The 144,179-nt window shown below is 37.6% G+C and overlaps 1 protein-coding gene and 1 pseudogene across 1 annotated transcript; one reads left to right on the forward strand and one right to left on the reverse strand.

Moving 5' to 3' along the window:
• Window positions 1-41,384: 41,384 nt before the first annotated feature.
• Sh3bgrl (SH3 domain binding glutamate rich protein like) lies at window positions 41,385-117,941 on the forward strand. The gene is made up of 4 exons (XM_052170517.1): window positions 41,385-41,635; window positions 103,080-103,265; window positions 111,011-111,091; window positions 116,578-117,941. Exons 1-4 carry the CDS (start codon window positions 41,591-41,593, stop codon window positions 116,608-116,610), a joined length of 345 nt encoding a protein of 114 aa, XP_052026477.1. The 5' UTR covers window positions 41,385-41,590; the 3' UTR covers window positions 116,611-117,941.
• LOC127674795 (upstream stimulatory factor 1-like) lies at window positions 70,985-72,816 on the reverse strand (annotated as a pseudogene).
• Window positions 117,942-144,179: the final 26,238 nt, after the last annotated feature.

A 144,179-nucleotide genomic window follows, 5' to 3' on the forward strand; every position in this document is an offset into this window, starting at 1 on the left:
TTTTACTTATCATGTTTTATTTTATTTTAGTTTAGTTTTTGTCTTAGAGATTGTAAATCCAGGTGATCAATTAAGCTGGTGAATTAAGAAACCTTGAAAAGCAAGAAAACTTTTTCTACAGTTATAACACCATTAGGAAATGGTGCCATTACTGTAATATCTAAGATAAGTTTCTAATAAAATGAGAGCTTCTCATTAGAGGAAAATAATTTCTTTGTTCATTACATATCCTTAAGCCCTTTATTCAAGGACATGTAGAATTTGTTTAGCCATTTTTTAAAAATGGCTTTTGAAAATCCTTTTGTTTCCTTTTCAGAGTTGCAAGGATTAATTCTGAAAGATATTAGCAGCATATATGCAGACTTCCATAAACCATCAAGAGTAGAATGGCATTAATAAATACAAATCAAGTTATAAGACTGATGGATGATACAGCACATAAATGCTAGCAAGGCATGTAAAGTTGTTTAACGCAGCTGAAATAACTTACTTATACAGTTACTTATGTAGTAAAAATGTAAGCGTATTAATTTATTGTATGGGGGTATATAGATGTGCATGCATAGTGAGAGTGTGAAACTTGGAGGCCAACTTTCTGAAGTTGGTTCTTCTGGGAACTGAACTCAGGTCATTCATCTTCAATGCAAGGACTTTTACCTTCTGATCTCACATGTAGAAAATATTTTCGAGCAACTATTATTCTGGGTATTTTGAGGTACTAAGAAATGAAATAAGGGGGACTATAGTGTTGGTTCAGGGATTAAGAGCACCTCTTCCAGAGGACCAGGGTTCCATATTCAGCATCCACATGGCAGCCCAACCAGTCTCTAACTCCAGTTCCAGGCATCCAGTTTCTAGCTTCAAGGATCTTGCACACACACACACACACACACACACACACACACACACACACAGGCAAAACACTCACACGTTAACACATTAAACAAAAATAAAGAAAAATAGGAAACAAAAGAAATAAAACAAGGGGGAGAGAGGGGGGAGAGGGAGAGAAAGAGAGAGAGCTCTTGCTGCAGTTAAGAGCATTTGCTGCTCTGATTGAATACCTGGATTTCATTGTGATCTCATGGAAGCTCAGACTTTCTGTACCTCTAGCTTCAAGGGATCTCACATGCTCTTCTGGCATCCATAGACACTAAGAGTGCATGTCGTGCACAGACACAAATTCAGGGTAACACACATAAAATAAAAATAAATCTAAACAAAAAATTATGATCTTTTTCTTTAGTGAAGCAGTATGCTACCATTGTTAAAATATAAGATTAAATAAATAAGACTTCTTTTTTGAAACAGTGCTTCTCTCCTTACTAATTTATATGATATTCAAGAAAGTTATTTCAAAAGTATGCTTAAGTTTTAGCTTTTGTCAACTATGGGCAGTTATAACTGCTTAAAAGTTTGTTATAAAATGTTAAATATTTAATATACATACAAAGTGCTATATATTGCTTGGAAAATAACAAACATTGTGAAAATGTCCGTATTTAGTCTTGTATTAGAACTTTACAGAGGGCTGGAGAGATGGCTCAGTGGTTAAGAGCACCGACTGTTCTTCTGAAGGTCCTGAGTTCAAATCCCAGCAACCACATGGTGGCTCACAACCATCCGTAATGGGATCTGATGCCCTCTTCTGGGGTGTCTGAAGACACCTACAGTGTACTTACATATAATAAATAAATGTATCTTTAAAAAAAAAAGAACTTTACAGAAGCTAGAAGTTTGTTTTCTATAAAGAACCTCTTCATAATATCTTTCATATTTATAGGATATGTTCCATATGATCTCATTATTCCACATTCATGTAAACAGAGTAAGTATAAAGTCAGCATCAACCATTTTCCATTATAAAATATTTTTTAACATGACATATCCATAATCATAGAAGTTGAGAAGTGGAAGCAGGAGGATCAGCAGTCTGAACTGCATGACGTGCTGTCACAGGAAGATGTCTTTCAGATGCTTTCATATCTCTCTCTCTCTCTCTCTCTCTCTCTCTCTCTCTCTCATGTATCTGTCTATCCATCCACCCTCCCACCCACCCACCCACCCACCCACCCATCTACCCACCCATCCATCATCTATCTATCTATCTATCTATCTATCTATCTATCTATCTATCGATGTGTGTGTGTGTGTGTGTGTGTGTGTGTGTGTGTGTGTGTGTGTTTGACAGGAAGCATCACCTCTTAACCTCCATCTTCCTAGTATCTCCAACTCTCTCTCTCTCTCTCTCTCTCTCTCTCTCTCTCTCTCTCTCTCTCTCAGTATTTTTGACTCAATGAATTTAAATCTAGCTGGATTAATTGCTTGAATTATTTTTTACAAAACTAGCTTCATAACTGCATACATATATTATTTGATATTTGTTATGTGTTATTTACCTTAACACAGAGTGATAAAATATCAGTGACAACCAATTTATAAAAAAAAATTTACAATGCACCACAGTTTGGCAGTCCATCATCATTTAGCTCATTGCCTTTATTACTGTGGTGAGACAGTACAATATGGTGTGAGTGTGGGACAGAGAAAGTTGCTCACTTCCTGACAACCAGCAAATAAAGAGCATTGAAAGAGGGCTAGGGTCCCAATGGTGTTTCAAATGGAGTCCTCTAATATCCTTCCTTCCTTCTACTTGGCCTCACTTAGACTCAGTCCTTAACATTAAGACCTTTGGGGAACTTTCAAGATCCAAACTGTTCTTGAGACTGGCTGATTTCATGCAATGGGATCCAAACTCTTTTTGAGATTGGCTGATTTCTTGCAATGGGATAAATATATATATTTCTCCCATGTACTTTTATAGCCGGTTAGCTTTAGTGTTGAATAATGTTCCATTTCAAATTAATTATAATTTACCCATTAACATACTGAAGGGCATCTTGGATTTTTTCTAGTGCTAGAAATTATGGACAAAATTGCTATAAACATTCATGTGCAGGGTTTATGGACCATATTCTGAAAGTGCTAGGATTACAGATGCGAGCCTCTGAGCCAAGCTCTACTTTTGTATTTCCATTTCGGTTTGTAGGGTTTTGTGAGGTGCCTTTTTCAGGTGCCAGGTACTTCAGCTCTTGTTGAATGACTCTATTTTCTTCATTGTGTTGTTTTCACTCATGTTGACATCTGACAATATTTATTTTCTAAACTCTATATTTTGGTCCATTGACCTATTTGTCTTTTTTTTTTTTTTACCAATTGTCTCCAATATTGTAGGTTTTTTTCTATTAAGTCTTGAGATAGGATAGTGTCTGACATTCAACTTAGCTTTTCTTCAACAACAGTTTTTATATAATTTTAAATGGCATTCATGCCTTCAATTTTGTGAATTGGTTGTCCTGTTTTTATGTTCATTTTGTAATGAACTTGTCTTGCTAACATCATTTAAAGACAGGTTAGAGAGTGAGGATATAACTCAGATGGTAGAATGCTTGTCTATCCTGAACAAGGTCTTTGTTGTGCTTACCTGTAATCATAATGCTTAGGAAGGAAGATAGGAACTTCAAAGTTATCTTTATCTACCTAGAGAGATTGAGGGTGATCTAAAAAAATAGAGACCATGTCCTAAATAAATGAATTAATTAATTAAAAAAATAAAATAAAACTGGCCAGATTGATGGCCCAATGGTAAAAGTGCTACATAAACATAACAAACTGAGTTTCATTCCCAGAGTGTACCAACTCCTGAACATTGTCTTCTGCCTACCACAGTTCCACATGCATGCGCATACACACACACACACACACACACACACACACACACACACGTACTCTTGCATGTGCATGCTAACTAATGATAATAAGAATAAGAATACTTTTTTGTTTTTACTAGATAGGGTTACTCTGTGTAGCCCTAGCTGTCCTGGAACTTGCTCTGTAGACCATGCTGACCTTGAACTCATAGAGATCTGCCTGTCTCTGTCTCCCAAGTACTAGTATTAAAGACATGTGCCACTACCACCTGGCATAACAATACATTTTAAAGGATAGTTTAAATACTTTTATTCTGTGTACATAAATATTATTTACAATTAATGAAGTTATATTTGCTTCCTTTGACTCATTAAACCTCCTCTTATTTCTTCTCTTAATCTTTTCTAAAATATATAGCACAATGTTGGATAGAAAAGCGTTAGTAAGTATTCTAGTTCTTTTAGGTTACTCTTAGGGAATAAAACCTTTAGTATGGTATTTGCTTAGATTTTTAGTTCAAATCTTTTAATAGCATAAAGAAGTTCTCTCTTTTTTAAATATTATTACTTTTATTTATTTTATCCTTTGCCCCTCTCCCAGTCCACCCTCCCACAATTTCTCATCCCATTCCTCTTCCCCCTTGCCTCTGAGAGGCCCTGTACCAGCCCTCTACCTTCCCTAAGGCCTCAAGTCACTCTAGGATTAGGCATATCTTCTCACACTGAGGCCAGACCCAGCAGTCCTCTGCTATATATGTGTAGGGGGCCTTGTACCAGCTGGTGTATGCTGCCTGTTTGGTGGCTCAGTGTCTGAGAGATCTCAGGGACCCAGGTTAGTTGAGACTGCTGGTCTTCCTATGTGGTAGCCCTCCTCCTCAGCTTCTTCCAGCCTTTCCCAATTGAAGCACAGGGATCCCCAACTTCAGTCCAATGGTTGGGTGCAAATATCTGTGTCTGTTTCACTCAGCTGCTTGTTAGGCCTCTCAGAGTACAGCTATGCTAGGCTTCTATCTATAAGCACACCATGACATCTGTAATAGTGTCAGGACTTGGAGCCTCCCCTTGAGATGGATCCCAAGTTGGGCCAGTCATTGGGGCCATTGGACCTTTTTTCCCTCAGTCTCTTCTCCATTTTTTGTTCCTGCAGTTCTTTTAGACAGGAACAATTCTGAGTCAGAGTTTTGACTATGGGATGCAACCCCATCCCTCCACTTGAATTTTCTACTGGAAGTGGACTCTACAAGTTCCCTTTCCCCACTATTGGGCATTTCATCTTTGAGTCGTGAGGGTCTTTCACCTCCCAAGTCTCTGGTACATTCTAGAGGGTCCCCTACCTCCTACTTCCTGAGGTTGCATATTTCAATTCAATCTGCTGCCCCCAGGACTTCTCTCCTGTTTCCTCCCCCCCCCCATACCTGATTATATTCCCCATTTCCCCTCCAACTCCCCTCTCCCACTTAGGTCCCTCCCTCCCTTTGCTTCAAACTTCTCAAGTGGAATTGCAACATCCTCACTTGGGCCCTTCTGCTTGCTAACCTTCCTGAGTTCTATGGATTGTATTCTAGATCTTCTGTACTTTTTTGGCTAATATCTGCTTATTAGTGTGTATATACCATGCATGTTCTTTTGGGTCTGAGTTACCTCACTCAGGATGATATTTTCTATTTCCATCGATTTGCTTACAAAACTCATGATGTCCTCATTCTTAATAGCTGAATAGCATTCCATTGTGTAAATGCTAACCTCCAAAAAAAAAAAAAAAAAAAAAACCTCCAAATAACCCAATCACAAAAAGAGGTATAGAGCTAAACAGAGATTTCACAACAGAGGAATCTCGAATGCCTGAGACGCGGTTATAAAGAAGTGTTCAAAGTACCTAGTCATCAGGAAAATGCAAATCAAAATGACCCGGAGATTCCACCTTACACCAATCAGAATAGCTGCTCATAATTAATATCCATTATTTAACTTCAAAATCCAGACACAAAATCTAGGGCAACTATGATCACAACCTTCTCTTAAGATTAGCTATATATGTGTAGTTTAAAAACTCAGGGGACAGCACATATTGAAGAGGATGTGGACAAAGAGGAAGAACACTCTTCCATTGCTGGAAGGAAGGACTGCAAACTGGTACAACTACTCTGGAAATCAATCTGGAGGTTCTTCAAAAAATTGCAAATACATCTACCTGAAGAACCAGCTATTCCACTCTTGGTCATATACCCAAAAGATGCCCCATGACACCATAGGGGCACATGCTCCACTGTATTCATTTCAGCCTTATCTGTAATAGTCAGAAGCTGGAAACAACCCAGATGTCCCACAACTGAAGAATGGATATAGAAGCTCTTTTTTATTCATACTTTGCAATTTGTTTCTAATGATGAAGGGTTATTGAATTTATTAAATTACTTACCATAAAGCAAAATGTTCATTTAGACAGTGTTGAGTTTATTACCTTGTATGGGAATGTATTTCCCTTTACAATCAGCAATGAGTGTTCTTTTATTTTGATAAGTACATGTATCAATGTCCCTTAGGCATGCCCTCAACTTTCAGCCTGAGATTTCAAATGGGGGTAAGAGGCAGAGTCTTGCACTGCAGTACAAGACAGATACACTTAGTCAGTTGTCTGACTTGTCTGAAGAACATCCAGTAGCTGCAGGTGTGTGTGTGTGTGTTTGTGTGTATATGTGTATGTGTGTATACATACCATTGAAGCAGATTGTTCTTTTTGTGTATAAATAAAATGTTGTTCTATCCATTAATTAACTCCAAAATCCAGATGCAATGGGCAAGAATGATCATAGTTCTCTCTTGAGATTAGTGGTACATATGGGTACATATGTAGTCTCCTGTTTATGAGTTAGAATAACACTACTTGCTCATAAATAATTGCTATTTTTGTGCTATGGATGTCATTTAATTGATAGAGTCTTTGCTGAAGATGTTTGAAGCCCTGGGTCAAACTTCTAGCACCTCTTAAAACTTGCCTAGTAACACTTGCCTATACTCCTAACAGTTAGTGTGGGAGGCAGGGCAAAAGGGGAGTTCAAGGTCTCTCTGAGCTACATAGGTAGAGGCTAGCCTGACCCATATTCCACATTCCATATTCCATATTCCATAGTCCATATTCCATATTTTGTTGCTCTCACCACAAAAGCCCTAGGAAACAAAAACTATACTACTTTGTATAGCAACTCTGCTTCTGCTTCTAAAGAGTGTTACTGCTTTCTGGAACATACTAATTAAAGTTTAGAATGAGTATACAACTATCTTGAAATGACTAAGAATATCCATTTTCTTCTATTATCTAAAAGAATATGGGTAAATTGTTATTATTTCTTACTTTTAAATTTTCAATGAGTTTAAACTTTCAAATCTGAGTTTGTAGTTTAGTTTATGTAAAGTTTTTTTGAAAATTGCATGTATAATTTTGAAATTAACTGGTTGATTTTGTAGTATGTTCATGGATGTTTTTCTGGTATGTATGTCTATGTACCACATATGTGCCTGGTGCTAGTAGAGACCAAAAGAAGAAATCAATCCCATCTGTGTGAGTGTGTATATGCTCAGCCCAGGGCGTAGCACTATTAGAACATGTGGCCTTGTTGAAGTAGGTGTGTCATTGTGGGTGTGGGCTTTAATACCCTAGCCCCTAGCTGTCTGGAAGTCAGTATTCTGATAGTAGCCTTAAGATGAAGAGATAGAACTCTCAGCTCCTCCTGTACCATGCCTGCTTGGATGTTGCCATGTTCCCACCTTGATGATAATGAACGGAACCTCTGAACCTATAAGCCAGCCCCAATTAAATGTTGTCCTTATAAGAGTTGCCTTGGTCATGGTGTCTGCTCACAGCAGTAAAACCCTAACTACAACAGTAACATATATTATATATAGTTTAATATTATGTTATATATTATATGTGTGAAACTTATATAATGAAGGTAAGCTAAATGAAATTGCCAAAACATAGGGGAGACAGAGCCCCACCTAGCCATTTTGTCATCAAATGAAGTTTCAAGTCCACTTACTGGATTACATCTAATGTAGTTGGTCAAAGGTCAAAGGGGGGCCAAAGAGGGGCCCATGGGAAGTTCCAAACCACCTAGGCTATTGCCAAGATTATAGGTCGTTCTCCAGAAACTGAAGACAAGACCTCATTGCTGAAGACAGCACCTCCACAACTCATTGAACATGGAGAAGATGAGTGGCACCTACATAGAGCCTCACCTTACATCTTTGGTGCTTGGTCTACATGCTACCAAAAGAGAAACAAACACCAATCCAGCCACAAAAGCTTTGACAATAGTGTCCTGACTACAAGATAGGCTGGTGGTACAAAGTTTTTGAGAAAGAAGAAACATGACTTATGACTCCTATACCCTTCACTCCGTGGAAATGGGACCAAGAACTAGATATTAGATAACCCAGAAACCAAGTGTAAAGTCAAAACTAAATACTACTGCTCTTTTAAAAAATTTATTTTATTTATGAGTACACTGTAGCTGTCTTCAGACACACCAGAAGAGGGCATCAGATCCCATTACAGGTGGTTGTGAAGCCACCACGTGGCTGCTGGGAATTGAACCCAGGACCTCTGGGAGAGCTGTCAGTGCTCTTAACCACTGAACCATGTCTCCAGTCCAATACTACTGCTCTTAAAAAAAGCAATAAAATGATTCCCAGTAACGTTAAGTTATACTCATAGATGAGTGCCTTTTTCAGCCTTCATCAGAGAAACTTCCTCATGCAGCAGATGGGAACAAATATGGAGACCTTTAGCCAGACATTGTGCAGAGATGAGACACCTTGGAACAATCAGCAGTAAACAGGATGTCTTCAAATTCTTCCCTCAGGCCTCAGGGAACGCTAGGGAAGAGGAAGTAGAAAGTAAGAGCCAGAGGGGATGGTGGACACCTGGAGAAAGAGGCCCTCTAAATCAACATGACATGATGGAAGCTCTTAGGAATGCAGAGACTGAAGCAGCAAATAGTCTACACCAGGTCTTTTGCATATATGTATGTCATGGTTCACAGTTTACTGGTTTCCTGGGATCCCTGAGTGTGAGAATAAGTAGATCTGTTTCTTGTGTCTCTTTTTTCTCATTGTCTGGGTCTTTTTGGATTAGTTTTTATTTATCATATATCATATCACATCATATTATATATTATATTATATTTATTACTATCCATTAGAAGCTTGTTTGTTTTCTAATGAGAGACAGAAAGGGGGACAGGAGGTAGGGACAAATGGGGAGAGGTAGAGGGAGAGGAAACTATAACTAGGATATATTATATGAAGAAAAATCAAATTTTAATAAAAGGAAAACAGCAGATTGGTTTTTAGAACTTGAGGTCCTCACTTTACTGTGTATTATCTAAAAGTTCTTGGGAAAGTATCTCAACAGTGAAAGCTTGTTTCCCAAACCCAGATGATACAGGTATTAATAGTGTGTACCTCATTTAACTGTGGCAATTATGTAAGTAAATGCATACAAAATGTTTGCTATTATGAAAATAATTATCATGTCTACTCAGTTCTAAAATATATAATGAGTACTATATACTAGAAATACACTCAAATGATTGTACAAATTGGTTTATGTGGGGTTTTTTTTTCAGTAAATTTTATTATATCTTGTATTTTGGCCACAGAATTTATTGCTGAACAGATGATGGAAAATCACATTCAACACTATAAACAGTTTTTACTTAATGAGATCATATCAATATTAAGTATGTTACTTACAGAATCATTAAAAAGAAGCTTTGTGTTGACTGTACACTACACTGTTGCCTGTGCTAAGAGCAATAACATGCATTATCTAATAGCTTTATTGTTTTAGGATTTGGGTAATATTATTATGACCATTCTGCACAAAAAGTAGAAGCTGAATTTTATAATAATTAAATCTAGCTCAAAGTCATAAGACAATTACAACATCTAGGATTCAGAAGCTAACCACTAGAGTCCATAAATTTGATCATTACACTGACAATATGTGAAATGTGAATGTATGTGTTTGGGAGAGTCTTGGGAAAGACTAAATATAAATTATTCTATTTAGAAAATAGAATTTTTTCAAGGTACCAAGACTCTTAATTAGTACTATTGGGAAGAGAAATCAGAAAAATATGAAAATAATTACTGAAAAATTATCAACTTCCTTTACCATAAGTCAAAATTTTTTTGTTTTGTCTTGGTTTTGGACAATAAGAAAAGTCTATAGTAGTAACTTGTGCTGACTACCCTTTTATTAACTTAACACAAGCTAGAGTTATCTGAAAGGAGGGAAATTCAATAGAGAAAAATGTCTTTGTGAGATCAGGTGTTAAGACATTTTCTTAATTACTGATTGAGGGGGGAGGGCAGAGTCCATGGTTGGTGGTGCCTCCTCTGGACTGGTGATCTTGAGTTCTATAAGAAAGTAGGCTGAGCAAGCCTTGGGAAGCAAGCCAGTAAGCAGTACCCCTCCAGGGCCTGTGAGTCAGCCCCTGCCTCCAGGTCTCTTCTCTGCTTGATTTCCTGTCTTGACTTCCTTTAATAATGAACAGAAATGTAGAGTATAAGCCAAATCAACCCTTCCCTTCTCAGCCTGCCAATAGTTCATAGTGTTTCGCCACAGCAATAGAAACCCTAACTAAGACATAACAAAAATAAAATAAATAAAATCTCAAAGAAATCTATAAAGTGTGTGGGAAGATGGGGGAGGGGAGTTAAACCAGACTCTTTGGAAGAAATAAAACCTAAAATATCATCCTCCAGCATAGTGTTATTTAATCTCTTTTTATGGTAACTGAATTAACCTTTTCCTCTTGTGGAATCAATGGCACTGATGAAAGAGGACTGCATCAATAGCTTTTTTTATCTAGGTATCAGATTTTTTCCCCTCCAAGTATTAGAATGTTTTGAAAACTGTTGTTGATTTTGCCTGTAATTCTATTATTTGATGAAACCCTCAATTATAAGTACTCTGGGACAATGGATGACAGAACATTCTATCCTGTCGGAATTCTGTGCGGAACTGATGAAGGAAAAAAAAATTCTCGAAAAGTCTCTGCTTTCCTGGGTGCCAGACGTTTTTCTTCCATGAGCCAGTGGTGCCCTCTAGTGATTGTACCAATAAACCGCAATTTGTATGTTGTCAGAACCCTGAACCCAATACTTATCTGGAAGTGTCCTAAGGTTGCTTTCTTTTCTTGCACATCACTTCATCCCAGCTGAGGAATAAAAGTGAAGAATTACTCAGCCAAACATTGTATGTTAATTCATCTGAGCTCTACTGCTGTTATTCTTGTTTTCTTTACAGTTGGCCAAGAACAAAAGAAGGCTACCAAAATGTAGCATGTGTGTGTGTGTGTGTGTGTGTGTGTGTGTGTATGATTTCAATATTTACATGTTGATGTCTGTGTGTCATATGCCTTGTCCTTCATATTTTAGAAAAGTCAGGAAGGAAGACTTCAGGTGTTCTGAATGACATTGCTCATGATACATGCAATAACCAAGGCTTTTGAAGACCACCAAAATTATCTTTATTTTGAAACAACCAAAGTATTGTATATTGAACACATAAAATGTAACTGTACATGCAATTCTAGTTAAATATACAGCTGAAACATGTATATTATTTCTTGTTGGTTATCATCAGAGGAGTAAGTAATACCCTGGAATTTCATTCAGCTCTAAAGAAAATAAAGTTTTCAGGTAAGTCGATGGATTTAGAAATAATCATTTTGAATGGGATAACAGCCCCCAAAAGACAAACTTCACATGTTTTTACATGGGAATCTTAACAACTAATATTTAAATTTATGTTTAATTTTCCATAAAGGTAGACCCTATGGATTTAGAAAGAAACCATGGGTGGGAAACTAGAAGAAAGGTCTTGGGGGAGGGTTGAAAATCATAGGTGGAATGAAGAGAAAAGGGTTGGAATGACAGTGGACTGGTTAGTACGTTTTAATAACAAACTTGTCATGAGCTAGGGTCATCTGGGAAGAAGAAACCTCTCTGAAATCGACTCCATCAAATAGAACTGAAGTCAAATCTGTGGGGATTTCTTAATTAATGATTGATGCAGGAGGGTGAGTAATGCCACCCCTTGGCCGGTGTTCCTGAACTATATAAGAAAGTAAACTGAGAAATACCTAGGAAGCAAACCAGCAAGCAGTGTTTCCTCTCAGTCACTGCTAGGGTTCCTATCTTGGCTTTCTTCAATGATACGCTATAACTGGTGAGATGAAATTAAACTCTTTCCTCTCCACATTTAATCATGGTAAGTTTTTCTTTCTCAGCAATGGGAAGCAGAAAAAAACAAACAAAACCAAAATACTATTCAGAGCATCCTGGAAGAGGGGGAGGAAAGAAAATGAGATCAGAGATCATAGGACTGTAGTGAACAGATGTCTTGTATATGTAACAGGTTCACTGTACTCATGAACTCATAAAATTTGTAGATACCTTCATAAGAACTGCAAAAAAAAAAAATCAAGACAGCCAACATTTAGCATGGAGTGGGTGTGTCTCATCAGTGGTAATGCATTGTTGGGAAGCTATCCCTAATAGGTCAACCATGCTCCAGTGGATCTGATAATGTATAGGCAGCACAAACTGAACTCAGTGAGTTATTTTAAAAAAGAGCACATAATGTTGGACAGTGGTAGAGGGGTGATGAGGGGAAGGATATGGGAGGAATTAGGGGAGGAATACACATTAAATATGAATAAAGTACATTGTATGCATTTATGAAATTATCAAATGTTTAATAAAAGTATTATTGAAAAGGTTGGTCCAGGTAAACTAGCACACCATTTCTAAAAGCAGATTTTTTTTTCTGTTTAAACTTTTAAGAAAATAGAAATATTTAAGAAGACAAACCGACAACATTACAACATTACAATAATATGCTTAATTTTTTAAATTTCCAACAATACTATGAAGTCATCCTTGTTAGAAAACAAAATTCATATTCACAAAAGTCATCCAAAACAAATTATCCAAACAGTTTAACAAATCCTTTTTGGATAAATGTTTTAGTGCATATTTGTGTGATTTGTGTGTGTGTGTGTGTGTGTGTGTGTGAAACAATATATGCATATTAGTATAAGTGTGTACATGTGCATGATTGCATGTGTGAGAGAGAGCATATATGTGTGTGGATGTGGTATATGTGTGTATGGTGTATGTACATGGCAAAGTTGCATGTGTACATACATACAAGAGGCTAGGGGAATGTGTTGACTGTACTAGTCCATAGTTCTCTACCTTATTCCTTTGAGGCACAGTTCCTTGCAAAGCCTGAATCTAGACTTGAACCCAACAAGTTCTTGAAATTCTCCTGTCTCCATCTCCCACAGCACGAGGCACAGAGAAATGTGGCCTCTCCAGGCTTTTTTTTTTTTCCTCGAAAGTCAGAGGTACTTGGATTATAACCCAGGTTCCCATGTTTACATAGCAAGAGCTCTTACCCACTAAGTAATCTTTCCAGCCCCCTAAATTTTCTATTTAAAAATAATGTTGTATTACAGGATACCCTCAGAGAAAACGTCCCAAGATACCTGAACAAATCATATAGAGTCTTTATTTACCACAGGCCTAGCTGTTCCAGAAAATATAGTGGGAGCAGCCTAACGTCCAACTTGTTTGAGTTTTTAAAGTCAAAATCTACAATTGTGACATATACAGAAAGGCAGCTTCAGACATCTGCTGCAAGCAAGCGTTGTTTACAGAAGTGGAGAGATAGCAGGTAAGTGGTCAGGCAGTTCTTCAGATCAGGAACACATGGTATAGGAATTTAGGGCTGGTCCAGAGACCAGATTACTTTAGGAGTTTATTGCTGGTCTAGAAATCAGATTATTCTAGGGGTTTATGGCTGGTCTGGAGCCCAGTTTACTCTAGGGTTTTATGACTTATCTAAGTGACCAGAGAAGAGTTTATGCAAGATAGTTTTAGCTTAAAAGTATTCTTAGGAATACTTCTATGAGTTGGCATAAATTTTCAGTACCCACTACAGTTACACACAATTCTTAAGAATAGACGTGGGTTTTTTTTTTATTAAATATGTTTTATTGCTTCTTGAGAATTCCATACAATATACTTGATCATATTCACCCCGTCTCCATTTCTCCCTCTCACTTCATGACCTCCTCCTTAAAAAAAAAAAAAAATCCCTCTGTGTAAATATACCACATTTTCTGTATCCATTCCTTCATTGAGGGATACCTGGGTTCTCTCCAGCTTCTGGATAATATGAATAGGGCTGCTATGAACATAGTGGAGCATATGTCCTTATTACATGCTGGGGAATCCTCTGGGTATATGCCCAGGAGTGGTATAGCAGGGTCCTCCAGTAGTGTCACGTTCAGTTTTCTGAGGAGCCTCCAGACTGATTTCCAGAGTGGTTGTACCTTCTTGCAATCCCACCAGCAGTGGAGGAATGTTCCTCTTTCTCCACATCCTCGTCAACACCTATGGTCTCCCAAGTTTTTAACCTTAGCCATTCTGACTGGTGTGAGGTAAAATCTCAGGGTTGTTTTGATTTGCATTTCCCTAATGACTAATGATGATGAGCATTTCTTAAGGTGCTTCTCAGCCATCACAATTTCTTCAGGTGAAAATTCTTTGTTTAGATCTGCACCCCATTTTTAATAGGGTTATTTGTTTCCCTGGGGTCTAACTTCTTGAGTTCCTTGCATATATTGGATATTAGCCCTCTATCAGATGTAACATTGGTGAAGATCTTTTCCCATTTTGTTGGTTGCCGATTTGTCCTTTTGACAGTGTCCTTTGCCTTACAGAAACTTTGTAATTTTATGAGGTCCCATTTGTCAATTCTTGATCTTAGAGCAAAAGCTATTGGTTTTCTGTTCAGGAAGTTTTCCCCTGTACCGATGTCCTCAAGGGTTTTCCCCAGTTTATTTTCTATTAGTTTCAGTGTGTCTGGTTTTATGTGGAGGTCCTTGATCCATTTGGAGTTGAGCTTAGTACAATGAGATAAGAATGGATCAATTCATAATCTTCTGCATGCTGACCTCCAGTTGAACCAGCACCATTTGTTGAAAAGGCTATCTTTTAAAACAATTCATGACATTTGTAGGCAAATGGTTGGAACTGGAAAATATCATCCTAAGTGAGGTAACCCAATCACAAAAGAATATACATGGAGTGCAATCACTGATACGTGGATATTAACTAGCCTAGAATCTCTGAATACCCAAGACACAAGTAGCATATCAAATGACTCCCATGAAGGAGTAAGGAGAGGGCCCTGATCCTGGAAAGGCCTGATCCAGCATTGTAGGGGAGTACCAGGACAGAGAAAAAGGAGGGAAGTGATTGGAGTATGGGTTTAGAGAAGGCTTATGGGACATATGGGGAGGGGGGAACTGGGAAAGGGGAAAGCATTTTGGAATGTAAACAAAGAATTTAGAAAAGAAAAAAAAAAGAAAAAAATCCCTCTGAGTACAATTTGTACTAGGCATATATACTATGAAGCATGAGGATATGCACTGAAATGTGATGACCTTATCAGGAATCATACCCCTAAAAGCTATCTGCCCTGTGGAAGCCATCAATTTGACAAGAGCTCCTCAGAAGTAAAGTCTCATGAGCTCTTCTCCCATTCATGTGAGAATGGTGATTATCTTAATTTTGTGCAGGTCGTGTGCAGCCAAACACAGCTGCTCTGAGTTGGCATGTTGTTGTCTATCATGTTCTCCCAATTGTGACATTTTGTCTAAATTGAGACATTTGCCCAAGGAAGAAAGGGACAGTTCAGTCATCTCAGTTAGTAAACAGGAGGTGAATAAAGGGTCTTGTATCCTGTGGGGGATAGGAAACAAGTGTGTGGAGTATTCTTGGGGTCTTCTAACAAGCAGGAAATCCCAAGAAAAACAGTTTGCTCAGCAGTGGCGAAGAGAATCAGGAGACTCACTGCAGAAAGGAAGAAAGATGTTGGACTGTAGAGGTGCTTGTAAACTGTGGACAGAGCTCCAGGGCTGCAATTTGGGGAACTGTCACTCTTGTTGAGATGAATCAGCTGCTTCTGCATTATTCCTGCTTCTTGTTCATACTCCTTCACCCATACTCTAGTTAGTAACCCCAATTAAAAACTCTTTGGTTCAACAAATTGAACATTGGTGCAACAAATTCAATTTTAGTCAATTGAAGGCTTCCTTTCTAGGGTGAGTAGACACGTGTGTGATGCCTCTCCCCCCAGAAAATACCTATTGCATAACACTTGACACTCAAACAGAGACAGAACCAAAGGCAAGTTTCAAAGGAGTGATTTCCTGGTTCTGGCTATGACTAGCAAGGCATGCAACTGAGGCACAGCAATTGTAACTTCAAAACTAAGACATGTGTTTTTTTCCCATTTCTTAAGACTTGGAGATTGAAGGGAGAAAAGAGTACAAGTACAAGTTAAAACTGTGGTCAAAAACCCTTCCTGGGATCCAAGAACTTGGAAAGAATCAGAGTGGAGAGGAAGAGAACAAGGTAGAAGTGATAGAAGATATCTATCAGGTCTGAACTTTATTAGAAAGGAAGGGGAAAAGGAGAAATATGAGAGAGAAGAGGAGGAGTAGGATAAGAGAAGAAAGGAGAATAGAGAGGAGAATGAAGAGGAAAGAAGAGAAAAAAAAAGATCTGTGATCCAACAATCATATGGGGGCCTTACCAATGGTTTAATACAAGAAACTGGTAATCAAGGAGTGAATACTTGGCTCATTAATTTATGGAATCAGAGAAGAGGTTTTTATTTTTATTTTTACATGTATGGGTATTTTGTTTACATGCATCTCTGTGTACCACATACGTGCTATGCCCACAGTGGCCAGAGGAGGGTGTTGGATTACCCAGAATGCAAGTTACAGATGGTTGTGATCTTCCATGTGGGTGCTGGGAATTCAGCCTGGGTCCTGTAGAAGAACAACCAGTTCTCCTAACCTCTGAGCTATGTTCCCTGTGGAAAATTTTTAAGCATTGAAAGAGCTGATCACAGCCTGCCTAGTGAGGCTGTGGAACATGGAAGCAGATGGGATCAGTCTAACTGCTGTGGAGGCAGAAAACAAACAAACAAACAAACAAACAAACAGCTGAACACTATAACTACCCATCTCTCCGCAAGGCAAAGACTGCATAACCTGACAACATGAGGAAATTCACACCTTCATAGACTGGCTTATCAGAACTATCAGGAACACTTGGTTAGCTCCATTTGAACACCTTATAAGTATCAGAAGCTGGAGAAACCTGGAAGAGCTGGGAGGGACTACAGAGGGAACTAAGTAAAAAGAAGGCTATATTTGAGGCCCAGTTCACTGAGCCAGATAAGATAGTATTCACCTTAGCTTTAGGGGAGAACTGAATTGAATACGGATCTGGAGACCAATATGGAGCTTTAATAAATTTGTTGAGACCTTTGGTATAGAGAGCTCTTTAGAAAGTAGGAAAAGTTTTGGTGGATCTAAAGAGAAGCACGTAAAGAATGTTGAAAAGTGAGAGAGAATCCTAGGAAGGGATAAGAAAAAGGTAAAGCCGAGGAAGAGATTTGTCTGTGTTACTCAAAGACAGATGTAGCAAGATTTGTATCAGGCCAGCGTTCCTAAAGAAAAAATATTGGCAGAAATCCTGTGTGCTAAGTAGCGTTTGGAAGGGTTTCAAACCCAAGGAGCAGTTTATGTAAGACATCTATGATAAAACAATACAGGTAAAGACAAGCTGTCCCAGGTGTGGGTAAATATTCACAATGAAGATGGTATATTTTCCTCCTGCACAAGTTTATGCTGGAGGTAGTGGTGATTTGCTCAACAAGGGCCTCCCCCAGCATCCAAGTATGGTGAATGGAGTTGTGATAGCTATGGTCTCAACCATGGTGCCAACCCAAAGCCTCTGGACCTGGGGAGCTAGCATGTACAACAAGGGAGGTAGGGCCACATTTCCCCTTAGTCCTGGGTGGGCACAGCAGTTTGAGCCAGGTCCACAAACTTTATCAGTGATGGAGAAATGGAGGGAGATTCTGTGAAAGAACTCCAGGATAAAGATGTATGGGATTGCTCAGAAAAACTAAGAACTGGAGAGATCTAATTAAGTTAGCACCTTTCTAGCAGTGCTACTGTACCCAAAATTAATTTGGTTGAGAGAACAATAATTACAAATGAATGGGACCTTTCTATTCTGTTTAGACCTTGCTTATGGTTGTGTTTAGCATCTCCTTAGCTTTGAAATTCTGGGATCAGCTGACACTAAGAACAGATGACCATTCACTTTTAGAGTGTTTCACCAGTTATTTTGTAACCCCTCTGCTTGTTGTGGGATGGTGGTTCAGGATGTTGCCTTATCCTGCTCATCTTCTGAAAAAGGTTTGTTATATAGATGACATAATGCTGACCTCTGAGTTTTTTTACAGATTTAGAGCACTATTATAGAAGCATGTGAGCTAGCCTGAACAAGTAAGCACAAAAAAATCTGACTCCAGAGAGTAAACAGGGTATCTTGTAAGTCTTACAATGTAAGAGGAGAAACACATGCTCCCTAAAGCCATGATGATGGGAATTTAAACTCCCAGTACCAGGAGTCAATTACCTCCCTAGTGCTTTTTAGTCAAAGAGGACTTAAAAGCCCACAAAATGGTATTTCCATCATTGTTAGTTGCATTATAGAATAAAATGCTGAAAATGGTTGCTAGACTTGGAGAAACAAAGCAAGGACTGGATGGATTGATCCTCTTCCTGAGAGTTACCTCCTGTGGTGCCAGAAGCAGCTAATAGGGATGCTGGGCAAGATTAAAGTCAAAAGTCCCACTCAGCTGTGATCCTGCATGTTTCATGATGGAAGTGAAAAGTGAGATATACCAGCTAGTTTGTAATAGTGGCACCAGTGGTTAGAGATACAACCAACTTTCTAATTGGGTATAAAGACACAGGGAGAAATACATATCTGGTCCTGGAACTTCAATAAAAGCATGTGGCTGAGGAGGTTATGGGCCTCAGTGGAGAAGCCACTACTGTTGTTTATTAAATGGATATGATATGCCAATTGAACTGTGTTCTAAACATTTACACCCATGATCACTGTTATAGTGAGCCTCATCATTTAAAAACTTATCAAATAAAAAGAATTTTCTCTTTCCAGTAGATGGCATTTAATAAGAATCATAACCACAAATCAAGATACTGAGAACAAGTGACTGTTGCTGTAGTACAGTACCTACGGTGGACATTGGTGCAATCATCATTTTTGTCTGTCATGAGCTCCCTTTCTGGGGTTAGTAGAAGTGTGTGTGTGTGTGTGTGTGTGTGTGTGTGTTCATTACTGACTTCCAGGTCAGTGCCAGATTGAACAGTGCAGTTCCTATGACCAAATGTCTTCAGGAAAAGAAATTTACCATGAAATTCTGGTCAGCAACCAGGAGCAATGACAATAGGTTGTGCTATTTGGGAGGCTTCTGGTACACCCATTATCTAACAGTTCTAGTTTTAAGGGAGTTATATGAAATATGGCACTATGTTTTCTTTTATTTAGCAACATATGGCTTCTGAGAGGAATATATCCCTTGTATAGCACAGCTTCAACCATATATATGCATGTGCCGCAGTGGGCCCAGTAAACTCTGTAAGACAAAGTTTTACAGACTGAGGAGAGAAATGCCTCCTGGGGCTCTCTGGAACACCCCTATTCAGAAGCCAAAAATTACATTAGGCAGTTTTCTAAACTCTCCTCCTTTTTAGTAGCCGGGACTAAGAAAAGCCAAGCAAATTAAGATGTAAAAGAATCCATCTTAAAGTAAGTCACTAGCCAGAACATTTTGCAACGCTTTGCACCAGTCATTTACATAATTACATTTACCTCCCAACAATATGTATATGAAGTATGGCTCTGACACTATGGTATGAAAAGCATTAATTAGCATAGTGGTATAAAGATATTTCAAGTGTCTTGACTGTATATTAGCTTATAAGTCATTGGACATAATTTAAAAGATATACTGTTATTAAGAAGAGGCTAGTTTAACCAGTGACACATGAAAAATACAAGTTTCTTTTGTTTTTTGATCCTCATAGTTACCCTTGCAGGACAGGTGGATTTGAAACAATAGGCCCAGATTAGAAGATATTTACATCTGAAGAACCTTATACAATGTCCTTGCTGAACAGGTGGGTGTTGGACAAGGTAGAAAGAATTTACATTTGAGTTGGTGCAAAGCTCGGAGCTGCCTCAATGGAAGCTTGTAAGGAACTGCTTTTGTCCTGAAGATCCCACCTAGGGGGGTCTTTGGCCAAAACAACATTCTTAACTTATCCAGCTGTGATTCAGAATACTTATTACTCACAGAGACCCATTTAAACTCAGGGAGTTTGACAAAATGTCCTTTAAAGTCTCTTTAAAGTTTATATCAACAAGATTGATGTTGTCTGTGTTCAAGCGTCTAAATAACACCACAAGAGAGCTGATATCCCAGGAGTGCCTACATAACTGTGTGCATGGAGAAAATGGGAATCCCAGGAGTACAGATACACAGGTTTACAAGACAGATAAGCCACTCTCAGAGACAGCAAGACCAGCTAACACCAGAGATAACCAGGTGGCAAAAGGCAAACACAAGAACATTACAAAGAGAAACCAAGGCAACATGATACTATCAGAACCCAGTTCTCCCACAACAGCAAATCCTGGATACTCTATCACACTGGAAAAGCAAGAGTTGGATTTAAAATCACATCTCATGATGCTGATAGAGGACTTCAAGAAGAACTTAATAGCTCCCTTAATGAAATACAGGAGAACATGGGTCAAAAGTTAGATGTCCTTAAAGAGGAAACACAAAAATCCCTTAAAGACTTGCAGGAAAACACAAACAAGTAAAGGAATGGAACAAAACCAACCAGGATCTAAAAATGGAAGTAGAAACAATAAAAAAATAACAAAGAAAAATAGCTCTGGAGATAGAAAACCTTGGAAAGAATTCAGGAGTCATAGATGCAAGCATCAACAACAGAATACAAGAGATAGAAGAAAGAATCTCAGGTGCTGAAGGTACCATAGAAAACATTGACTCAACAGTCAAAGAAAATGCAAAATGCAAAAATCGTGTAACTCAAAACATCCAGGAAATCCAGGACACAATGAGAAGACCAAACCTAAGGACTATAAGTGAAAGGATAGAAAATACAGCCTAACTCTAATGACCCCAAGAAATCAGGAGCTTAAAAAACTCTAATGACCCCAAGAAATCAGGAGTTTAAAATGCTATCTCGCTTTGTTAGAAACTAGGTAAAAGGTCACATTCCAGAGCCCACCCTTTTGTTTAGAGCTAGCAGAAAGGCCTTGAATAGGTGATCCTGGCCCCATAGGGTAACTGGAAATGGGCTAACCTTATCTTCTGTAAACTTATGCCATTACCCCTAAGCAGGAGTTCATGCAGCTGTAGACATTAGAGGAAACTAATTGGTCCATTGAGCGCGGGCTCCAATAATTTAAACTGATTGGCCTAAAAACTATGGAGTGGTACAAATCAATTGGCTTGCATTTCGCAGGCTCTCCATGCTAAGAAACGATTGGTTTGTGATTTGCGGGCTCTGTCATAAACTTATAAAAGCTGTCTCAATTGGCTCCCATTTCGCGGGCTCTGTCATAAACTTATAAAAGCTGTTGCGATTCGGCACTCGGGGTCCATAGTCCTCTAACCCTGTGTGGTGCACGGCTATGGAACCCAGAATTCTGGAAATGAAATCCTTATGCTATTGCATCGAGACTGTTTCTCATGAGTGATTTGGGTGTCGCCTTCTGGGGTGTGGGGTGCTGGGGCACCCTCGGTTTTGGGGGTCTTACATAAGTATAGAAGAGAGTGAAGATTTCCAATTTAAAGGGTCAATAAATATCAACAAAATTATAGAAAAAACCTTCCCTAACCTAAAGAAAGAGATACCAATGAACATAGAAGAAGCCTACAGAACTCCAAACAGACTAGACCACAACAGAAATTCCTCCTGTCACATAATCAAAACTCCAAATGCACTAAAAAAAGAAAGAATATAAAAAGCAGTAAGGGAAAAATGTCAAGTAACATATAAAGACAGACCTATCAGAATTATACTGGACTTTTCTCCAGAAACTGTGAAAGCTAGAAGATCCTGGGCAGATGTCATTCAGATCCTAAGAGAACATATATGTCAGCCTAGGTTACTATACCAAACAGCACTCTCAATTACCATAGATGGAGAAAAGAAGATATTCCATGACAAAACCAAACTTACACAATATCTTTCTACAAACCCAGCCCTACAAAAGATAATGGGTGGAATGTACCAACACAAGGAGGGAAAGTACACCCTAGAATAAGCAATAAAGTAATCTTTCAACAAACCCAAAAGAAGATAGCCACACAAATATAATTCCACCTTTAACTACAAAAATAACAGGAAGTCACAATCACTTTTCCTTAATATCTCTTAACATCAATAGACTCAATTCCCCAATAAAAAGACATAGACTAGCAGACTGGATAAGAAAACAGGATCCAACATTTTGCTGGATACAAGAAACCCACCTCAGTGACAAAGAGAGTCACTACCTCAGACTCAAAGGTTGGAAAACAATGTTTCAAGCAAATGGTCCCAAGAAACAAGCTGGAATGGCCATTCTTACATTGGATAAAATTGCTTTCAACCAAAAGTTGTCAAAAACAATAAGGAGGGACACTTTATCCTGGACAAAGGAAAAACATCTACCAAGATGAACTCTCAATTCTGAGCATCTATGCTCCAAATGCAAGGGCATCCACATTCATGAATGAAACTTTATTAAACCTCAAAGCACACATTGCACACCTGTAATTGCCTGCAGTTACATTGAACGGGTTACCTGGAAGGAGAGCTTGGGATGAAACAGAAGGGGACTGTGAGAGAGAATAAGGAAACAAGACAAAACATTTTCTGATCAAGGCTCGAAGTTTTAAGGGGAGGGGGGGGGGTCCAAATATAAAGGCAGCCTTTCCCCAAAGGCTGGAAACTCATCTGCAGAACTGGTTAGGTTGCTGAGCAGGTGGCTAGTGCCTCCCAGGATACTGCAGGTCCTAGAAGAACAATGGGCTAGAGCTCCACCCTAGGTGGGAAGTAGTGGCTAGCATTGAGGTGTGAAATTCCCCCTCAAAGGCTTGGGGGAGGGCACAATTTCTCCCTTTTTATTAGTTTTAAGATGAGAAATTAACAACCAAGTGGACAGTCATCTGTCAAAGGACAGTGGATGTTAACCAGGGAGGGGAAGAATTGATCTGGTCTTCCTAAATACTTAATGGTGTCTTTGCGGGAGGAGAGGGTCTAAGCTTCCTTATTGGTTGTTATTCTAAGGAATGCCTTTAAACACCAAACTCTGTATAACCAGGTTTGCTTCACAGGGAACTCAGAGGCAGAAAACATGGTCCTCCTCTTGCAGTGCTTTGCCTTGCACCTCCCACTGCTGCCCTTGCTCAATCGTAAGTGGGCATACATAGATCTGAGTTCTATGTAGCTCCTGTAGGAGGTCCATTTACAGTGTGCTCAACAAGACTACAGTCTTGAGTCGATGATAATATCCTTGTATACATTTTAATGCCAGGAAGTCGATTTGTTGCCAAACACCCCGCAAGTGTCTTTGAACTTTTTCCTAATTATAGTGACTGTTCATTGTAAATGTTAGAAGTAACACTAATCCATTGGTATTTATCACGACATTTGAGATGATTTCTTAGTTTTAAACTCTGGATCTGCTCTCCAATATATCCGGATGCAAAGCAAAAAACAACCTTCTAAATACATAATAATTTTGTGTGGAGTAGGCAGGCCAGATGTTAATACCTTCATACGTTCTACATAGCCTTATTAACCTTTCATAGATCTTAAGTTTGAACTGTATTTTGAACCAAACCTGGATAGATCTATCGGTAATGTTGGTTTGGCCTGAAACTTCTTAGGTGGGGTTTGAAAGACAAAAGTAGTGTCACATAAGCCTCTGCTGAGGTAGTTCTGAGCTTTGCATTAACTCAAATGTAAATATTTTCTAATCTGAGCCTATTGCCCAAGGCCAGGTCCAACACCCATCTGTCCTGCAGGGCAACAGCCTGCAACCAGACCTCATTGTATGAGGGTACAATTACAAAAGGAACCTGTGTTTGAGGGTACTAGGGAAAATTCTACTAGCTGTTTTTAGTAGTCTTTTCTATAAATTTTTGAAACAGTTCAAAAGGAGCCTGTTTGATACCAAATAAATTCCCACCGAGATCTCCTTTTCAATCTTGGGGGTGTTAAATTATGCTTCTACCACTGTATCCAATAAACCTGTAAAAAAGTGGCAACAGGTCCATACTGAACACAGCTGTTTTTAACTTTTATCACTCTTGCAATTATCTTAATTACAAAATATGGGTGAGTTAAGAATTTTGAGCTTTTAATCAGACTGAAAACTGCATGGTGATACACTGGCAGTTACTAACCATAATTCTTAAGTTTCTCTTGCAATATTAGAGTATAAATACAACTTTTGAAAGCAAAACCCAATTTTAAACAATATATTCTCTTTAAAATCAATGGCAAATGCATTACTTTCACAATACAAAGTTTGTCTGCCAGTTCTTATGACAGTGCAACTTATAATACCTCATTAAAGAGACATAGTTTTAAATCTTACCCCTTATAAGTCTAATTCTAGGACAAGAATTACATAAAATATCATGCCAATTTAGAAGTAGCTTTAGAGACCTGTTTTTCCTGGGTTGGGTCATGCCACGTGTTGTTGTTTAAGATGACTCCCACCCTGAGTTACCAGTTTTGAACTAGCCTTTTGTTAACAATGTAATTTTTAATCATGCCCAATAACTTATAACTCTATAGTCAAGACATGCAAAGCATATTTATACCTTTAAGACCAAGAAGAAATAAAAATGAATTGACTACAGGAATCTTATAAATTTAAACCAAATAAGTTTTTTTTTTCCATTTCTAGCTGTAATTTAAGAGAAAAAACACTTTGGGCATAATAATCACAATTGCAGAGATTTTTCTAGGAGAAATAACCATCAGTCTACTTGCCCTAGAACTTGAGAAGCTGCTGGCCCTTTTAAAAGCAGCTTTTTCTCCAGCTGTGCTTGATTCCTAACTGAATGCAGGACAACTTAAATCAGCCTCTGCTGCCATGTTTTCTTTTCAATATGAAACAGAACAACAACCATTCAAACAATGAAAGAAGGACAGACACAAATTGACACATGGACAAATTGGTGTCCCAAAGACAAACAAAACATAGATAGGGAAGTGCACTTGTTGTACAGTACTAAGAATATCTCCAGTAGAGTCCATAGAGGAAACAGGACATCTCCAGATTTCCCCCTTGTTCCTAGGAGAGTTTTGAAATCCAATTTCCTTCTCTCTCTTGTTTCTAAAATCTGTTTTTTTGTTGTTTTTTGTTGTTGTTGTTTTTTACTTATTTTATTTTATGCCCTGTTCCTCTCGCCTGATGCAGTTCTAGACTGTGGACAATTTGTCTAATAAAATTCTTTGTCCCACCCTAGTTGATCTCTGCATCAGGCCTACAATGATTTGGTCTAGCCTGTATTCCTTTTGCACCCCTGCAACAACAGCCTTCAAAAGATAACATTTATAGCATGAACATTAATGTTGTATGTTGCTTACCGTGCCGGATACATAACTTTTCTGTTCCTGTGGAACTCCACCCAAGACAGCGTCCCTCAGTTGGTCTCTATGTTTCCAAGCCCCACTTTGGACACCAATCTGTAACTGCCCTAAGTTAATGAGTTACCAGGAAGAAAAGCTGGGGATAAAATAGAACGGAACTGCAAGAGGGAATAAGGAGCTGAAACAAAAGGTTTTCTGATCAAGTTTTAATGGGGGGCTCCAAATATAAAGGCAGGGGGAAAACCTTTACCCCAAAGGCTGGAAACTCATCTTCAGAACTGGTTTGGTTGCTCAGCAGGTGGCTAGTGCCTCACAAGAAACTGCAGGTCCTTGAAGAACAATGGGCTAGAGCTCCACCCTAGGTGGGAAGTAGTGGCTAGCATTGAGGTGTGAAATTCTCTCTCAAAGACTGGAGGGAGGGCATGCACCCCACCCAATAATAGGTAGAAACTTTAACACCCCAGTCACAGAAACTGACAAATCATAGAAACAGAAACTAAACAGAGACACAGTGAAACTAACAGAAATTATGAACCAAATGAATCTAACAGACATTTATAGAACATTTCATCCTAATGCAAAAGAATATACCTTCTCAGAACCTCATGGTACCTTCTCCAAAACTGACCATATAATTGGTCACAAAACAGGCCTCAGACAATACAGGAATAATGAAATAATCCCATGCATTCTCTCAGATCACCACGGTCTAAGGATGGTCTTAAGTTTAAACAAAAACAACAGAAAACACACATACACATGGATGTTGAACAATTCTCTACCCAATGATAACATGGTCAAGGAAGAAATAAATGAAGACACATCATACCAAAGCTTAAGGGACACAATGAAAGCAGTGATAAAAGAAAAATTCATAGCTCTAAGTTCCTCCAAAAAGAAAATGGAGAGAGCTTACACTAGCAGCTTGACAACAAACTTGAAAGCTCTAGAATAAAAAGAAGCAAATAAACCCAAGAGGAGTAGATGGCAGGAAATAATCAAACTCAGGGCTGAAATCAACCAAACTGAAACAAAAAGAACTATCCAAAGAATCAACAAAACCATAGCTGGTTCTTTGAGAAATCAACAAGATAGATAAACCCTTAGCCAAACTAACCAGAGGGCACAGAAGCACTACCCAAATAAATAAAATCAGAAATGAAAAGGTAGATATAACAACAGAAACTGGAAATTTAAAAAACCATCAAATTCTACTACAAAAGCTTATACTCAACAAAATTGGAAAATCTGGAAGAAATGGACAATTTGCTAGACACATATCAAGTGCCAATTTTAAAACAGAATCAGATAAACTATCTAAATAGTTCAATAAGCCCTGAGGAAATAGGAGCAGTCATTTAGTCTCCCAACAACAACAGCAAAAAAAGCCCAGGACCAGATGACTTTAGTGGGAATTTTATCTAATCTTCAAAGAAGAGCTAATACCAATTCTCTTCAAACTATTCCACAATAGTTGGAAATTGGAAAACGATCTTTACCAATCCTACATCTGATAGAGGGCTAATATCCAATATAAACAAAGAACTCAAGAAGTTAGACTCCAGAGAGTCAAATAACCCTATTAAGAATGGGGTACAGAGCTCAACAGAGAATTCTCAACTGAGGAAATTCGAATCTCTCTGACGCACCTAAAGAAATGTTCATTATTCTTAGTTATCAGGGAAATGCAAATCAAAACAACCCTGAGATTCCACCTTACGCCAGTCAGAATGGCTAAGATCAAAAACTAAAGGATAGCAGATGCTGGAGAGAATGTGGAGACAGAGGAATACTCCTCCATTGCTGGTTGGATTGCAAGCTGGTAAAACCACTCTGGAAATCATTTTGGTGGTTCCTCAGGAAATTGGACATAGTACTACCTGTGTACCCAGCTATACCACTCCTGGGCATATACCCAGAAGATGCTCCAACAAGTAATAAGGACACATGCTCCACTGTGTTCATAGCAGCCTTATCTATAATAGCCAATTGTTGGAAAGAGCACAGATGTCCTTCAACAGATAAATGGATATAAAAATTATTTATTTTGGTGTTTTGAGACAGGGTTTCTCTTTGTAGCCCTGGCTGTCCTGGAACTCACTCTGTAGACCAGGCTGGCCTTGAACTCAGAAATCTGCCTGCCTCTGACTCCCAAGTGCTGGGATTAAAGGTGTGTGCTACCACTGCCCAGCATTACTCAGTTTTTAAAAATGATGAATTAATGAAATTCTTAGGCAAATGGATGGAACTAGAAAGTGTCATCCTGAGTGTGGTAACTCAAACATAGAAGAACACAAATGGTATGCACTCACTGATAAGTGGATATTAGCACAAAATCTCAGAGTAGACAAGATACAATTCACAGACCACATGAAGCTCAAGAAGAAGGAAGACTGAAGTGTGGATGCTTTGGTTTTTCTGAGAAAGGGAACAAAATGGTCACAGGAACAATTATGGAGACAAAGTGTGGAGCAGAGACTGAAGTAAGGCCATCCAGAGATTGTCCTACTTGGGGATTCATCCTATAGTCACCAAACCCTGACTCTATTATGGATGACAAGAAGTGCTTGTTGAAAAGAACCTGTTATGGCTGTCTCCCAAGGGGCCCTGCCAGAGCCATACAGATACAGAGGCAGGTGCTAGCAGCCAGCCATTGGACTGAGTGTGAGTTCACTAATGGAGGAGTTGAGGGAGGACTGGAGTAGCTGAAGGGGTTTACAGCCTCATGAGAAGAACGATGATGTCGGCCAACCAGATGCCACCATGGCTCCCAGAGACTAAGCCATCAACCAAGGGGTACACATGGTTCCAGCAGCATTTGTGGTGGAGGAATGCCTTTTCAGGCATTGGTGGGAGTAGAGGTCCTTGGTCCTGTGAAGGCTCAATAGATGCTTCAGCATGGGGAAATTAGGGGGGGGGGATTCGTTGGGTGGATGGGCATCTTCTTGGAGGCAGGGGAGGGAGGATGGGTTGGGGGTTTTCTGGGAGTGGGGGAAACCGGGAAAGTGTATAGCATTTGAAATGTAAATGAAGAATATATTCAATCAAAAAAGAAAAAAAAATAAGACTACAGAATAAAAGCAGAGAAACAAACAGAGAAACAAACAAACAGAAAACAACCCAGTAAGTTGTCTTCACGACTGTGGTCCCTAATAGGTTTCCTCTACTCCAATGGGCAGTTCTACACCACACACATACTGGCAGTACTAGTTGGACACACTGGTTTAATCCTAGTGTTCAGGTGGTAGTTCTAACCAAGCACTATCTCTGAGTTTCAGGCCACCCTGGTCTATGGAATGAGATCCAGGACAGCCAGGGTTACACAGGAACCATTTCAGAAACAAACCAAACCACCCCAAACCCAAATAAAAACCAAGCCAAACCAAAGCAATAACAGCAACAAACAAAAAAAGAAAAAAGAAAAAAGACAGAAAAACAGAAAGTTGTGAGGGAATGTGGGGAACAGGGTTTGTGAGGAGTTGAAAGGGAGAGTCCTGAGTAGATTTGTTCAAAATACATTATAATCATGTCTAAAATTCTCAAGGAATAAATACAAATATATATTTTAATTTCTTTATTTTAATATGAATAGCTGTGTTATCCATATTCACAGCACCTGAACTTTGTGTTTCTGTCTAGTGATTGTGGAGCCCAGGAAAATCCCTTAAAGCATACTCTGGCTCAGTTCAAGAGACTTGGGTTCAATTCCCAGCATCCTTTTGGTGGTGTTCAAATGTCTGTGAATCTGTGATTCCAGTTCCAGCTATCAGATGCACTTTTCTGGACTCTGAAGGCATCTGGAATGCAGGTGGTGCACATACCAACAGTCAGGCAGACATGAAAAAAATCTCATATATGTAAAATAAAAAAAAAAAAAACCTCTAAACAAATTCTCTTCCCTATGTAGTTCAGGTTGCCCTCAAAATATTTTTTTGAGTTTTTTTTTAATAGTATTTTATGTATATAAGTATTTTCCATGCATCTCTTGGCAGCAAGGGCATGCAGTGCTGTGGAGACCAAAAGAGGGCATCAGATCCCCTGTAATTGGAATTACAGAGTGTTATGAGCTGGGAATTGAACCTAGATCCTCTGGAAGAGCAGCCAGTGCTTTTTGAACCACTGAACCAACTTTTCAGCTCCATCAAAGCAATTTTCAAAAAGAAGCAAAAGGAAAAAAGGAAGAAAGGAGTGAGGGAGAGAGAGGGGGAGTAGTTGCAACTTAAAACTTCTTCTGCCAAGTTGGCCAAATGTTTGGACTGAGGAAAAAAAATAACATTTTTTTAGGCCTAACAAGATGGTTTAGTGAGTAAAGAGGTTTGTCACTAGACTGGTGACCTGATTTTTATCCCCATGATTCACATGGTGGAAAGAAAGAACAGACTCCCACTCTCTTGTTCTCATATCATGTCATGAGTATGTCCTTATATGCGAGCACACACTCACACACATACACAGAGACACACAGACACACACACACAGACACACACATGACAAACAAGTAAATATAAACAATGATAAAAGAAAAGATTTTCTTTTCCCAGGGTGTATACATTCATAGATGAATTGAGAGACCCCCCAACTCAAGGGTTTTAGACCTCTAAACAACTAGCCCAGCACAGAGTAACTTGTTTTTCTGCTTTCAGCTTGAGAAAGATAGCCCACCCTGTTTTAGTTCCAATGTTTAACTATACAATGCCCCAAGGACATTTGCTCCAGATAATCTCTAACCTTCCTTATTTCCTCATTCTGTACTTCCCCATTCTGTGCATGTTTTGTCCTCCACACCTTGCCTTGTGAATTGTGTCCTCCAACCCTTGTCTTGTGATTTTCCCCTTTAAATAACCCTGACTTCAGTTGCACAGGGTCCTCAATCCTCTACCCCTGCGTGGTGTATGGCTGTGGAACACAGAATTCTGGAATAAAGAAATCCTCACACTATTGCATCAAGACCATTTCTCGCGAGTGATTTGGGTGTCACCTTCCGAGGTGTGGGGTGCTGCAGCACCCTCGGTTTTTGGGGGGTCTTACAGAATCTCCCTGGAATTTTTAATTCTAAGAAGGATATGAAAGTATAGAAATTGTCTCTGCTTAAAAATGGAGACATGCTTTCCTGAAGAGGCGATCAGTTTAGAGAATGAAGTGGGAGGAACATTCAAAGAAAAACGTCAAATTAGGAGGAGCAGTATCTCATTATGACATGGACTGTTGAGAAGGTACAGATAATACTTCACTAGCATTGATAGAATGAGACACAAGGTAGAGTCTCTGGCTGGGAGGTTTCCTCTACTTCCTTTTGAAAAAAATAATTTATTTATTTATTTGTTTATTTTTATTGGGTATTTAATGTATTTATATTCAAATGCTATCCCCTTTCCTGGTTTCCCCTCTGGAAATCCCCCATCCCATCCCTCCTCCCAATGCTTTGATGAGGATGGTCCTCCTCTCAGCCACCCACAACCATCTCACTGCCTTGGCATTCGCCTATACTGAGGAATCAAGCCTACAAAGAATCAGGGTTCTTTCCTCCTACTGATGCCCTCTGTATTTCTCAGGCTCTGGCAGAGCCTCTCAGGAGACAGCTATATCAGGCACCTGTCAGCAAACACTTCTTGGCATCCACAGTAGTGTCTGGTGTACAGAGCCATAATGGGGTGTCATGCTACTTGGTAGGAACTCGACCTTGATCAAGGTGAACTTCCTCTCCCAGCCTTTGACGATCAGGGATTCCTGCGCTATTCAGGTGGAGTGCTTGAGTGAAGGTGAAGTTCATTGTTCCTCCAGGTCTATGAATTCCTGAATTAAGCAGGTGACCCACCCAGCTGCCTGAGCAGTGGAGCCAAGGACAGCCAGAAGACTTCCCCGGAATTCAGCCCTGAGTCTGGGGGGAGGAGTTCACCCAAACTGTTAAATGGTCTGACCTCCATTAAAGTTTTGGCTTTGATCTGGTAAACTATTGTCCTGGCCCTCATTCTTTTCGCTGCTTCCCCATCCATCCCTCAGCTTCTGTTCCAGGAACCCAGCTCGCAGTAACTGCAGGCATCAACAGAATGCAACAGAGTGGCACCCGAATGCAGGGCTGGGCACGGGAAGGTCTTCTGAGGTGACCCCGTCTTCGCGAAAGTTTCGCAGAAAACAGAAAAAGATGGTATCCTACACGGTGAGCAACATAGGTGCTACAGGATATGGACTAAATAAAGTAGGATAGACCCAACACTAAAATGCTTAGGGGCAGACAGTGGAAAATGGGGGAAGAACTTTATAGGCATTTGTCCACAACTTTTAAGAGCTGATTCAGGTGAAAAAGAAAGGGGTTTAAAAATAGGCGTATGTCCGCAGCCTCCAAGAACTGCTTTAGGAAAGTTTGAAAAATGAGAGAGAGAGAAGGAAAAAGGATGCAATTGCATAATAAATGTACTTACCTTTCTCAGTATTGTTGTTTGTATCCTGTGTGCACTGTTCGCCTACGTGTACATTTGTGTCCTCTTCTGTCTTGTGTGAATGACTGTTTATTTCTTTCATGTTAAAAAAAAATTGGTAAAAATTTCATCTGCTGGTGGTCTTTCTCTTAATCTAGCTGCAGTTTACACAACAGAGGCTGATTTAAGGTATCCTGCACTCAGATAGGAGTCAAACATAGAGAGAAAGCTGCTTTTAAAAAGATGAAAGAAGGTAACTATCTTGCTTTTTCCAGGGTGTCATTTCCCTCCTTGTATTGGAGTTTTCCTCCTATTATTCTTTGTAGAGCTGGGTTTGTGGAAAGATATTGTGAAAATTTGGTTTTGTCATGGAATGTATTGGTTTCTCCATCTATTGTGATTGAGAGTTTTGCTGGGTATAGTAGTCTTGGCTGACATTTGTGTTGTCTTAGAGTCTGCATGAGATCTGCCCAGGATCTTCTAGCTTTCATGGTCTCTGGTGAGAAGTCTGGTGTGATTCTGATAGGTCTTCCTTTATATGTTACTTGGTCTTTTTCTCTTACTGCCTTTAATATTCTTTCTTTGTTTAGTACATTTGGTGTTTTGATTATTATGTGATGGGAGGTATTTCTGCTCAGGTCCAGTCTGTTTGGAGTTCTGTAGGCTTCTTGTATATTCATAGGCATCTCTCTCTTTAAGTTGGGAAAGTTTTCTTCCATAATTTTGTTGAAGATATTTGTTGGCCCTTTAAGTTTTAAATCTTCACTCTCATCTATACCTATAATCCTTAGGTTTGGTCTTCTCATTGTATCCTGGATTTCCTGGATGTTCTGGGATACAAGCTTTTTGCATTTTGCATTTTCTTTGACAGTTGAGTCAATGGTTTCTATGGTATCTTCGGCATCTGAGATTCTTTCATCTCTTGTATTCTGTTGTTGATATTTGCATCTATGGCCCCTGATTTCTTCTCAAGGTTTTCTATCTCCAAAGTTGTCTCCCTTTGTGATTTCTTAGTTGTTTCTACTTTTGTTTTTAGATCCAGGATGGTTTTGCTCAGTTCCATCATTTGTTTGTGTTTTCCTGTAATTCTTTAAGAGATGTTTTTGTTTCCTCTTTCATGACTTCTGCCTGTTGGCTCAAGTTCTACTGCATTTCTTTAAGGTTTTTTTTTTTTCCTTTCTTCTTTATTGGCTTCTATTTCTTGTGCCTTATTCTCCTGCATTTCTTTAAGTGATTTTTGTGTTTCCATTATACGGGTTTCTAGCTTATTCATGTTCCCCTGTATTTCTTTAATAGATTCATTTATGTCCTTTTTGTGTTCTTCTAGCAGCATCATGAACAGTGATTTTAAATCCATATCTTGTTTCTCTGGTGTGTTGGCATAACCAGGACTTGCTGATGTTGGAGAGTTTGGTTCATATGCTGCCATATTGCCTAGATTTCTGCTAGTAGCATTCCTGCATTTGCCCTTTGCCATCTTGTTCTCTGGAGCTAGCTGATCTTGTCTCTGGCTGGTGTTTCAGCCTCCTGAGAGTCTCTAGGGCTATTTCTGCAACACTGGATGGCAGGGTTTCCCCTGTTGCAGATTGCTGATGTGCTGTCCTCCTCTTGGGTGCCCTTGCAGCCCTAGTGTGCTTTGCCCCAGATTGTGTCTGTGAACCAGATGGTGCCTGTTTGCTCCTTCAGCGACTCCTGAGGGTGTATGCTGCAGGGACCTTTTCTGCGTGCTGATCATTCTGCTGGCCAGCGGAACTCCCAACCGGGTTGATGCTCACAAGGTTAGCCTAGCTGCTCAGGCCCTGAGTCTAGGCAACAGCCTGGCAGGCCAACGTCCATGCAAAGTTCCCCTCAGCTGTGAGTGTTAATTGGGTCTGTCAGGTGGCCAGGATGGCAGCGTGCGCGCGCTCCCTGAGAGTGCTGGGAGAGTCTGCTGGGCTAACAAACTCCTGGCCGGGTCGGCACACAGATGGCCCACTGAGCAGCCCAGGGCTTGGGGACAGTCCAGGGCCTGAGCATCTTAGACCCCAGCTATGTCAGCCTGGGGCTAGCCTGTTAGCCGGTTTTGCCTGCTAGGACTCTCTGGCTTCCCGTAGGCAAAATGGTGGTGCCTGCACACTTCCGAGAACCAAAATGGAGGCCAGTCTCTCGTAACTGACTGACAGGAGGCAGAGTCTCAATGTGCTTTTTATTCTCTCGAAATTACAGCTAGAAAAAGGAAAAATTTGTTCGGTTTATGTTTTTGAGATTTGTGTAATCATTTTATTCTTGTTTATAATTGGTTTCATATATATAAGTATATTTTGCATGTCTTAACTATGGAAAGTATTGGCTTATAAGTCATTGGACATGATTCAAAAGGTATAATGTTGGTAATAAAAAGTTAGTTTAAAACTGGTAGCTCAGGGTTGCAGCCATCTTAAACAACAACACATGGATTGGCACAACCCAGGAAATACAGGCCTCTAAGATGCTTTTAAATTGGCATGGTGTTTTGTGTGAATCGTATCCTAGAAATTAGACTTGTAAGGAATAATATTTAAAATAATGTCTCTTTAATAAGTCACACTGTCATATATTTGAACATAAGAACTGGCAGATAAACCTTGTGCTGTAAAAATAATGCATTTGCCATTAACTTTAAAGAAAATAGATTGTTTAAATTGGGATTTGCTTCCATAGTTGTAGTTATGCTCTAATATTGCAAGAGAAAATTAAGAGTTACAATAAAAACTGCCAGTTTTCCATTGGCTGCAGTTTGCACTCTGGTTAAAGGCTCATGATTCTTAACATATTTTATAATTAAGATAATTTTAAGAGTGATAAAGTTTAAATACAGCTGTGACTATTATAGGCCTATTGCCACTTTTTCACAAGTTTATTGGCTACAATGGTAGAAGCAAAATTTATCCTCCCAGGATTAAAAAGGAGATCTCAGTGGGAATTTATTTGATATCAAACAGGCCCCTTTGACTACTAAAAAACAGCTAGTAGAATTTTTTCCAGAACCCTGAAATTACAGATTCCCTTTGTTATTCGACCCTCATACAATGTCCTTGCAGGACAGGTGGGTTTGTGTCTGGTCTTAGACAAAAGGCTCAGATTAGAAGATATTTATGTTTGAGGAACCTCATGCAATGTCCTTGTCTGACAGGTGGGTGTTGGACAGATTATAAGAAAAAAATTACATTTGAGTTGGTGCAAAGTTCAGAGCTTCCTCAGAGGAAGCTTGTGAGGAACTGCTTTTGTCTTGTAGGCCCCACCTAGGGAGTGTTTGGCCAAAACAACATTCTTGACAGACTTATCCAGGTGTGGTTCAAAACACAGTTCAAATTTATGAAAGGTTAATAAGGCTATGTAGAACTTATGAAGGCATTAAAATTTGGCCTGCTTACTCCATACAAAATTATTATAGATTTAAAGGGTTTTTCTGCTTTACATTCTGATAATTATAAAAGCATTTGCTTCTATAAGCTAACTTAAAAAAGAACCAATAAAGCAATTTCATTAAAATGTTTATTCCTTAAGGAATGGCTAATTGCCTTACCTTATGTGAGAAAAAATGTTTTGTCTCTGCTTCAATGCAAGAAGCTAGGATCTTAAATTTTTCAATGTAAGTTGTTCATAGAATTCTATTACAGGCCTTTTTCTCTTAACTGTAGGCTTTTAAAATTTTTAAGTAAATGTTCTTCAAAAGTTAGAATAAATTAATTGGCTTTTCTTATATTAACCTCATGTTAAGCTTGCCACAGGAGGACTTAAACCTCTGTTTTCAAGGTAGATACAAATTAACTGGCAAAGGACACATAACTTTACAGATAGTAGAGAAGGCTACTAAAATCAGCTGTTTATGATATGTGTTTACTGCCATTCCTTGGCAAAGGGAACTTTAATGTAGAATCACCCTTTTTCATCTCCAAATAAAGTTTCAACACCCTCCGATAAATATACTGATGTGTTAATAAAATGTAAGATAAAATTATAAAAATATGTTAAAAGGAATATTTTAAGAGCCTGATAAAACATCTGTTCCTTGTTTCAAACAGCAATCAAATTGGTTATTGCAAAATATTGGTAGTTAACCTACTACACGCCAAGCCACTTTAGGCAAAATTAATAATTGTTATCCAAAAAATAATTTGTTGCAATTTACTTTTATATTTCTATACATGCATCCTATAAAGAATGCATCAACTATGAGAGTAAAACTCATATAATTAGTTCACACATTTATTCTCTTGAGTTTCCCCCTGCTTCAGCACAGATAACTGACTTGGGTGTTGTAGCGGCTATTTTTAGGATCTTAAAAATCAAGCTTTTAATAATAATAATAATAATATATATATATATATATATATATATATATATATATCATGGTTTACAATTCCTTAAAATTGCTCCCTTTTGAATATTGCTACTTCTTAATTTTTACAATTGTTTATGCAAATGTAATTCAAGTTAAAAAAGATATGTTCTTTAAATGACTGTCCTCTGGATATTTGAGATCTGATCCAGGGGCTGGAGAGATGTTGCAGCAGTTAAGAGCAGTAACTGCTCTTCCAGAGGTCCTGAGTTCAATTTCCAGTGGGTGGCCCCATCCCCAACTTATGGGCCTTTGCTTAACCTCTAGGTATGGTCTCTACAGGTTCTTTTTCTGTTTTGTTGAGTCCTAGGAGCCTCTTGCTTTCCTGGCATCTGGGACTTGCTGGTTGCTACCCTAAGTTCCCTATCCCCCATTGCTACATACCTCTGTTCAAATTCCTGAATATAAAAGATTATATTCAGATTACTCTCTGTAACCAAAACAGAAGCACTTAGCTTAAATCTCCACAATCCAATCATCATGACTAGGGTAACATCAACTCATACTTCAATTAACATTCTTTTTCCATTTTAGTCAATAAGTGATACTGGGCTTACATTATAGTATTGTAACTGTAATGTCCAGGGTCTATTCAGTTTATCAGAAGTTCTGTATATCATCCCCATTTCCTCCCATACCTGATCCTGCCCCCTTTCCCCCTCCCACTCTTTTCTTCGTCCCAAGTCCTTCCAACCCTCTACCTCCTGTGAGTGTATTTCCTGAGTGAGGTAACCCAATCACAAAAGAACACATATGGTATGCACTCACTGATAAGTGGATGTTAGCTCAAAAGCTCAAAATAAACAAGTTACAATTCATAGAGACACAAGAAGCTCAAGAAGAAGGAGGACTGAAGTCAGGGTGCTTTGGTTCCTCTGAGAAATGGAACAAAATATTCACAGGAGCAATAAAGGAGACAAAATGTGGAGCAGAGACTGAAGTAGAGGCCACTCAGGGACTGCCTTACCTTGGGATTCATCCTATAAATAGTCACCAAAACCTTGACACTATTATAGATGACAAGAAGTGCATACTAAAAGGAGCATGCCATGGTTGTCTCCGGAGGGGCCCTGCCAGAGCCTTACACATACAGAGGCAGATGCTAAAAACCAACCACTGGACTGGGCATGGGGTCCCCAATGGAGGAGTTGGAGTGTAGTCCAGAGGAGCTGAAGGGGTTTACAGCCCCATGGCAAGAGCAATGAGGTTGGCTACCCAGATGCCCCAGGACTCCCAAGGACTAAACCATCAACCAAGGGACACACATGGTTCCAGTCAAAAATGTGGCAGAGGAAGGCCTTGTCAGGCATCAGTGGGAGGAGAGGTCCTTGGTCCTGTGAAAGCTCAATAGATGCCCCAGTGTGGGGAATTGGGGTGGGGGGGAAGGTGGGAGTGGGTTGGGTGGAGGGGTATATTCTTAGAGGCAGTGGGAGGGGGAGGGGTTGGGGGTTTTGGGGGGGGGAACCAGGAAAGGTTTTAGTATTTGAAATGTAAATGAAGATTATATTCAATAAAAAAAAAGAAAGACTGAAGCATCCACATTTTGGTCTTGTATTGCGTGTTGGGTATTCTGAGCTTTTGTGTGAATATCCACTTATCAGTGAGTTCATATCATGTGTGTTCTTTGTGATTGGGTTACCTCACTCAGGATGAGTTTTTTCCTAGTTCCCTCCATTTGCCTAAGAATTTCATGAATTCATTGTTTTTAATAGCTCAGTAATACTCCATTGTGTAAATGTATCACATTTTCTGTATCCATTTTGCTGGTGAAGGACGTCTGGGTTCTTTCCAGCTTCTGACTCTTATAAATAAGGCTACTATGAATGTAGTGGAACTTGTGTCCTTGTTATATGTCGGAGCATCTTTTGTATATATGCCCAGGAGTGGTATAGCTGTGTCCTCAGGTAATATTATGTCTAATTTTCTGAGGAACCACCAAACTGATTTCCAGAGTGGTTTTATCAGCTTGCAATCCCATGAAAAATGGAGGAGTGTTTCTCTTTCTCCACATCCTCACCAGCATCTTCTGTCCCCTGAGTTTTTGATGTTAGCTATTCTGAATGTTGTGAAGTGGAATCTCAGGGTTGTTTTGATTTACATTTCTTGATGACTAAGGATGTTGAATCTTTCTTTCAGTGCTTCTCAGCCATTCCATGTTCCTTAATTGAGAATTCTTTGTTTAACTCTGTGTTCCATTTTTAATAGGGTATTTTGATTCTCTGGAGTCTAATTTCTTGAGTTCTTTGTATATATTGGATTTTAGCTTTCTATCAGATGTAGGATTGGTAAATAAATAAATATAAAAAAGATTATATTCAGATTACTCTCTGTAACCAAAACAGAAGCACTTAGCTTAAATCTCCACAATCCAATCATCATGACTAGGGTAACATCAACTCATACTTCAATTAACATTCTTTTTCCATTTTAGTCAATAAGTGATACTGGGCTTACATTATAGTATTGTAACTGTAATGTCCTGGGTCTATTCAGTTTATCAGAAGTTCTGTATCAAATAATAAAAATTTAAAGTTGTGTTTATTATTATTATTATTATTATTTTGTGTGAGGGATACACATGGGGTATGTATGCATGTATGTGTCTATGTGTGTTTGTGTATGTCTGCTTGTGTGGTATTCATGTGTGTATGATCACACGTGTGCCATGGTGTGTGTGTGGACATCAAAGGACAGTTTTTAGGAGTTAGTTCTCTTGTTCTATTCACCTCAGTTGTTAATCAAGAATGTACTGTACAGAACAGATTTTCCTGCAGGCAATCTGATAGAGGCTTTTTCTGAATTGATATACTCATTCCAGATCAATCTAGCTTGGATCAAGCTTTCAAAAAACTAGCCAAGAGAATTGTTATATAGCTTTTGGTATGCCTATAAATTTGAAACACATAAAGCCATTCAAAATCATATTTTTTAACATGGGAGAATACATAAGCATATTTTTTGTATGTAGCATTTTATAATACATAAAAATTCAAAATACCCTCCCCTTTCATACCATTACTTTTAACTTCTTGTCTATTCCTCATTCTTCTCTATCTAGAAAAGCTGATCTGTAACACAGTGGTAATGATAATTATCTTTAGGTATTGGGGCTGTGCTCAATTAAGAGACACAATCTCATTATTTTGTCTCTGTTGACTTGGAATTCCTGAACCAAGTAATCTTCTTAATTAAGAAACCTGGACTATGGGTACATGGCATGCATGGAGTTCAATGTTTTTTAAGTTTTCTGCACACAATCTGGGTTTATTTTTAATTTTTGAGAGGCATTGGCATTTGGTTGTCATGATTTCGTAAGGGAATGGATCATATGTGCTATTTGAAAACTCTTTGATCTAACACAGTTTATTCAAATTGACTGTAACCTTTCCAGGCAAATAATAAAAGCAAGTGATAAAGGACAAATTCTCTATAGAAAATTTAAGCAGAAATGGGCATTCTAGAATAACCATTCTATAATACTCATTTCAAAGATAGCTGAAAGCAGTGAAGAACAAGCCTAATGGCATAATGATATCCATTATCTTTACCTTAGAAATATTGGTAATAATCTCTCCTTAAAAATGTATCAGAAGGGGCTGGAGAGCTGGCTCAGCGGTTAAGAGCACTGACTGCTCTTCCAGAGGTCCTGAGTTCAATTCCCAGCAACCACATGGTGGCTCACAACCATCTGTAATGAGATCTGACTCCCTCTTCTGGTGTGTCTGAAGATAGCTACAGTGTACCTATATATAATAAGAAATCATAAGTCTTTTTAAAAAAGAATGTATCTATTTAAAAATGTAGCAGAAGTCTTATCATTAAGAATCATAAGGTTTTATGTATCTAAACTAGTTATTTGCTTATATTCTCTAAGACAAGTATATCTACAACACATGTGCTTGTGTGTGTGTGTGTATGTGTGTGTGTATGTGTGTGAGTATGTGTGTGTGTATGTGTGTGTGTATGTGTGTGTGTATACTAGAAATCCAACTTTGGGTCTTAATGTGATCTATAAGGGAACAACTACATGTCCAGCCTCATTTCTCTAAGGTATAGATAAATAAAGCCCACCAGATTCTCTGCTAATGCTACCATTCAGTTTTCTGGGAATAATTGATTGAATTCAATAGTTTATAGGATAATTAGAAATATTTTGTTCTTCCTGCCTTTTTTTCCCATTATTTTACGAGTCTATACATCCAAACAGTTAATGTAAAACACCAAACAAGCTGTCCAGTGATAACATAAAAGAAACAATATAGATTTTTTTCAAAATCATGATTATGATTTTTACTTTTGTTTATAAAGATTTTTTTTTGTCATGAGAATTGGCAAGTAAAATTAACAGTAGCCATAATGTTGGTAATGAAGATGGTGCCTAGATTACTCTCGTTTATTGTACTTGATAATTTGTAGAAAGTCTTTTTTGCTTGGTTGATTATGGTTTTTAAGAGTCTTGCCCTGTAGCTTAGTCTAGCTTCTAATTCCTCGCAATCATGTCTTATTATTCTAAGTGCAGAGATTACAGGTATGAAATACCAAGGGCAAAAAGTACTTCCAACGTATTTTCAGATGATTGTTTTTTTTTTTTTTTTCTCTGCAATTCCCCTCTTCATTTTGGAGTTGTTGATATTTTTCTCTACCATTTCCTCTCTCAGTCTAGGGTTGTAGACTAGTTTTTTTCCTTTGCAATTTCCTCCTTCATTCTAGAGTTGTCTCTTAGATCTCCTGCAAATTCTCACTAAGTGATTGTTCCACATTTTAACAAAACTCTGAACAAAAAGAAAACCTATTCTGTGCTTTCCGGGAAACTTGAAACTTCTCTCCAGCCTCCTCCTTGTGCAGTTTTTCAGCACTCAATTCCTGCTGCCAACTAAGGTTAAAAAAAAAAAAACACTCACTTCATTATTGTCATTTTTAAAATAACGTGGGTTTAAAGAAATTTAAACTACTGCCCAGATTCAATACAAAGCTAGCTTTTGGCTATCTTATTTGCGAACATTTCTGAGCAGGAAGTAACAAGCAAAACTTCTGGTGTTTCTGGGATAGGGTCCTTTATTCCAATCTAGTGATTTTTTTTTTACCCTTACTTTTATTTCTCTCTCACCTCCTTACTGGATAGGGAATAGTCAAAAAGAATTGTTTCAACAGATCTCGCGGTGCTGTTCGAGATCCTGTGTTTTAAAAAAACAATTTAGAAATGATGCAAATGAGCCTGAGTCTTCCGGGGTTTGGGGCTGGGACTGCAGTGCTGGAAGCTCATTGAGAGCAGCCGCTGGTGGAGGCGGGGCTCTGGCCAGTTCCCCTTCCACCTTCCCCCACCCTCCTCGTCCAACCTCAGTTTGGCCCCTAGCTTGGTTCCAGCCGTTGCTGCAGCTGTTTCCCAGCCCTTTTCAAGACTCCAGCGACCGACCAGAAGCCCTTGTTTCCAGGATGGTGATCCGTGTATACATTGCATCTTCTTCTGGCTCTACGGCGGTAAGGAGAGTGGGAGCCCACCTTTGTTTTCCAACACACTAGTCTTCTGCCCCAGAACCGTTAAATTGCAGAAGTTACACTGGAAGCTTCTCCTTAGAAGACGCAAGCATCGCCCACAATAACCCCCTTCTTTCCTTTCTTCCTTTGTTGCGTCGATTTCATTTTTTTTCCCCAGTGGAGTTAGCTTTGTTTGCCTTGAGACAGTAGTGCCACATTTTGTTTCTAAAGGAAAAAGAAAACTACCAAGTTTAGGAGATAACTGGTAAAGGGACTTCACGGTTAGGGGAAGTCAAATATTTTTTTTTAAAGTCCTTTCAGGCTTTTTAGAGTGAGACATTTAACAAATATGCTTTCAGTACCGAGTTCAGGGGAAGTAGTGCATTTCTGTAAAGGATGAGGGTACTGATGGGAAGGGAGGGGAAGACTCCTGAGGTACTAGAATTATTGTGAAACCACTGGAATGGAATTATTTTGAGAGCATGCAGGTGGGGTATATAATTTAAAAAATAGGAGAAAGTCAGGAGCAATGGTAAAAATGTTTTGTTTTTGCTTCCTCTTCCTCCTCTTTCCCCTCCTTCTCTTTTCTTCCTGGAGTATGAGGCCATTTTTCTTTTTAAATTTAATGTAGTATGAGACATGCCCACCCCCATTGGCACTTATTTTGAGTTTTTCTATTTTGAGCTTTTCTTTTCCTTCGAAAGATTTTTCCTTCTAAAACCCAGTCCTTCAAGACTGGTGAAAACTGGGGAAAGAACATGTGGCAACTGAGTTGCTGTCTCTTCATAGGATTTGGTTTTCTTTCTTGGTTCATTTGCCAATTGTTAACTTAGAATAACAGGTTTTTACCATGTTTGAGGAGCATTGGGTAAACTGAGGTGAAAGCTGAATGCATACTCCTGTTAAATGAAAGAGCCTGTGTTCCAGCAACCCCAGGAGCAGAAATAAAGGCCAGCAGTGGCAGCAGCAGATGTGTGGGCCCAGGAATTTGAATGTAGAAAACTCATCTAGCCTTAGAGTGGCAGAGGTCCCAGGTTGTTGGATTGTTATTTACATTTAGTAGGATTTGCAATAGAACTGAAGGCTATATGAAATCACCAGAACCCTGAACCTTGAACTTTGTCTTTTGCCAACATGTGTGGGTGTGTTTAGACTGTGTTTCAAAATGTAAGAAAACCTACTCTTAAAGTTATCTAATCTTTTGTTTGAAAAAATGGAAATGTTTATTATTTCCTTTGGACCCCACTTTAGAAGCATCTTGTGTTCCATATCTAACATTCTGATACTTCAAAGTAAAGCATGGGTTACTGAGTATCAGTCTACTACAATAACTGCATTTTCAAAAACCAGCTTAATGCCTTTGGCTAATCCTTATTAGATTGAACCTCTCAAGCACTTAGGTTTCTGTCGTCGTCGTCGTCCTTGCTGTTGTTGTTTTGTGAGTGCATGTAGTTTCAATACTTGTATTTGTTCTTTTCTTTCTTAAATCTTCTAATTCTCTTCCAGAAGTAAACTCAAGGAGAAACTGCTTTAAGAAGTTCATCAAGTAATAGAGTCACACCCCCCTCTTTATTAAGACATAAAATTTCTAAGTGCCCTAGAAGGGATTAAAATTTTTAATTAGATGTTTCAAATGACAGGTACTTATGGTGTTTGGCCTTAGTTTCTATTGTTTATTCATGGATAATTAAGGATTTGTCCCAGTTGCACTAATTATGTTTTTACGAATATGCCAAAATGAATGATTTTTTTATTATATTCTTACAATTAAAAAAAACGAATCCTAAAATAGTGCAAATAGAGTATCTTTAAGGAGAACTTCTTTATATGAATGAGGTGGTAGCTGTTTACTTGAGGAAGGAAATTTCAGTTTGCAGTACCAAAATTTTGTTTTCAGATGGCAAAAAACCATTGTCTTTTTTAACAAATGATTTAAAAATTTTGGGGCAAGTGTTCTCATAGAACCTAAAAATAATTAAAAAGATACATACCTGTAATTTATTATGTGTCTAATGAGTGTTTTAAGTGCTTGACTTTGTCTTGATAATACCTATATATTGAATGATTTGCCGCTGTATGTGTACTATGTGAATCCAATGCCCATGGAGACCAGAAGAGGGTGCTGGGTCAGTTCCTGAAGCTAAAGTTACAGATGGTTATGAGCCACCATGAGGATGCTGGGAACCGAACCCAGGTCCTTTGCAAGGGCAATGAGTGCTCTTGACATCTCTGCAGCTCTAAATCTGTTTTCCTGACTATTAAAAAAACAAAAATATTAGTGGTTATTTTGTGTTTTGTGTTTTGTGAATGATCTAGAACAGCAATAATAAGCAATATTATATATACAGCCCAAGACATCTTATACTTCTCAGCCTGATTTAAAAAAAAAAACATTTAAAATGTGTTCTCTTCTCTGTCCTAGTACACAGGAGTAGTGCTTGTTTCTCAAGGTTAGATATGCAATCAAATGGGTTAGACTTTGCAGTGGATTCTATTGTTTGTTTTATTTTTCTTTTTCAAGATAAGGTTTCTTGGTGTATCCATGGTTATCCTAAAACTTACTGTAGACCTGGCTGGCCTTGAACTCAGAGATCCACCGGCCTCTGTACCCCAAATCCTGAGATTAAAGGTGTGCACTACTACCACCCAGCTGAGTGGATTCTTGATAGTAACTCCAGTAAGAATAGCAGATAGGAATGCTTAATTTGTCTCAAGCACTGTCATTCTCTTGACAATAATGCCGCGATTACATTTCTTTCAGAAAAGGAGATTCAGATATAGAGAGGTTAAACAACTTCTCCAGTGTCACACTGCTCTGAAGCCACAGAGTTTTAGTGCACGGAAAGCTGCTTATGTTTAAACGTGTGTAGCCATAAATGTCTGCATAACTTAACAAAGTACAGTAACTTTTAACAAAAAAAAAAAAAAAAAAAAAAAAAAAAACATTGACCCAGACTGATGAAAAGTTTAGTTGGCTTAGGAGAATTTTGCCCTTCTTTCTTCCAAATATATATTGATACATTGTATGTACTCTATGTATTCTGTGGGTACTGGTGCAGACACTTGAAGGGTATGGTATACAGGCGGTTTTTCAGGATTTCATTTCGGGGATAGTGTATGCAAGGGATTTCTCTCAGTGTTTTTGTTTCTCTTATAACTACTAAAAACAAAGCAAGTTTTAGAGTGGGTCCTATGATGATACTCACAAGTAATAAAAACAAAAGAATGAATTGAATACTCTTAATCAAGTCACAACTCCCAAGTCACACTCTTTTCATCATTTGGAATTTATATGTAGAGCAAGAAGGCACTGTTATTTGTCATGTGGTTCTTTAGTAATTTTATGTTAGGTGACAGAGTTCCTTGCTGTTCTGTCTTTGCATATATAAATTGAACCTTGGCTTAAAACATGCTTTCGAGCGTGCCATAACTGCCAAGTTTGTTGGAATGGTATTTAAAGTCATGCATAAACTCGTTAGACGATCAAACTTAGAAACTATCAAATGAATAGGCATACTTTTCTGAAATCCCAAGCTGTAGAGAATGTTGACTTAACAGTGTCAAGTGCAAAGATTGAATGAAGAATCAGTACCTTCAGTTTGGTAAGCAGTACTTGAAAGCTTATTTCCCTGTAACAGTAGTAAAGCCACTGGAATAATTTAGCCCATCTTAAAAAGGCTTAGGAAACATATTTCCCATCCAAGTACTAATTAGGCCCCATCCTGCTTAGCTTCCGAGATCAGATGAGATGGGTTGTGTTCAAGGTTGTATGGCCATACACAGGAAACATCTCAATGGTAGTGCCTCTCGTGACCTGAAAATGTTTAAAAGTCTAACAGTTATTCTTGGCAGAATGTAATATGAATGGTAAGCATCATAACCTCATAGAAGAAAAGGGTAATATGAATTTATCTTTAGCATGAAGACTCAGTATTCCATCGAAGAAAAATAATATCCTTAACAACCTTTCTCCCAGAATGCTCTGTGTTAAAGTCTAAACACCATCAGCTAAATGCTCTAATTCTTTGTGTCTATTACCAGGGGTGGTATTTAAAAACATGCATTGTACAATCAACTATGTATCTTTAAATATATATGTTTATACTTTGAGAAGTTTATCTATGCGTGCGATGTATTTTGTTCATATTCATTCCCTCCCGTTTGTCCCCTTAACTCCTCCTGAACATCACCCCTATCAATCCAAACTTCATGGTCTCTTTCTTCTTCCTTCCCCCCCCCCCTCTCTCTCTCTTATAACATAACCTATCAAACCAAATTTGTTTTGCTCTTATACAAATTGTTGTGGGCCTTCCACTGGAGCATGCATGGTAAACCTATTGGGGGAGAACACCTTTAAAGGAAATTGACTCTCCCTCTGCTCGTGCCAGCCATCAACTGTCAGTAGCCCCTCACCTAGAATTAGGGACTGATGAGCTCCATTCGTCCATGTTACACAATTGATTGCCTTGATGTTGAGCTGACAAACTATGTGTCTTTATTGAATATGTTTTGCTTTAGCTGGATTATCAAGGGTTAATTTTATATTGTGTTTTATGGGTAAAATTAAGTAGATTAGAAGGGATCTGTTCACCTTCAATTCTGCCTTGCTACCTTGGTAGAGACCTTTTAAAATCACAATTTAATTAATTCTTCCTATCTAGACCAAGATGAAACAAACATACTTTTAGACAAAAAGGGCAGATCTTTTATGACAACCGCTTTTGTTAGCATGAGAAACAAAAGGTGACATTTAACACTTGGCCAGTCCAGCAGAGTTTTAAACAGAGGAATTGTTTTCTAGCCCACTGCTTTACATTTTGCATATATAGTTGCGGAGAAGGCTGTAGACTCCCAGGACATAATAAAAGTTCAAATAAAAGTTTAAAAAATACCACAGCAAATTCAAACTCTGCACATTTAAAGTGTTGAGGACTGTTGGGTTTTTGTTGTCCTTGTTCTACCTTCTCCTTAGCACTGTTGCTAAACATTTGGTGGCAGTAATAGTAAGAAACCAGCATTGTGCATTCCAGGCACTGTGCCTAGTGCTTTCCATATATTACCCCATTTAACTCTTAAAGGATGGTGAAGTGCTGTTATTAGATCCATTTCTGTGTTTGAAGCAATTCTACCTGAGATTCACAAGTGTCTATTGATCAGGACCAAAGAGCTAGCTAGAAATGATAGAGGGCAGAGCTGGGATTACAAAGACAACAGGGTGTTGCCTTCAGAACCCTCAGCGTTGCTATTTACATACCCTCTTCATGTAGATATTGCATAGAAATTGTGTCTCTAGTACATTAAAATGCTCTTTTTATAATTACCTTCAGGGTCAGCCTGGTCTACACAGTGAGTTCCAGAACTAAGGGCTGCACAGAGAAACCCTGTCTCAAAAAAAAAAAAAAAAAAAAAAAAGGAAAAGAAAAAAAAAAGAAAAAGAATAAAAAAGAAATGGGAAAAAAGAAAAAAGAAAAAAAGAAAAGAAAGAAAGAAATTAAGAAATACAATAACTGTCTCAGGTAGTGTGGGATAATTCAGGAGGTAAAAATGGTAATGTTATCTATGCTAATGGCCTGAATTTGAGTTATAGAAGGAGAAACCCAACTTCTGAAAGCTGTCCTCCAAACTCTCACCTTGATGTGCCTGCATTCTTACATACACATCACATAAATGCACATGTGCATATCCAGTGAGAAAAACTACTTGGGGGACCTTCTTATTTGGTGTGTTCTCATCTGCAACCTGCACTTGAGAATAAGGTGTGAGGGAGACTAGGGCAAAAGTGGGAAACTAGGTGAAGAGTGAGGTCAGCACCAGCATTTTCTTTTACAATTTAATATGCATGAATGCATGCATACATAGGCTTTACAAGGACTGTATTTTAAGTAGTCTTTACCCCTTTGTGTAGTGGCTTGTGCAGCATATTGAACTTCCATGATTTTGATTCTGTTTTAAAAAAAAAAAACTATTTATTTATTTATTTATTTTTGCTCAGCATTGCTGTGCAAACTGCTAATCATAGTACTCTGGAATTGAGGTACAAGTATGTTAAGTTTGAGGTCAGACTAGGCTCCATTTTCAGACTGTGTGTCAAAAAAAGAAAAATAAAAGGGAAAAAAACCCTAAAAAAATAAAAAAGTAAACAAAACATACCTATCCAACCTCTAATTACAGGAAAAACAACAAAACCCTGTATTTTTGTGGCTATACACCAGTATGGTAAAAAAAGAAAGGTAGATTTTTATGAGTCTATGATTAAATTGGAAAGCAGTATATTTATAATTTATAAAGTCTGGCTTTGGATTCTCGTCTTTAAATTATATTCTTTGGTTTAACTCTTTTGGAAATAAGAGCCTGTGACAGAGTTGGGTTTGAGCCAAACATTTCTGCTTGGGAGATTTCCAACAATGAGTCAAGACTAATTAAACTTTAGTTTTAAGCAGCAGAGAATATTCATCTCCGGTAACAACTACTGGGAGGCAATTTGATCTGTTTATGTCGCCATCACCTCTCATACAGTTGTTTCATTGTATGTGTGGCCCATTCCTCAGTGTTATAATTTTAACAGTATGTATTTAATCAAAGTTGTATGGATTAGGAAACCATCATCTCCAGTATAACATTTGAAAGTTGATTTAGAAGGAAGACACAGGTGGATAATTACTTATTGTGTAAAAAATGATAAAGTAACTTGCTTTAATTTTAGCACAAATAATTAGTCAGTTTTAGCTGACAGCACTATGAAAAAAGGCTGGTGGTACAGCTCAGTGGTAGAGTGCTTGCCTAGTATGGCTGAAACATTGGGTTTGAAGCACTGCAAAAGAATAAAAAATAAAAATGTTTAGAAAGAATTTTTAAGAGCTGCCTTGCTGTCTTTCATGGAGTACTTAAAATATACCTGGCACAGCAGCCATAACTTTATATGTGATTTTTCACTTAGCACCCTTAGTTCAGGGATGACAGTCCTGTCTCACCACACCAGAGCCTACCATCCACATTTTTATTTGATGTCACTGTGTAGTACTAGCTGTCCTGGAACTCATATTATATAGACCAGACTGGCATTGGATTTCCAGAGAGTCTTCTGCCTCTGCCATTCTCAGGCACCATGATGTCTGGACCCCATTATTCATGTATTTTATGTATATGAGTGCTCTATTTGCATGTGTACCTATGTGCCAGAGCAGGGCATCAGATTTAATTTAGAAGTTGCAGTTGAACAACAGATTTTATCTAGTACATTTTTGTAAATGACATTTGTATTTATTTGTTTACATTGTATTATACTTGTATATATACAATGTATATATACATATGTATATATGCGTGTATATACATATGTATATATACATTATATATGCTTCTATGGGGAGTTTATATTTACTACTATATATATATATATATATATATATATAGTACTGTTATATATTTATATTGTATGGTGAGTTTAAGAGAAAAATGTGTATCACATTGGGATTTAATTTTAGAGGCCTACCCTGCCAGCAACATAGCATATGTCTATTTTAAGGCTAGTGTTTCTACATTTCTTGTAGAAACATCATAGGCTTAGCTGTGATTTATGCATAGGTGCTCAAGTAGATTTAGTACAAATCAATATCTAATACATTTTGAAAATCATTCATTTACAGAGATAGATTTTTTTCTCCTCTGCTATTGGGCAGAGAGTTCTTAAGAGTTTTGCTTTAAGATTAATTTAAGCAAAATAATTCATAAGCATACTACTTATAGTATAGAGAACACATCTGAAGAGCAACTGTTGAAAAAATGCAATACTATCGCATATAAAAGCAAAACCAAAGAGATTCATGTGAAGTAAGCTAATTGGCTTCCTTGGATTCTTCAAACACTGATTGCTCTGAAAACAGAAGTAAACATTCTCAGACAATCTCTTACTATGTGAAGTAACTGGGACTACCCCAACATTTGAGAAAAGGATCATTATTTTCTTCATTTCCTTATATTTTATGGGTATGGGTGTTTTGCCTGCATGTATGCCTGTGTAGCACATACATGCAATGTCTGCAGAGACCAGAAGAGGATATTAGATCCTCTGGAACCAGGGTTACAGATGGTTGTTAGTTGCTGTGTGCTGGAAACCAAAATTGGTCCTTTATATGAGCAAAAAGCACTCTTAACCACTGAGTCCATCCTCACGGCCTACCATTGGACATCACAAGATTTCTTAGAAATATTTGAAATTGGAATCCTAGTCTTTCTTGTTTGTTTTTGTTTTATGGCAGAATCTCCTGAAGTCCCCAGACTGGCCTTCTTATTTAACTGAGGCTAAGGGTGATCTTGAACTAATGGTCATTGAAAGTGCTCTGATTGTGACATATGTGTCACCATGTATGGCTTGTATTTGTGATTCATCTTATGTGGAAGCATATGATAAAAGACAGGTGGCATGTTATATATGATAATATTAAATGTGTTTTTCTAAACAATCTTATCAAGTTGAAGAAATTCCTTTTGTTGTAGTAATGGCTTTAAACTGTAGAAGGAAGGTCTTTGTATCTAAAGAACAGATTTTGAGGCTAGGTTAGTGTTTTTATTTTTCTTAGAATCTATTGATGGCCTGCTGAGTATTAGAACTAGGGTGAAGGGCCCTATTTTAGAACTGTTTTAGAATGAAACAAAGAGCCATGAATAATAATTCATTTACTTTTTCTACTTCTTATTATCCAGAGATAATTAGAATGGAGTAGGATTCTAAACATTAGCAGATGCTTCAATAGATGGCATGGTGTAATTCAAATGCAAATAGGCTACCAATTGGAAATTTGCTGTTGGTATTCAGAAATGTATGATTAGAGTTGAGAAGAGATGATGGCTAGAAAGTTAAAAGGTGTAGGAGCCATTTACATGGTTTTACTTGAAACTCTGGGGGGAAAAGGAATTAAGAGGAAGGAATTACAAAATGAGAAGAGTGCTGAGGATAAGGGTACAACCTTGGAGAAAGTTCACACATAGGAGGTTGTGAAAGGAACAGACAAAGGAGGAAGATTCATTAAGGAAGAAGAGAGGTCTAGGAGCTAGAATAGATGTGAGTGTTGAGGGATCATTGTTTGGCCATGCCATACAAGCCTTTTGAATATTACTACAATGCCATTGAATTTAAAAAGAGGAAATTATTAGTGATCTTGGACATAGTAGTTTCAGTGACATGCTGAAAGCAATATCCTGATTGAAAGGCATTCAGAATAGAATATACATAGAAGAGGAGATATGTATTGTCTGGTTTTGTACTCGTGTGATAAAAGGAAAGGCTATCCAAAAGTGCATAGTGAGTAAACAGATCAGCTAGGAATATACAGTGAGACCCCTTTTCAAGTAACAACAGTAACATAATAAATATCCTTACTAATTTTCATATAAAATATATATTGACCATGCAGAGAGTTATTTTAACTCACCAGATGTGCATTGTTTTTGTAAGAGAAGAAACAGGAAAGTCAAAGTCCTTACATAAAGTATTGAATGGCTGGACAATTTCCACTACCCTTACTTGCCAAACCAATTAAAAACATGGCTCTTTAGACTATACTAGTTTGCTGGCAGGGTTATCTAGTATAAGCAAAGGCCTGGATTTGAGCCCAAGTGCTGAAATAAAAAAGATACTTGTGTCTGTATGTGTTGTACACTTTAATTTTTTTCTAGGAGATGGATTATTTTAGTACTTTACTAAGAAAGTACAAACTAATTTAATGATGTTTTTCACTTGAATAATTTAAACTTAGTTTCATTCCTAATGCTAATGGAGCCTTTTGAAGGCTGCCTAGTACAGTGTTGTGAGATCAGTAAACTGATGCTTCTATAACCTTAAGATTCATGGGCTGACTTGGAATTTTATGAATGAAATTCAAAGAAGATAAAGAGATAAAGGCAATCATATGTGGGGTTCCATATTAACAAAAAGGTTACATTCTAGATTTGAGAGTTTATAGAGCTTTGGCCCTAAATTTCTACATGAACTAACTTGATAACATATGGATATATGTAAAACTATATATACAACTCAAAGACACGAATGAAGAACCTTGCAAAGTGAGGACATTTTGAATAGATTTAGTTATATCAGGTTCTGCCAGTTCTCAGTCTATGATTTATTTGTGCTGTGGATTTTTTTCCTTTCATGCTCTAATTCACACATTCATTCAAAAAACATTTATGCCAGTCACTGGACTAGATTGCAGACCTTAGTTCCCAAGGCCAAGAGAGGGCCTGGAATAAATGAAATGCCTCTCAGACTCTTGTGTGACTCAGAATGAGAAAGTATGAGGGTGCCAATTTAGGGGACTTAGTTACATGGTCTACAAATAAATAAGGAGAATATATGAGGTGCTCATAGGCCAAGATACTTTAATATATTGATATTAAAGTATATTGATAAACTCTCATAGGAGTTAGTGTCTTCAACAGATGTTCAAATGCATTTTTATTTATTTTCCAGTCACATCACCTTGAACAGTTTTTTCTAAAAACAGTGATAATTTATTAGTTCAACTGATTTTCTATCCATTTTTTTTTTGCCATTTCCCTGGAAGGGTTTGGGAATTAGACCCTAAGTAAAATGAAATGGTTCAGTTTTTTTTCTGTACTTGAACATGCACCAGAGGCACAATTGAGGTCAGTTCTCATTAAAGTCAAATGTAGCTGTGATGACAAGCTGAAAGATTTGTATTTTCTCAGCTGAATTGTTTCTATCAGTTATTTTGGAATTCCAGAGGAAAACACTAAAATATTCTTGTATTATATGGCCAGTCCTGCCAAGTCTTATTTAGATTCCCTTTACCTTGGGACCAACCTGGCTATGAAAGTTTGTATGAATAATTATGCCTGGCAAAAACTTGAGGTGCATTCATTAAGTACTTAGAAAAGCCTAACTCAGCTAAGCTAGTCTCATATTTCCCTCTCCCTCTGGCTTTTCCTTTGCTTTTCTAGAGCTTCTAGGCTTCCAAAGTTTTTGGTTGGACGCTTTAGTTCAGGTTTTGTACATCAGTTTGCTTTACTATTTATGCCATTGCTAAATGGGATAAGGGTTATATCCTGCACTAGAGTTTATGGCATGGGGCTAATCAGTATGCTAGCCTTTGGCTAACCATATGACAGGAAAAAAAGCTAAATCCTAAAATAATTAGTATTTATCTTAAGTTTCCACCAGATAATAGGACAAATAGATAATTTTAGTTCTTTTCCTTCTCAACATATTTCTAGCTCAGCTTAATGTACTGATTGAACTCTGAGAGAAAATTGTTGCATTATCCCTGGGAGTTAATAAGTGTCTGAAACCAGGTGTTCTGGTAGATGGGTTTTCTATTACAACCACAGCTGCTCCTTTCAACACAGCATTTCAAATATCAAATTTTTTTTGTAATAGTACTGCTCTTGGTAGACCGAAACAGAAGCAACGTTATGTAGGTAGAAGCATCATAGATTGAAAGCAATTTCTTTTTCGTTATAAAGACTCCATGACCATATCGTAGAATGTTTGGTATCTACTGGATAAAAATCATGTTATATTCTCTTCTATTTTTATAACCATAATATTGAAAGCAGAATTTTAGAAGCATCTATCTAGGTGAGGTCATAGAAGGTTATCCAACCCATCCATGTAAGGACTGCTTGGGAGCTGGCCCAGAAAGATTATGATCAATTTTCTCTTAGTAAGCTCTCCAGAGGAGGAAACATACACTCTCCCATGGTAATACACTGGAGTGCTACTCTATGTTCCTCCTTTCTCTAGACTCCAGGAGTATGATGGTGAAATCTAGGTGACAAGTGAAATTCAGCATACCCATTCTTTTGTAGGAGAGAGATCAGATTTTTGAAATCAGAAACATAGGAAGTAAAGGACTGTGTACTATATAAACATTCACCTAGTATTAGTCGAACATTTTTTCTCAATATCCACTAAAATAATATGAAAGCCTTTTAAAAATTATTTTGGAAAGAGCCTTTTGTTTTTGAGAAAGTTAAAAATAAATCCCATGATTTTTTAAAGTATCTACTCTTCATTTATTATAGTTTATTCATTTTCCAAAAAAGTCTGCTGTGTAAGTAAGAATTCTTCAGTGTCACATTGTTATAGCAGTGATCTCTAGCTACAACTCACTTATACACTACAATATAAGATATTTTTTTAAGTTTTTTTCTCCTTTTTGTTTCAGAATTTAATATTGCAAACAATTTCTTTCCTTCTGCTTTTCTTTTTCCAGGAAGCATTCTGGGTATTGTCCATGCCTGTCAAGCAGTACATTATGGGGTCATAGAATAAGACTACATTACCGCTACCACGTGGTGTTTATTTCATGAGGCTTGCAACCTGCTGGATTTACATAAATCTCAAGATAGAAATTTTAAACCTTTTAAATGTGTAGGCCTTTAAAGCTCAAGCACTGGGCATACTTGAATGGCATTACTAATGAAGAAAATTACAGGACAAGACTGATTTAAAGTCCAATGCAATGCCTTTAAAAGGTTCAATTGTTAGGAAAAGAACCGTTGTAAAATTTTGAACTAAACTGTTTCAGTTGTAGAGAAAAATACCTGCCTTAGGACTTTGAACTCCAGGTGGTGACTTTTTAAGGTAGTTAAATGATACTTTGCTAGCAATCTTTTCTATCATCAGTGCCCTACTCAACCAGGAGCCCCTAGTTGAGACTGAGAACAGAAGGGGCTTAGAGAGTGCTTTAGCCCCTGTAATGACCATCCCTTGTGGAAATAAAAGATCTTAAACTTGCATCCTGGGGAATGCCTAGACTTTTTTTTTTAAAGAGTAATAATAACTACTGTGAATTTTATTGAAAGAAGGAAACTTTTCATGAGCACCACAATAATTGGTTAAAATTGTTAGCTGAAGAAAATGTCGTTCCTCTTCTTTATAAATGAAAATTTGCCTGTGTTCTTAGTTATTGTAGACATGGCTTCACAAGATCTTCAAGTTACTTGTTTTGTTTGGAAATACTAATATTAGCACAGAAGAGAGGCCTGTTATTAGTTTTCCATTGTAAGTGAATTTTTCTCTTGAGGGAAGAATATCAATCTCCCTCCTTCCCTCCCTCCCTCCCTCTCTCCCTTTTTCCCTATCTCCCTCCTTCTCGCTGTGTTCCTCCTTCCTTCCTTCCTTTCTTCTTTCCCTTGCTCCCTCTCCTTCCATCTTCCCTTCGTCCTTCTTTTCCTGCCCTCTTCACTCTCTGACTCTTAACTCTGTTTTTTTTTTTTTTTTTTTTTTTTTTTTTTTTTTTTTTTTTTTGTAACAATTCACAGTGCAAGTGGTTCCAGGGGCAATTGTAGAGACAGAGGCAGATGGAAGGGAATGGAAGGAAGTGTGAAGCTAGCCTGGCTTGCATATCTGAATTCCATACAGGGCTACCTAGTGAGATTGTCTAAAAACCAAACAAATAATTTTTAAGACGTTAAAGGAGTACTGGATATGTCCCAGACTACTTTCTTGGGGAAGCTCCAAATTCAATCCCCCACCCCCTGCTTGAAAGAATGGAAAAAAAAAATAAGAATACACATATATTTGTGGTTAGTTGAATGTGACATTTGATTCAAAGTTTGTCCTAAGGGAATTATACTTTAGGAAAGAAAAATTGTACTAAAGTAATTATACAGAGTCATAAAAGTGAAGAAGGCAAGAGAAGAAGGGGGTTAAAAGGACAGGGAGTGAGGAAAGGAAAGAAGGAGGGAGGGAGAGAGGAAAGGAGGGGGCAGAAGGAAGGAGGGAAACAAGGAGATTGAAAATCCAGAAAACAAGCTACTGTGCTGCCAGTGACAGTGACATTTCCATATCTTTGTTTTCTGGTAAGGGATACTATGCTACTGGAAACATGTTACATGTTTTTTTCATTGTTAGTCTAATTTCTACATATTTTCTTTCACATCCTTTATTTCTCCTGAATATGTTAGCTAGTATTTCATTTCCAAAATATTAAACATCTTCTCTTTATGAGTATTTTTTTTAGCTACTTCAGGCATGTTTGCGGTAGGTCTCACTATAGACTATCTGTAAATTAGTTTTTAAATTTTGATTTTCTACTGTACATGTCCCAAATATGGCAACATTTTCCCTCTAAGCTATGGATATGCATATGTTCACACAAAAATAAGGTATCTTGAGTTGGGGGAGCACATGCTGGACCAAGACTTCTTTTCACAATATGGAATTATTGAGTAACAATTATGAGGTTCAGCAATTTAAGTAGGCCAGTTAATCTGCTTACCTTGGCAATCTGTCTGAGGTAAACACAGGTTATTTTATTAGAAACTTAATTTCTAATGCTAACTCCCATATCTCACAGCACACAGTGCATCAATCTATCCATCGGTTGGTCTGTCTGTCCATCTGTCTTTATCTATCAACATATATGGGTTTTACAGAGTGAAATACAAGTTAAGCCATCTTCAACAAGTTTCTGAAGTAGTCTGAGAGAAATGCATGGAGAATCTTTCTTGGTAAGGAGGTGCTTATAAACTTTTGGAGTAGGTTCTGTGAGGTAATTTTCATGCTATTTTTTTTATTGTTTGAGATTTTCATACATAAATATAGTAGGTTTACAGATCCATACTCCATTCTCTTCTTTTCATTTCCTCCCCTATCTACCATTACCACTTTTCCCTCTTAGCTTCATGGTTTATTTTTCACTCACTGGATCCACTTATAGCTGCCTGTGTAAGTCTGTGTTTAGAACCAAGACTTCAGATAAGTTGTACATTGAGGCATAGACCCATGCTGACTGAAACACCTTGGATTCACTAAGTAATGGACACTTGTGTGTTCAGAAGCCGTTGTTGTTCCTAAACTTTTTTATATCTAGTGCATTCAGTTAAGTGTGTTCAATGGCCCACAGTTTAAGAAGCTAGAGAAATACTCTGTCATTGAACTACGTTCCAAAGCCATGACTTTTTTAAGTTAGGCAAGAAGACAAGCTGAGGTATAGAGCATGTCCTTAACCTAAAGGACAAACCACAAAGTTGGAGACAGGGCTGAGGCTGCATCACGAATACATACAAAATGGCATTGTTTCTACTCACAATTGAACTGAAATTAAGATAATTGGTATTTAACTAATTTCATTTTATACAAATAATTTACTTTGAGCTTTATTTATAATTCCATTACATTTACTGTCAAATCCATTTTTTGCTATAATATAATAAATGAACCATAAATCATTCTTTGTTCAGATGATTCAGTCAACACTCTCTATTTTCTACCTTGTCTTCAACTCTGGAATTGGGAACACTTTTTAAAAAGGGTGTTCATGGAGAAACCGGGCAGGGGTGTTATAGCTTCTTCTAGGATATTCCTGATTTCAAACTGACTCTAGAGCCTGGCATTATAGTTCATGATTGTAAGCCCAAAGCCTGGGGTGCTGAGGCAGGAAGATGGCTTCCACGCACAAGGCTTGTTTGGGGTACAAATTGAAACTCTATTCAAAGGAGAAAAAAAATGACTCAACTTCAGTCTTTTCTAAAAGAAACGGTTCAAATGATGGCTAGATGGATTATATAAAACTTTACAAAAATCTAGATGAATGAATGGATGAAAGTGTATTTCACTCAGTATTCTGCCAGTCAGGTCATCTCCAGTACCAATTCCAGTAATATTATATAACCAAAACTAAGGTGATCATAATTATAGTTAATGTTTTAACCAAAAGTATATGCTATTTTATTTTATATTATTGACTTGGTTATGACTCAGGTGAAGGTCTCAAAAAGAAGAATGCTAGACCTTGACCTCAGTGTGAGAAGTAAATTTGTTTTTATCTGTAGAGTTTCTTTTTAGAAAATTTGTAACATTTTTCTTTATTTATTCTCTCTGTGTGTGTATGCACATATTTGCTCATGTGTGGATGTATGTGTAGTGGTCAGAGTACAACTTGAAGGGGTCAGTCCTTGTCCTTTCACTGTATGGCCCCAAGGATCAAACTGAGGCTGCCAATTTTGTATCGTTACACACTGAGCTATTTCCCTGGCCTGGACTTTCATTTTAAAATTAAACCTTTATCCAACTTTTAGAGATCACATTCACCTCAGGTTTCTTTTGGATATTCTTTGGGGAAAGAAGTAGATTTGAAAAATTCAGGATGACTTTTGCTGCTATAATAGTTTCCTTTTAACATGATGTGTGGATTTGTATTGATAATGCTAAATGTGAGAAGGAGGATGAAGCTTATGAATGTTAGCCACCACTTCATAACACTTTGATTGTTGAGAACTACGGACTGACTGAATCACAGCTGAGTTGATACTTGAGTGAAGCATTTTCTGAGTTGTTTCCCTCTGCCATCCATTCTACCCAGAATTCACTTATTAGCAAAAAGTACTTTAACCATCTCCAGAGAACTCCATGGATTAAGTATATTTTACATTCTAGTTGTGTCATGTCTGAGGTATTTTATGTTATTCATCTTTTCTGTTATAGTTTTTCTTTACAGATTTATAAAGTTTCTGATGTTAATCTTAATCTCTGTTGTGTTTTCAGACTACCACACTGTGCTCAGTCATTGGCAAGTATATAATGAATGTATGTTTATGGAATTTGAATGCATGAATGAATGCATGCATGAATGAACAAAGTGATTTATTTTAAACAGCAATGTAGGTGAAATCATGGATTTGATGTGGTAATTGCTCAGCTTTCTTTTATCTATTAACATAAATATATTCAATTGAATAAACATGCTCATTCACATACTAAAATCACCTTAGGTGCTGTCAGTGGAAAGGCTGCACTAAAGGCAGTGTTTGATCCAGACATTTGGGCATATAACACTTGCATAATCAAACTTTTTTCTCACCTTTGTTTTGGCAAGTGAATTTTTGTCCCCTTATTCCATAGTCCTTGGTCTTATTCATTGTTAACCTTTCGTCTCTAATAAACTCTTTGTTAATGCAATAATTTTCTTTACTTCCAAACTCCTTTATCATTTTTGTCTATTTCCTTTTCCCTTTATTAGATTAGTTATTTTTGTTTTTCTATGATACACACACACACACACACACACACACACACACACACACATGTACCAGCTACTAAATCAGTATTTATGTGCTATATTTATTAATGGAGAAATAGTTTAACTGTTGGACAGATCGACATCAGGTAACCTTCATCGCTAAGAGGTGCTAATACCTCAGGAAATGAATTTAAGTTTGTTCTTGCCTCTCCCACCATCTTCTTTATAGCTTGAGGACAGCACAAGCAAGGACAGAGGACTGTTTTTCTAGGGTTTTGATCTGTCCTCATTTCTGTTTCTACTTGTTACACAGCTCAGAACTGGCATCACCTCCCACCTCAGCATGCCCAGTGAGATGGTATCCTCATTACTTTCCCAGGGTAAGGGCTATGCTTAAAGTGATCATGGATCAATGGTGACATGGAGGCTGAGAAAAAGGTCAGGGTCTCCTTGTTGGTGTCCTGGAGGACCATCTATTTCACTCTGGATCTCATTGTTGCTTGGCTGGTGATCAGAATCCCAGTAGCTGATCCCGGACCTCATTTCCTGGCAGTGGTTTCCATGGCTCAGGCTGGTGGAGATTTGAGTGGCTTTTAAACAATGTGAGCCAGGTGGTGGTGTCGCTCTTGCTCCTAATTGCTTGCCATTACCCTCATATGCCACCATCTGTTTGCTTTGCCATGGATTCCATAGAAACTGCCCCCCAACACACACATCATGGTGGACCTCCATAGTGTCTGAGGTGATCTTCTAGTTTCAGGTGATGATAAACTCTTCTGAGGCCCTGGCTGAGACCTTTGATCTTGGGTACTAAGATCTAATCACAACAGAAGGATTTGGGAGCAGAAAATCTGAGCAGAAAGGTGAGAGCCTGAGTCTTAGGCAGAAAAGGAAGGAAGTACAAACCTCACAGGAAACAGGCCTCCAGAGGAGGATAGAACAGACATTTGAAAGAGAAACTAATCCTATTGTCAGTTAATCTTCTTGTGGCTAATCAGTAAAGCTTCGAAAGTGAAACTGTAAACAGGAGATAAGTAGAGATAAGTAGTTAAACTGTTAAACAGACTGTGTCAGGTATCATCAATCTCTAGCTTGGAAAAGATGTTCTTTGGTATTTGCTGATGAATTATTTAACTTTTATGATGATGTTGCTGCATTAATAGATTGAGCAATGTTTGTATAAACTTGTGTGGAAATATTGTATTTGTTAAGTCTGATTCTAGATTGAAAGAATCTTACAGGTAAAATGGACCTATAGTGCACTCCATTAAACATCTCATTTAAGGTGTACAAGTTTAGAGCTGTGACTTGTTTCATTTTTGAGAAAGGGTTTTATTTTGTAGTCTAGGCTGGCCTGGAACGCACTGTGGAGCCTAGTATGGCCTCAAACAGACAAGAAGCCTGTGTTAGCCTCCGAAGAGCTGGGATTACAGGAGTATGAGTACCACTTCACCTGGCAATTTGTAGCATTTTAAACATTTATTTTCTCTATTCATATTCATAATAATTATTGAGAGAGGAAAGTTCCCCCACGACTAGATAACCCAGTTATTAAAAAGATTTAAAACTATGACAATATCTTTTGAACATGTGCCCAGTGTTCAAAATTTTACATTCTGATGTCTAAAACATGACACTAGAACCCTTCACCTAACATAAGATCCTGTCCTATGTCCCTGAAGTTTTGTTTGTGTGTGCATGTGTGTGTACACTTCTGAGTGTGTGTGTGTGTGTGTGTGTGAGAACTGAGAGAGAACACAAATGCATGCACGCATGTTTGCATGCTACGTGTGGCATGTGCATGCATAAGGGCATGCATGTAAAGGCTGGAGGCCAGCCTCAGAGTTGTTTCTCAGCTTTCTACTCTTATTGTTTACTTTTTGAGACAGGGTCTCTCATGGGGATCTAGGGCTTTTTAATTATATTATGATGATTGTCCTCAGGGACCTGCTGTCTCCTAAATCAACACTGGGATTGCAATCCATTGTGTTTTTCTTTTTATATCGATCCTGGCTGTTGCACTTCATCTTCATACTTGTGCAGCCAAACACTTTACCAACGGAGCTATATTCCCAGCACTCAGTTTTCTGGAAACAGTATTTGATTATCTGTCTGCTGATATGGTGGATGTGTTTTATATCCACTATTATATAGGTGCCTTGTTCGAATTTATATTCCTTCAGAACTTATTTGGAGATTCCTTCCAGAGAACTTCAGTTACTTGTAGTATATTCATGACCAAAGAACAGTTCTTCTCTATCATGGAAGGGTGTCCTTGTTGACAAGTTTATAGAGTCTAGAGGCATGTGCAAGAGTAGTGAAGGAGGAAGGGTCCACCTTAGCCACCAGTGCAGCCAGATCAATCCTGACAATGATTGGGGTGCCAGATGTTATGAACAGATTGTCTTCACAGTCAAGACTTTAATTCCTGAATGTAACTCCTAAATGTAGTTTCAGTCACTCTCTTGAAATGCTTTAATCACCTATGGGTGATTTAATCTCCCCCTCCTCCGTCTCCATTTCTTTCTCTCTCACACACACATACACATAGAGAAGGGCTATGCTGAAAACTTAAATAAGACAAACGGTGTTCTTTGAGTTTTTCTTATGATATAGAAACTAATGGCAATGATATACAGAGTAAATACAGAGTAAATGTTATATTACAGTTAAGAGTTTTGCCTGTGCAAGACTTGCACAGGTTCTAGCCAATGAGATTTCAGTACTGAGAGGGGGACGTGGACATGAGGATTCCACTTCTATCCAAGAAGTTATAGGCAATTGATAGCTGCTAGAAAAGTAAAACTAAGTTTTCGCCATTTTCCTGCTGTCACTGGTCACAGGAGTGTCACTGCTTATGTCAATCACATTCTAGGGCAGGTTCTATACCCAGGAGTAGTTAACCAACACAAAAGGATCCCAGTGCATTTCTGTCTTGTATTTTGTTTCTTTGTTAGGTAGAAGCATAAAGTTGGATGGGTAAGGAGATAGGAAGGATCAATTAGCAGTTGGGGGAAAGGAAAACAAGATAAAAATATATTGTATGAACAATTGTTTCAGTTAAGACTTGTGATTGTGATTAGATAATAGAAAATTATTTTCATATTTCTCATTTTTCCTTTAGAATATTTTTATTTATTTGACAACTTCATACACGTACACAGTTTATGGTGATCATATCTAACCTATATTCCCCCTTTTTTCTCCCATTAGACATTTCCTTCCCACCTTTACTTTCTTGTCTGTAAATAATTCACTGAGTTCAGTTAGTACTGCCTGCACTTCTGTAAGTATAGCCCACCAAAGTAGGAGCCTGCATAGGAACAATCCGCAAAAAACAAACAAACAAACAAAAAGCCCTTGAAGCTCCTACTCCAAGCAGCTGTCAGTTACCAATAGCTCTTCAGCATTGGGCATATCCTCAAAGCACTTGTACCATTCATGATTGAATGTTGATCTACTTGATCATGTGCTGGCCTTCTGCAGGTAATCACAACTGCTGTTAGTTCATGAGTGCTGTGGTCTTTTCATGTCCAGAAGATAGCATTTTATCGAATTCCTCCCCATTTTCAAGTTCTTATATTCCAATCACTCTTAGGTGATGTTTCCTGAGCTGCTTTCAGCAAGGCTGGGGAGGTGATATAAATAACTTATTTAGGGACGAGCCCTTAATAGTAATTATTCCTTGCACATTAGACAGTTATAAATCTTTATAGTGGCTGCTGTTGACTGCAGAAAAAAAAGGTTGAGAGTAGGATTTATGTATGACTATACACATAAAATGCTTAGAAGGCAGTTTGATAACATGTTCATTAGCAAAACAAGAACAGTGGATTCCCCTTAGGGACTGTGACTTTCCTTAGCCATGGGCTTCTGACTAGATTTGAAGAGGTATGAGTTCCTTCCTGTGGAGCAGATCTCAAAACCAATCAGAAAGCAATTACTTATCCAGGAATACTTGTGCTGGTATCATACCAGTAAGTAGCCACACCTTGTATAGTAGCTTGCTATTGTAGCATATGGATTCTATTGGATAAAACTATTGATAACTTTTGTTCCACAGTGACCCCACACAGTACTTTCTGGCACTATGAAAGCTACTCAGTAGAGAGGATATTTCCAGAAAAGCCCCACTTGATTTCTGGATGTCCTGCAACCATAGTGTGTGGTGTTTTTAGCAAGAGGATTTTATTATCTAGTCTTAGAGGGTAATTAAGAGCAATGGTAATAGCTGTGTTGTTTGGGGAGCCTCTAGTATATTTTGTGTTGAAAACTTAAGGAGAGGGGGAGGTTCTCCCATATCTGGCAATGAGTTTTTTTCATTTATTAACCCATGCTCCGAGGATGCAGTGTCTACTCATGTAGGGGCATTTGTTCTTAAATTCCTGATTTAAAAAAATTACATATTTTGTAACTAGTTTATAAAGCAGCGAGTTCTGTAACTTTCCTATCTCCTCAGTTTTAGTTACTATCCTTTCTTTCTCCTCAAAGTTTAACTCCTATTTTCTAACACCTACTTCCCTATCATATATGTTTTACAGTCTTCTATCTGTTTCATGCGTCCTTTCTAGCCTCCTGACCTCAGTGGATGCATACTCCATATTAAAAACATAGTTCTAAAAAATTAAGATGCACATATGAGAGAAAATGTGGTATTTGTCTTTTACTTAGTAATTTTCCAGTCCTATACATTTTCCCTCAACTTTCCTAATTTCATTTTTCTTTGCAGCTGGTAAAATTCCTTATGTATACTGTATTTTCACCATCCTTTCATTAGTTGATAGACATATAGACCGATCCCATTTCTAGCTATTGTGAATGGAGCAGGAATAAACACAGATGTGCAAGTATCTTTGACATCTTGTGGACACCTCGTATATGCACAGGACTGGTATAACTGCTTTTAGATTTTCGAGACTCTCTTCACTAGTTTGCATAGCAGCTGTGCCCATTTGTATTCCTACCAACAGTGGATAAGTATTCCCCCTTCCACACAACCTCATCAGCATCTGTGCTCATTTGTTTTAGCTTTGTGTATTTTTCCAAATAAAAATTTAGGAATTTTATTTTACTTTATGTGTGTGGGTGTTTTCCCTGAATGCATGTCCATGCATCCCATGTGTACCTGGTATCCACACAGGCCAGAAGAAGATATCAGATTCCCTGGAAGTTTAAAGTTGTGAGCTGTCATGTGGATGCTGGAAATCAAACCCGGGTCTTCTGGAAGAGCTGCCAGTGCTCCTCGCTACTAAAACATCTCCGTAGTCCACTTGTTTTCTTGATGATATTCATTCTTGCTTGGGTGAGATGAGGTCTGGAAGAACTTTTAGTTTCCATTTTCCTGACTGATGATGATATAGTAGCTGGTAGAGGAATTCTCCATTCTATAAGATCTTTATTCAATCAATTGATGGTGCTTTTTCACTATACAGAAACTTTTTAATTTCATGAAATCCCATTTGCTGAGTACTGTTTTTATTTCCTGAGAAATTCAGGTCTTCTTCAGTATGTCCTTTCCTGTGCTAGGGCATTAACCTGTACTCAGTTTTCCTCTAGAAGTTTTACCACTTCCTCCATCTTGTCCTCAAGGCTACCTTCTCCGTCCTCTCCTTGACCCATTTTGTTGGTGAGAGTTTCCAAGGAGCTCTTTATTTGATTTATTGTGTTTTTCAATTCCAGCACTTCACATTGTTTTTCTCTTCAGTATTTCTATCACTTTCTTTAGCCCATCTTTTATTTTGTTTTGGTGTTTGTGTCCTTGAGCATAATTTCAAATCACTGCTTTGAGTTTTCTGAAATTTCTTCTAATTCACTGTCACTAGATGTCATTACAATAGGATTAGTAATTTTTGGAGATGTTATGTTTTGTGTGTGTGTGTGTGTGTGTGTGTGTGTGTGTATTTCATGTTACTGCACTGGGATTAATGTATCTGACCTTATTTCATTTGTTGTATGTGGATTGGTTATCTTCTTTCAGTTGAAGCATTCACAGTGTTCAAGTGGCACTAGAATATTGGAGCATTCAGGTGCTGAGTTCAGAAAACAGTTGATGGAGGTGCTTAGGGTGTTGTCAGCCCTATATTATTTCAAGTAGACTACAGACTGAGAAAACCCAAAACTGCTTGAATTTTTATTAGATATAGTCTTTATTTACATTTCAAATGTTGTCCCCTTTCCTAGTCCCCTCCTGAAAATCCCTTAAGCCATCTACCCTCCCCCTGTTACCCAATCAACCCTCCCCTGCTTCCCTGTCCTCTATACTACAGCATTGAGCTTTTCTAGGACCAAGGGTCTCTCCTCCCTGTGGTGTCTAACAAGGCCATCCTCTGCTGCCTATGTGTCTGGAGTCATGGGTAACTCCATGTGTACTCTTTGGTTGATGGTTTTGTCCCTACAAATACAGAGGGAGACCCTCTCAGCCAGCCATTGAACTGAACACACGGTCCCCAATGGAGGAGCTAGATAAAGGACCCAAGGAGATGAAGGGGTTCGCAGCCCCATAGGAGGAACAACAATATGAGCCACTCAGTGCTCCCAGAACTGCTTGATTTTTAACACTGTGCCAATGCTGCACTAGCCTATTGACTACAGCACCTCCTTGCCTCCAATATCTGAGGATAAGCCAAGTATAGTATGAAGTACAGTGGAGTTTTAGTTTGTAAGTCCAGGACTGGGAGATGAGTAAGGTGGTGGTGTTAAGAATAAGTAGTGTGTCAACTCTGAAAAAAAAAAACAGAAAAGAAATCTGGGCCAGTGAAGTGCACTGGAGAGTAAAACTGTGATACTGTTAGGGCCTGCAGATGTATACATTGTAAAAATCATTAAGAGGTAAAAAATAGGAAGTGATAAGGATGATGGAGGAGAAGACATAAATAATAGGGAAAGTATATGAGATATGGGTGAAAGGCTGTTAAAAATGTCAAAAGAATGTTTTCTTTGAGAGTAGGTGAAGAAATGTACACAGCAATCTTAAAACCTCACTGAGCAATATGCACACAAAGGCAAAACGATCATGATTGGCATGAGAAATGTCTTAAATAATAGAGACTAAACAATAGAAAATAAGAAATAGAGAAGACTACTTCTGGTGTGAATTGCTGGCATGGATGTGGTGAGTTCAAAGTTGAAGTTCTCCACTCCTTCCACTCTTACAGGCTCTGCTTTGTGCTGGGTGGCGGAAAGGCAAATGTTCACCTTTGCAGCCTGTAGTTTATGTTTTTCTATCTTGTGAAGAATTGAAACTTTAAGTCTTTCCTCTCGTTCCTTTGCATCTCTGCATAACACTGTTTCTTTTGGTTCTTCATGCGCTTTGCATATGTTGAACAGCACATCCCATTTGTAGTTTCCGCTGTTTCTTGGGGGAATACTGTTATGCTGTTATGCCCATGGAAGAGGTCCTACAGTTGATTTCTAATTTGGCTCTCCTACCCGCGTTCCTACAGGGAGCTCCCTTGCTTCATCTCATTTAAACACTTTATCACACAGTATAAGGCTTGTTATGTTTAATCTTCTGACTGTTTTCTTACACCAAGTTTCAGGGGTAGTATTCTAACCTACGGTCTTATTCCAAAGTACTTCTACTCCACATTCTATTGCAACAAATTGGGAAATGTTATTTGTGTGCATGTGAATGCTCACATGTAAATGAACATGTATTTTGCACATGTGTATTTGTGTGCAAATGTATGGGGACACCAGGAATTCTTCACTGTTCACCTCTTTTTTTTTTTTTTAAAGATAGGATCTCCTCCTCCTATACCTAGAGCTCACCAAATATGAGTGAATTGGCTGGCCAGCAAGTCCTTGGTTCCCTACTTGTTTCTATTTCCCTTGCAATGTTATTACAGGTGCATGCTTAAGTACTAAGCTTTTTGTGCAGGTCCTGGTGATCCAAACTCAAGTGCTCATAGTCACACTGCAAGCACTTTACCAAGGGAGCCATTTCTGTACTTAGGAAGGAATTATTTTTATGATCAGTGCTCTACTTTGGCTATATCCATTGGTTAAATTCATTGGGTAAACTTACATAATTGAATGTCTCTATACAATTATGGGGGCTTAACTATTAGAATTAGGGCCAATTGTAGCAGGCATAATAATAGCTTCTGAAAGATGTCTACATCTTAATCCCTGGACCTTGTGATATTATTATTGTTCATCACAGAAGAGATTTTTCAGATATTATGAAATTTAATGTTTTAGATTACCCAGATCATTATCATAAGTTCATTATAAGTGAAAGATGGAGACCAAACTGTAATTGTCAGGGAGATAGTACATGAGGGGAAAAGAAAGCTATAAGGACTTTTGATTTGAGAATGAGAAAAACTGGCTGTTAGCACAAGAATACCAGCACTGTGTAAGCTGGGAAATGAAAAAGAAGAAAAACATTTTTCTCTAAAATCCCAAAAGAACCTAGCTATGCTAATACCTGTATTTTAGTCTAGTAAGATCAAGATTGGAAATTTGTCCTTCAGAACTTTCACGATAGACTAGTGTTGTTTTTATACTTTGTTACATAAACAATAGAAAGCCAATACTTCAATGTTTAGATTGGCATGTTTCCCCTGCCATAGTTTTGGGAATTAAAATCAGGTTTTAGAATCTTACCAGTAATGGAGAGGCACTATGGGATTCCTCTAGGAAACAATTCAGCAGATTTCCAACAATTTATTCATTTTCTAGTTGCCCACACAGGCCTGTGGACAAAACTCTGGAATATCTAATCGGGGATCACATTATTGTGACTTTTTATGAGGAAAACACATCACTTTAGAAACAGCAATATTTTACTGATTGTCAATGTAACCTAACTTTTCTAACTTAATAATACATTTATAGTGACAAGTTTTGCAAAAGGAATAAAACACTGGCTTGTCTTTTTAAAGTTTGAATTATTATTATTTTTATTTTTTTGTATTTTTGCCAGTTTAATATATGTCAGTTTTGTATTTCATAATTTCCAAAACCCCTTCTTCCTTCTCTCAAATTTATGACTTCTTCTGTAATTATTAGTATTAGATACACACAGGAACAATGGGCACCCCTCCACAATTCTCTCTCTCTCTCTCTCTCTTTCTCTCTCTCTCTCTCTTTCTCTCTGTCTCTCTCTGTCTCTCTCTGTCTCTCTCTCTCTCTCTCACACACACACACAATTTCTCTCTCACACACACAGAGAGAGAGAGAGAGGAGAGAGAGAGAGAGAGAGAGAGAGAGAGAGAGAGAGAGAAAGAGAGAGAGAACCTACTGAACCCATTTAGTGTTGAACTTATGCATAGGACCCAACACATGGATATCTTAAAGTCTAATGCCATTTTTTCACTTGAGGGAGACTTTTAGAAGGTCTTTTTGTTTTTGCGTTTATGATGTTTATAAATAAATTAAGAGGATATATTTATCTTATTGAAAACAATTGTCATTCTATATATAACTGCCTTATTAGTTCATCTTAAAACTTTATGAGAAAGATAAGTAATGGGGAATTTAGATGATGTTAAGGGAGTTGATCTATTACTAATGGCAGATATTAAGTGACTAATCTTGGATGTTTTTGGAGACAGTTAGCTCAGGCTGGTTGTAAACTATGAGACTCACTGCCTTCTCCAAGTGCTGTCATTGCATATGAAAAATCACTATGCTTAGTCCCATACATAGCATTCTTAAAACTATTTTAGCAGATTGAGGGCTAGAATTTGGGATGGTTAAATGAATATTTTGATCTCATATTATTTGCTATAATTAGAAAATTCTTTATGGTCATCTAGATCATTCACAGTAATAATTTTTGATTGAAGATGAAATTTTATTGTCATTAGGTGGACAGTCATCTCATTGTACCTGAAACTGAGTCATACCCCTCCCTCCCTCCAACTCCTCTTCGAGATAGGATTTCTCTGTGTAGCCCTTGGCTGTCTTGGAATTCACTTTGTATATAAAGCTGGTCTCAAACTCACAGAGATCCACCTGATTCTGCCTTCTGAGTGCTGGGATTAAAGGAATTTGCCACCACTCTCTAGCATGAAATTGAGTTTTATAGAGCAGGAAGTTAGTCAAAGTCACATAGTTCACTGGTAATATCAGCTAGAGAACATATACAAACTTACTGTGTTGCTGGTGTTAAAACTTTATTACATCTTTATTACTCAGATGCAATGTCTGCAATTATTATATATATATATATATATATATATATATATATATATATATATATAATGATATTTGGGGAATGGAGTAGGGTAGAAATAAGGAATTTTCTAGTCCATCTAGATTTTTTTTAAGTTGCAATATCTGAATCCACTTGATAATTACTGTCTATCTGCTTTACATTTTGGTATGTGGCCAGATTTTTGCTTATATAATGTAACCTGGACTATTGGCAGCCACTATGGAGCTATAATTTAAAAGAATATTTTTATTACCATGAAAATGTTTTTCTTAGTTCCATGTCTGACCATATTTTCATTATTATGCGTTTTTCAAAAGAATATTTTAAGATTTTATCAATAATTTGCCTTCACATAGTGTGTGAGAGAGTTCAAGGATAGAAAATGTTCTTTTGTGAGAATCCTAGTCACATAGGAAACCAGTAACAACCTACAATGCCATATGACTGTGGGCAAGATACTCATGGCTTAGTGGATGCATCCTGTGAGTATACATCGATTCAGTCTTACTCTGTAGCTTGCTTTAATGATGCCTGCTAGAAATAGCCAGATCCTAATTTATGGAACATGTCTGTGTGTCATATATGGAAAAGAAAATGTTGAAGGTTTTATTGAGGATTTTAAGATAGGATATATTTCCTGGGTTGACTATGTGAGCCATAAATGTAATCAGAAGTATTCTTATAAGAGGGCAGAGAGAAATTTATTGACAGAGGGAAAGTAGATGATATTCCTCTGGAGATTCGAGGATGAAGGGATGTAACAATGGGGTCCCAAGGTAAGGAGTATAGCTGGTCCCTAGAAATTAGTGAAGATAAAGAAAATGTAATGTTTAGAAGTAAACAGCTGTGCCACCGCTTTGAGTTCAGCTCTGTCAGTCTAATTCCAAACTGACATTGAGGGCTATAAGTGGATACAATCTTCATTGGTTTAAGTCACAGGGCAGGGGCTAGTGTCGATAGGCCAGAGCCGACTACTTTAGTCATCTTAAGTGGTCTGGATATAACTGGAGCCCTCTTTTAACAATAATGTAAACAACTAATAATCATTTTTTAAAGATTTATTTATTATTATATCTAAGCACACTGTTGCTGTCTTTAAACACACCAGAAGAGGGCATCAGATCTATGGATGGCTGTGAGCCACCATTAGCAAATGTAGTTGCTGGGATTTGAACTCAGGACCTTTGGAAGAGCAGTCGGTGCTCTTAACTGCTGAGCCATCTCTCCAGCCCCACTAATAATCATTTTACAAAAGAATTCTGGGACTGGAGAGGCACTGAAGAGTGCTTGCTGCCTTTGCAGAGGACCAGAGTTTGATTCCTAGTACCTTGTAACTCCAGCTTGTTACTCCAGGGCCAGGGGTCTGTTGTCTGCCTCTGGATTCCACAGTTACTGGTATACACACACATGAATAATGAAACATCTTAAAAATAGCTATGTGATTTGATTTCATATCTACTACCTAGAACCTACTACCTAGAATCTCTGGGGAGTAGAAAAGTTGTCATGGATTATATGATGTGTGGTTGCTAGTAATTGGGGAAATTTTCGTTATACCATGGTGGAAAGGACTGTGGACAGGGAGGAGGAAGTTCAGTGGTTGAGTTTCAGTTCCATGATTCATAGTTTCCTTAGTTTCTACTAAACCTCATGACTTTAACTTGAAAAGGAGAATACTAGCACTTCCATGCTTATTCCATGAAAATGTTGTCATAAACAAGTGTGTTTTAAGTAATTTTTTTTTGTGTGTGGCTCAAAACAATTTTATCTTTTTTTTAAAAATTATTATTATATGTAAGTACACTGTAGATGTCTTCAGACACACTAGAAGAGGTTGTCCGATCTCATTACGGATGGTTGTGAGCCACCACATCGTTGCTGGGAATTGAACTCAGAACCTCTGGAAGAGCAGTCAGTGCTCTTAACTGCTGAGCCATCTCTCCAGCCCAACAATTTTATCTTTTTAAAAAAAGGTAAAGAAATAAAAAGAACCATCTCTGGAACAGGGAAGGCTCTCTGTGAACCCGCCCCTGCCAATAGTTCTCCCTGGCTCCAGAGCCTTCTGTAGAGGCCTCAGCTGCACACTGGCCCTCCTACTGTTTCTGGTATAGCAGCCAGCTAGCATCCTTCCCCACCTCTTGAGTAAGCCTGCTCCCTAGAGTAATCAGGTGCATCTTAACTTCTGCTCCAGAGAAAGGAAAAACCAGTGGAAGTACTAGGCCCACAGACCCTCTCCCAGGCACTCTAAGCAAGTACTCAACAAGCCCAAATTTAGTCTGTCCAGTGTCCACCAAAGAGACAGTACATGGAAAGTGCTGAAGGATCACCAGGCTTGGGAAGTGTGTGGTGGGAGCAGACAGGCAAGGCTGTGTATGCATGTCCACACTGTGTTTCACACCACTCACTACAGACTGCCATACCACAGGGCCTCAGTTCAAAAACACTCTTGCCAAACTCCCCCAGTCTCATGCCAGAATTAGGCCGTGAAGGAGAGGGACTTGGGATTAGCCTGTTGCTGTTGGGCTATCTGCAGTTCTCGGCCCAAAGCCCCTGAGTCCCCAGAGTTAGTTGGTTGTCCTTCTTGATGAAAACCTCAAGTCCATGGTGCCGTGTAACTGAACTTGTGGTAGCAGGCTCTTGGTTTTTTTTTTTTTTTTTTTTTTTTTTTTGATATATTTTTTATTTACATTTCAAATAATTTCCCCTTTTCTGGGTCCCCACTCCCTGCAAGTCCCATAAGCCCTCTTCCCTCCCCCTGTTCCTCCATCTACCCCTTCCCACTTCCCTGATCTGAAATTCCCCTATACTCTTGCACTGAGTCTTTACAGAACCAGGAGCCACTCCTCCATTCTTTTTGGACATCATTTGATGTGTGGATTATGTCTTGGGTATTCAAAGTTTCAGGCTAATATCTACTTATCAGTTAGTGCATATCATGACTGATCTTTTGAGACTGGGTTACCTCACTTAGTATGATGTTCTCCAGCTCCATCCATTTGTCTAAGAATTTCATGAATTCATTGTTTCTAATGGCTGAATAGTACTCCATTGTGTAAATATACCACATTTTTTGTATCCATTCCTCCGTTGAAGGACACCTAGGTTCTTTCCAGCTTCTGGCTACCACAAATAGGGCTGCTATGAACATAGTGGAGCATGTATCCTTATTGCATGCTGAAGAATCCTCAGGCTCTTGTTTTTAAGATCTTCCACCTGTGGCTGAAGCACACCATCGTCCAGCTGCAATTAATCTAACCCCTGCACCTCTGCAGACAACCGGTGGTTGCTCTGACACAGCTCCTTTATATAATCATATAATCACAGGCTTTGGACAGGACTCCACCTTTACTCTGGCCAGACTTGGTGCTCTCCATAGAACAGTCTGGGATGATTTTGGACAGCTGTACAATCCAGTTGTTGATCTTGTCCCAGCGGTGGCTATTGAGCCCTCCGTTTCTCATCTCAAGTTGTCCTGGGAGCCTCTGACTTTGGGGAATAAGGGTGGGTCCTGGGGGCAGTTGATCGCTGGCTCCATCCCTGTAATACTTCTTGTGATGATCATTGCAAGGAATTGACCAGTGCTGGGTGGGGTTGCCTGCCCTAGTAGTGCCTCTGAGTCTTGGCTGGTAATAACAGCTGTTGTACCCCCAGATGTGGTACCCCCTGACCCATCTCCCACTGTGGTGCTGGGGAAATAAGAATAATGTGTCTCAGCAGCTGCTCCCTCGGTGTCAACAGCATCCTCACTGGTAAAAGCTCCCTGGATCTCTGCCTGGATCATAGACTGAGTGGCAGGGTAGCCACTGATGGCTCCAGAGCCCTCTGTCTGGCCATCCAACTGCCTCTCATCACCTGGATCATCCTGTACATTACTTGGTCAGGAAAGTGGCAGTTGATTGGATGCTGGCGATAGCTCTACTAGCTGGGTCCTCTCCAGTAGCCATTGTACCTTCCTGAATTTGCACTGTCCCCTCTTCGGTTTCAGCTGATTTCTGCTGATCTCTGTGAGGGGGCTCATCTGAGGCACTGGTCGTTTTGGGGAAGACTTTGTATCTCCTGACTCAAAGGCCTGAATGCTAAACCTCAAATTTCTGTTGTACATCCGGAAGCATCCTGAGGATTAATAATATATGACACGGAAATCAGCATAGGATGTTGTGGTTTGCATGCTCAAAAGGAGAGCCAAGCAAACTGCCCTCAGTAAGCACGGACGCAAAGGCAGGAATTAAAAAAACAAAAAACAAAAAAACAAAATCAAATCAAAACAAACAAACAAACCCACAAAAAAAAATAAAAACAAAAACACAGAACAAGTTCCCAAAGAATTCAGGCACCAGGCACCAGGCAGAACCTTGCCTGAAAACAAGGTCCCTGCAGGCCCACCAACTAGTAGTAGACTCTTGGGAACCTGAGCACCTCCAGGCATGAGCCTGCATGGTGACCTTGCAAGCCCAGCCCAGCTATCACATGCCCCAGCTGCTCCAGGAAGGAGAGATGGGAGAGGAGACAGGGACTTTCCCAGGCATGCTGCTCACAGCTGGACACTACAGGCAGGTGGGACTTGTGCACTCCAGGGCAGGGAGCAGCGAGCTCAGTCTCAAGTATATTCCGCATGCTTGCTTTTGTGTTAGGTCCTTGGGATTATCAACAAGATCGATAAAGTCCTTGAACTGAGTCTACATTCCAAAGGATATCATAGACATTAAACCAGGAAACACTGAATGAAAGAATGTGGTTTCAACTTTATAGTTTCAACTTGTGATAAGTGCCACAAAGAACTAAGACACTACTTAGCTGGGGATCATAATAAGAGACCTGTTTTAAATAATGTGGTCTGGGAAAGTTATGCTGCAAAGGTAATATTTAAGCCTAGTAGGGAAAGAAGCAATAGCTGAACAGTGTGCATTAAAGTTAACCTTTTGGGTAAAGGAATCACAACTGACAGCTCTAGGAAAGGAAATGAGTTTAGCATATTTGAGAAATATGAGCACTGTGTTTTATGGCTGGAAGAACTTGAAAAAAATGGAATAAAGTTGGTGTGGAAGTCTCTGCAGAGCCTTGAAGACATAGTGGCAGATGTTAGAAGTTCTAAAACTTTCCATACGTTTAAAGTATTGTTAGTACTCCTGGCATTTCTGTTGTTTGTATAAAGTGGTGTTCTTTCCTATCTGTAATGTTTGACTCCTACTGACTTGACACAAAAGGTAAACCAGTGGATTCCTGTGTTTGTACTTTGACTCTGAGCCAGCTAGGTGACAACTGAGTTTCCTTCACTGGTATAAATTCAAAAGTATCCTGTATTTAGTCTGTTCTGTTGCCCCATGTGAATTTTGACACTGGGGGATTTCAAATTAGGTTGCTGAGGGACTTCTGCTTAAAACAATATGTTAATATGATGAAATAAGTCACTCACTAGTTGGTGTTCTGTGTTTCTTCAGGGAGAAGTTATGAAAGTCATGTTGGATTGTCTCGGAAATTTGTTGTGTATAAATACCTTCAAACATTTAATGGAAGTCTATTAACAGAATCTTTGGTAGTTCTCTTTTAGGAGAATTGTTTTCTGGTGAAGTGAATGAGATTTAACTAGAGTCATATGTGATGGATGTAAAATTGATGATCTGTTTGTAAATTTGGAGTCAACAAATACTCATAACTTCTAATTTAGTTTATCATTTAAAATAGCTGTACAACAGTGTTATTGGCCTGCTTTTAAAGGAGGAGAGGTATATTTTCTTTTAAATATACTGCTCTCTTTTAAAATGTTAGTTGCCATAGTTTTTAGAATGGAGGAACTAAAGTATCATTTTGGTAAATTCTTTTCATATGTGTAATCAATTATATCTGGACCTGGGGATCTAAACAAACTAGTAATATAGTATGGGTTATTTTCCTGTGCTAAGAAGCAGTTATATTGTCTTAATAAGTTAATTTTATGCCTAGCAGTTGTCATTTAACAAAGTTGCTTTCAGTTAGGTGATATTCAAGTTCTTGATGAATTAGTCAATTTTTTTTTCTGAAAATGTACAATTGAATTTAAAAAGCATCTAAGTTGTGTAAAATTAATGTGTTACCACTTTTCAAAGTTACTTATTAATGCTTCAGAATACGTGTGTGTGTGTGTGTGTGTGTGTGTGTGTGTGTGTTCATTCCTGGTGTCTGATAAAACCCTTGAAATTTTTTTAGGGTTAAGAGTATAGACTTGTTTTTTAATTATGACATTATTCTAATAAGGAACTGGTGGAGTTATGGCTTTATGGTTTCAGGGTGGGGCTGGACTTCAGATGATAAATGGATTCAGAAATATTTTGAGTCCCATGACTCTATATGCTTAGAGGAGGAAGTACTGTGACTCTACAGCTAGCCTCCTGTACCTAGCCATCTGGCTGATCATTTGTCTTTGTAATAGTAAATTGTTATGGTAAGTAGAACATGTTTCTCAGTTCTGTGAGTTGCTGTTGTGGATTGTTGATCCCAAATGGAGGCTGTATTAGTTACCTTCCTATTGCTATGATAAAACACTATGACCAAGGCAAATAACTTATAAAAGGAATGTCTTGTTTGGGCTTATGATTCCAGTGGGCCAAGAGTCTATTGCTATCATGGCAAGAGAACACAGCTGGAGCAGGATGCTAAGGGCTCGTATCTTGAACTGTAAGTATGATTCAGAAAGCAAATTAGGACTACTAAGAGGCTTGGAAACCTCAAAGTCCTTCCCCAGTGAGATATATCTTCCAGCAAAGTCACACTTCTTAAGCCTCCTAAGATGGTGTTATCAACTGGGGCACCAAGTATTTAAATTGCAGAGCCTATGAGGAGGGGGCATTCTCACTCATATCACCACAGAGGTTATGGAAACACTTGCATTTAAAAAATGTTTGTATGTATGTATGTTGTATATATGTATATATATATATATATATATATATTTATATATATATATACACACATACATTCCTTTAATTTGGGGTTAAAGAAGTTGGGTTTTCCTTGCAGTACTAGTGAATCACTTTAGAGAATCACACATTATACAAGGGCTGCACTACTGAGCTACACCTACCTCTTTCTTCTTGCCTGCCTGCCTGTTTTACTTCTCCCTCCCTCCCTTCTTCCCTTCCTCCCTTCCTCCTTCCCTCCTCTCAGTCCCTCCCTCCTTCCTTTCTTTTCTCCCTTCTCCCTTCTCTTCCTTCCTTCCTTCCTTCCTTCCTCCCTACCTACTTCTCTCAACCCTTCCCTCCTTCCTTTCTTTTCTCCCTTCTCCCTTCTCTTCCTTCCTTCCTTCCTTCCTTCCTTCCTTCCTTCCTTCCTTCCTTCCTCCCTACCTCCTTCTCTCAACCCTTCCCTCCTTCCTTTCTTTTCTCCCTTCTCCCTTTTCTTCCTTTCTTCCTTTCTTCCTTTCTTCCTTTCTTCCTTCCTTCCTTCCTTCCTTCCTTCCTTCCTTCCTTCCTCCCTAACTCCTTCTCTCAACCCCTCCCTCCTTCCTTTCTTTTCTCCCTTCTTCCTTCCTTCCTGCTCTCCCTCCCTCCCTCCTTCCCTTCCTTCCTCTCTCTGTCCTTCCATCTGTCTGATACTCCATTTTGTTTTGCTAAATTGTTCCTGGATCCTTGTTCTCTCTTGAAAGCTTACGCATTCTTTGACTTTGGATCCTTCTGCTTTAGCTTCAGTCATGAGCTACCAGGACCACTAAAACATTTTGCATAAAGTCCAAATGTCTTCTTCAGTTCTAGCTGGGTTGACTTTATTGCTTTCATAGGCTATACTAATCTTTTTAAAGATAAATGAAGGCAGAAAATGATTAATAGAGGTCTTCCAAAAGGTTCTAGTTATAAAAGTAGTAAATTTGAGTAAAAGGTATCAACTTGTTAGCTTCATCTGCGAATTAGACTTCAATTGGAGAATTGTTTTTATTAGATTCGCCCTTGAGTGTGTCTATGTGGCATTTTATTGATTGCTAATTGATGTAGGTGGCACGGGTGGATCTGGGATGTATAAGGAAGCTAAACATTGAATAGTATCTATCATTGTAGGTCTTCTGCTTCAGTTCCTTTCTTCCCTGCATGATGATGTACTGTAAGCTATAAACAGTAATAGATCTTTTCCTTCCCAAATTGTTTTTGATCATAATGTTTATAACAGCAACAGAAGACAAACTAGAGGAGATATGGCAGCAACCTTCTTCAGGTACTGTCAAGTAAAATTAAGTATGATTATGCATACAATATAGAGCTTAATCCTTGTGATACAGGAAATTCTAAGTATTCACATTCATCCTCATATATGTATATGACTATATGTAAAATATGGATATAATACTTTACTGTTAAAATGTAAAATCAGAGAATATGCATAGCATAGTGCGTAAAATAGTAATTGTTCAATGGTGTTACTTGATTTTGTTTTAGTTATTATTATAAGTCTGTCTGAAAATTTTGTACTGCTCCTACAATCGTTGTCCAGATATGTCATATATATATATATATATATATATATATATATATATATATATATGATTCCCTCTAGAACTCAGTAAAGAAATTATAGGTAATATACATACCTAGTCACAGAATTGGAGCAATTAAACAAGATTAAGCTTGCTGTGTAGTTTGTTGCCCACAGTAAGCACTAAACAGTCTTAGTGGTGGGTGGTGGCGATGATGTTGGAGCAAATGTGTTGCTGGTTGCCTTCTGGGAAAGAACTGTGGGCAACCTGGCAGGCTTTCTGAATAACAAGAGTTTACTACTTAATTGGCACTCTCCCTGAGCTATTGCTCTTAATGCAGCTTTCTACCAAGTACCCTGCCCTCCCTCCTCAGGCTGCCTCTTGTCTCTTGTTTTTACTTTCTTGCCAAAGGAAGCCTTTTCTCCATGAAAGCACCTGTGCTGTGGATCAGCTTACATTTTGGAGGTCCAGCTGGACATCCTACTTAACACTTATTGTATTGTGAAATAGGACCGGGCCTTTCATTCTGTTTTAGGCATTTGAGGTCAAATCCTCAATAGATTTATGAGCCAGGATAGAATCCTTCTCTTGTCTGACTCACCTCTCTCACCTCATTCCTATAGTGGCTCTGCCACACTAGGGTTTTAAGATTTTGTAACTTTGTCCTGTATTTATTTTGACTTTAAAATTTTAATTTTACTGTCTCTACTGTGATTTCAGTATTGGATTATTTCCCAAATTCGTGTTGAAATTTGTCATTTGTGATAGTACTAAGAAGGAGACTTTCAGGAGCTCACGAGCTCCCCACTTCTCCGCATGGGTAGATGCTATGAGGACAGTGAGTGGTACATAAAAGAATGTGTTCAGCCCTCTTTTGTGTGTCTTCTTCTTTCTCCTCTTACGTTCTCTGATTCCCTCCTCCCTCTCTCTTCTCGTCCATAAAGATTCTTTTTGCAAAAGCAACAAAAGACCTTTACCAGCCTCCAGAATATAGAGAAATAAATGTTTTTCATATACTGTCTGTTCTGTGATATTCTGTTATAGCAACACAAACTAAACCAAAGCACTTGCTTTAAGATATTTTTATCTGATTACTGAATTTGATGCCTTCTTAAATGTTGTGTACAAGGTGACTGTCTCAGGACTCTCACTAGAGAGCATTGTCCAACCATACAGTTGTATATTGGGATTCAGTTTTTCTGAATTTAGAAAGTCTCCTATAGTTATTGAATTTTTATGACCCCTTAATTGAAAGAATAAATACTAACATAAAGCTGCCATTAACTTTGTAAATACTTCTAAGTAAATTTGTAGTTTAGTTAATCTCTCTCTCTCATACACACACACACACACACACACACACACACACACACGTGAAATAATATGCTTTGTGTGTATATAGCTTCACAACCCCCCTTATAATAACTTGTTCCTATATCCCCACTGTCTCCCCCACTCCTGTTCCTGACCATTATCTATAAATCAATTCTCATGGCATAGCCTCCAGAGTTGTTGGGGTTATAGATTAGAAACCACGGCTATAATAACCACAAGGTACACTTTCTTTGAAATGTCATAATGGTATCTAATGTATTATGTACTTTATTAAAATGAGAACAAAAATAGTAAAGGGACAGGCTAAAAATAATACAAGTAACATACAAACAGAACAGGTTGCATTTATGTATTTAGGAACACACACACACACACACACACACACACACACACAGTAACAAAAAGTAAACAAAATTATAAAAAAGAAAGAGGCCATGAATTTGAAAGGGAACAATTAGCGGAGCACATAGGAGGGTTTGGGGGGAGGAAGGGGAAGAGGAGGAGGATATAATTATAGTATTAGAAAACCCATTGTTAAAAATAATCCAGAATAGGAAAATAAGTATATCTAAATATGGTCTAAGGATGATGGGACATTGGCAGAACATTGAAGCCCAGGTAGGAGAAAGGTGTAATGAGATAGGAAGACTTCCACTTACTGAGTTCCTTTCAAGTTCTACGCATGAAGCCAGACACTTTCCAATTTCTCCCTCATTTACTCCTTGAATCTGTATGGATTTTATACAAACGAGAACCAACTCTCAAGAGCATTTAGGTTGCCCCGGGTCCTACAGACAGTAATACAAAGCCAGGGTTTGGCATTGTTGAAGTTAGAGCACTTGACTGGAGTTAGCTACAGTTAATGCTGGTAAATAAAGTATTACTTTGAACTGATAAGCCTGGAATGTGCAGAAATGAGAAGTTGTTTGCTTTTGTATTTCCCCACTTGGCAGGCACATCTTCTTGCCTCAATGTTTTTTAATATCCTGTTGAGACATCTGTTTTTCTTCTTCCATCACTTGATGAATTGTTTTATCTTCCATCCACTTGACTGTTAATGTTTAACTGCTCCTTGGGCTCCTTTTAAAAGCAGTCCTGAGAGTTGAATACCAGCCTTCAGGCTTGCTGGACAAGTAAGTGATCTTCTGCTGAGCGCCAGCCACCTCCCCCATGTCTTTTGAGACACAATTTCACTATGTAGTCTGACCAGTTTTTTATTAAACTCCCAATAGTCCTACCTCAGCTTTCTATGTGTGGCCAGGCATGTGCTACCACCCTCAGCAACAGTTTTCCTTTTCTTTTAAATTTTCTTTTGGGGTTTCAAGCATAATAGACTTAAATATATGTTTCCAACTGGAGTGGTGTACCATCATATCCGTCTCTTCTTTAGTATTTTGCATGGTTTGGAATGATCTGTTTTTATAAGCCATTCAATCAGGTCATAAAAATGTATATGGTTCCTTGATTTGCCTTTCTGTATTCAAATTACAGTTGGAGAAGCAGGTTCCCATTACAAATAGATGAGCAATTCAGAAACAATTTAATCTCATATAAGCAAAGTGCAAAATGACATACAATCAATGTGGTATTATGTACAAATATTTCTTCAAGATAAGGTTTGATAATTTAGCTCTCTGTCTGTCTGGCCTAGACCTCACTAAGTAGACCAAGCTGGCCTTGAACTCAAAGAGTCTGCCTCTACTTCCAAATTCTGGGATTAAGAACATGCACTACTATGACCAGCTTCCTTTTGATTCCTTTAGAAATTGTATATTTGGTGTGTGCCTGTGCATCATAGCATGTGGAGAGAGAGAGAGAGAGAGAGAGAGAGAGAGAGAGAGAGAGAGAGAGAGAGAGAGAGAGAGAGAGAGAATATATCACAGTACATCACAGTACATGTGTGGAAGTCAAAGGGCAACTTGCAGGAGCCAGTCCCCTCTCTTTCTACTGTGTGGGTTTGAGAATGAGTTCAGGTATTTATGTCTGGTGGCAGTTGCCATTACTCTGCCATCTCATTGGCCCATCTTTTCCTTTCATGCATGACTTGTATAAAACATGAACAGTGTAGCTTTTATTTTTAAGATTTGGGGGGGGGGGCTTTGCTTTTGAGACATTCTTTGTTGTAGCCCTGGTTGTCCTAGAACTCAGTATATAGACCTTGCTGCCTTTAAACTCAAATATCTGCCTGCCTCTGTCTCATGAGATTAAAGGTGGGCACCACTACACTTGGCTATTTTTAAAATTTTAATTATTCTCTTCCTTCAATATAATTTTGATTTTCCTGTATAATTATGTCCAGCAGACATAATTGTTAATACTGCAGAGGTAGTTGTTAATACTGCTTTACCACTTATATTAACAGTAAAATGTTCTTTGAGGACATTTTAATCCTATAACATGGATAACCTTCTTGCTGTGATATTGAATACGAGCTGACTACAGGAATTTCTAAGTCCTCAAGGGAGTTTCTGATACCACTTATCGTCTTTTGTTGGTGTGAAAAATCTATCTCCCTTTGAAATAATTAATGCTCTTTTGGATTTAAGGCACGTAGTAATATGACCAGGACTGTATGTATCTAGTTATACTTATTTCCTGAGTATGTTTAAATATCATGAAGTTCTAAGTTATTATAAGTTGGGACTTTGTGCTATGTCTCTTTTTGTTACCCTCCAGATTTTTTGTATTATTTTTAACTTAATCTTTTAAATTAGCACACAGTGTAATTGGCTCCATGATGTCGTCATGCATATATGTGAATATGTTTATTCATTCCTCCTCATTGCCTTGCCTTAACCTACCTGCCACTCTCCTTACTGTGCCCCAAATTGTCATGTGTTAGCTCTGTGCCACCTGTGCTCTCCTCCCTCCTCAGCCTGTGCCCCTCCTTTAATACCCTGTCCTCCCTTCTCATGGTCTCCACTCTAGTTCCATGATATGCACATGCACATACACACAGATTTAAATTGATACCCCACATATGAGAGAAAACATGAAGCTTTTGCCTTCCTGCTGTTCTTATTTCATTTAACATAATGCTTTCTTGATCTATCCATTTTCCTGAAAATGTTATAGTTTTTCCTTAACAGATGAATAGTTCCTTTGTAGATATGTAACTTTTTTGCCTGATAATCTATTGATGAACCTTTAGATTGGGCCAGTTTCTTAGTTATTATGAAGAGTGCAAAAATAAGTCTGGATGGGCCACAGTTGGATGGTATTGCCTTAAATTCCTTCCAGTAGTTATTGCTGTTATTTATTAGCTATCACGAGACATTTAGATTTCCACACAGCATAGAATTGAGCAATTCAGAACACAATCTTTGGCAACATGGACTCAAGTCTTACTTGACTCTTTACTGGTAGTTAGTTAATTTTTTTCTTCCTAGAGACCGTCTTTTTATCCGGGATCTTATAGAGGCCTCAGGAGCCTCAAACTCATAGTTCAGGCTGGCATTGAACTCCTGATCCAAAAGCTACAGGTATGGGACTACAGGCATGTACCACCATGCCCAGCTTAGATACTATTTCTTTATCAAATGACTATACAGAGCTCTTCTGAAGACTAAATGGTAATTACATTTCTCACTGTGCATTGTATATAGTAGACACTCAATAAATGCAAGACTGCCATCATTATGGTGGTAATAATGTTTAACTTCAGCACAGAAAATGAACTTATATGCTTGAGAGTTTAAGATCTTGTAATTTGAGGGGCATAGGTTGCTAGTTCCTACCCTGTATCAGAATGCAAGTACACATTGACAAAGTTTGAGAGTGTTTCTACACATCAGAACTCAGAGCTTAGGTGGTGCAAGAATATGTGTGCTTGGAAGGGAGCTGAGTATGCCTGAAAAGTTGTCTTTGAAACTTGCCTCAGTTGAAAAACGTTAGTAAGAAATGGGCAAAAAACCAATGTTGTAAGTCAGCCCCATGTTACAGTAGTCACTATTTCCTATATGTGGTGTATTGACTGTCCATTGGGACTAGATGACTTCTTTAGAAATGAAGGTTCCTAATGCTAGTTTGACACCTCCTGGTCACATTAAGGCATGAAACTATGTTGCTATAGTGAAAACAGGTTGATCTGGACTCAAATCTTCATTTAGTCCCTTGGTATCTGACCAGTAGCATTTTCCCTTCTCACAGCCTCCTTTGCTCCTGCCCACTTGTCTTCACATTACCAGTGTTGTTATATAACCTATATTAATTGTATATAGGTAGTTAAATAGTTTCACAGTCTGCTGCCACTTGTCTATAGCCCATCAAAGGATTATCACCAACTTTGCCTTACTGAAGTGGTACAGCTTTCTGGCTGATAATTCTTTGTTTTTTCAACTTACCATCTTCTGTCTTTGGTCTTGACATAGCTTCTTGCTGTCTCTATTTTTTTTTTCTTTTTCCTTCTTTTTTTTTTGTGGTCTGAGTTTCTACCCTGACCAGTCAGTCATATGAACAGCATTAATTTCCTTTTATTGGTGTATCTGATTTAGAATATTAATAGTCAGCTCAGGGGCACAGATTTATTATCATTCTGTATTCACTTCTTTGTGCCCTATGTGGACAATGTCCTATATTTTGCTCAGTGTGAAAGAGCACATGCAAGGGGTGGGTGAGAAATGACCCAGGAGGCTGCATTGGAATTGGAGCTAAAAAACTGAGCAAGTCTTTTATTATTAAGTGAAGGCAATGGACATTACTTAGAGCAGGAACAAGAAAAGCAATATTGAGTGTCGTATAAACATTACATTGTCTCTTACTGAGTAATACAAGGACCATCTGTTCTTGGAATCTTGGATGGGTCATATTAAAAATTTTAGATTAGTATACATGGGAATGTGACTCACCATTTTGCATTTTAAACAAGATTTACATCATGGAAAAATCAATTAGTCAAATTAGTCTCTCACATACACACATGTGCACACAAACACACACAAACACACACACACACACACACACACACACACACACACAGGACTGAGTGAGGACCTGAGAAAACTAGGCCACATCTCAAAGAATCGAGAACAGTATCCTTTCCAGGATCAGTACTAGTGCTGGCTTTCTAAAGGAAGGGTCCTTGTTTGGAATTTGTATTGGTTGGGGGAACTGGTTGAGATAAGGTCTGTAAGACAAAGGCAAATAAATTGTTCTAAATAAAGTCAAGGAACATCTGTGGTGGTGGTAGGGGTGGAGTGCTGGTGGGTGTGCTGGTGCTGGTAGTGGCATGTGTAGCCAACATAAATAAAAAATTAGAACAAAGAAGCCAGCTGTTTTCAAACACTCTGGGAATGTCTTACAAAGGCAGAATGTGCAACAAAAAGAAGATACCTGGATAAAACATAGCCGTTGAACTCGTGAAGTTATTGTAGCTATAGTTACCTGCACAAGACTTGCATAGTATTGGGCCTATCAACATTTCATCATGGATAGGCCAGGGACTCAGTGAGCCCCAATCATTTCTGAGGGAATATTGGCAGTGAATGTTTTCTGAGGCAAAGTGCATCATTTTTTTTTTCTGTGACATAAACACTGATAAGTTGCACAGGGCCCAGCAAAGAGCTTCCCACCCATGCTCATAGATTCCACTGTAATTAAATTCAGTGGATCCTGTGCATACACAAAGGACAAGAAAGAGAAAAGGGACATGGAGGGGCATTTATAATATCTTGAGAAGGGTTCCAGCAAGAGTAGGAAAGCAGACAATAGTATAATGGGGATGGAATGACAACAAATGCACTTCTCAATCCAGACAAAATAGCTTATTCCGTATTTCATCCTGCCCGTTTTTTTTTTTTTTTCAGTGTTGGGAATGGAATACAAGTTAATGTGCTTACTAGACTAATGGTTTACCACTGAGCCATGTCCCTAGCACATGGTCCCTGCTTTAGTTTTGAGATAAACTATGTAGACCAGTCTGGCCTAGAGCTTGTGCTGATCCTCTTGCTTTAGCTTCCTGAGTGTTGGGATTACTGACATGCACAATGATGCTCAGCTCCCTGTCCTCTTTAAAACTAAGTTATAAGTTATAACATTCACTCATTTATATGCATCAGCCTGATTTATGTAAAGGCTACACAACTTAAAGTTTTTCTTTCTGGAATCGAAATTTTAGGGTGAAACTCTGCTTCTTTATAAGGAGCCATAAGTGCATTTTGAAAAAAAAATCAGAATTGACTTTAATTTTCATTTTTCTCAGTAAACCAAATTCACAAACAGGTATGAAGCATGTTTTTTATTAGGCATGCAATGAATATATCCAAAATTGTCCCTTCTCTCATTTGTATGGAAGAGTGTGAGAGTCTTTTTCTGTGACTGGATATGCTAATGAATCAGCTGAGACCAGAGACATTTGCTCTCTAGAGTAAACCATTCTGAGGAAATGCATTCTCAGTCCTGAGGGAGTTGTGGCTTTCTTCTCTGTGTAAAGTCAAAAGGGAAAATTACTGCAATGTACAGGCATTTTGTAAGAAAAGGGTTAAATGATTATAATTGTTTTTTGCGTGCACAAGTTTATAATATTACCAATAATTCTCCATACACATGGAGTCATTACAGCAAATGTTTGTGCCTTAGCTTTTGGTAAAATTGGCTGCATAGGGTGCTGTAAGAAAGCAGAATTTATAGGTCCTCACAAATCAGGCCTTCATGCAAATGGACTTCACAGGGGTGTAGTGATAGGATATGTTTCTGGACTATTTATCTTAAGTGAGTATTTGTTATAGATGAACTCTGAATATTTGTAAAATCAAAACTTATCAAGGCAAAAAACACCCCTCCCCCCCCCCAAAAAAAACTGGTTACTCCTTGTATTTTTGTATTAACACCAAATATCAGAGTACCAGTGTCATATGCTTTTACTTTTCATAAAGATTCTGTAGTGAAAGCAGTCAGTTGTTTTTCTTTGACTAAAAAATCTTGAATAGAATGTGACTTATTTCAGCAAACCATTTTCTGAATGTGTGGAATGTGTGTCTTTATTTGGGAAATGAATGTATTCAATGTAACCTCTGGGGGCGGGGGGGGGTGTATTTCATAGTGTACCACTAGGTAAAGAGTAAAAAAAAATATTATTTGATTATGCTCCTAATCTTAAATTTCTGATATAGATCTTAAAGCCTTACTGGATTTAATGAACACCACACAATTAAAGAACTTTCCTAGGATTTTTCTGAAGCAAGAAGCAACTAATACTCTCCTAATTATCATAAAATGAGTTTGGTGGATGATTTTATGCAATAGCAATTAAATTTTATTTTTAGTTTCAGATATGGACTTGAAAATAAGTTAATCCTGGAGAAATATATTTGACAACATGTATACTAAGTGGGAGTAACTATTTAAAATGTGATTTTCAAGTAAACGTGAAAGTTTTTATTTTAATTGTATGTTTAAGTATTGATTTGTTTAGTTTGAATCCTCTTTTCTATAATTTTCTAGCTGTGTTGTTTTTGGCAAGAGAGTTAAGTACTGTGCAAACTGTTTACTCATTAACTAACATGAGCTATGCAAAGTGCTTAGTGTAATAGCAGACTTGTAAGTATTTATAAGTATTTTACTGAAGTATGGAAAATTGAAATTTTAAATGTTTATGAAAGAGAAATAGCATTTACATACTTTATTCTCCCTACAGAATATGGGGGTGGTAGTTAGATTGCTAGATATTACATATAAACATGGAATGAAGAAAAAAATGAAAATTGCTAGTTATATTTCAAGTCCCAGTTTAGGTAAGAACAGTAAAGCAGGGAATCTTTAGTCTTTTCAATACTTTCTGTGTTTTTATATCAAAATACAAGTATTTATAAGGAGTTTTATTCATCCTATAAGGTTGTTTGTTGCCTTTGCTCTACATTCTACAAAGTCACCAAAGTGTCAGTGTTAAAAGCTTGCCACATTCTATAATGAGTTATTAACAAATGTTTGTCATATAGATCTTTTCAAAGACCCATACATGGTTAAGGAAACTTTATATTTGCCAAGAAACAAAGCATACAAAGCATAATACTTTTTAAGAAATGGATGATTATCAGGGACTTCATATCTCTCTATGGTTAATTATACATATGGTACTTTAGATATATTACAGCAAATTTAGTATCATCAGATCACCAGGAAATGCTTTAGAATGGGTCACTTCCTTTGTGTACTTCTTAATGAAGAGAATGAAATTTATTTTACTATCTTATTATAAAACTAGCACACACACACACATGAATATATATATTCATGCCAACCTCTTTTGGGTATGTCAATTCTTGTTGGAACATAAACAGATTTGGGGTACACTCATGGCAATAAGGTGAGGACTTTTAAAAAGCATAATATAAAATGAATATTTTTAATTCCTGCAATTTTATTTCCTCTAAGATATTCATGTTCTCATTACTGATAAAATAAAAATTAAAAGGAAATGTTTGTTTACATAACACCTCAGTTTTTATAGTAGGCATTAGAGCCTTTTTTTCCTATTTATTATTAGTTTTTATAGTGCTGTGATATGTGCCAAGGGCCTAGAACATGGTAGACAAAGGGCTCTACCACTGAGCAACACTGCCTACCCTGTGTATTGTATGTTTAAAAAGGTTTCTCTTTGACAATTGCCAGGTTTTTTTTGAAACTTGAATGAAATTACGTTTATTTCAGCAACTCAACACTGAATCAGGATCAAAATGCTTAAGACAGAAGTGTTTTTATAGAGAGAGAATAAATGGTTTTCAGCTTGTCTAGCCTTTCAACCAAGTCATGATTCACTTTTGTCTTTTGGCAGACACAAAGAGATTTGGTTTAGAGAGTAAAAAAAAGTTAAAGGTATAACACCACTCATGAGAATTGATTTCACAAATAAACAACCCTCCTCCACCAGGGACTGTTGGGTGAATGCATTGTGTCTGGAGGTTATGAAGTTCAGTCTGCTCCATGAATTTTGAAAATAACCAGGATTTATAGTTTTTAATTGAATTATTATACAAATTCACTCCCACGGGGTTTTTGCTTAAGCAGGTGGTAGAATTATAGGCTTTCATCACCTGATATAGCATTTGACTCTCAGATGAATTTCACCTTGGAAAACTTGCAAGACAAGAATGAGATGCTTTTTTATAGCCAAAGTATATTGTAAGTGGTAGGTATTGGCAACAATATCTTTTGTTGAACCCTTGCTTTCGCACATATCTTGGGGATAGAGGCACTGATCTTAGTTTGCTCTTATACAGAGAAACATGCTGTTATTATCTCCAGAGCAAAGGGTAAGTTTGCTTACTGCTCATTATAAAAGATAATAAGTCTCTTAGTCAGACTGTTTGTCCCCCTGTAGAACAGGAAAGACATCCAAGGAGATGCTGATGTTCTCAGGAGTTCTGTGTTTTCTTGTAGATGCTTAAAAGTTATGACTGGTTTACCTGATGTCAAATAGGATAAAGATTCAGACCCTTCAGTAGTTTTTGAAGTAGTACCTATTGCTGGATATGCTATTTGTTTTGATAGTCGTTCATATAACTATGTCAGTAATTACATTACACTCAAATTTGCAAGTATAGTGCCCAGACTTCAGACTTCTTTGCCTTGTGTGTGTGTGTGTGTGTGTGTGTGTGTGTGTGTGTTTAGCAATTCACTAGCTTACTGACTTTTTGAACTATTTGAGTCTGGTCTTGTTTAACTAGTTAGGCAATATGTGGCAGCTATTCTCAGCTGGACAGTTTGGAACTTGTTTTATTGGCCTAAGTGTGAGAGTACATTCATGGTGCTCTCTGGAATGTCAGCTCAGGCGTCAGACTTGTCCCTTTGCCTATAGCAAATGAATTTGTTATGATAAGAACACAGAATTTTCTGGTCTATTCACATAAAGTCCTTCAATTGTCTTTGTAATGACAGCTCCTCACCAATTGTCAACGAGGGACAGTGGAACAATACTGTAGCTAAGGTAGTCAAAAAAATAGTATTTGTTATTTTATTTTTGTTTTCAAAAAAGTGCTTCCTGCACAAATGAGTAGCTTTTTAAATATGAAGGATATGATAAAAGATTCACCAGCAGTTTGTGTGTATTTAGCATTTGTTTTCAGAGAAAAGCTTAGGAAGACAAGAATTACTTTGGACATGCAGAGTCTTATTTTTCTTCTTTGTGATAGGATCACACATATTCCACGTTGGCTCTTAATTTGCTGTGTAGTTCTGGGTGACCTTAAATGCCTGATACTCTTGCCTTTACCTCCAGTGATAGGCAAACCCATTGCCAACTGATGGACATCTTCAGTTCATCTTTTTTTTCCTGTTTGTGCATACCTTGGTGTATGCGTGTGTGTGTGTGTGTGTGTGTGTGTGTGTGTGTGTGTGTGTGTGTGTGTATGTGTGTGTGTGTGTGTGTGTGTGTCTGGAACTAGATGAATAATAGTTTACTAATTCAGCCTGTACAGTCTTGAAGAAGCCCCAGAATAAAAAAATAGATTGTTAAAACATTTATCAATATATATTTTCCTGTGAAGAGTTTTGAGCAAATCAAAAAGTAAAACAAATTGCAATGTTAATGTTGGCATAAAGTCGCTTGAACTCATTTATCTTAACTCTACCTGACAATTATTTTTAGTTGGGCAGCAGCTTCTAAACTATTCCATGTACAGAAAAATCAATGTGTGAAAAAAGGTCTTTTTTTTTCAACTGAACAAGGTTGCCGTTTTTTTATAATGTTGACCACGTGACATACAAAATCGCAAAGAAGTGTTTGCAAGTATTAATTAATTACAATGTGTATAGAGAGATTTGAGGTCTCTTACTATTGGGGGCGTTTGAGTGAATAGTAATTATTAAATACAAATAAACTGAATTTTAAAAGTTGAACTAATAGTCAGACAGGCCTGGGTATGCATGAGTTATCCTAACTTTTCCTTCTGAGGCTAAAGTGGGATTGCTGGGAGTTTCAGATGATCTGGTTTATTTGCAGTTACTAGGCCATCATTTGAAGGATGGATGGCTAGCAAAGCTTTGCCTTACAAATAAGGAAAAACCCAAACAGCAACAAAAATTGGATTTGGAATTGTGATCCATTTCTAGTAATTTGTTCATGGATGGCCAAATATTATAATTTGCATTTGATGGTTTTTTTTCAGAGTTGGCTGAGACACTCTCTTTTCTGATTTCATTGATCCAATTATCAATTGTTCAAATGTCTTTGAATCTTTTCTCTGTCTCACCTCCTTTTTTATTATTTTCTACCATAATTCCATCTTTGAAATTGAGAAACTTAATGACTTAAAATATGTTTATTATATTGGGGCAGATTTTGATTATGGGAAAAGCATTTACAGGGTAGAAAATGCACTGAGATAAATGTAAAACTATTTTTTATTTCCCTTTGAAAAACAAAGGACAGTGATGAATTTTCTTTCAATGGCAAATAATTAAGAACTGCATTTCTGAGAACTTGCATATGGCTCTGTATGGTATTATTGGTATTATTCGTATTATTCACAGAATGGTTTGGGGAAACTTTTTGAGGTTAAGACAATGACTTTCTAACTCTTGGTTATTTCACAATATTTTCTGTTAACTTCTCTTCTCACACATGAATATTGGTGGAATTTTACTGTGAACACAAGTGACAGATTGCATTGGTAAGTTTTCAGGATTCAAGTTTAGATTGACTTTTTCTACTGCTCCACACTTGTTTATGCAGGGAGTGGCAGTTCTTTTCTTTTGTAGGAAATTGTCACATAATGTAGCCAATTTAAGAAAATATAGCAATTTTAAAATGTGGCTAGATTTTTTTTTTTTAACTTTGAGGCTGAAGAATTGTTTAAAAAAGTATTGTTTGACAATGTTTAACCTCTGGTCAGCTTTCTCATAGACTGTTATATATAACTTCCTTATGGACAGTTGTTTAAACAATATAACTTCTGATCTTTGTACTTAGGAGTTTTGCTGCAGTAGAATAAATACTTTCATCTTTCAACATGTTGTAAAGAGAATTTGGTTTCTTAGTGGTCCTTTAAACTATTACTGGGATTTTATTTCTCAGAGCCCTGTGATAATAGTGAGGAAAGTAACAAGGCTTTGTGAATGCTCAGACATTTGCCCAGCCTGTCACATATCATTTCCCTTACAATGGCTTCCTAGCAACTGCATTGATTTCTTTTAACACCTATATCCTCCTGTGGAATTTTTTTATATTGATACTGATAGGGTCTTCAGAAAGTTTCATTGAGTTGTGCATATAAGCCTTACTATACTTGATTCCAAAACTTGATGCACTTTCATTCTCATAAAACCCCAGAAGGACTTATATTATGACTTTTGCACCATGGTGTCATATTCATTATGTTTAGTACTCTGAGGGCAGAGACTTTCTCTCTCTTTCTCTGTCTCTTTCTGTCTCTCTCTGTGTCTTTCTCTCTATGTTCTTTACTTTACACACACACACACACACACACACACACACAAACATGCACACGTGATCTTACTTTCATTGGTTTATTAATTCCTTCACCACATATTTATAAAATACCTGATATGGATACTAAATAACACGATTAGCAAAATAAGTAGGGTTCTAGCTATATGAGAACCTCTAATTCACAATTGCGACAGTTTTCTAGCAAGTAATGCAATAGGTTTCTCTTATCTGTGACTTTATGTGCAACATTTATGAGAGGTTGGTATTATCATTATTATTTTCAACAGATAATGAGTTTGAGATTCACAGGGTTAATCAGCTTACTCAGCTATACACAATAGTTTCAAAGCCACATCATTTTGGTCCTTCATTGGTTTTCTGTGTTATAGAGCAGATTATTGTAATTTTGTCAATTTAAATCAACATCGATATATTATAGTACAGTGCCTATGGGTCAGAAGTCCTGGCATAATTTAGCTGTATTCTCTATAAAACTGCAGTCAAGATGTACTGACTTCTGACTGGGAGGATTGCACTAAGGCAGAATCTACTTTCATGTTATGTGGTGGTTGACAGAATTCCTTGAGACTACAGGATTTGTTTACTTCTTTATAAACGAAGGAGACTCTTGTGTGAGTCTTGTAGAAAGAACCTCATCTCCAACAACATAACAATGACATCCTATCACCTTTGCCATATTCTCTTGAATATAAACAACAAGTCCTACCACCCCCAAGTAAGTCTCTATTAGGGTTTCTGAGGAAGGAACACATTAGAGTGCTTGTGCCAAAAGTTCAGTGGTGCACAGCCTTACCTTTATGATAGCACTAGAAAGACCTTAATGTATATGATGTCTTTTACTTATGAAGCAGTCATAATACTGTTTACATTCTTGCTAGTCTTTTAAGAATATACCTTTTTTTTTTGCTTTTCACAGTTGGAATCACAAAAATATATGATTTTCTTGATTTTCCTCTCTGTGTTGTAAATAGTTTCCCTTGTTGCTACATAATCATAAAGCATGTGCTTGCTTTCACTGTGCATGCAGTAGTCTTTCAAGTAATTACTTCACAAACATTTACGCAAGCCTGAATGGGTAAATATGCAGACAATTTTCAAATCTCCACTGTCACAAAGAAACAAATAACAAACTAACCAGAATATATCACACAGAATTTCTTCAGGCACATCATTTACCTCTCTTTTGTTTATTTACTTAAAGCATCTGGATCTGAAATTACAAGATTAAGAGTTATTAATATTTCTATGGCTATTACCACAAAATGTTTCTGATTTTACTTGACTTTGAATTAACCCACTTCATCACTAGCAACATACTTGATCATACTAATAGGAACCCACTGAAAATAAAGATCATGTCTATGTGTGCTCTTTAATTCTCATGTTTGGCTGGAGAGGAATATGGGGTATTATAGTCTCTTCATAGCTATACAACTGCTCTCAGAATCTGGTTCTACCCTGTAATTGAAGAGAACATGGATCCCCTTAGGACTTAGTCTTATCGAATTATGCCATATCTGGATTTTCCCCTGGTTATAATAAGGTTTTCCTGTAGTAGGACAGAGCTAGTTTCCTGAGTCACTGGGAATTCTATTTGCTTCTTTTCTAGGAGGTAGAATGAATGACTATACTTATTCAGATACATCATTTTGATGTTATATGCATACCCTCAGGCCACACATTTCATAATAGCCTGTCCGTAGAAGAAGATGACTAGCTAATGTGACACTGCAGTGTGGCTAATATTTGTCATGTAGTTAACACTAGCAAGCTTATTGCTTTTCTTATGATTCAAGAACTGATAGAGTTGATAGTTACAGCCTTCTTTTTTAAAAAAGGCATCTTGTGAGCCGCAGATTTTAGCTACCATATTTGGTTCTTGTATGCCTGCCCTGTGACTTCACATCAGCCCGTTTGAGGATTTGTATTTTTGCTTATCCTTATATGGGAAGGCTGCCTGGTGACTCTGTCTGACCGGAATTAGAAGCCCTGTAGCATTAGCAGGAAGTGGTTTTAGGACACAGTTTCCTTACTGCTGGAATTTGTTATGTAAAGAGAAAGATAGGTTGGAAACATTGTTGCTCATAATGTTTCTTCTAAACATCCAAGTTCCTTTTATTCTATTATTGACACTATTCTCTTAAAGAGGATAGGAATCTATACAGAAAGCCATTGTACTGACTTCTTAATGACAGTGATTAAGGCAGGAATGTGGGGGATGGGATGAACAGATTTATTTTCAAAAATCTTAGCATGACACAAGCCTGACATTTTTGAATATATGTTAAGATAGCACATGTACCAATTATTGGGCTCTGATTGTTGCTGTTAACAGTGAGAAGTGTTTTTCTATAAGGATACTCCCAAAATTTTGAGAATAGCCTAGGGTGCCTGTTAACCCTATTTCCTTTGAAGAGCCATTCCCTGTAGCCTGGTGTACTGGCATTTTTTTTTTTTTTTAGATTTGTTTTTTTCGAGACAGGGTTTCTCTATATAGCCCTGGCTGTCCTGGAGCTCACTCTGTAGACCAGGCTGGCCTCGAACTCAGAAATCCGCCTGCCTCTGCCTCTGCCTCCCAGAGTGCTGGGCTTACAGGTGTGTGCCACCACTGCCGGGCTACTGGCACTCTTGTGGAAGCATGTCACAATGCTCTTCCTTGAATTTGTCCATGTACATGAAAGGTTTCACATAGATACCTTAATGTATATGCAGTATAATTCATCTGACAGCCATTTCCTGTATAAATCCATAGTCACAAGCCACTAACACTGCTCTGTAATTCTTGAGTTGTGGTGTGGTGTGGCATGCTTGTCATGCTAGGACTCAGGATGCTGAAGCAAGAGGATTCTAAGTTGGAGGTCATCTTGGACCATATAGTGAGACCCTATCTCAAAAAAAAAAAAAATCTCCTAAGGGATAGGAATGTGATTCAGTGAATGAATAATTCCTTATGTTATATGAGGCCTTGAGCTTGATCATCAGCACTGCAAAACAAGAGCGACAGCAACAAAAATCTTAAAGGGATGGGAAAAATGTCGCAATTACATTCTCAAAAACAAACACAAAATGATACTAAAAAATAATCTCCAGGTTTTCTTGCTGCTACTTTAGATCAGGCTTTGAAACGAAGACGAATACAAAAATTATTATGAGCCACATCTGCGCTCAAGAGAGCTTCAGTAAGTCAACAGATGATCTAATTAGCAGGAGGCAGCAAGCATGGCAGTACATTATTTGTTATTCTGTATACTTAGATTTTAAATGGTGATTTTTACTCTGGCAGAGATTGGACAAATAAGTAATTTGGAACAAGTTCCCTAATCCATCTGAGCATTAGTTTCTTTTTCAGAGTGTCTGGAATGAAAATAATAGCAGCTGCTTCAGAAGATTATTGTGAGAATAAAATAAAATAAACATGTAAAGAGCTTATCACAGTGCCTGGTTCATAGGAAATGCTTTATAAATAATAATTATCACATTATATTTTACAACAAGATCACACATGGTGCAATGCAAAAGGGACCTGATGCATATAGCTTATTGCTAGCTAATTCAGCATATCTATTCTTTTTCCTTATTATTCTAGTATTAATTCATCTACTTGCCTGCAGCAGAATTATGCCAGACTTTGATTAAAGGCTGGTTAGATCTAATCACTTAAAATCATGGATTAGTTTAGAATTCATATTTTATAATTATAATTTACAAATTCCTTCAGATCATAAAACTGTTATTGTTATTTTTAATGTATAGAATCCTTGAGGCCTAGATTGTATTGAAGAGTTACACTTTCAATGAACTGGTAACCCATAACATTACCAGATAGAGTTAAATACTGAACCTTTTCTACTGGTAGAGAACCCTGAGTTGAAAATGGCTATTTCAGTTGTCTTTGTTTTTTTCTTCGAATGCTGTGGAAATTTATTCATTTGTGCACATACTTACTTGGAAAATAAGATAAAAAACATACTTGGTACATAGAATTCACAATTAACTTCTTTAACAAGAACACATAAAAAATATTGCCTTGACAAAAGTGCCTCTCACTATGCTGCCCAGGCTGTTCTCAGGTTCTAGGCTCATGTGATTGTCATCTTCTCTCAAGGACCTGGAAATACATGTGCATGTCATTGTGCTAGGGATTATTACTTATTATAAGATTTTATCAGTTTTATATAGATTGCTTTTTATATTTGATTCTTTGTTTAGAGTCTCTCTCTCTCTCTCTCTCTCTCTCTCTCTGTGTGTGTGTGTGTGTGTGTGTGTATAGGCCAGAGGATAACATGTGGAACTTGATTTTATCTCTCTGCTATGTGGGCTAAGAATCAAACTCAGGTTGTCTGGCTTGGCTGCAGGGATCTACCCAATGAACCACATTGCTGGACTAAGAATTTCTTAAAGAGAACAAACAGAAGGTAAAATGAAAGAAGATGGACAAATGTAGTGAAATAATGTAAGATTTGCCGTTAAAGGATATCTAAATTTGAATTTTAGTCTTGTCTTGTATTGGTTTTGTGAATTTGGGTACATTTCATTAATCACTATGAGTCTTGGTCATCTAATCCATAACATGAAAATCAGGATACCTACCCTACAGGGTATTTTGAATAGGAAGTAGAAAAATATGCATGAAAGCACTAACTATAATGTTCCTTAACTTTCTCTTCATTATCATCCATCTACATCAATAACTAATATTGGTATGAATAAAAAGCCAAATTTGTTTCCCAGCAATTTACTTATTTATTTATTTATTTTACTTACCTATATGCATGGGTCTTTTGACTGCATCTACTTGTACACAATGTAACTGCTTGGTACCTGTGGGTCTGGAAGAAGGTGTTGGGTCTCCATATAGATCCGGAGTTACTTGTGGCTGTGAGCCACCATGTGTGTGTTTGTGTTTGTGTGTGTGTGTGTGTGTGTGTGTGTGTGTGAATGCATGTGATGGGAAGTGAACTCAGGACCTCTGTAAGAGCAGCAGGTGCTCTTAAGTGCTGAGCCAGTTCTCTAGCTCCTCCCAGTCTTTAAAAAAACAGCTGCAATTAGAAATCTCGTAAATTTGGAGCCCAAAGTTTCTCTCTAATTCAGGTGAACTCACAGCTGTTATGTTATGTTATATTATGTTATGTCATTTATTTATTTATATCTATTTTTACTTAGACAGCAGTCTTCCCCTGTTGTGGACTATGTTAACATTTAGGTACTATATACAACTCTGGTGATGTATATAAAGGTACAAAATTTTCATCAGCTTTTTACTGTTTGTAAGTGTTATTTTGGAAAATGTAAGGATGGAGGAAAATCTGTATGCAAACATTGATTATTTCCATTATTTCTGTGTACAAGAAGTTTTGCTAGAAGGATTTATGTGGGCCTAAAAGGAATGTTAACTTAAGTACCAATCACTCTAATATGTATCATATTCACATGTTTAGTCCAAGGATTTTTTAAAAAGATATGTTTCCAAATAAAAATTGAATTATGACTTCTGGAGTTCTGCTTAATGTTTGGCTGTAGGACTCTCGTTCTGCTCCCATAAGTGGCTGAATCAAGTTTCTTTGGTCTCTCTGAAGGCAGTTATGCTAGACTCCGGTCCAAGAACACTCTACAGGCAGGAAAACTATATATGGGTCGAAGGTTCTGTGGCCTATGCAGGCAGGATGAACTGTAGGTCGAAGGTTATGCAGTTGGGTTGGTATCCCAATCCCTCCTCTTGAGGCTGGTTACAGAAGATGGCCAGTTCAAGTGTCCCCTATTATTAGAAGACTTTCCTAGTGTTACTCTCGTAGACTCCATGGAGTTTCCATTCCACTGGATTTCTACCTCACCCTGCAATAGGCCTTCGCCCCCTACTTCCAGTCATTTCTCCTGGTATTTCCTCCTTCTCCCCAACCTGATCACTCCTGTTTCCAACCCCACCTGCCCCCATACCACCCTCAAAAGATAGTAACCCCTTCCCAGGGAGATCCTTGTACCCTATCTTCAGCCCTCCTCATTACTTAGCCTCTTTGGTTCTATGGACCATAGCATTATTGTCTTTTGCTTTACAGCTAATATCCACTTACAAAGTGAGTACTGGGTCAAGGACACCAAGAGATCATGGGGGCACTGAATCAACTGACTAGGACGCAGGGGAGCTCTCAGACATCAGGGATGCTGTAGGGATTTGACCTAGGTTCTCTGCATATATGTTATGGCTGAGTAGCCCAGTGTTCTTGTAGGAAATCTTAACAGTAGGAGCAGGGGATGTCTCTGACTCTTTTGCCTACTTGTGGGAAACTTTTCCTCCTACTGGGTTGCCTTGATAGTATGTACCCAGTCTTATTGTACCTTGTTAAGTCTTGTTTGGATGATTTCTGGGGTAGGGGGTGTTTGCTCTTTTCTAAGGGAAGGTAGAGGGATCTGGGGAAGAGACTAAGGGGAGGGGAGGGAGGGGAAAATGTGGTGTGGATGTAATATATAATGAAAAGAGCAAAAGTATTGTATGAGAAAGCCATACTATTTGTCCCCAAAGATGGATGGATATTACTTTTCAGCAGTCTCTCACATATTGCTGTTTCTCCAATTTCCCAGAATCTCTGCCTAAGAAGTACTGTCAGATTTTCACTATGAAGTTGGAGTTTTATAGCGAATCCTTTGCTCAAGTATAGACTGGGCTTACTGACTCTCAGATACACAGTGTGGAAAGGGAAAATGAATTCCTTTCAAATACAGTGTAGAGAAGGGAAAAATTGTGAAGAAACCTAACTCATACTCCGTTTACTAAGTACTCCAGGTTAATGCCATCCTAGTGAGTTAGGTCTCTATCAGGTGTTCTCTGGTATGATAGAATGAGAAAGTTGTTTATCTTTTATACTCTTTTCCCCAAAATTCATAATCCCAGTCTAATCAGTCATAGGAGAAAAACTAGACAAATCTGACTGGAGACGCTTTACCATATATTTGACCAGTAAGTACACTTTAAAATTGCCAAGATCATGGAGAAAAGGGATCTGAGTAACTCACACACCAAAAGAAACTAAGGAGACATGATGACTAAATATGTTCAGGGGAACAGAAAAATGGCATTAAAAGAAGAAGTGGTGAAATCCTACTGGTCTGGGGTTTAATTGATAGTGTTGCAATGATGTAGGCTTCTTTCTTAATGATAAATGTACTTCTTTGAGGTGAGATGTTAATAATAGGTGAACTGGGTAACAGATATATGGGAACTGGATTTTTATGAATTTAAGATAATTCCATAAAAACTTTGGTTTAAGTTAAAAGCTCCAAAAGATAGTTTGATTGTCCCAAACTTAAAGCAAAGCTATAGTAGATAATTAAATACTAACTTTGTTACCAGACCTATGCACTATGTGTATGGGGCACCAGATGTTAAAGGTATGATCCCTATGCCCAGGTGCCTTATCAGCTCATTAAAGGACTCTAACCTCATCATGTGAAATGATGGCCAACATTGTTCCCAGTAGTTCTCTGTTTCCTAGATTTCACTTTCTAGTTCTTTGTGGCAAACAGCTGTCCAAAATATTGATGGATCCAGAAAGATAGTTCCTAAAATTTCAATTGCCATCTAGAATGGTATGATAGAATCTCATGCCACCCTGTTCATTTCACCCAGGATGGGAGCCATCACTGCCAGGATACCCATGCAGTATGCACTACCCACTCATTGTGTGTGTTAGTTGAGAGAGAGCATGTTCACATAAATTTCTGATAATATATTGTTGTAATCATACTATGTTATTATTAATTCTTATTGCTATTTTACTATGCCTAATATGTCACTTAAACTTTATTGTGGTTATTCATGTTCTAGAAGAATATAGTACGTAAAGGCTCAATCCTATCTGCAATTTCAGTGATAAATGGGAGCCTGATACTCTGTGGATAAGGTGGACCTGGTAGAAGGCTGGAAGTCAGAAGGAGAGGGTAGAGACCTAAGGAATACCACACATGGAGTAGACCTAGATGAACGGGTTAGAATAACAGAAGTCTGGACAAGCAATAGTCTCCCTTCTTAAACAGCCATCGATAATAGCATGGAGAACGTCTTGGAAATTGCTTCTTGGAATTACATGGGAAGGTGTTTTCTGTGTTTTTATCACATGACATATAGAATTTATAGAGAGGGAGCTCTAGGGGAAAATCTCAACTTGTAACCCAGGCTGGCCTCAAAACTCAGTGATACTTTGGCTCAGTCTCCATAAATGGTGGGATTGATTAATAGGCATGAATGACTCTGCCTGGGAAAAGGAATTCCTTCTTATCCTTCCTTCCTTCCTTCCTTCCCTCCCTCCCTTTTCCCTCCTTTTTTCTCAATTTTTAGGTGTATGCATGTGGAGTGCATAGTTTTGACTGAGTGTGAACGTGTGTGTGTGTGTGTGTGTGTGTGTGTGTGTGTGTTTCCTCAGGTTCTGTCCATGCTGGTTATTTTTTTATTTTTTTATTTGATATATTTTTTATTTACATTTCAAATGATTTCCCCTTTTCTAACCCCCCACTACCAGAAAGTCCCATCAGCCCCCTCTCTCCCCCTGTTCTCCCACCCACCCCTTCCCACTTCCCTGTTCTGGTTTTGCCCTATACTGCTTCACTGAGTCTTTCCAGAACAAGGGGCCACTCCTCTGTTCTTCTTGTACCTCATTTGATGTGTGGATTATGTTTTGGGTATTCCAGTTTTCTACGTTAATATCCACTTATTAGTGAGTACATACCATGATTGATCTTTCGAGACTGGGTTACCTCACTTGCAAATGGATGGAGCTGGAGAAGGTCCATGCTGTTTTTTAAGAGAGGCTCCATACTGTCTGAGGTTTGCCAAATAGACTAGTGAGAACCAGCCTTTTACTTACCTGCGTTTGCCTTTCCAATGCGGGGTTTCCAAGTGAGTACCATCTTGCTCAGCTTTGATTAAAAACTCGAGTTCTGGGTGAAATTCAGAATCGTGTGCTTGTGAGGCAATTTATCTTCACAGCCCCACTTTTAGTTTTATTAATCTTTATTAGTAACTTCAGCTTTATTAATCTTTATTAGTAATTTCAGCTTCTTTGACTAAAACCATGAAGATCAGTAGAGACTCTTACTTTGGTACTGTCATTGTTACATTTAGCCTAAGGGCATCTTTTCTTTTTACTGGCTTTGTAATTCATTGGTCCCTTCTCACATCTTGCAATGTTCTCTTAGCAGCTACTTTAAATGCTGTGTTAAATTTGAGCTTTTGTCTATATGCTCTCCCAATAGACTGTAAAATGCAGAGATTTTGAGTGCTATTTTCCTTTAGGTATAAAGGCTGGTAAAATGCTTTGCTTATCACTAATGATACATCTAAGAATTATTATTAAATAATTACTAGGTATACTTTCTGTCATCGCTTCAGATTTTTGTTCCTCGCAGTTAGAACCTCTGTTAATATCATTAAAATATTAGAAGAGAAAATGCTTTGTGTTAGGCTGGCAGATTTATTTTAGGAAAACAGAAACAACTTTTCTTATTGCATTTGAAACATCATTAGAGAAGGTTTCTTTTTTTCAGTTTATATTCCAATTGCTGCCTTTCTTCCTGTCACCCTCTCCCATCATTCCTCCCCCTAATACCTTCCCCTTCTCCTCTGAGAGGGTGTTGTCCCCCAGGGTATCCCCCCTACCCTGGTACATCAAGTCTCTGAGGGGCTAGATCTATCGTCTCCCACTGAGGCCAGACAAGGCAGCCCAGATAGAAGAACATATTCCACAGTATCTCACAGACATGAAACAGTTTCTGGAATAGTACCCACTCCAGTTGTTCAGGACCCATATGAAGACCAAGCTGCACATCTGCTACATATGTGTGGGGAGGCTTAGGTCCAGCAAGTATATGCTCTTTGTTGGTGGTTCAGTCTCTGAGAGCCCCAAGGGTTCAGATTAGTTGACTCTGTTGGTCTTTTTGTGGAGATCCCATCCCTCTTTGGGGCCGCAATCCTTCTTCCAACTCTTCCATAAGAGTCCCCAAGCTCCATCCACAGTTTGGCTGCGGGTCTCTGCATCTGTTGCAGTCAGCTGATAGATGGAGCCTCTTAGAAAACAGCCTTGCTAGTCTCCTGTCTGTAAGCATAAAAGATTACCATTAATAGCGTTGGAATGGTGGTTGCTCATGGGATGGGTATCCCCCTTCCCTACATTTCTTGTAGACAGAATAAATTTGGGATGGAAAGTTTTGCAGATACGTTGGTGTTCCTATCTTACCACTGGGATGAAGCTTTGTTCTTTTACATTGGGACCTTCTAAAGCAAAAACCTTGTCAATCTTTTTTTTTTTTTTAAAGAAACTCAACCCCTGACATACAGATAAAGTTACTAGTAAAGATACCCAAGTGTACACACTGATACCAGGCAAGGGTACTGTATTGACTCAGCACAGTGTTCTCAAAATAAAGAACATCCAATAAGGCAGGAGAGGCCCCAAAGGGCATTCTATTTTAGATGTCCTCTGATCTTTGTCTACACAAACATGATGGTGATAATCTGCTAGGACTCTGTATAATTCGTATTGTTGAAATTCTAGGTTTCAGAAAGTGCCACATCTATATCTACTCATATCTGTAAATAGTCTAAACACTTACAAATTACTTGATACATTTCATGTTAACTAAACTCCCCTACTATGTGACATAGGTTGAAAGCACTGACTTGAGACTTCCCTCATGTGTATTAGTACACTAAATGTTTATACATACTGACTCTCAGTGATGTTTTCTAAATTTTCTATTTAGAAATGAAAGTTTAATTGTATATAGCAATGAAGAAATAGTACTGTTAGGAAAATGAATGTTGTGGTACATTTTATTGGATTATAATTGATCTTTTTGAAAGGACTTTTAATATTAATCCAAATAGGTACCAGAAATTCTAGTTTTTACTGGAGTTGTGAGTTGTATTATTTAAAATGAATTATATAGCCACAATCAGAAGTAATTTAAATGAAAATATAACCCCTGTACATGCACACAGTGGTAGAGTAGGAAAGCATGAATTTAAAGTGGCCTGCTGGTGAGTTCCTTTTTCACATTTTAATTGCCATTGTGTGGACTACTCCTTTATAATATATTTTACTTTGTTTTGTTTTAATGTTTCTGCCATATGTGTCCTTTGAGTATGAATCCATTAAAAAGGGCTTTTTTCTTCCATATTTTCTATATAGTTCAGATGTGTTAGGAAGAGGCGTTAACCATAATTATATGAACATAGGTACATGAAATCAGGTACTCAAATAAATGCATTTCATAGGAAGATCCTAGGACTATTAATTGTATTATTTCCAAAGCTCTCTGACCTTGATTTGATAAAGAGACAAGTATGTAATCTGCTAATCATCTAATGAGGTAGCACTGACATGTGAAAGGTGTCCTAATTATTCATATTATTAGCGAATGGGTAAGACAGGTTATATTACAAACTTAGTATACAGACGGGCTTAGCTCTTTTCCATTATAGATTTTGGTCTGAACCATAAAAAGGAGACATTGCTACTGATTATGATGCTTGAATTAACCATACTTTGTACAGTTCCTAATATGCATGAGCTAGAATTATATCAGCATCATTAGATACTGCGCCTTTAGTGCAAAAAGGAGAATTAGATAAAAAGGACCTTCAGGCTCTTCACTTGTGAGACATCATCAACAAGACAGTAATGAGGGGAAAATGTATCTTTTGCACTGCAGATTTGATTTATGTCTAAATTCATGTTTGCTGGTTCATAAGCACTGACTTTGTTGAATTTGAAAAGTAAAAATCTTTTGTCTAGGAACTCTGATTTTAATCTCTATCACTAGAATTGAATTGTAAATTATTTTGACCTCCTAGTTTAAAGCAAGCTTGGTCATTTTTGTTAATTTTTGGGATTGTATTTGACATTTCTTCCTTCCCTGTTCTCTCTCTAACACTCCCATGCACAGCCTCATCTACTCTCCTTCACAGTCATGGCCTCTTTTGCCATCAGTTGTTATTGTATACCTGTATGCATTTAAATAAACATATATTCCTAAATTAAACCTGTTGAATCCAAACAAAGAAGAAGAAAAAGAAAACCCATAAATGCTATTTGCTTAACAGTATTTGCCCCCTTTCTTTTGGCTTCTAGATTAAGAAGAAACAGCAAGATGTGCTTGGTTTCTTAGAAGCCAACAAAATAGGATTTGAAGAAAAAGATATTGCCGCTAATGAAGAGAATCGGAAATGGATGAGAGAAAATGTACCTGAAGACAGTCGACCAGCCACAGGGTACCCCCTGCCACCTCAGATTTTCAATGAAAGCCAGTACCGTGGGGTAAGGAAACAGTTTAAATTCTTGTTTATTGAAATAGATTGTCTCAAATGAATGTACATCTTTCATCTTTACCTCCATTTGCCCTCTGAATCCACCCTAAGCAGCTACATAGTATTTTGCTTTCTAGGATCAATATTCAAATGAATAAACAAAATATGTAAATGTGTAAGCACAGGCACTGGACATAATTTGGCTTTATATTTCTTCATTTTGGGTTCAACAACATCAACACAGATAACCATTCCTGATTGTTAGCTGTCATCTGGACTCTCTCACAGTCCTTTCCTGGCTCCTGGAATGGAGTTTTGACACTGGGAGTTATTTTGCTGTGGGACTTTCTCTTTGATGAGCAGTCCCATTCTCCCCTCTTTTTCAATCTAGCTATTATTTTTGAGACAGCTGAGATTGGCCTCAGATTCCAATGTTGCTGAGATGAACCTGTACTCCTGATCCTCCTAACTTACTCTCTGATTGCTAGGATTATAATGACTTTCCGCTATACCAGGCTTAGAATAAATGTTTTCAGAGGCACCTCTATATCATTGGCTTATATAAGAATGAAGAGGATATCTTAGAGAATCTCTTTTGCTAATTATTACTATCTAGGAGAAAGGTATAACCAAAATGGGAAAATTCATTGATGTATTTTTCCCGTCAGTGAATTTTCAGTTCTGTTTCAGATTTCATGAATATAGGACCAATGTGTAAATTTTATCTTAAGATAGATGAAGCCTCTTAGGCTATTCTTTTAAATTTTCTGCGAATCATTGAATCTCAGGAAATAGAAGGAGCTGTAAAGTCCAGTGAGTCCATGGCATTCAAACACACACACACACACACACACACACACACACACACACACACACACGCATGCACACACAAAAAAACCCCACATAATTTAAAACATAGGCCATGAGTTCAAGGGGATTCATGGAAAGGGGGGAAACAATGCAATTCTATTTTAATTAAAAATAAAACAATGTAAAACGTTGTCAGTAAGATAATGTAAGATAATGTGTGATTTTGACTGTTCATTTAAAACTGTTACTTTTTAGAGACATAGAAATCAGAACATATTTGTATTTTACTATGTGATGTTTTGATCCAAGTTATGTTCACACCACAGAAAAGATAAGCACCTTTTATCTCCAACCATTTGCCTACCCTCTTTTCTCTGTTTTGCTTTCTGTTTTTGTTTTGTTTTGGTTTGGTTTTGGTGTTAGATACTTTCAAAATCCTCATAGTTTTGGAAAATATAAACCACATTATTGCTGTCTCCTTTTTGAAATGTCTGTTTTATTTTTGTAAACAATCACAGTAGGCATTAGGAATCCAAATCTATCTGGCTTACCTCTTTCTTGGAAGTAACACTTCATGGGAATGGATTACCTTATGGGGAAAAAATAAAGTAATCCCTAAGAATTACAAAGATGGAAATGAAACATAAAGAGGTGAGACTCAGTAAACCAAATACATATCTGTTAGTGGAAGAGGAAGGCATCTTCTGTTTGGTGCTGCTTTGTGCCTAACAGACTTAGGAGTTTAGTAATAATGAGAGTTAAGATTTTATTTTATAAACTCTCAGACAGAAAAAATTGTGGCAATCATTGGCATAAAACTTAGATACCAGTGATGTGTACTTTGTGCATTACAGTAAGTTTCATGCTAATCTAGAGTACCAGAAGGCTTTGCTAGAAACATCTTACTATTGCTAATCTCGGGATTTCCTTACTATCTCCTGCTTGGCTTTGTTTTACTCTGAAATATTAAGTAATTTGCTTTCCATATTAATTTGCTTTTACTTATCTGAGGATTAGCCAACCTTGGTACTATTGGCGCCTCAGAAGGACAATCTTTTGTTTGTAGTGACCCCCTGTGTATTGCTGGATCTTTCAAAGGACCCTTGGCTTCTACCTATGCAATGACAATAGCACTGTCTGTTTTGAACAATGAAAAATGCTTCCTGTATATGGAAATGATATCCTATGAATGCCACTGGACTGTGGTGATGAGACGATGATTATATATGTGAAACTCTGCTATTTGAGCTATAAAATTGAAGTATCCTTGTTCTAAAGGACTTGTACATTTTTGGTTAATGACATTGGAATTCCAGTGATGCGCATTAATTTTCATTACTTTATTTTTTGCCCACAACACAAACTACCTTGCTTACTAGTATATATTTAACATCAAGCACCTGCTTATGTCAGGCATAGGGGTATATGCCTGCAGTCCCAAGTCAGTTGGAAGATAGAGTCCCAAAGATCACACTTTGAATCCACCCTGAACTACATATTGACAACATTTCTCAAACTAAAAATAACAACAGCAAATGATGTTTAGTTTATATAATTACATAATTAATAAATATTTGTGGAATAATTTAATTGACCTGGTTTAATTAAGGAAAAAAATGTTCCTTTTCTCCTTAGATTCACAAACATATTTTTTTTCTGTGTCTGAACCAAGACAGCTAGATCCCTTACATGGTATCATATTACCAGATTTTTATACAGATGAAGAATTGCTTTATTTTACATGAACCTAACGACTTATATAAGTTGTTTTTATTATTTTTTTATAATAAAATACTTTCCTGTATGGCTTTTTTTTTTTTTTGTTTTTGTCCTTTAGAGACCTCACATTGTAGTTCAGGGTGATATAGAAGGGGTTTTATGTTTCTGGCTGGCCTAGGCTGATTATGATTCTGCCCGTAAAATGCTAGACTTACAGGAGGCATGTACCACAATGCCTGGTACGCTTGATTCTTTTGAATGTTGTACTTTGCTTCCTTACCACTTGTTAAAAGTGTAGATAGTGACTATGTATGTGTCTTTAAACCTTGAATAACTTACCAGTCTCAGCATAGAATTAGTATCAGAGTCCAGCTAGTTTTACTTTTGACTCAGGAACTTAAACAGTTTATCTGGACAATAAGAAGCATGCTGGTACCAGTGGTCTATTCGCTGCTTTTATAAGCTTGATTTGCTCAAATTTCACATATAAGAACACAAATAAGTGTATATTAACAGATAAATAGCTATAATGAAAAACAAAGGCATAAAATTTACAAAAGAATAGATAGAACTAGTAATTCTATTGAAAATAATTTTTCATGCAAAATATTTTGATGACAATTTCCTTTTCCCCAACTCCTTCCAGACTTCCAGATCCTCTCCCCTTCTCCACCCATCATACTCCAGATCGTCACTTTGACTCTTTAGAAAACAAACCAGCAAATAGATGAATAGATTGAGCACTAGAAGCACACACCATAAAATCACAAAACCAGAAACCACAATATAGAAGCAAAAGACCAGTAAAATTAAAGAAAACAGTGTCCAAAAAGGCTGGGCTTGGTGGCACACAACTTTAATCCCAGCACTTAGGAAGCAGAGGCAGGCGGATTTTTATGAGTTTGAGTTCAGTCTGGTCTACAAATCAAGTACAGGACGGCCAGCGCTCTGTTACACAGAGAAACCCTGTCTCAGAAAATGTCCAAAATATGATACAAAAATATCTCTATAAATACGTAGTTCATTTTGTGTTGGCTATCTACGGCTGGGCACAACTCCCTGTAAGTGTGGTTTATATATCCAGATGAGACTGTACTTTGTCAATTGGTGATATCTTCTGGGTTAGGGATGGAGGCATGTGTCCACTTCTCTCCATACTGGGACCCAATATGGTGTAGACCTGTTCAAGCTCTGTGCATGCTGTCTCAGTATCTGTGAGTTAATACTTGCATAGGTACTGCTATGTTTAGAAAGCCCTGTTTCCTTGGTGCCTCTCTCCTCTCTGATACAGGGTTCCCTCAGCCCTAAGGAGAGGGATTTGATAGAGACATCCCATTTGGGACTGAGTGTTCTAAAGTCTCATAAAACTAGGCAAAAGACCACAAGACAGGGGAAAGAAGTTTTAAAGGAGGAATGTGGAGGGAATAGAAACAGTAAAAATGTAATAGAATCAATAGAATATTGGAAGGAGAGATGGGGAAAGCAAGTTGGGAAAGAGAGGAGGGGAAGTAAAGCAACAAAAATTCATAATGCAAGACTGGAGAAGCGACTCCATAATAACCTAAGTTCATCTTAGTTCTCTAGTGAAGAATGGGCAAGGCAATGCATGTCTATAGTGTTCCAGCTTCAATGGGAGACCCTGTTCCAAAATATAAGGTAGAGGACATCTGATGATGACCACTGGCTTCTATAAACATATGCACATGTGTACGCACACACACAAAAACTCATATGCAACTCACAAATTCCATCATGAAATCTGTTACTTCATATACTCATCAAAATGCTAACTTTATATGTAAATTCAACAATTCAAAAGTAGAAAACACAAGGTATTTGCATTTCTGATGGCTGATTTTTGCTTAACATATTCTCAAGGTTTAGCCATGTCACGGATAAAAGAGTTTTATTTTAATGGCTGAATAGTGTTTTACTGTTTATTGTATATACATACAGAAATTTTTTTCCTTCATCCATTGTAGGACAGAAGCTGATTTCATACATAGCCTGTTGTGACTACTGTTGCAGTAATACTGATTGTAGCAATCTCTTCGACAGACTGATTTAAACCCAGGGTTCCCTATAGACAGACTAGTTTGGCCTTAAACTCAGGCAATTCTCTTGCCTCCACTATGAGTACTAGGACTACCTGTGTAAGACCTATTCCCATAATGACCTCACTTCCTTTGTATATGTGCCGCAAAGGGAGAAGAATGCTGCTGCTGCTTCTGCTGCTGCTTCTTCTTCTCCTTCTCCTCCTCCTCCTCCTCCTCCTCCTCTTCTCCTCCTACCATCCTTGTTTTCTCTTCTTTTTCTTCTTTTTAAAACAGGGTCTATTTATTTCTGGCTGTCCCAGAGCTTGCTATATAGACCAGACTGGCTTAAGGTAGTTCATTTTAATGGTTTGGGGAACCTCTGTATTTCATTTTCCATGATGGTTGTACTAATTTACATTCGTATGCAATAGTGCAGAAGGGTTATTTCCTCTATGTCTTTCCCAATACTCATTACATTTTTGTCCTTTTGAAAAACCTCACTTTTGCATGGTTAAAGGTATTTCCCTGTGGTTTTATTTAGAATTCAATAATTCATTATGATGGACATTTTTATAAGCCTATTGTCCTTTGTAGATATTCATTTGAGGCATGTCTTATTTGGATGGTTCAGTCAAGTTTTAGTTGGGTTAACTTGAATTTGTATAATTTCTTTTTGTTATTTTTCTTAAAATGTTATTACATTTTGTAAGTTTAATGTTTAAAATTTTAGTATATGGTAGCTGCTATTTTTGGTATATGGCTTTCTCTGAACTTTAACACATGCATTGGTTTGTGAAACTAGTGCTACAATAGAAATGCAAAACCATCTCTCAAACTCTCATGATATTCCTTTATATGTACATGCTATGCCTACCCCTAATCTGTGACCAATTCTAATCTATCATCATCAATATAGTTTTGTCCTTTTGGTAAGGTCATATAAATGGTTTCATAAAGTATGTGGTCTTTTGATGCTGGCTTCTTTCAATGAATTGGATGTGTTTGAGATCTAATTGGTTTTTTTGCTTAAATACTTTTCCCCCTCATATAGTTGGATGGTGGTATATTATACATTGGTAGACATTTTCATTGTTTCCAAATCTGAGCTATTGTGATTATAAGTGCTTTGATTTTTTGTATAACACTAATTATCATTTCTCAGGGGTAAAGCCCAGGGATGTGTTTACTGATTAACACAGTAATTATATTTTTAATTTGTAAGGAATGTGGAATGTCATTTTGCACAGGTTCCTAATACTCAGTCTTTCCCTTCAGCTCCTGATGTCAGAAGTTTTATGGCTCTTTGGTTTTTCCTATGTAGCTGCATATTTCACCCAGAATTGTACTCACAATAGACAAAGGCTGCAGCCCTGAGCCACTTCTCAGACCTATTGTCAGCCTTTTAAACCAATCCTAAATAGCTTGGTGTCTTGGTAGCTTCTGGTCATTATAATGGTTTTATGTAATGATCAAAATTAACACATTTATGTGCTTATTTGACATCTGTCTATTCTCTTTAAGTGTCTGTTTAGTTTAGCCAGTATCACTTTTAATTTTGTTGTTTTATTACTATTAGGTCATGATTTTTATGTATATTAGAAATGAGTTCTTTACCACTTTCACATTTTGCAATTCTTTTCTTCCATACTGCAGGTCATCTTTTGATTCTCTTAACATTATATTTCATAATGCAAAATGTTTTAAGTTCAGACTATGAGGAATATGAGGGAAAGAAAGGACTATATGTTTTTGTTTATTTTCTTTTACTTTCCTTATTGTTTTATTTACTCTCCCCTTCCCTATGCATATCTAGAAATCACACTAATCAAGGCCACACACAGAAAATAGACATTTAACTATGTTTGCCGTTGATTACAAGTTATAATTGTAGATAGTTCCACTTGTTACTTTTGGTGAAAGCTTAGTGGCTTGGGGGGGGGGGCAGCAACTTTAAGTTGAACCAAATTGAGACGTGTCAGGATTCTCTTGTATTCGCAGGGTCAATGCTTTCTTTGCTCATATTTCAAGAACACTTGACTCTATTTGCAAACACACTACAGCCCCACTGTTCTTCTGGCCTTAAGTAGCTAATATTGGTTTCAGCCTGAGGAAATCATTAAATCCAGTAAGAGAAGAGAAATATGGAGAAATGGAATGAGTCTCCCACTGGAAAGAAACAATCTGCTGCTGAGAAATGCTTGCTTTGAGTGCTGGAGGAAGGTGCAAGCAGCTGCAACTCCGTTTTATGTGCAATAACCATTAGGCATTTTCTGACCCAAAGACCAACTGACCTTCTAATACACATTAAATAGTATCCAAATGTTGTTTCTCCCTTCCCCCATCCTTTTCTCTTTGTATTTATTTTGTTGTTGATTTTTTCCCAACAATATAAGATTAGTTTCCTCTCCCAAAACTCCTCTCATGACTTCTGCATTTCCTCATCCACCCAATTCTATACCTTTCCTATTGTTAGAAAACATATAATTACCTTTAAAAAGACAGTAAAATGAAGTGAAATATGATGAAAGCTAACAAACCATCAAAGGACAAAACAGAAAAGGAAAAATACAATCAAAGAGAGAGCACAAAAACATACATATAGCTTCAGAGATAACACACATACACACATGGAAATCTTATAAAAACACAAAACCTATTACAAAACAAATTTACTGATAGTTTTGGAGGTTTGATTAATTTATTATTTATTTATTTTTCTCTAACAATGCTTTGTCTGGGTTTTTTCTCACTCTATTTTAAATCAAGAAGAATACAAACCAACTTTGAGATTTTGCAAACTGGCCATGTAAACATTTTCCAAAGACACACCAGACATTTCTGCTCCTCATTTGGGAGCTCACTTAGGAGGATATGTTTTGTTTTTGTTTTTGTTTTTGTTTTTGTTTTTGTTTTGTTTTGAGATTGTTTCCCTGTGGAGGATAGTCTGGCCTGGAATTAGTGATCCTTTTGCCTCAGCCTCCAAGGTTGGTATTAATATGTATAGTCTCAGAAATCAGTCAGTCAGTCAGTCCATCTGTCTGTCTGTCTGTTTATTACTCCTTCCAGAATTTCAGCATTATGGAGCTTGGGCCCCCAAGGAGATACCCAATCCTGTCACCCAGTCAAGTCATTATGAGCACATCTCTATTCGGTTGCAGACTGCTAATTTTTCTTGTCTTCTTTTCACAAGGATTATGATGCCTTCTTTGAAGCCCGAGAAAATAATGCAGTTTATGCCTTTTTAGGCTTGACAGCACCACCTGGTTCAAAGGTATGATTCCTCTGTTTCCTTCATTGCTGACCATCTTATTGCTGCTGTTTTTTTAATCAATAAAAGTCATGCCTGTTAATATTCAAATGAAGTCTAGAACAGTGTTTGTGGTAATATACTTACTTAACCCCTATTGGGGCAGACAAATGTGCATAGCACATTTAGTGAAGTACAGTTAGAGAAGTGAACTTCTCTATCAAGCTTCCCAGGTAGTAGATATATTGTTATTCATTCTCAAAGATGTGATTTCTAGCTTTAGACCTCCAGATATCATGCTCAGTTCTACACGTCCATCAAGTGTCTTAGTTCATGGTCATCTCCTTAGCAGCAGCTATTAGCTTCTGTGAGAGTAAATGATATAGTCAGCTATTCAAGGGTAATAAGAATCTTTGAGTTACAAAACTGGTCATTAAATTGCTAGCTAACTTTGGTATTTTATTCCTTGCCAAGACAAATTAATTTTTCAAGTGACAGTGTTCCCAAGGGAGCCCAAATAAAGAAGGAAAGCAAAAGCGAAATTACTTGTTCAGAATTATAGGGACGTTCAATAGACCTTTGCCTTTTCCATTTGGTCTTTTTTGTACCAGATCACTTAATCAAAATAGGTTTTCCCAGTAGCACTCATTTGTGTTCCACTCTTAAGAGTAGATTTTATGAACAGCAATTTATTTAAGCTCTAGTTCCTTCTTCAATCTTGGGAACCTATAATACCATCTACGTTTTCACCAGACAGGCTTTGTAAATATGTTTGTTTCACTCTGAGGTTCTGCTTCCTTGCCAAACATTCCTTTCCCATGGATAAATGTTATATTTTAGGTTTTGTAAAAACTGAATCAAACTAGAAGAACTTTTTTTTCTTGTTTTTGTTGAAATAATTGCTAAGACCCAAGTTAAGCCAGTGAGTTTAATGCAGATCAGAGAGTGAAAAAGAAAGGACGGTCTATTTCCTGTGGCTGATGACTTTGTCCCCTTCAGTTAACATTAAGATTCATTCATTCACCAAATGTTTATTAATTGCCAGTCACTGAAATCAATGGTGGAACAAACATTACGTATGAAATAATCCTTACATTCTGTTCATAACCTAGTGAGTGTATATGTACAGATTATATAAGCATGTGCATAGGTAATTATAATTGAAGACATACTATGGTCAATTTTATACGACTTTCATAAATAAAGGACATAGGATTTGAGGGCAGTAGTTTTTATTTCTTATTGAAGAGATTGGAGAAGTTTTGAGTAGAATGGTGTTATTTGATCTGGTGGAGAGTTCAAAACATTGAAATGAACTAAGTCCTTTTGACAGGACAGCAAAGAAAAGCACTGCATAGGTGCATGTAGCTATACATGATGATCTCAGATCAAGGGGACAGAGTGGAGTGCAGTGTGACTTTTGAGTTGAGGATATTAAACAAAGGACAGTTAGAAGGTTTACGATTACCTAGGTACTTTGGGGCCAGGTAATGATTGCTGTATCAGGTAGCTTCACTGTTTTCTATTAGACACCCAGCCCTCACCATGGAAAACATGGGAAAGCAATGGTGTAAATTTTGTTTCTTTGTTTATTTCTTTGGTTGGTGTTGAACTGTGTAGCCCTTGCTGTTCTGGAACTCACTATGTAGATCAATCTGGTCCCTAATTCATATTGATCCTCCATCCTTTGCCTCCCAAGTGATTAAAAGTGTGCATCACCATACTCAGCTCATGGGATGATTATTTCAGTAGTTTAAGATATGGTTTACTTTAATTTAATCTGCATATTTTCCATTCCTTCCCTTCTTCTCCTTTCTCGCTTACTGTGTCAGGATCTCATTCTTGTCTGCCCTGAACTGATCAGAGTAGCCTGACTTCCCCTGTGATGGGATCATTGCAAGGTTGGTCACCCTGCAAAGAAAATTTGTCTTAAGAAACTAAATTTGATAGGTGTGAGCAGTGTAAGCATTAGAAGAAGGATATGGTATAGTAAGATTTCTACCTTGGGATGCTTTAAAGTCCGCAAATCAATCAAGAGGGCCTTAAGTGAAATAGTTTTAAGAAAGTGAATGATGGAGTTAGAAGTCCAATGAGCCAAGTCACATTATAAGCATTGACATTTAACAAGGTGCTTGGATAAATGCATGATTCAGATTATAATCCATAATCTCAAACCTGTGGGGAAATGGTAAATGTTTCAAAAGAGTGTCAATTAAATTAATTAATCATTGAACTTCATGGATATAATATTAAAGTCCTATATAACTTAAATATATGAAGTATGCATATGTCTATTTTCTATAATGTTGGAAACAAATATCCAACAATAAAGCCTACTAAAAATACTACTCCATTCCATAAGCTCATGTTACCATTTGAAAAATTATATTATGGCTTCCTTTTATACAGTCTCACTTCCCATAGTTCTTTCAACTCTGGTCTGGAAATATTAATTGAAAATTCTAGAACAAATGATTTATATGTTTTTGTCACTCCGGGTAGTATGATGAAATTGCTCTCCATCCCAGTCCATCCCATGCTGTCTTTCCAAGCTTATCCCGTCCATTTGTACCACTTGCTCAGTAGGCAAAAGAGAGGGAGGGGACCACATCCACATGAATTTTATTATAGTCTGTTGACATAATGCACTGTCATTTTTGGTAGTTGCAAACAATCTTAGTTTTTAGTTAAACTATTTATATAAGAAACATGTAGTCTAATTAGGATGTTTATGGTTGTTGAAAAGAGGGAACTATGTAGCTTGTAGAAAAATATAAAAATGAGTTATAGATTTGTGTTCTCTAGATAATTCTCTAATTATATTTAGAACCTGTGCATGGGCTAAAATAAGAAGCCTGGAAGGAATAATAGCCAATAGGAACAGCCTTCTCTCATTCCTTAATTTTCAAATCATTAATTGTACATATCCTTTAAAATTATTGGAAACTGATGTACTAGAAAGATTGCTACCTAATAGAACTTCCCAGCAAATATTTCCATAATGTACATTCTTGTGGTGGACAGATATGCTCTATTATCCTTTTGTGTACCCAGGGTACTTAAAAGTACTCATTTCTTGCTTCTATCAATTCAGAAGTACTTCTTAGCACTCACTGGCAGTTCTCTGTAGTGAATGTGATGATTTTAAGATAGGAAATAATAAGGTAGTTTCTACTTTGACCAAAATATAAATCCAGTGGCATTTGTCTTTAGGGAGAAAATCATTTGGCTAGAAAAACCACTTGCAGTAATATTTTAATATGGTAGAGAGTTATGGTTAGAAAAATGTTTTTCAGTAATCTAGTTTGAATCATTATGTGTGGAAAGTGGCCATGGAAACTGCTTCAGCTGTGGTATGTGAAACAATCCTATTTTAATTGAAAATAATCTATTCAGGAGATTAATAACCAAGATTAATATCACCTAACAGTGAACTTAGTTTCAAAAACAAGAGGAGAGGAAAATCAGAAAGAGTTCGTGCCTGTAATGGGGTTACTCAGTGAGCCAGCCGCATGCTCTGTGTACATCCTCTCTCATGTTTTATCCTAACATATTCTTTATGATCTAAGTGTCTGGAATGAAATTCTACAGTATAAATGAAGACTTAATTTACTTTGTCCAAGGATGCATAATTGACTGGCAGAGCTAAGATCTGAATCCTGAATTAATTAACTTAAACCATGTGCAGGTACAGAGTGAAGTTCATAGGATATCCTCTTAAAAATTAATTTTCTTATCATCATTGTATGTATGTATGTATGTATGTATGTATGTGTATGTATGCATGTATTGCATGTACTTGGGCATGCATGTGTATATGGAGGCCAGAGGACAACTATTGCTACTTAAATGCGTATATTTTATGGATCTTGTTTACTTTCTTTTAATATTGTTTGTTATTCAGTGTATATGCATATTTGTGTGTGTGTGTGTGTGTGTATGTGTGTGTTGGGAGGGAGCATTAGTGCCACAATGCACATATATATGTAAAAGTTCCAAGATTTGAACTCAGGTCATCAGGCTTGCATCCTGGACAGCAGGCACCTTTGCCTTCTGAGCTGTCACACTGGTTCTACATTATATTTTATTCTTGAAATTAAATATGAACTTGATTTGTAGACCAGGCTGGCCTTGAATTCAAACACATCCACCTGCCTTTGCCATTCTTCCCCAGTACTGGGATTGAAGGTGTAGATTTCCCTTTTGATTTAGATGCCCCTGTTAGCAATGTCTTTCATTAAGAAACATGGAGTGTGACAATGGGGAGAGTACTGGTCACTGGAAATAGATGTGCATTTATGTGAAGAAACACTTGACACAAGCTTCTGAACATTATAATATAAATGATTCCCCAGCTGCATACGTTAGTTGCTCTTTCATAGTTGTGTTCTGGTTTGGTTTTCTGCCAAGATTTTAAAAGCCTTTTGTACTTATTTTGATAATTTTATACATATATGTAATGGATTCTGATCGTATTCACCTCATTACCTTGTGTCCGTCTCCCAGAACCTCTCCTTGTGCCTTTGTGTATGACCTATTGAGTTTAAAAAGGGTTGCTGTTAATGATAGGGAGCCATTTACCAAAGCCATATATCAATGAAAAAAAAATTACTTTATATCCCCTAGCAACCTTTAACTGCAATCATTCACTGTTAACTGCAACCTTTACCTGTTAACTGCCAATAGCTTCTCAAGAATGGGCATGACCTCAGAAGCCCCTCCCTTAATTCCATGAGAGAATATCCTCAGGGCCACATCTTCTGTAGGTAACCTCATTGTGAGTTCATGAAATGAGTGTAAAGTTATGTTGTGCACAAAGACAGCATTCTATAACATTTCCATCCTCTGTCTCTTTTTTTCCCACTCCCTTGTCCAAAGTGCTCTTTCAGACTTGTAGAGGGTGGTACAGATGTACCATTCATGACTAAGCATTCAACAGTTACTTTTCCTAGTACTTTGATTAGTTATCAACTGCTGTTCACAGCAAAAAGAAATGTCTATGACCAAGTTTTTAAGCAGCACTATATGGTCATAAATCGAGTCATTTAGAAGGCAGTGTGATGAATGCAACATGACCATTTAGCAAAACAGTAGTGGATTCCTCTAAGAACTTGTGACCTCCTTGCTTTTTAACAGGCTTATAGAACCAGATATGAATTTCCTCTTGTGGAGCAGGCTTCAAGTCCAAGCAGAAAATAGCTGTTAACTACTATAAAAGTCATACTTTCCCAGGGGCCTCTCTTGCCTGAGAGTTGGGTGTGTGGTATATAGGATCCACAGCTGAGTAAGGATGTGATGCTGATCTGCTTACAGCAGCCTCCATAATACTTTCTGGCATGGTGAAAGCCTCTGCTCATTATTTTAAAGTCTTTTTTTTTTATATCATGGAAGTAACTGCTATTTTTTTAAATAACCTTAGTCACTTGAGATAGTTTATTTTAACCAGAATGAAGAAGAGTATCTGCCTTTTGATATTTAAATGTCAGTTTTGTTTATTTGTTTTATTCCAGGAAGCAGAAGCCCAGGCAAAGCAGCAAGCATGAATGTTCCGAGTTCTTCCTTCAGCATCTTGAAATTTAAAGAAATCTCCATTGCTTTTATAGAAATCCTTGCTTCAAAAGAAATAGGCTTACATGTTGAAATAATAGATTAATTGATGTTCTCGCATGCAAACAAGCATAATGAAAATGTGAAAATGGTGGTAAGAAATGAGAGACGAAGTTAAAACTTTATGTAGAATAGCATTGTTATCTGCCAAGGCATTTCTGTTCTGTAAGGATTTTACAAAAAACCAATATGCTCCTGCTTTTATATTACTGTGTAGCATAAGGATATCTTCATTTCAACTTTGAGGAATTGAAAGAGGAGAGAGAGAGAGAGTGAGAGAGAGAGGGGGAGAGGGAGAGGGAGAGGGAGAGGGAGAGGAAGAGGGAGAGGGAGAGGGAGAGGGAGAGGGAGAGGAGAGACTCATATTCCAAAAATGCCTCATTGTGAACATGAATATTTTCATGTGATGTTACTGTTGTTGAAATGTATTTACAGGTTATGTTCATGATGTGTTAATCATTGCAATTTCTTAAGGTGATTGTGACATTCTCCTTCTTTTATCAAAGAAACATTGAATGCCCTGAACCACAAGTTTTCCAGGCTTCTAAATGTAACTTTTCATTGCGCAGCCAATTTTCAAAATAGTTGACTTCCCATAAGACAAGCATTGAGTGCATTCAGCTGACAAATTCCTCAATTATGCATGCAGTTATAATCATGTTTCTAAGTTGCTTTTCTCAATAAAATGTGGATATATAAGTAATGGCAAAAAGATTGCAGTTCATTTTAAATTGGCCCTCCCTTGCAAAGAACACAGACTTTTAATTAACCCAGTATTAATACAGTATCTTGCCCCTCTTTGTTTAAGTTTTTTTTTTCTGGTGTTTGCTGAAAGAAGTAGCAGTGGCTCTTGTCTCCTGCTTTAACACTGTTGGGAATCCTGAATGATACTGTTCTTAATAGGTAAGCTTTTAGTTTTCAGTTTAGGCAGACTGTATCAACATATCCATTCAAGTACAAAGAATCACTAAGCACATCTTTATCTTCTGAGAAAGTCAAGTATCAAAGAAAAGCAACATCTTTTGAAATAGTTTGAAGATAAGCAAGACGCAAAGCATTCAACCAGAAAATGTTGATATTGTACCTTTGTCTCATACTTGATTTTTTTTTAAAAAAACACCTTTTACTACAAAGTACTATTATCATATATCTGCTGTTTGCTAGACTGTACTCAGCAAAACTTCAACATATAATGAAGCCATAGCTTTGTTTACTGAAACTCCAACGTGAAGTTATGCTTTAAAATAAATGTTTTTAAAATTTGTCACTCGACTCTAAATGTTATACAGTAATTTTGATGAGTAATTGTTGCTTATAGGTGTTTAGAAAGGAGAAAAACCAAAATTAACCAAACCAAACAAAACAACAATAAAAAATAATTTGAAGGCAATTTTTAGTGACCTAAACTTTGAAGTATGAATTGGAGTCAGAAGTATTCCATTTTTTCTTTTTACAAAAAATAGTTTTGGGGATATCTATGGAAGAAAGTGCTTTAAATTAATTTTGGACTGCTAGCCAATGTTTTTCCTCAGCATTGCTAAATGCTACAGGTGATACTTGCAATATTCTATGCGGAAAATTTAACTTTTTTTGTTTTGCATTGGAGGATGGTTATGTCCATGTGATAATACCCTGAAATCTTAAAGTACACGTCTAAATTGAGTCTTCTCTGAGACTCAGTTGTCAACTGAGAAACATTCCTGATAGGTGAAAGAAAAGGAATTAGAAGTCTAAGAATTAAGATGAGGTTTTTAAAAAAAAACTTCCACAGTATATGCTTGGAAGTGAATTTCTTGCTGCTTTACATAGTATGATTGGCATATTTGTGTTTCTAAATCAGACCTAGTAATCTGTGAATTTCACATTTTAGAGATGATTTGCCTATTAGAAATTTTGATCTTTAGAAACAGTTCCATTTGCAAAAACACTATAAATTGTTAATTGTATTGCTAAATGTGGACACTTCTTTGGGAACCTGAGTATAGGTGAATAGAGAATTTTGAAACAAAGATTGTTTTTATTGGGAAAGATTGAGTTCAGGGAGTTTTGGTGAAAAAAAGAGTTCGCTCCTTAAGTAAAAACAAAAAAGTAGAACTCACATGGATTTTCTTAAGCAGTTGTTGGTGTTTAAAATACATAAAGTACAACATTAATCCTTTTCTATGGAACACGGATGCTTCTTTTCATCTGATGAATTTCAATAAAACTGATTAAGCAATTCATGTTTGATTACTTTTAATTTTCTGGTAGTCTATCCCCACTTCCACAATTCCTGTTTCTGAATATTACTAGTCATCCCTTTGTAACTAATTTTAAAATTTCATTAGAAAGAGTAACCATCTTGGAACTGGGGAGATGAATCAGTGTTTAAGAACACTTAAGACACTTCCAGAAAAACCAGGTTCTGTTTCAAGCCACACATGGTGGATCACAACTGTAAATGTAATTATTATTTTGCTATGATTTTTTTAACATGTTCATTGAGGTATTTTATATATCTTAAATTTTACTTATTTAAAATGTAAGATTCAATGGAATTTATGCAATCATCAGCACAGTGTGAAACACTTCGGCATCGAACATACTTCCTTACCTGTTAGTTCTTACTCCATTAGACATATGCAACCAGTAATTTACTTTTAAACTTTATGGACTTAACAGTTCTGTAAGTGTCACACGAATGGAATCCTAAAGCATTTGATTTTTGGTTAGTGGTTCCTTCAGTTACTATGCTTTTGAATTTCATCTCTGCCACAACTTGTAAATCATTGATCAATAGACATCTATTCTTTTATATTGTGAGATAATATTCTATTATGTGGGTAGAATCACATTCCGCTTTATTAATCATTTGGTGGATATTTTATACATATTTATCTTTGTTTATTATGCATAATGCTACTATGAATGCTGATGTTTTTGTTTGAAAACATGTTTGGAATAATTTTGCATATTTGTAGGTGTGGTTCATGTGGCAATTCTATTTAAAAATTTGAGTAACTACCACCTGTTTTCAAATTGGCTTTACTATTTTACATAACCAGTCCCAGGGTACTAATGGGATAAATTCTATACTGCTGGGGAAATGTTTGTTTTTTATATATTTTTTCATTATAGCTATTGTAGGAGCTATTTTATGGTATCTCAGTAGAGTTGTAGTTTACATTTCTTGGTGGCTAAATATGTAGAACATTTTTTATGCAGTTATGGCTGTGTAGCATTTTTGAAAAATTATCTTCCAGTTTTGTTTAGCTTTGATGTCTTTATTCCTGGATTATAATAATCTCTTCTATCATAGGATTACTTACCTATTATTGTAGACATGATCTGAAATGTTAATTTCCATTCCAGGGGTTTTATTTTTGAAGATAGGTATTTGATGTTCAAGTTTTCAAGCTTGACAAAGTCAATTTTCATATGTTGATCATTTATTTCCTTTTACTTTTCCTATCATAACTAAGGGGGAACAATCCTAAACCAAGGTCATGATGATATCATTCCTATAAATTCCTGTCATTCATTGAATATTTTTATAGCCATGCTTTATACACTTATGTTTGTGAAATGTTTTGAATTATTTTATGTGTGCTAGAGGGTAGGGATTTAAGGTCATTTTATTTTGCATGTGGGTTTTCATTTGTCCAAGCACTATTTGCTAAAAAGACCTTTTTGTCCCTATAGAAATTTCTGTCTCTTCCTTGACCCACTTTTACTTCTACATTTTTACTTTCATGATGTATATCCACTAAATAAATAATTTATGTCTACATAAAATCCATCATTTACAGATGAAATAAAACAAACATGTAATATTTGCCTTTCCGAGAAAAAATATATATATATATTTTCTTTCTGCATTCACCCATTGATGGACACCTGACTGGTTCAGTAACAGCTCTTGTGAGTAATGCTGCAGAAAACAACAATAAGCAATATCTCTGTGGTCTTTTGACTCAGGATTCTTCTTTGTATGCCGAGGAATGGTATAGTTGAGTCATATGGTACTTTTTAAAAGGATTTTTAAAGGTTATTTTTTATGTTTTTTATAAAACTAGATCCAGTTTTATTAAGGATTTCAGATTACATATTTCAGACTTTTAGTGTGGAATAGAACCTTTTGGGGACTGAGAGATTGTCATAATGAACACTGATCCCTGAAGCTCCACCCAGCTCATCCCCGTCATACAGCAAGAGCCAACCAGCTCTACCCCTTTGCTTTGGCAGCAGTTACTTCCTAGGGAAGGAAGGGTGTAAGTTCATCAAAAATGAGATACTATCTTTAGGTTATAAACTTTAAAATTCAAGAAAATACGCTGCATTTAGATGAACTATGATTACAGAAAATAGCATAAACCATGTGAAAAGTGCAACCAAGTCATTTTCAAAATAAAGGACATAATATAATTTGTTAAGGATTTCCAGTAGTTAAAAATCTCAGGAAGGTCAGCTACAGAATGTAATTTCACAAAAAGGCTATCACCTCAAAAGAAAAAAAAATCTCAATGTAAATTTTATTAACAGCAGGAACTATATAGACTTTCTTCGAAGTACAATACAATTAATATTCCCTGTCGAAAATGTTCCGTCCCTCAAAATGAACAGTAATTAGCCTGGGGTATTTTAAATGTGGTTCTCAGTGATTGAAAACTTAATACCACCCACTCTGTAATAGCCTTATTACCACTTTAGGGTTTATTACAATGTGGTCACTTGAAATATCTGAAGCAGGGGGAGTTAACTCAAAAAAACCAAAACCCTTCACTCTCTTGAAATTATATATTAATTTCATTTATTCCTACTAGAACAGGAGCTACATGCTTCTGAATATTACACTCATGGTATAGAGACCCATTTTGAGCCTTTTTTAAATCTGAGAAACTATGTGAGATTTACCCCACTATGTCTTTGTTTTAATGTTTTTTTATTGGGCATTTTCTTCATTTACATTTCAAATGTTATCTGCCTTCCTGGTTTCCCCCCTCTCAGAAACCCCCTATCCCACCCTCCCCCTGCTTCAATGAGGGTGTTCCTCCACCCACCCACTCTCACCTCCCCACCCTCTATACCCCAGGGCATCTATAGAGCCTTCATAGGGCCAAGAACCTCTCCTTCCATTGATGCCTGACAAGGCAGTTCTCTGCTACATATGCAGATGGAGTCATGTGTACTCCTTGGTTGATGGCTTAGTCCCTGGAAGTTCTGGGGGCTCTGGTTGGTTGATGATGTTCTTCCTATGAGGTTGTAAACCCCTTCAGCTCCTTCAGTCCTTTCTCTAACTCCTCCATTGGGGACCCATTTTTAGTTCTACACAGTAAACAGCATGGCTCATGGCATTCCTCATCCCTTCAGAATGGAGGACTAGAATAAATACAAGTCGATAAAGTATTCAGTTCTAACAAATGGAATTTCACTTTTATGTTAAAAAACTATCTATAGCACATCACTTTTATTAAAGCACATGCATATTCTCTCTTCCAAAGTTGTTCAGTATGAAAAACTAGGCATCCCTGAATTCAGATTAACCCTCTGCAATACCCTCAATCAGTACAAACTGAGACAGCATCCAGTGAGGGCTAAAACTCTGTGACTTATTTTACACTGTAAAACAAAAGTTAGCTGAACAGAAAAACTCAAAATAGGTTCAAGTCATGTATATTTATCTTTTCCGGGAAAGCAAAATGTAGGCCCAATTATAAAGAAAATATTTAATTAATAGAAGCTAATTTTCAAAGCACATTAAATACTATCAATTAACTTCTGAAGAGAACCTAGGGCTTGTTCACCTTGTTATGATAATAAGCATGAGTTGACTTTTGTTATAGCATCTAAAACATAAAAAACCCTTAATAATCTCAGTTACTAAGTTGGATCTTACTGGAAATTCTTAATCATAATTTTCCCTCCTCAAGTGATGACCTGTCTTGATGTTGGTCACCACATCCCTTTAACAACATAACAGAAAGCACAGCTGATGCAGGCAGACTTCAATCTGTACTACCAGATGAAAATGACTTTGATTCTTTTTTTCCAGGGGTAGGGTGGGGGAAGGAAAGGATTTATTTATCTTACACTTCCACATTGCTGTTCATCACCAAAGGAAGTCAAGACTGGAACTCAAGCAGGTCAGGAAGAAGGAGCTGATGCAGAGGCCATGGAGGGATGTTTCTTACTGACTTGCTTCCGCTGGCTTGCTCAGCAAGCTTTCTTATAGGACTCAGGACTACCAGCCCAGGGGTGGCACCACCCACAAGGGGCCCTCCCACCCTTGATCGCTACTTGCTAATTGAGAAAATTCTCCACAGCTGGATCTCATGGAGGCTCCTTTCTTTCTGATAACTGCAGCTTGTGTCAAGTTGACACATAAAACCAGCCAGTACACAGCAGTAGGAGTTTCATAGTGGAATTTTTAGGGTCACTTGTGCATACCATCATATTATCTGCAAATAAAGGTACTTTGGCTTTTTCCTTTCTCTTTGATTTCCTTCACTTGTCTTATTGCTCTAACCAAGATGTTCCATACTGTACTGAATAAGTAGGAAGAGAGTGACAACTTGTGTTGTTCTCAATTGTAGAGAAATTTTCATTTAACTTAATGTTGGCTATAGGTTTGCTATAAATTGTCTTTATTATGTTGACATATTGTATCACTAATCTCTCCAGGATTACATTTGCCAATTTATGTATGTTGAACCACCTCTGCATTTCAGGGATGAAGCTTACTTCATTTTTGTGAATGATCTTTTTGATGTGTTCTTGGATTCAGTTTGCAAGTATTTTATTGAGAACTTTTGCATCTATGTTCATATCAAAAATTGAGGTGTAATTCTCTTTCTTTGTTGGGACTTTGGTTCTTTAAGAAAGAAATAACTACTTTTCTTTGTTCAGCAATCAAGTTTGTTCAACCGTTGATGTTTCATAATTGTATTCCAATAGTTACATGGTTAAAATAATATGGAATAACCAAACTGTAACAATAAATGAACATGCAGTAGAGAGGATTTATGCGTTCAACATATCTAACAGAGCTGTACTTGGGATGCTAGGTATAACAAATTGGTCTTTGAATAGAAATATGTAGCCGTGGGGGATGAAAAACTGGGGGTAGCCACTAGAAAGTACCAGATGCCAGGGAAACAAGAGGCAACCAGGGCCCAACAGGGATAACATTAGCTAAAATACCCAACAAAGTGGAGAGGACTGTAGAGACCACCTCCAGTAGAGAATCATGGCCCTCAGTTGAGGGATGGGGTCACCCACCCATCTCAAAATTTTTAAACCCAGAATTGTTCCTGTCCAAAGGAAAGACGAACAAAATATGGAACAGAGACTGAAGGAAAGGCCATCCATCCTTTTTCTTCAGTCTTTGACTTTTCTTCCAGCTCCTCTGAAACTTCATCTTCCTCCTTTGATTTCCATTCACATTCTTCTGTAGGTTAATAAATTGCAATAATGGTCTCAAATTGCATGTCAAATAAAGGCTGATAGAGAAAAGCATACTTTCTCTAGAGATCATGAAATTCCTTAGAGCTTGGCTTCTGTCTATGTACATGTAACTTGAAGATTTTTAAAATTAATTTATTTTTTACTTATTCTCTTTATATCATGCTCACTCACTGCTCCCTCCGAGTCACCCTTCCCACAATTCTTCCCACATCCCCCACTTCACTTCACCTCTGAGTGCATGGGGTCCCCCCAAGTTATCCCCTAATCCTAGCACTTCAAGTTTCTGAGGGGTTGAGCACTTCCTCTCTCTACTGAGACTAGACAAAGCAGCCAAGCTAGAAGAACAATATCCCACATACAGGCAACAGCTTTCTACTTGTTCAGGATCCACATGAAGACCAATCTCCACATATGCTTCATATGTGTGGTGAAGCCTAGATCCAACCCTTGTATGTTCTTTGGTTGGTGGTTCAGACTCTGAGAGCCCCAAGGGTCCAGGTTGGTTGACTTTGTTGGTCCCGTGGAGTTCCTATCCCCTTCCAGACCCACAACCTTTCCTCCTATTCTTCCATTAGAGTCTTCAAGCTCCATTAACTGTTTGGCTGTGGTTGTCTGTATCTGTCTAAGTCAGCTGCTGGGTGGAGCTTCTCAGAGGATAGCCATGACTATCACAATCAACAAAAGCCAGGACAATATAACTTGAAGAGTTTTGAGAGCATTCACTCATTTTTTGACTACCATAGGCAACCTTTCAATGTTGCCTGTTGGTGTACCTAGCAGACTGTCAAGTCTTTCTTGGAGGGCTGTAAAAATCTGTGAAGTTTGCATCATCTGAACAGTTAGCTGAGGAGCTTTGATTTTTGTTTCTTCTTCTACTTCTTCAAATCTTAATCAAGTTCAGACTGTTCTTTGTTGTTAATATATGACATCTTATAAGAAGATCTCAAAATATGTTCTAGGAGGCTAGCACAGCAGAGCCGGATGGCCCTAGGTGCCCAAGCATTGACTCAGGGAGGCAGCGGTGGAGGAGCTGGAGGTGGTGCTGTGAGCAAACTGGACTACACAAGCTGAAGGGTTTATTTTAAAATTATGTATATAATGTGCTTGTGAAAACAGTAACTACAGAACATGAATGTAATCAGATAAACATATGCACTAAATTATTTATTTACAGAAAATACTTGAAACATTTTAAATACAATATGCACTGTGTGGTAGTGTGCCATGACATATCACTACTGCCAAACTATATGTTCTACCTCTTAGTCAACATCTCTCCATTATTTCCCTCTTCTTTGACTCCTTCGAAACTTGTCCATGTACCTCTCCTTTCCTCTCTTTCAAATTTATGGTTTCATTTTTCTCTTTATTTCATATATACATATAAACAACAGATTTCTAATTGTATTTACAATCTGTTTAACAAAGGAAAATCATTCTTAGTACTGGAAACCCAGACAATGGCCCAGAGGTACTGAAATCATTGTTCTTGGAAGAGGATCCACAACCACCAGTTCACTAAACCAGCATAGTCCCTATCTACATTCTAAATATGTTAGCTTTTAATATTTTAGTTTTTTAAGATCGAATTTTTAAGTGTGGGTGGTGGAGAGGTGTTTGAACATGAGTGTGGATGTTTTTGGCTATCAAAAGCATTGATCTCCCTGGAGCTGAAGTAACAAGGAACTGTGTACCATGTGGTGTGGGTACTGGAAACTGAAATCCTGCCCACAAGAGGAGCAGTATATACACTTCAATACCAAGCCATCTTTATTTTTGTTATTGTTATTATATTTTTGTCATTATTTGCTATTATTTTGTTTGTGAGAGAGAGAACATGCAGTCATGTTGCTCTACATGTGTGAAGGTCACATGACAAAATGAAGGAATTTCCTCTTACCACCATGTAGATCCTGGGAATTGACTCGGGTCATCAGATTTGGCCACACTTGTCTCACTGTGTCTTGTACCTCTTTTGCTCCAGTTAGAGTCTCTCCCTGTTTTGGTTGCTTTTCTTTTGCTATGATAAAGTCACACAGTTCCAGAGGGTTATAATTCAAATGATGACTATGTCATAGTAGGTAGTGGCTGGGAGCAAGAAACTAAGAGATAACATCTTCAGTTACAAAGCAGAGAGCAACCTGAAAGAGAAACAAGGCTATGAATGTTTAAAACTCACTGCTAGTGATGTACTTCCTCTAAGGAGGATGCATTACCTCAGCAAGCGGCACCAGCAACAATGGATGAAATGATCAACTATCCAAGAATATGGGAAATATTTTTTTAACTCAAACCTCTACATTCTACTCCCTGGCCCCTATAGGCACATGGCCATATCATAATGCAAAATGCTTTTAGTCCAACTTCAAATATCCCTATACTCTTTCACAGTCTTAGCAATCTCTTAACTTCCCCTTCCCCTCCTCCTTCTTCTCCTCTTCCTCCTCCTCCTCCTTTTCTTCTCTTCCTTCTCCTCCTTCTCCCCCCTCCTCCTCTTCTTCTCCTCCTTCTCCTTCTCCACCTCTTCCTTCTTCTTTTGGTAAAATACTGAACAAATGAATCTTAGGGAAAGAAAGATTTTATTTTTAACTTATAGTTAGGGCCAGCAATCAAGAAAAGCACAAGCAGGAATCTGGAGGTAAGAATTTAAACAGTGGTCATGGAGGAATACTGGTTTGCTCAGCGACCCTTCATATAGAGCCATATCACCTGCCCAGGGATGTCAGTGCACAGTAATCTGGTTCAAGAAAATGGCCCACAGACTTGCTACAGTCCAGTCTAATAGAGGGGAGGCAGTTCTTCAATTCAATTTCCTTCTTCTAGATTTGTGTCTAGCTGACAAATCTAACTGGAACAATAGAGTCTGCTGAAGTTTTTGAAGTGTTTAGTACATATATTTATCTGCTTAACAAACTGGCCTATTTTCCAATTTAGATGCCTGCCATTTCTTTCACTAAATAATTATTATTGCCAGACATCTAGATTTATGTTAAATAAAAAGTGATAAGAGTAGGCATTTATCTTTACCATGTTCCAGGTGGGATTTCAGCTTTTCCTATCCAGTACAATGTTAACTGCATGCTGGCAGTTTGTTTGTTTGTTTTTACCTTTATTTTTCTTGGATATTTTCTTTATTAACACTTCAAGTGCTATCCCCTTTCCCTGTTCCCCACTTTTGGAAACCCCTATCCTCTCCTCCCCCTGCTTCTATGAGGATATTCTTGCACCCACCCAACTCCCACTTTTACACCCTTGATTCCCCTACACTGGGGTATCTATCTAGCCTTCATAGGACCAAGGACCTCTCCTCCCATTAATGCCTTACAAGGCAATCAATCCTCTGCTACATATGCAACTGGAGCCATGTGTACTCCTTGGCTAAAAATACTTTGCGGTCAAGTTTTCAAACTCATGAGAGTCTTCTAATAGTAAACAACCTCTCATGTCAACATTAAAGACATAGTGCTCAAGTTCAAATGGTTTGGGATTTAACACATTAGTGCAAATTAATCTTAGCAGTCAAATAAACTACAGCAAATTCTACTTGACCTGATCAAATTAAAAGTCAAGAAGGCAATAGATTTCTGAATAAATGCTACATGGACCTGCAAATCTATTTCTTTGTCCTGCAATAAATGAAGTATATGGACAGAATTCTATATTTTCAAGCATTTTCTGTGAGTTTTTAAATTTCCTCTGAGTTTCTCTACTGCTAGCATGTCTTTTTTTATTTTTTAATTTTCATAACCATTTTATTTTTCATTTTTATTAGATATTTTCTTTATTTACATTTCAAATGTTATTCCCTTTCCTCATTTCCCCTCCAAAAACCCCTATCTGATTCCCTCTTCCCCTGCTCACCAACACTCTCACTCCCACTTCCCTGTCCTGGCATTCTCCTACCCTGGGGCATTGAGTCTTCACAGGACCAAGGGACTCTCCTCTCATTGATGTTCAACAAGGCCATCCTCTGCTCCATATGTGGATGTGTTGGCTTGTTATAAATGACCTTCATTATGTTCCTCCTATATGTAATTTTGGAAGTTTTATTTTGATAGGATACTGATTTTGTCAGGTGCCTGTTTGTATTGGGATCATCTTAATATTAAAAAATTTATAGTGTGTGTGTGTGTGTGTGTGTGTGTGTGTGAGAGAGAGAGAGAGAGAGAGAGAGAGAGAGAGAGAGAGAGAGAGAGAGGCAGACAGAGACAGAGACTAAAAGACAGACAGAGACAGAGAGAAAGAAGAGAATGCACACATGCTGCTGCAACACTTGCTACAGTGGAAATCAATTCTCCCTTTTTACCATTAATTCCTAGGAATTGAACTCAAGTCATTAGACTTGGCAGCACGTTCCTTTACCTGCTGAGTCATTTTACAGGCCCAATCATAGGATTTTTGTCTTTTATTCTGATGATGTACTGTATCATATTTACTGACTTATGTATGGCGAACAACCTTATCATCTCTCTGATAAATCTTTCTTCATCTTAGAATTGTTATATTGGATTGGCTATAATTTTGGTGAACATTTAAAAATTTTCATTATTTTATGTGAATGGCTGGTTTGTCTACAGAAATGTCTGTGCAGCCTTCTGATCTTGGAGGCAAGGAGAAGGTGTCATAGTCCTGGAGTTGCAGACAGTTGGGTACCACAATGTGTGCTGGGAATTGAAACTAGGTTCTCTGCAAGTGCTCTTAACCACTGACTCATCTCTCTAGTCCATTGGCAAACATTATGAAATCTATGTTCATTAAGGATATCAACATGTAATCTTTTCCCTTTCTTATGTACTTGCATGATTTTAGTTTCAGGGTGATGTTGACTTTATTGAATGAACTTGGAAGATTCTTCCTCTTCACTTTTTGAAAACAATTCAAAAATAGATTATAAATGCACAGTGTTTTATCTGTTTAAGCTTTCTTTTATTATTTGTTACATTTCTGTATATTGAACCCAGGGCCTGGCACATGATAGGCAAGCAGTTTCCAATTGAACTCTGTTTGGTGTTTTATTTATTGCAATTCAGTCTTGGTAAGGTTTCTGAGTCAGGGAATTTGCCATGTATTTCTAGGTTGTTCAGCCTGTTGCTAGGTACTTGTACATAATTCGTGATAGTCCTTAGTATTTTCATGGTGGCAGTTACAATACTGCATTTTTACCTGGTATTATTAGAGACATCTCCCCTTTTCTTAGCCTAAAATTTTGTCTACAATTGTTGATATTTTTTAAACAAGGACTTGTTTCTGGATATTTTAGTCTTTTATTAAGACTCTAATCTTAGTTACACTTTATCTACTAATTTTTATAACTAGTATTTAGGTTCTTTTTGCAGTTGTTTGAGGAATAGTAGTAATTAATGTGTTCGAATTATCTCTACTCTGTGACATGTAAGCATTGATTGAACCAAACTTTCTTCTCAATCCCAAGATTTGATAGATTGATTTTCCAATTTTCACTTTATTGTAGTTTTACAAAATTTCCTTGTTGACTTTCTCTGTATTAATTTTCAACACATTGTACAATCCATTGGTTGTCTAAAATAGATTGTCTGATTTTCACACATATTTGTTGTTTCCAAACTATCTGAGCAAATGATTTCTGGCTTTAGTTTTATTACACAGAAGTCAGAAAAGATATCTATAGAATTTTTAAATAGTATGTTGTGATATAGCTTGTGTCCTGTGACATTACCTGTTTTAGAAAATATTCTGCTTAAGAGGAAAAATGTGTGTTTGGCAGTTCTCAATAGGATGTGCAGTATATGTATATGTTAGGAGCTTCGAGTATGGTTTAATTTCACTTTGCTAGTGTAGTCAGAATGATCTTTCCATTATTAAAAGAATTTTAAAGTTATCAATTGTTACTATGTTGCAGTATATAATCCTTAACATTGATTGATATTTGCTTAATATATTCATATGATGTGATATCAAGTTCAAGACATTATTATTTATTCTTTCTGGCTTGAGAGAGTTACTGTTATTTTTCACATTTTTCTGATTTTTACTGCTTTTCATTTAAACTCTGTTTTATGTGCTACTGCTGTGACTATTCTTGCGTTTTTTTAAAGATTTTAGTCCATGTATGTTCTTAGAGATGAGGTATACAATACATAAACCTTGGTGTGAACGCTTTGTGCTTGTTAGATAGTCAAATCATGCACTTTGGATGAGACTTGATAGAGAAGTTATTCTGAATCTATAATTCAAGTTTTGCTTTTGTTTCTTTCTTTTGATTATAATCTTCCTTTATAATTATTGATTGGCTTCATTGTCATGTTGATTTCTTACTAATTTTTGCTTTAATGTTACCATGTGGCTTGCAAACATTCTTTTATTATAAGAAGCTACTTTGTAAAGAACAAAATAAATCTGCTAGTAAGAAAAGTCTAACATCCTTCTACATATTTTGATTTGTACATTTTGTCTATATGAGCTAACTCTTAATGTAGTATCACATTAATGTAGCTCTTATTTTATCTGTTTTCCTTAGTTTGAAAGATAAAAGAGGTTTGTGTACCATATCTATAACATTAGAGCATTCTGACTGTGAATTTGATACTTTCATGACTTCATCTTACTAATCAACATGTTTTTCAATTTTCAAAACTTCTTTTTATGAAAAACTCAGGGGACAGTAGATGCTGGAGAGGATGTGGGGAAAGAGGAACACTCCTCCATTGTTGGTGGGATTGCAAGGTGGTAAAACCACTCTGGAAGTCAGTTTGGCAATTCCTCAGAAAATTAGACATAGTACCACCTGTGGACTCAGCTATACCACTCCTGGGCATATACCCAGAGGATTCCCCAGCATGTAATAAGGACACATGCTCCACTATGTTCATAGCTGCCTTATTTATAATAGCCAGAAGCTAGAAAGAACCCAGATGTCCCTCAACAGAGGAATGGATACAGAAATTGTGGTATATATACACAATGGAGTACTACTCAGCTATTAAAAACAATGAATTCATGAAATTCTTAGGCAAATGGATGGAACTAGAAAGTGTCATCCTGAGCGAGGTAACCCAGTCACAAAAGAACACACATGGTATGCACTCACTAATAAGCGGATGCTAGTCCAAAAGCTCAAAATAAACAATTTACAATTCACCCAGCACAGGAAGCTCAAGAAGAAAGAGGACTTAAGTGAAGGTGCTATGGTTCGGAGCAACAAGGGAGGCAATGTGTGGAGCAGAGTCTGAAGTAAAGGCCACCCAGCGACTGCCCTACCCGGGGATTCATCCTATAAATAGTCACCAAACCCTGACACTATGACAAAAGGAGAAAGCCATGGCTGTCTCCAGAGAGGCCCTGCCAGAGCCTTACAAATACAGAGGCAGAAACTAATACTGGGCTTGGACTGAGCTTAGGGTCCCCGACGGAGGATCTGGAGGAGCTGAAGGGGTTTCCAGCCCCATGGGAAGAACAATGACTTCGGACACCCAGACACCCCAAGACTCCCAGGGACTGAACCATCAACCAAGGGGTACACATGGTTCTAGCCAAAAATGTGGCAGAGGAATGCCTTGTTGGGCGTCAGTGGGAGGAGTGGTCTTTGGTCAGGTAAAGGCTCAATAGAGGCCCCAACAAAGGGAAACCAAGGCGGCGGGGGTGGGGGTGGGGGGGAGTGTGTCGGGTAGAGGGGTATCTACATGGAGGCAGGGAGTGGGAGGAGGAATTGGGAGGGAGAAAATTGGGAAAGGTTTTACCATTGGCAATGTAAATGAAGAAGATACTCAATAAAATAAAAAGAAACAAAACTTCTTTTTGCAGGACAGAGACAAGAAGTTAGGGCATGAACATCATGGTGTAGCTAACTGCCTTTTCCCAGCCCCCGTGTTAAAATTTATGAAAGATTCTCAGGACTCGACAGTGCCCTGTCCTAGTCTACTCATTTCCCCAACCATAGCAGGATGTTAGAAATAGTCTATACCCAGCTTCTGAAATTGTGACCTCATCCATAACTCTAATGTGTGGATTCTTTTTTAAGAGATCACAGCTGGAGGATGCAATAGTTTCCTGTGAGTTTGAAAAAAATGCCACAAAGAGCAGACATTGCTTACAGAGTTCTGAAGGCCAGAAGTTTAAAAGTTCTGTGCCCCACCAAGGTCACAGGAAAAGGAGACCCTTTGCCTGCTTTCAGCTTGTTGGTACAGCAGTCAGTTCAGAACAACCTCTTTGATCCTTCTCTTTTTCTCTTTGACTTGTCTTCCTCTGCTTTGTGCTTGGAAATTCATGTTAGGATGCACTTGGTTCATTACATTATCTTAAATATCAAAATCCTAAATTACATGTGCAAAATCCCTTTATTCAAATAAGGTAACTTCCTAAATCTCAGAAATTATGGGGAGTGTGTATGTGTTTGTGTATGTGTACATATGTGTGCATGCAGGCATGGACATACACATATATGGGGGTGTCACCTTTTGATATCTTTTTGTAGAGTCTCTTCTCAGTGGATTGCTGTTAGGTTATTGAATTTGCAAAACTAGTAGAATGTTTATGCTACCCAGATTATGTATCTTATGGGTAACTCCACTGAATAAGCAAAATGAGAATCATCAGTTTTCTTAGTTTGTGTATGAAACCTGTGAGAATAGATCGTAAGAGAAAGGGTTTATTTGTACATGGTATCCTTTTTTTCCTAAGGGAGAAACTGTTTTTTTTTTTTTTTTTTAAACTATGGCTGCAGTATTGCTCTACTTACTAGTTACTAGGATCACAGTTATTTCCCACCATTCATTTCCTGACCTTCAAGAAGGCTTCTCCCTGTTCACAGTCAGCAGTTTAGAGCCTTGTTGGGAGTGGTCAGACCATAGATTAAAAAACAAAAAAAAGAAAAGAAAGAGAACGCTGGCCCATAACTTGTAATGATCAGAACAACCAAAAACCATAGCCTTTGTGACAAACCATTCATGAGTCTGATCCACAGTCTCTGTAGCAATCAGCCCCACACTTTCAATACTTCTTCATGATTAGCCTCCCTAACTGTTGACTTCAAATAGAGAATATCAGTTATCAGATAGGATTACCTATTTCCAGTTATCCTGCTTCCAGCATCGTACAGCCAGTTGCTGTCAATTGGCACATACCTGATGTCTTCAATTTACAAAACTTGCCATTCTTTTACTTGCCTTTGAAAGTCTCTGCAAAATACTAGTAGTGATAATGCCTAACTTAACAAGTTCTGAAAAATCATGCTTCAATTGTTCTTATTGGGTGGTCTTCATTTAGTTTCTCTGGAGGCATGGGAATCTTTGAAATGTTGCCTCACTGTAAAGGAGGGCTCTGTGTGACTACTGTCAGTTTCATCACCCTAGACTCACTTAGACATCGCTGTGTATTAATATTTCAATGAAAAGTTGCTGGGCTTCTCTCAAAAGACTTTTGAAACAACATGCAGACCTCCTTTCTGTCCTTATTACCCCTAAAAGTAGCTATTTTTCAAGATTGCCAATCTTCTACTTTCCTGGGATTTTTGCCTGAAAGAAGGCTCAAGTTAGAATGGAGAGATGGCTCAGAAATTTATAGCACTTGCTACTCCTTCAGATGACCGGGGTCCAGGTCCTATGACCTACATGGCAGCTCACCACCATCTTTAATGTCAGTCCTAGGGGATCAAATGATCTTTTCTGGCCTCTGGGGAAGTGACCATGCATGGTACACAGATGCACATGCAGGCAAAAATGTTCATATGCATAAAATAAAGATGAATTTTTAAAGGGCTTCAACTGTAGAACTTTTTATGACTTCAGATGTCTGACTCACTGCTGTTTTCTCATCTTCTTACTGGTTGCAATCTTTTGCAAATTTCTATTTTGCAGTTTATTTTCCTGTTGGTTATTAACCGATATCATTTTTCAGATCTCTCACAGCAAAATGTCTGATCCTTTGGCATTCCCAATCTTTCCATTAGTTCTTCCACAACTTTCCCTGAGCCTTAGGTGTATGACTTTTATTGGAGGTGTATTACCTTGAGCTGGGTACCCCATGGTCAGCTGTTTTCTGTACTTTGACTAGTATTTATGGCTTTTTATAATGGTCTCCATCTGATGAAGAAAGAAATGTCTTTCTTTGAATTGAGAGCTACACTTATCATCTATGGTTATAAGGATAATATTTATAAAGCTGTTAGGAATTACTGGTTCTCACAAGCCCCCACCCCTAGGTGAAGAACTAGAGGCAGTTAATAACTGCAGAGAGAGGAAGAATCAGTCTTTCCCTGAGATGAGTTCCCTAAATAGTTATCCAATACCAAGTGGGTCATCTCTACAAACAAACAAACAAACAAACAAACAAACAAACAAAAAACCACCACCAACAACAACAAAAAAAACTTGTATACAAGCAACACTAAGTGGAGCCAAGCAGGTTATATTTACATGTGTTTATACAGCCAATCATAATAATATTTTGAAAAAGAAATTTCCTAAAGGAAGCTATCAAGGCAAGTAGGACTATTTGGCAATTACTGTCAGTGAAACCATTGTATGTTGTAATTTTTTTATTATTCAACAAAATGTGAGATTGTAGAAAGACATAAAAAAGTGTTGGCAGATACTATTTTTAAGGGAGTCTATAGTTGTAAGCCTGTTATTTGTGTTCTTAGAGAAGTAGATATTAGGTTATACCTGAATCCAAAAGGAAAATGAAGCTATATTCTGGTAGGGAGAAATTACCAAGATCATCATGAGAGCTTACACCTTAAAGATCAATAAATAATTCATTATCACCAGATGGCAAGAGGATGTATGACCTGAAAGTGTGGAGAAAAGGCAAGAAAATGCAAAGAACAGAGTAGAGATCTCAAGGGAAGGCTAATTAAAATGTGGGAGAAAATGGTCTATGACTATTAGTTTGCAAAAATGTGTATGGAATTTCCATTTGACCTGTATTTCTGAGATATTACTATGCTTTATCACCAGGAGCATCTTAACTAGATTCGTAGATCTTTATTTCAACATAAAAATGCAAGAATGGATTTAGCATCTGAATATTCAGTAGCACTCTAGATAATTGTAAGGAATATGACTTTTCTGCATCATGTAATTTCAAACTTTCTGTTGCAGATTTTTAGATTTAAACTTTTATAAAAGTCTACATAGTGCTTTTGTCTTTAATGTTATGAAACATTGCAATCATTAGGTATTTAATGTTATAAAACATTGCAATCATTAGGTATGTAAACCCATGTTAAATATTGTGACAAACATTAAAAAAAAACTAACTGAAGATTGTACTAGAAATCTATTCATGACCATAGTTACTAGTGAATTTTTAGAAGTTTCGCGTTGATGGATGGGCACATTGGTTTTTTGTTTGTTTGTTTGTTGTAAAGTGTTCACAGTTAGAGCTGAAAAGATGACTTAGAAATTGAGAACAATTTTTTTTAATATTTTACCTCCCCTAGAGTTTTTTTAATTCAATATATTTTTATTTACATTTCAAATGATTTCCCCTTTTCTGGCTCCCCACTGCCCCAAAGTCCCATAAGCCCTCTTCCCTCCCACTATTCCCCCATCCACCCCTTCCCATTTCCCTGTTCTGGTATTGCCCTATACTGCTGCACCGAGTCTTTCCATAACCAGGGGCCACTCCTCTGTTCTTCTTGGACATCATTTGATGTGTGGATTAAGTTTTGGGTATTCCAGTTTTCTAGGCTAATATCCACTTATTAGTGAGTGCATACCATGATTCACCTTTTGAGTCTGGGTTACCTCACTTAGTATGATCTTCTCCAGCTCCATCCATTTGTCTAAGAATTTCATGAGTTCATTGTATCAAATGGCTGAATAGTACTCCATTGTGTGTGTGTGTGTGTGTGTGTGTATACCACATTTTTTTTTATCCATTCCTCCATTGAGGGATACCTGGGTTCTTTCCAGCTTCTGGCTATTATAAATAGGGCTGCTATGAACATAGTGGAGCACATATCCTTATTACATGCTGGGGAATCCTCTGGTTATATGCCCAGGAGTGGTATAGCAGGATCCTCCGGAAGTGGTGTGCCCAGTTTTCTGATGAACCGCCAGACTGATTTCCGGAGTGGTTGTACCAATTTGCAACCCCACCAGCAGTGGAGGAGTGTTCCTCTTTCTCCACATCCTTACCTGATGTCTCCTGAGTTTTTAATCTTAGCCATTCTGCCTAGTGTAAGGTGAGATCTCAGGGTTGTTTTGATTTGCATTTCCCTAATGACTAATGATGTTGAGCATTTTTTAAGATGCTTCTCAGCCATCCAAAGTTCTTTGAGTGAAAGTTCTTAGTTTAGCTCTGTACCACATTTTTAATAGGGTTATTTGGTTTTCTGAGGTGTAACTTCTTGAGTTCTTTGTATATATTGGATATTAGCCCTCTGTAGGATGTAGGGTTGATGAAGATCTTTTCCCGATCTGTTGGATGCCAATTTGTAATTTTGATGGTGTCCTTTCCTTTACAGAAACTTTGTAATTTTATGAGGTCCCATTTGTCAATTCTTGATCTTAGAGCATAAGCTATTGGTGTTCTATTCAGGAACTTTCCCCCTGTACTGATGTCCTCAAGGGTCTTCCTCAGTTTCTTTTCTATTATCTTCAGAGTGTCTGGTTTTATGTGGAGGTCCTTGATCCACTTGGAGTTGAGCTTAGTACCAATAGATAAGGATGAATCAATTCGCATTCTTCTGCATGCTGACCTCCAGTTGAACCAGCACCATTTGTTGGAAAGGCTATCTTTTTTCCACTGGATGTTTTCAGCCCCTTCGTTGAGGATCAAGTGGCCAAAGGTGTATGGGTTCATTTCTGGATCTTCAGTCCTATTCCATTGATCGGCCTGCCTGTCACTGTACCAATACCATACAGTTTTTAACACTATTGCTCTGTAGTATTGCTTGAGGCCTGGGATAATGATTCCTTCAGAATTTCTTTTGTTGTTGAGAATAGTTTTATCTATCCTGGGTTTTTTGTTATTCCAGATGAATTTGAGAATTGCTCTTTCTAACTCTATGAAGAACTGAGTTGGGATTTTGATGGATATTGTGTTGAATCTGTTGTATATTGCTTTTGGCAAAATGGTCATTTTAACTATATTAATCCTGCCAATCCACGAGCATGGCAGATTTTTCCATTTTCTGAGGTCTTATTTGATTTCCTTTTTCAGAGACCTTAAGTTCTTGTCATACAGATCTTTCACTTGTTTGGTTAGAGTCACACCAAGATACTTTATATTGTTTGTGGCTATTGTGAAGGGGGTCATTTCCCTAATTTCTTTCTCAGCCTGCTTATCCTTTGAATATAGGAAGGCTACTGATTTGCTTGAGTCGACTTTATAACCTTCCACTTTGCTGAAGTTGTTTATCAGCTGTAGGAATTCTCTAGTGGAGTTTTTTTGGTCGCTTAGGTAGACTATCATGTCATTTGCAAATAGTGATAGTTTGACTTCTTTCTTTCCAACTTGTATGCCTTTGACCTCCTTATGTTGTCTAATTGCTCTAGCTAGAACTTCAAGAACTATATTGAAAAGATATGGAGAGAGGGGCAACCTTGTCTAGTCCCTGATTTTAGTGGGATTGCTTCAAGTTTCTCTCCATTTAGTTTGATATTGGCTACCGGTTTGCTGTATATTGCCTTTGCTATGTTTAGGTATGGGCCTTGAATTCCTGTTATTTCCAAGACTTTAAGCATGAAAGGATGCTGAATTTCGTCAAATGCTTTTCAGCATCCAATGAAATGACCATATGTTTTTTTTTTTCTTTGAGTTTGTTTATGTAGTGGTTAGCATTGATGGATTTCCTTATATTGACCATTCCTGCATCCCTGGGATGAAGCCTACTTGATCATGTTGGATGATCGTTTTGATGTGTTTTTGGATTCGGTTGGCAAGAATTTTATTAAGTATTTTTGCATCAATATTCATAAGGGAAATTGGCCTGAAGTTCTCTTTCTTTGTTGGATCTTTGTGTGGTTTTGGTATTAGTGTAATTGTGGCTTCATAGAAGGAGTTGGGTAGTGTTCCTTCTGTTTCAATTTGTGGAATAGTTTGAAGAGAATTGGTGTTAGGTCTTCTTAGAAGATCTGATAGAATTCTGCACTGAAACCATCCGGTCCTGTGCTTTTTTTGTTTGGAAGACTTTCTATGACCCCTTCTATTTCTTTAGGGGTTATGGGACTGTTTAGATGATCTATTTGGTCATGATTTTATTTTGGTATTTGGTATTTGCCTAGGAAATTGTCTTTCAGAAGATACAATTTTCGTTCCCAGAGTCTATGCCAGCCATCTCTGAGCTGCCGGTAACTACAGGGGACCTGACATCCTCTCCTGGCTGATGTGTGTGTTAGCCCAGCCCACCCCCCCACCCCCCACAGAGAGAGAGAGAGAGAGAGAGAGAGAAATAGACAGACAGACAGACAGACACACACACAGAGTTAATAAAAGCCAATTTTTAGAATGTTTACAGTTTAAGAAATATTTTTAACTAAACAGTAGGAGCCCACTAGCTTTGGTGTCTACTTTAATGATGTGGTTCTTTTACAGTCACGATCAAATAGTGAATTAATCTTTTTTTTTAAATTTTTTTATTCGATATAATTTATTTACATTTCAAATGATTTCCCCTTTTCTAGCCCCCCCCCCACTCCCCGAAAGTCCCGTAAGCCCCCTTCTCTTCCCCTGTCCTCCCACCCACCCCTTCCCACTTCCCCGTTCTGGTTTTGCCGAATACTGTTTCACTGAGTCTTTCCAGAACCAGGGGCCACTCCTCCTTTCTTCTTGTATCTCATTTGATGTGTGGATTATGTTTTGGGTATTCCAGTTTTCTAGGTTAATAACCACTTATTAGTGAGTGCATACCATGACTCACCTTTTGAGTCTGGGTTACCTCACTTAGTATGATGTTCTCTAGCTCCATCCATTTGCCTAAGAATTTCATGAATTCATTGTTTCTAATGGCTGAATAGTACTCCATTGTGTAGATATACCACATTTTTTGCATCCACACTTCTGTTGAGGGATACCTGGGTTCTTTCCAGCATCTGGCAATTATAAATAGGGCTGCTATGAACATAGTAGAGCATGTATCCTTATTTCATGTTGGGGAATCCTCTGGATATATGCCCAGGAGTGTTATAGCAGGATCTTCTGGAAGTGAGGTGCCCAGTTTTCGGAGGAACTGCCAGACTGATTTCCAGAGTGGTTGTACCAATTTGCAACCCCACCAGCAGTGGAGGAGTTTTCCTCTTTCTCCACACCCTCTCCAACACCTGCTGTCTCCTGAATTTTTAATCTTAGCCATTCTGACTGGTGTAAGATGAAATCTTAGGGTTGTTTTGATTTGCATTTCCCTAATGACTAATGAAGTTGAGCATTTTTTAAGATGCTTCTCCGCCATCGAAGTTCTTCAGGTGAGAATTCTTTGTTTAACTCTCTACCACATTTTTTAATAGGGTTGTTCGGTTTTCTGGAGTCTAACTTCTTGAGTTCTTTATATATATTGGATATTAGCCCTCTATCTGATGTAGGATTGGTGAAGGTCTTTTCCCAATTTGTTGGTTGCCGATCTGTCCTCTTGATGGTGTCCTTTGCCTTACAGAAACTCTGTAACCTTATGAGGTCCCATTTGTCAATTCTTGCTCTTAGAGCATACGCTATTGGTGTTCTGTTCAGAAACTTTCTCCCTGTACTGATGTCCTCAAGGGTCTTCCCCAGTTTCTTTTCTATTAGCTTCAGAGTGTCTGGCTTTATGTGGAGGTCCTTGATCCATTTGGATTTGAGCTTAGTACAAGGAGACAAGGATGGATCAATTCGCATTCTTCTGCATGCTGACCTCCAGTTGAACCAGCACCATTTGTTGAAAAGGCTATCTTTTTTCCATTGAATGTTTTCAGCCTCTTTGTCGAGGATCAAGTGGCCATAGGTATGTGGGTTCATTTCTGGATCTTCAATCCTGTTCCATTGATCCTCCTGCCTGTCACTGTACCAATACCATGAAGTTTTTAACACTATTGCTCTGTAGTATTGATTGAGGTCAGGGATACTGATTCCCCCAGATTTTCTTTTGTTGCTGAGAATAGTTTTAGCTATCCTGTGTTTTTTGTTGTTCCAGATGAATTTGATAATTTATCTTTCTAACTCTGTGAAGAATTGAGTTGGGATTTTGATGGGTATTGCATTGAATCTGTATATTGCTTTTGGCAAAATGGCCATTTTAACTATATTGATTCTACCGATCCATGAGCATGGGAGGTTTTCCCATTTTTTGAGGTCTTCTTCCATTTCCTTCTTCAGAGTCTTGAAGTTCTTGTCATACAGATCTTTCACATGTTTGGTAAGAGTCACCCCAAGATACTCTATACTGTTTGTGGCTATTGTGAAGGGGGTCATTTCCCTAATTTCTTTCTCAGCCTGCTTATCCTTTGAGTATAGGAAGGCCACTGATTTGCTTGAGTTGATTTTATAACCTGCCACTTTGCTGAAGTTGTTCATCAGCTGTAGGAGTTCTCTAGTGGAGTTTTTTGGGTCACTTAGGTAGACTATCATGTCGTCTGCAAATAATGATAGTTTGACTTCTTCCTTTCCAATTTGTATCCCTTTGACCTCCTTATGTTGTCGAATTGCCCGAGCTAGTACCTCAAGTACAATATTGAAAAGATAAGGAGAAAGGGGGCAGCCTTGTCTGGTCCCTGATTTCAGTGGGATTGCTTCAAGTTTCTCTCCATTTAGTTTGATGCTGGCTACCGGTTTGCGGTATATTGCTTTTACTATGTTTAGGTATGGGCCTTGAATTCCTGTTCTCTCCAAGACTTTAAGCATGAAAGGATGCTGAATTTTGTCAAATGCCTTTTCAGCATCCAATGAAATGACCATATGGTTTTTTTCTTTGAGTTTGTTTATGTAGTGGATTGTATTGATGGATTTCCGTATATTGAACCGACCCTGCATTCCCGGGATAAAGCCTACTTGTTCATGGTGGATGATCGTTTTGATGTGTTCTTGGATTCGGTTGGCCAGAATTTTATTGAGTATTTTTGCATCAATGTTCATAAGGGAAATTGGTCTGAAGTTCTCTTTCTTTGTTGGATCTTTGTGTGGCTTTGGTATCAGCCTAATTGTGGCTTCGTAGAAGGAATTGGGTAGTGTTCCTTCTGTTTCTATTTTGTGGAATAGTTTGAAGAGTATTGGTGTTAACTCTTCTTTGAAGGTCTGATAGAATTCTGCACTGAAACCATCTGGTCCTGTGCTTTTTTTGGTTGGAAGACTTTCTATGACTCCTTCTATTTCTTTAGGCATTATGGGACTGGTTAGATGGTCTAGTTGGTCCTGATTTAATTTTGGTATTTGGTATCTGTCAAGGAAATTGTCCATTTCCTCCAGATTCTCCAGTTGTTTTGAGTATAGGCTCTTTTAATAGGATCTGATGATTTTTTGGATTTCCTCAGTTTCCGTTGTTATATCTCCCTTTTCATTTCTAAGTTTGTTAATTTGGATACTTTCTCTGTGCCCTTTGGTCAGTCTGGCTCAGGGTTTATCTATCTTGTTGATTTTCTCAAAGAACCAGCTCCTGTTTTTGTTGATTTTTTGTATGGTTCTCTTTGTTTCTACTTGATTGATTTCGGCCCTGAGCTTGATGATTTCCTGCCTTCTACTCCTCCTGGGTGAAATAGCTTCTTTTTGTTCCAGGGCTTTCTGGTGTGTCATCAAGCTGGTAATGTATGCTCTCTCCATTTTCTTTTTGGAGGCACTCAGGGCTATGAGTTTTCCTCTTAGCACTGCTTTCATTGTGTCCCATAGATTTGGGTATGTTGTGTTTTCATTTTCATTGTGTTCTAAAAAGTCTTTAATTTCTTTCTTTATTTCTTCCTTGACCAAGGTATCATTGAGTAGAGTATTGTTCAATTTCCACGTGTATGTGGGTTTTCTGTTGTTTCTGTTGCTATTGAAGACCACTTTTACTCCATAGCGATCAGATAGGAGGCATGGGTTTAGTTCGATCTTCTTATATTTGTTGAGGTCTGTCTTGTGACCAATTATATGGTCAATTTTGGAGAAGGTACCATGAGGTGCTGAGAAAAAGGTATATTCTTTTGTTTTAGGATAGAATGTTCTATATATATATCTTAAATCTAATTGGTCCAAAGCTTCAATTTGTTTCATTGTGTCCTTGTTTAGTTTCTGTTTTCCTGATCGGTCCATTGAGGAAAGTGCAGTGTTGAAGTCACCCACAATTATTGTGTTAGGTGCAATGTGTGCTTTGAGTTTTAATAAAGTTTCTTTTATGAAAGAGGGTGCCCTTGCATTTGGAGCATAGATGTTCAGGATTGAGAGTTCTTCTTGTTGTATTTTTCCTTTGACCAGCAAGAAGTGTCCCTCAGAGTCTCTTTTGATGACTTTGGGTTGAAAGTCAATTTTATCTGATATTAAAATGGCTACTCCAGCTTGTTTCCTGAGACCATTTGCTTGTAAAATTGTCTTCCAGCCTTTTACTCTAAGGTAGTGTTTGTCTTTGACCCTGAGGTGTGTTTCCTGTAAGCAGCAAAATGTAGGGTCCTGTTTACGTATCCAGTCAGTTAGTCTGTGTCTTTTTATTGGGGCATTAAGTCCATTGATGTTAAGAGATATTAAAGAATAGTGATTTTTACTTCCTATCATTTTTGACGTTATTTTTTAAATTTGATTGCTTAACTTCTTTTGGGTTTGCTGAAAGGTTACTATCTTGCTTTTTCCAGGGTGAAGTTTCCCTCCTTGTATTGGTGTTGTCCTCCTATTATCCTTTTTAGGGCTGGGTTTGTGGATAGATATTGGGTAAACTTGGTTTTGTCATGAAATATCTTAGTTTCTCCATCTATGGTGATTGAGAGTTTTGCTGGATATAGTAGTTTTGGTTGGCATTTGTGTTCTCTTAGAGTCTGCATGAGATCTTCCCAGGACCTTCTAGCCTTCATAGTCTCAGGTGAAAAGTCTGCTGTGATTCTGATAGGTCTTCCTTTATATGTTACTTGGCCTTTTTCTCTTACTGCCTTTAATGTTCATTCTTTGTTTAGTACCTGTACCAGCATCACGACCAGTGGTTTTAAATCCAAATCTTGTTTTTCTGGTGTGATGGTGTATCCAGGACATGCTGGTAAAGGAGAATTGGGTTCAGATGTTGCCATATTGCCTTGATTTCTGTTCCTGCATTTGCCTTTTGCCATCTAGTTCTCACTGGTGTTAGTTGGTCTTGTTGTCAATGCTGGACTCACCAGTGCAAGCTTCCTTTTCCCAGCTGGCCTCTGGTGCACAGCTGACCTCCTGCACTATCTGGAGACAGGGTGCTGTGGCCCAGGCTGTTCAGACCCCGAAGCAGACACCCGAAGGCTCCCTCCTGAGGCCTGCTAGACTCACCAGAGCACACTGACTCCTCCCAGCCGGCCTCCCGGGTTCCCCTCTGGCCTCTTGCAGGGTCTGGAGATGTGGTGTTGTAGCCCAGGCTGTTCTGGATCCTGAAGTGGAGATCTGAAGGCTCCCGCCAGAGGCCTCAGGACTGGAACTCAAGCTCTGTGGTGCTGATCCACTGGAGTATGCTATAATTGGATCTGATGCCCTCCTCTGGTGTGACAGTGACAGTGTACTCATATACATAAAATAAATAAATAAATAAATAAAATACTACACACATTTATTTTTTTCCCCACATATCTGACTTTAAGTTACAATATACAATTAAGATGAACAGTCATGCTTATGCCACAATATTCTTGTCTGTTGAATATTTGATGTAGAATAGCTTTGGGGGAGGCAGCCTTAATACCCATTTATTCCAGTACTTTGGTACTGACAGATATATCACTTAATTCATATTTAATTTTGTAAGTGTCTAAAATTCTCATAACTTCAGCTTGTCTTTGTTTTACCAGGATAGTACAAAAGAGAGAGCATGCTATTCAATTCGCCCTAATACTTTTACGTATTCTTTTCTTACCTATCCATCCTATTCATTAAATTATGAAAGACTGTGAAACTACCTAACTATATATATGCTCAATCATGCATATCAAAAATTAAAAACAAATTTGGAAAATATCTTCACCAACCCTACATCCAACAG

Source organism: Apodemus sylvaticus, chromosome X (genome assembly GCF_947179515.1).
Source record: "Apodemus sylvaticus chromosome X, mApoSyl1.1, whole genome shotgun sequence".
NCBI classification, from domain to species: Eukaryota; Metazoa; Chordata; class Mammalia; order Rodentia; family Muridae; genus Apodemus; species Apodemus sylvaticus.

Coding starts and splice junctions, on each gene's coding strand:
- Sh3bgrl (XM_052170517.1), top strand. CDS start 41,591: ATGGTGATCCGTGTATACATTGCATCTTCTTCTGGCTCTACGGCG. Junction 41,636..103,079: donor CTTCTTCTGGCTCTACGGCG/GTAAGGAGAGTG, acceptor TTTGGCTTCTAG/ATTAAGAAGAAACAGCAAGA. Junction 111,092..116,577: donor CAGCACCACCTGGTTCAAAG/GTATGATTCCTC, acceptor GTTTTATTCCAG/GAAGCAGAAGCCCAGGCAAA.